This window comes from Stegostoma tigrinum, chromosome 13 (assembly GCF_030684315.1).
Source record: "Stegostoma tigrinum isolate sSteTig4 chromosome 13, sSteTig4.hap1, whole genome shotgun sequence".
Classification (NCBI taxonomy): Eukaryota; Metazoa; Chordata; class Chondrichthyes; order Orectolobiformes; family Stegostomatidae; genus Stegostoma; species Stegostoma tigrinum.
The window spans coordinates 8,678,855-8,821,354 of NC_081366.1; the positions used below are offsets into that span (position 1 = coordinate 8,678,855).

Genomic DNA, 142,500 nt, shown 5'->3' on the forward strand with positions numbered 1-142,500 from the left:
TCCTATTCATTCCTGAGGGTATTTCATGACCAAACCCACTGCTGTGATCTGGAGTCATACATAGACCAGACCAGTTTTTCTGATGAAGGGTCTAGGCCTGAAACGTCAGCTTTTGTGCTCCTGAGATGCTGCTTGGCCTGCTGTGTTCATCCAGCTCCACACTTTGTTATCTTGGATTCTCCAGCACCTGCAGTTCCCATTATCTCTGGACAGCACATTTCCCTTCCTTGAGTGATATTAGTGAAACAGGAGGGCTTTTAGATATATTTCTAATCAGCCTGTTCACGAATGTTATGTCTGAAGCAGGTGGGACTTAAACCCAGGCCTAGAAACTACCACTACGCCCCAAGAACCCTGGTCAACTGGGTTTTCAAAAGAAGGCTTCATGGTTGTTGAAACTGATTTTCAATTTGAGAGTTTTAATAATTACATTTAAATTCTACCAGCTGTCATGGGATTTGAACTCATGTCTCTCGATCATTAGCCTGCAGCATGTCACTCCCCTCCTGACTTCCCAAAGCCTGTCTGCCATCTACAAGGCACAAGTCAGGAGTGTGATGGAATACTCCCCACTTGTCAGGAAGAGTGCAGCCCCAACAACACTCAAAGTATGTCACCATCCAGGACAAAGCAGCCCCTGCTTGATTGGCCACATCCCCAGGCATCCCCTCCCTCCACCACCGACGCTCTGTAGCAGTAGTGTGTCCTATCTACAAGATGCACTGCAGAAATTCACCAAAGATCCTCCCACAGCACCTTCCAAACCCACGGCTGCTTCCAAATGGAAGGATAAGGGCAGCAGATACATGGGAAGACCACCACCTTCAAGTTCCCCTCCAAGCCACTCACCATCCTGACTTGGAAATATATCGCTGATACTTCACTGTCGCTGGATCAAAATCCTGGAATTCCCTACCTAAGGGCATTGTGGGTCAACTTACAACACACAGACTGCAGTGGTTCAGAAAGGCAGCTCACCAACACCTTCCCAAGGGACAACAGGCAATAAACACTGACCCACAGTCACAGTCTGACCAGGGTGTGTCCCATGTGGCAGAGACTAGGGGATATCCAGCCGTAAAAAATGGGGTGTCTTCCACTGAGGCTGGAGATGGGGTGATTTTCTTTTCTCTCGGGGCATTGAGAGTTTTTGGGACTTCCCCAGAGAGTGGTTGAAACAGTCTAATTAAACACTTCAAAGGAGGTAGATCAATTCCTGACTAACAAGGGAGTGAAAGGGGGTAGTGGGTAGACAGGAACGTGAAGTTAAGGCCTCAATCAAATCGATTGTGATTTTACAGAATGGCGGGGCAGCTAAATTGCCAATTTCTGCTCCTAATTTGCATGTTCGTACGTGGATGCATACACACCTGCACTCACCATCTCTCCAGTTTAAAAATGCATCGTTGCGTCTCACCAAGACACCTCGAGCAGCATCTTCCACACCTGCTGCCTCCACTAGCTCGAAGGGCAGCAGGTACATAGGAATGCCACTATTTGCTAGTTCCCCCTCCAAGCCACTCACCATCCTGACTTGGAACTACACAGCTCAGTCAAAATCCTTGAATTCCCTCGCAAATGGCATTATATCCCTAAGGCCTGCAGCAGTTCAGCAAGACAACTCACTACCACCTTCCCAGGGGCAATTAGGGATAGGCAATAAACTCAGGGCTTTGTAAACCTTCCTGGAATGAGCAAGATCCTTTCTATTGTCCACACTCAGCTCAAGGTCAATCTGCATTGGGTGGGCAGCACTGACTGACCGAGAGAGACATAAGCCTCCCCTCCCCATAGAGGAAAAACCCCCAGTTGATTTGGGGACGGCACATTTTAATTCCTTGCCTGCATTCCCCTGCCCCTCCCAAGCGTGGAATCTCTGCAGCATGTGTGCAATAGAACATTGCAAACTCCTTTGGGGGACCGTGTGGACCTGCAGTCCTTTTAAAATAGAAACGCTACAGTATCCCAGCCACAGCGCCCTTGCGCCACGTCAGGGAAGGGGAGGTCTGTTCCTGGGAGCTGGCAGGGAGAGAGACAGAGACTCAGACACGCACCAAGTGACTGTTGGTTTTAACACGACCAACCGAGGGGTAAGTATCAAACAGCGTTTAGCACGAAGTTCTCTTGCATAAACTGAGATAGAAAAGGTAGCCACAATCTTTTACATTGTATTGACGTGCTGTAAAAGAAAATATATATTTGCATCAAGTTGGTTAGAGATAAATCAGTTTCCCTTAAAAGGAGTTGGATAAATTCTATCTCCTTTTTCGTAAAAAAAGGATACATTGTGTCCAATGTACAAGATTCACCCAATGTATCAATCTGTTTTTAAAAGAATTGACATTTGAAGTATTAATGCAGAAAGGATTGCATGAAACTAACTAATGTAATTGAGGGGTAATATTAGTCAGAATGCAATGGACTGGCGACAGCTTGTTTTAATTTGCTTTGGAAATTAATTAAGAAATATGAAGCGATTAATTTTTTTTTAAAAAATCAATCATTTGTTGCTCAAATCACGAAAACATTGAACCTTGTTTCAAAAAGCAGGAGATGTTTCCAGGCATTTTGTGATATGCAGTTTATGTTTGAAATGCGGATTGTGAAAACTGTAAATCAGTCTTAAAATTAATACAGCTTGGGCCGTTTCTGGATGAGGAGACAGTCAAGTGATTTAAGTTCACCACGTCTAAGAATTTATCTTCATTCCAGTGAAAAATCTAAAACCACAAAAGCCCACTTGTTTTGGAAATGGTTTTAATCAGTTTTTGTGTGTGTGTGTATATGGTTATCTGGTTGGGATTTTTATGATGCCCAGAGACTGGGCTGGATGTGTGTGAGGATCTGGTTCTGCAGTCTTAGGGCGTGAAGACTGCAGAGGCCTCGTTGACAAGCTGCCAGATTCCGTCAATAAATCTTACAGCCTCTGGGAGTCCTGTTCCTCTAACCCATGCACAAGGAGTAAAAGGATGGAGATGCATATTATTTTTAATAATTTGCATTGCCTTACCCACCCTCTCAGAAAACACTGATAAATTGTTTCATGCTGCACGATTTGATTTAGAAATTGAAACATTGGATTGAAGAACTGCTGAACTGCCTGTACTGTACATGGATACTGTACAAGGGCTGGTTTGTGGAAAGGCAGAGGGAAACTTGGCTTCGCTCCAACATTTAATATGGTGGCGCTGGACGGAATAAAACCTGTCCTTATTTTTAAAAAGAATACATTCCTTTTACTCCTGTTCATCGGCCAAATTCACATTCCGACTATAATTCACCGCTATTATCAGGTTGCAAATGTGAATTATGCGTAATCCTAATTATGTTGTTTGGGAGAATTTCTTTCCCCCTCCATTTGTGCTGTTAGTACACTTCAGTAACTGCAGTGCAAAGCCACCGTTGATCATTCCAAATGTTGGTTGTATAGTTTAGTACTGTTTTCTTAACAATATAGATCCAAAGTATAGTTGAGAGATGAGTAGAAACTTAAAACATGAACTAAAACATTTCTTAACTTCTCTTTTACCAGTGTTCAATTTTAATTCATACGTGTTCTGCAAACTCATTTTTTAAAAATTCACTCAAGTGACATGGGCATCGTGGCTGGGGCAGCATTTATTGCCCCCTTGAGAAGGTGGTGGTGAGCTGCCTTCTTGAACTGCTGCGGTCTACCTGCTGTAATTAGACCCACAGTGCCCTCAGGGGAGGAAGTGTCGGATTGTGACCCAGTGACAGTGAGGGAACGGCAATATATTTCCGAGATCGGAATGGTGAGTGGCTCGGAGGGAACTTGCAGGGGGTGGTGTTCCCATGTAGCTGCTGCCCCTGTCCTTCAAGATGGAAGTGGTCGTGGGTTTGGAAGGTGCTGATTGAGGATCTTTGGTGAATTTCTGCAGTGCGTCTTGTCAATGTGTTTCTGTATTTCAGTTGACAATCCAAGTGAGGGGTAAACGTCTGTACCTGAGGGGAAAGCAAATGTCCTGAACATTAATGAACCACATTTAGAATGGTCAATGATAGCTTGTGGCTTTATACTCCAGATTTATTCATTGAACTTCAATTCCAGGGCTGGAATTTGAACCCACATTCCCCAGAGAATTAAATCCCCAGAGAATGATTAATCCAGCAACATACCCCAGTGTAGGCTCACTTTCTGTGTTTCTGCAGCAATTTCAGTGTTTGTTAGTCATCTAACTACAATGTGCATTGCTGCTCAGTGAGTAGCTTTTGTCACTCAGCAAAGTTGTGAGTTCACGCAGATCTGGCTGATATCCCCAGTGCAGTACTAAGTGAGTTCTGCACTACCTATTTGTTAGACCGTGTGTGCAGTTATGCTGCTGAGTTTCTTCCTCCTACACAACAGTGACTATGTCTCAAAACCAATTCATAACTGTAAAGGACTTTGGGGCATCCTAAGATTGAGAAAGATGCTACAGAGATGCAGCTATTTTCCTTTCGTTTAAACCCATGCTCTTGGTTGATGAATGTGCATCTTCCCTCATTAGAGGAAAGGCAGATGGTGGTCTGTTCACCCAGACATTCCTGGGGACCTGAGCTGATGTGGGAATCAAACCAATGCTATTGGTGACGCTGCATTGTAAAGCAGTAGACCAACCAACTGAGCTCCAGGGCTGCCTGCTCTATCTCTCCCCTTACCTAAACCACCGCCAGTTGACACTGTAACAAGAAAGCAGTTCATCAGGGACGATGCTGACTTTAGCCCATCCTACCAGGTACTGTCTGTGCTGGTTTAATGGGAGTTCTGTGCTTCTGAATTTTAATCTGGGGCAATCTGTGACTGAAACTTGTGGCTTGCAGTTACTATCACTGGCTTCAATGCACGGCCAGAACGTATTAACTGATGACAATGAGAAATTATCCTGTAATTTACCTTGGTTAGGAAGAGCTGAATGGGCGCTTGGAAATTTCCACCCAAAGTCTACAAAACAGAGCAGGCCATTTGGCCCTTCGAGTCTGCTCTACCATTCGATAGGATCATGGCTGATCAGATTTTAACCCCCATTCCTGCATAGCCCTGATAATCTTTCATCCCTTTCTCTGTCTCTCCCTTAAAAATATTTAAAGATCCTGTCCTGTACAGAGGCAATTCCAAAGACTCTTAAGCCTCTGAGAGAGAAAAGATAAATCTCCATGTCCATCTCCAGTCGGTGTCACCTTGTTTTTAAACTCCAACCCCTGGTTCTAGATTCTCCCACAAGAGGAATCGTCCTTTCCACATTCATCCAGTCAAGTCCTTGATCCTCTATATAGAGTCTAATAGCATAGAAACAGGCCCTTCAGCCCATCAGGTCTATGCCGATCAACAAACTGCACTATAATCTCTTTTATATATGCTTCAATCAAATCACCTCCGACTCTTCTAAACTCCAGAAGATGCAGGCTTAGCTCTAGCCTTACCTCAAAAGGCAATTTGCTTATTTTGGGTATTAGTCTGGTAAACCTCCTGTGATCTCCTTCTGACACATTAACATCTTTCCATAAGTACAGTGACCAGTACTGTACACAGTGCTGCGGGTGCAGTCTCGCCAGTCCCCTGTGTAACGGAAACACACCCTCCCTACCCTTGTATCCAGTTCCCTTCACAATAAAACATAAGGTTCTGTTAACTTTCCTGTAACTACAGCATAACCTTCTGTGCTTCGTGTTCTGGCCAGCCAGATCTCTCAGTATCTCAGAGCTCTACAGCCCTTCGTTCTTGAGATAATGTGTTTCCGCCCTGTTTTTCCTGACATAAAGGAGAATTTGACATCTTTCCACATTACTCTCCACTTAACCCTCTCACTTAACTAATCTAAATCTGTTTGGTGGCTTCTTATGCCAATCTCCACAACTCCCTTTCCTCCCTATCTTTGTGTCAACAGCAAAATCTAATTACTGTGCCTTTGCTCACTTTATCCAAACTGTTTCCATAAATTGTCAAGAGTTGAGGCCTCAGCACTGACCCCTGTGACACTCCACTTGTGACATCCTGCCAACCTGAAAATGGTCCATTTATTCGCACTCTGTGCTTCCTGTTAGCCTGCCAATCTCTGTCTGTGCCAGTCTGCTTCACCCACACCACAAGCTTTCATTTTCCACAGTAGCTTTGACATGGCACCTTATCTGATGCTTTCTGTGTTCACCTTGGCTCATATCTAATGAGACCAGGGCATGAGTTGAAGTGAGATGTGAGTTTAATTTCAGAAGCTCAGCCCAGTATTGTTAGGCCTCAAGCACAGTGAACTTCAGGGACATTGGTGAGACCAATTTGGAACACTGTGTACACTTCTGCTCTCTCCGCTATGGAAAAGATATATTTAAACTTGAAAAAGTTCAGAAAAGATTTACAAGGATGTGTAGAGATAATGGGAACTGTAGATGCTGGAGAATCCAAGATAACAAAGTGTGGAGCTGGATGAGCACAGCAGGCCAAGCAGCATCTCAGGAGCATGCTGTGTTCATCCAGCTTCACACTTTGTTTCTTTACAAGGATGTTGCCAGGACTGCGGGCTTTGAGCGAGAGGGAGACGTTGAATCGACTGGGGCTATTTTCTCCGGAGTGTCAGAGGCTGAGGGGTGACCTTATAGAAGTTTATAAAGTCATGAGGGACATGGATAGGGTGAACAGCCAAGGTCTCTTTCCCAGGGCAGGGGTGTCCAAAACTAGAGGGCATAGGTCTAAGGTCAGGGGGGAAAGACTTAAAAGGAACCTCAGGGGCAACTTGTTTTCATGCAGAGGGTGGTGTGTGTATGTAACGAGCTGCCACAATAGGTTGTGGAGGCCGGAACAATTACAACATTGAAAGGGTATCTGAATGGGGACATGAATAGGAAGGGTTTAGAGGGATCTGGGCCAAATGCTCGCAAATGGGACTGGATTAATTTGGAATATCTGGTTGGTGCAGATAAGTTGGACCAAACGGTCTGTTTCAATTCTGTATATCTCTATGACTCTGTGACTATAACTACATTTTTCCTACTTTACTGTGTCCGAGAGACTTGCAAGAGTAGCCCCAGAGAGAATATGAAGGAACCTACGTGCTATGGCGCACTGCACACCCTCCCAAAGAACTATACAACCAATCAGAGACAGCATGAACTGCCGATGCTGGAGTCAGAGATAACAGCTGGAGGAGCATAGCAGCAGCAGAGGAGCAGGAAAGTTGACATTTCGCGTTCGGACCCTTCCTCAGGCCCTGTTCCTCTGATGCTGCCTGGCCTGCTGTGTTCCTCCAGCTCCACACTGTGCTGTCTGTACACACCAATGAAGTACTTTTGAAGCACATCATTGTTACAATGTAGGAATGCCAGCCAGTTTTTCACAGAGCAAGTTCCTACAGTATGATGTTAATTTCATAATCTATTTTGGACTTTGGTGAATGGCAAGGTACAGTCTGCGATGTCGAGTGGCCCACATGTCCTAGTAGAGTGCCATGGGGCCTTTCCCACCCATGCAGACAGGGTCCTGGCTTAGGTCTCCTCAGAAAGATGGTACCTACAGTAAGCTGTGACCCTGCTGGAGGTTGACTCCCTGGAGTGGATGCTGAATGCTGGGCTGCCTGAGACAGAAACGGGTGCGCTCCAGACGGGGGAATCCGTGGGGAGAAAGCAGAGTTAACCCCTCGAGTCCGGTGACTATTCACCGGAACTGCTTTCTAACGCTGTCTCCCTCACACACGGATTCTGCCTGGACCCTCTCAGATACCCCAGCAACAAATCTCCAGCGCCCACATTTCTTTGGCTTATTTTAGTTATTCTCACACATTTCCTGCTTGCTACTGGTTTTATGCTGCATGAGTCATCACTCCCGAGAATGTACTTTACTACAAGAACCAGGCGCCTTCCCAATGCAGTGGTTTGAATCATAGTCTGAAATCAATAACCCGATATGACTGTAGAAACCCTCTTGCTGCCTGGATCTTGTATATTTAATTATCGTAATCACTTTAGGAAAGGTGATTAAATTAACGATTCAAATGAACAGTCACACCAGATGTTTGATGCTTCTGTTGTTTTTTCTGATCATATTTACATGAGAAATGATATACAATGCCAATTAGTGATGTGGCTCACAATAGACTGTAGAGAAACACCTATAGCCATGGATCAGCGTGAGTCTTTCGGCCTTTATCACGGCCATAAATAATTCCTTATTCTCTTTGTTGCCTCTGTAGGTTGTTTGGATTCGATATCGGATCTGGATAACAAATGATGTCTGCCAAAGGAAAGGTAACGTGGGCATCTTCAGGAATCAAAGGTTGTGGGAAGAAGGCAGGATCAGGAGCTTGAGTTGGATGATCAGCCATGATCATTTTGAACGGTGGAGCAGGCTCGAGGGGCTGAATGGCCTACTCCTGCTCCTAGTTTCCTATGTTTCTGTGTGTTTCTTGCGCTGCGCATGAGTCAACTCAATGGAGGCTGAGGGGAAAGGGAGCTCAGCCCCCCACCACCACCCCCCCGCCCCCCCTCAGCCTACCGAGCCATCATCTTTGCATAGCCCCTTTCACAACTTCAGGGCATCAGGAATCGCTCCACAGCCGATGATTTTGCAAGTGTGCTGACCGTTGTAACAGAGGAAACCGGACCCAGTTAGTGCACAGGAAGATCCCACAGACAGAAGTGACCAGATAATTGATTCCCCGCCACTCCAGCGATGTTGATCAGAGAATCAGTGGGAAGTGCTGGGGATGTTGTCTCTGGTGGGTCTGGGTAATTAGCTCAACCTCGGCCAACATCACTGAAACAGGTCTATGCGCGTCGTTCTTGCATTGCTGTTAGTGGGATCTTGCTGTGCGAAAGCTGTCAGCCAGATTCCAAAGGTACAATAGTGGCAATATCTTGAATTCTTCTGCTCAAGTACACAGCAAATATTGAACCAACTGACATCACACAATTTTGCTTATTTCACTTAACAAAAGTAACTAAATATTGAAGGTTAGAGAAAGCTGTGGGAGACACCAATGAATAGTGATTAAATCATGGGAAGAGAAATGAGGTGTATGGAGCTTGGTGGTAAATGTCAGTAATCACTGCAGAGTTAAATTGTGTTGAGGGAGCTTTCCTCTGTATCTAACCCTGTGCTGTCCTGCAACTATTTGATGGGGACAGTATAGAGAGGGAAATTGCTCTGTATTTAATCCTGTATTTATACCTGTTCTGGGAGCTTTTGATGGGGACAGTGTGGAGGGAGCTTTAATTTCAGTTGAAAAGCATAGAGGAAGCTTTACTCTGTATCTAAACACCATACTGTCCCTGACCTGGGACTGTCTGGGGACAATGTAGAGGGAGCTTTATTCTGGAACAGCATTGAGTTTGATAAGAAGTAAAGCTCCCTCTACACTGACCCTGTCAAACACTCTCAGGACTGGGGTAACATCAGGGGGTTTGGTGCCGTCCCGAGAGTGTTTGATGGAGACAGTGTAGAGGGAGCTTTACTTTGTATCGATCACACAATGACTACCCCCTGCAGCGCTGAGCTGTGGCTGTGAAAACGTGAGAAAACCTTAACTGACCCGTAATGTTCCCACCCTTTTAGCTGCTGAAGTGGCTTGGTATATGGGAATGCCAAAATTGTTGGCTGTAGGCCGTTTCTCACTGGCAATGTGACTGCTTGTCAAGGGAACACGATTGGATATTAACTTGCTGGGAGATAGTCATGAGATTGAGATCACTGTTGTGCGGTATTTGAGTAGCTGAAATGTTATCAGCCCATAGTCACCTGCCACATCTGCCCTTGTGTACAGACTGACTGCTTTAGTCTCTGACAAGCCTTGGGCTGTGCGTTAAACAATCAATTGTCATGTTTTACTGTGATTCTCTAAGTGACTTTCAGATTTGATCTCGGGAGGGACCAAAGGAGAGGCATAGGTAATAAAGTGTAGAGTCAATTTTAGCTGATAGGCCATGCATTAGCAAATTGACTGAAGAAGGGTCTAGGCCTGAAATGTCAGCCTTCCTGCTCCTCTGATGCTGCTTGGCCTGCTGTGTTCATCCAGCTCTACACCTTGTTATCTCAGATTCTCCAGCATCTGCAGTTCCTACTGTCTCTGACTGAATAACCAGTCAGCTCAGTGCCTGATAATCATCAGACAAGCTGATTTTTTGTTTGCATAGTGAGAGATGTTGAATCATTTGTGTGTTGGATTATGTTGTTCTGGTTTCAGGGGTGTCTAATGCAGGCTCGTTGTGTTGCAGTTCTCAAGCTGAGCCGTAATTAAAGAGAAGGTGCTTCTGTGCTTGCCAGGAGAGAGTGAGATACACCAGGGAGGAGCTAGCATTTAGGTTAGACTTTTTTTTTAGAAAGGTGCTCCAGAGGAAGGGATTTTCATTGCTTTAGCTTCTGACGAGGATGGGTTACGCTGTGAGTGTTGGAGAGCCCAATCACAGATGTAAGGTAACAAGGTGTAGAGCTGGATGAACACAGGAGGCCAAGCAACGTCGGAGGAACAGGAAAGCTGACGTTTCGGGCTTAGACCCTTCAGAAATGGGCTTCTCCCTGCTCCTCTGATGCTTCTTGGCCTGCTGTGTTTGTCCAGCTCCATACCTTGTTATCTCAGATTCTCCGGCGTCTGCAGTTCCTACTATCACAGATGGAAGGTGATTGGTTGGAAGGATCAGAGGGAAGGTGCGGAAAAATATTCCTACCTGGACATAGGTGGGCACCAGGAATTCGCTGCCTATTTTGGGGGTGATTTGGAATAAATCCCTGAACTCGCTGAGAAGGGACCAGGATTTGCAGCCAGGGCGCTGACATCCACAAGGTCACTGACCAGATGCTGGGTTAGAAAGGGCAGCTGGTTTATTTGCCTGGCACAAACACTGCGGACCAAACGGCCTCTTTCTGTGCTGTGGCAGTGATTAAGTGGATAGTGTGTTCAGCTGTCAACTTCTGAAACAATGTACAGGTTGCAGCTAACAGAATGATCAGACTGAGCTCATGTATTGTCAGTGGTTACATTGCTGCCTCACAGCACCAGGGACCCAGGTTCGATTCCAGCCTCCAGTGACTGTGTGGACTTTGCACATTCTCCCCGTGTCTGTGTTGTTTTTCTACTGGTGTTCTGGTTTCCTCCCACAGTCCAAAGAAATGCAAGATTGACCATGCTAAATGGCCCTGTAATGTCCAACTATGTACATTCATTAAAGTAAACTCCCTCTCCCTCTCCACCTATCCTCTCCTCTATCCATCTTCGGTCCGCCTCCCCCTCTCTCCCTATTTATTTCAGAACCCTCTCCCCATCCCCGTCTCTGATGAAGGGTCTAGGACCAAAACGTCAGCTTTTGTGCTGCTGAGATGCTGCTTGGCCTGCTGTGTTCATCCAGCTCCACACTCTGTTATCCCTCTCCCACTCCTTGGCCCATTTGATCAAGGTCCTGTTGTACTCTGAGATAAGCTGCTTCACTGCCTGCTGTACCACCTGTTTTGCTGTCATCTGCAAACTTACTAACCAAACCTCCTTTATTCACATCCACATGATTTATTTGGTGGATTAACCATGGGAAATGCAGGGTTATAGGGATGGGGTATGATGTGGGTTTGGGTGGGATGTTCTCAGGAGGGTTGGTGGACCTCGATGGCCCAAATGGCCTATTTCTGCACTATAGGGGTTCTGTGATTTGGCAAGCTAAACCAAATTTGAATAAATTAGTAAGATAAAAGAACATTGTGTGTTAAATTAGAAGAGAAAAGGTTAATTACTCAGAAGTTCAGACTGTGTCTGTGGATGGAATCAAAGTTAATGTTTTGAGTCAGGATGGCATTCTCATTAGAGCTGGTCATGTAAACACATGCATGAGTCATCCCGAATGTAAACGGGATGTATGAAGATGAAGCTCCTTATCTTGTGCTGCTCAGGACTAGAAGAAAACAAACTGAGAAAGGGAATGCCAATTTATACTGCATGAATAGTGGCTCCTGATTGGTTGGACCATGTTTAGCATAGTAGTGCAGCAGAAACTGTTCTGGCAATAGGTGCAGGAGTAGGCCATTTGGCCCTTCGAGCCAGCATCACCGTTCATTACGATCATGGCTGATCATCCACAATCAGTATCCTGTTCTTGCCTTATCCCCATAACCCTTGATTCCACTATCTTTAAGAGCTCTGTCCATCTCTTTCTTGAAAGTATCCAGAGACTTGGCCTCCACTGCCTTCTGGGGCAGAGCATTCCATATATCCACCACTCTCTGGGTGAAGACGCTTTTCCTCAATTCTGTTCTAAATGGCCTACCCCTTATTTTTAAACTATGTCCTCTGGTTCTAGACTCCCCCATCAGCGGAAACATGCTTCCTGCCTCCAGAGTATCCAATCCTTTAATTATCTTATACGTCTCAATCAGATTCCCTCTCATCCTTCTAAACTCAAGTGTATACAAGCCCAGTCGCTCCAATCTTTCAACATACGATAGTCCCATCGTTCCGGGAATTGACCTTGTGAACTTACGCTGCACTGCCTCAATAGCCAGAATGTCCTTCCTCAAATTTGGAGACTAAAACTGCACACAATACTCCAGGTACGGTCTCACCAGGACCCTGTACAGCTGCAGAAGGACCTCTTTGCTCCTATACTCAATTCCTCTTGTGATGAAGGCCAGCATGCCATTAGCTTTCTTCACTGCCTGCTGTACCTGCATGCTTGCTTTCACCGACTGATGTACAAGAACACCTAGATCTCGTTGTGCTTCCCCTTTACCTAACTTGACTCCATTTAGATAGTAATCTGCCTTCCTGTTCTTGCCACCAAAGTGGATAACCTCACATTTATCCACATTAAACTGCATCTGCCATGCATCTGTCCACTCAATTAGCCTGTCCAAGTCACCCTGTATTCTCATAACATCCTCCTCACATTTCACCCTGCCCCCAGCTTTGTGTCATCAGCCAATTTGCTAATATTACTTTTAATGCCTTCATCTCTATCATTAATGTATATTGTAAACAGCTGCGGTCCCAGCACCGAACCTTGTGGAATGCCACTGGTCACTGCCTGCCATTCTGAAACGGACCCGTTTATCATTACTCTTTGCTTCCTGTCAGCCTGCCAATTTTCAATTCAAGCCAGTATTTTGCCCCAAATACCATGTGTCCTAATTTTGCTCACCAATCTCCTATGTGGGACTAGGCTTTCTGAAAGTCCAGGTACACTACATCCACTGGTTCTCCCTTGTCCATCTTCATAGTTACATCCTCAAATAATTCCAGAAGATTAGTCAAGCACGAGTTCCCCTTCGTAAATCCACAAAACTGTTAACTGTCAATCTTAGATAACAAGGTGTGGAGCTGGAGGAACACAGCAGGCCAGGCAGCATCAGAGGAGGAGGAAAGCTGACTTTTCAGGTCTGAACCTTTTAACTGTCAATCTTAATTGCAATACTCAGACCAGGCAGGATGGCCCTGATTGTTCAGGGCATTGCTATGCAGCAGGGTTGACACATTCCAGATTCCAGTGGTCAGTGAGAAACATACAATTGATGGATTATTCCTTTTCTCTGCAAAGGATAGGGTCCTGTGTGTAAATTCATGTAGCTTCTAGTCATTGAAACTGAAAATAAAACAGTTCCTTTTAAACTGAATGTAAAGCTCCTCGACACTGTCTCTATCAAATACTCCCAGGACAGGGTTAGATACAAAATGAAGCTGTCTCTATTCTTTTAACCTGAGGACAAAAGGGCAGGACCATCATTGTGACCTCAGCCAGTGCAGGAATGGAATCGTTACAAACAGCATCCAACAAACTGAGCTAACAGCCCGTTGTTAGAGTGGAGACAGCTGATGCCAGGAAATGAGTATCTCCTTTCTGCCATATTAATCATTTGGATGTGAATATAGGAGGTGTGGTTACTAAATTTGCAGATGACACCAAAACAGATGGTGTAGTGGAGGGTGAAAAAGTTTATCTGAGTTCAACGGGATCTTGATCAGTTGGATCAATGGGCTAAGGAGTTGTAGATGGAGTTTAATTTAGGTAAGTGTGAGATGTTGCATTTTCGGTAAGGCGAGCCAGGGCAGGACTTGCACAGTTAATGGTAGGGCACTGGGGAGAGTTGTTGAACAACAGGACCTAGGGGTGCAGGTGTATAATTGCATGAAAGTGGAGTTGCATGTAGATAGGGTGGTGAGGAGGACATTTGGTATACTTACCTTCATTGGTCAGTGCATTGACTGTAGGAGATGGGAGGTCATGTTGTAGCTGTACAGGACATTGATTAGACCACTTTTGGAATACTGCATTAAGTTTTAGTCTCTTTGCTGCAGGAAGGATGCTGTGAGACTAGACAGGTGCAGAAAAGATTAACAAGGATGTTGCCCAGATTGGAGCATTTGAACTATAGGGAGAGACTGAATGGTCTATTTTCCCTGGAGCATTGAAAGCTGAGGGGTGACCTAACAGAGGTTTATAAAATCATGAGGGGTGGCCTGAATAGTGAAGGTCCTTTTTGCTAAGGCGGTAGAGTCCCAAAACTAGAGGGGCATAGGTTTAAGGTGAGTTGGGAAAGATTTAAAAGGGACCTGAGAGGCATCTTTTTCATGCAGAGTGTGAGGTGTGTATGGAATGATCTACCAGAGGGAGTGGTATAATTTTTAAATGGCATCTGGATTTAGAGGAATATGGACCAAATGCTGGCAAATGGGTAAATGAGTTTAGAATATCTGGTCGGCATGGACGAGTTGGACCAAAGGGTCTGTTTCAGTGCTGTGCAGCTCTATGACTGTATCGCCTTGTTTATTTTCACCCCTCCTATCATGTTTCAGTTGAAAGTCAGCACCTCTGATTCTGCTGCACTCCCTCCACACTGCACAGGGTCTGTTTCCCTAGGGTAGGTGCTCTGCTCTCTGGAGTGAGCCTTAAACTGACGGCAGAGGATAATGTATGTCTCAAAAGCACCCCTGAAAAGATAGATTATCCAGTCAGTTCAGCATTGTATTGCTGAGCTTGCTGTGCGCATATTGGTTGGTGTGTTTCCTACTTTGCAACAGGGGCTACGATTCAAAATATATTTCATGGGCTGCACAAAGTCTCAGAAGGCCATGATGTTGTAAAAGGCACTATAGAAATGCAAGTTCTTTCAGTTGTTGGAGTCAGTCCCTCTATGGGAATCACAGAAGCCACTTCAGAAACATATCTCAAGACCCATGGATGGGGGAGGAGAATTTGACTGAGCTTGCTAAAATACTTTGGAATTTTATGGCACCAATTTTGTATGCGTTGTAATTTCAGTGGTTACTCTGAACAAACAAAGAGCATTTATTTTAGCTGTTGACCTTAGAACATGTGATTGTGCAGTGAGCTCATTGATTCCCAACCTGTCTGTGACCTTTTGAAGCACTGTGTGTTATAACAGCAAATCTGTCAGATATAAAAACATGTTTATTCATTCAAGGAACATCGGGAATTATTGCCCGAATTACCCCTTGAGAAGGTGGTGGTGAGCTGCTTTCTTGAACTGCTGCAGTGCACATGCTGTAGGCAAACCTACGATGCCTTTTGGGAGGGAATTCCAGGACTTTGACCCAGCAACATATATATTTCCAAGTCAGGATGGTGAGTGGCTTGGGGTGGGGGGATTCTTGTAGTTGGTGGTGTTCCCATGTATATGCTGCCCTTGTATTTCTTGACAGAAATGATCATGGGTTTGGTAGGTGCTGTCTAAGGATCTTTGAATTTGTGCAGTGTGTCCTGTAGATATTAACTACCAACTAGATAGAATTCTTTGAGGAAGTGACAACGATGATAGATGGGGGAAAGGCTGTAGATGTCATATACATGGACTTCAGGTAAGGCATTTAATAAGGTTCCCCATGGTAGGCTGACGGAGAAAGTGAAGTTGCATGGGGTCCAAGGTGCACTAGCTAGATGGATAAAAAAACTGGCTAGGCAACAGGAGACAGAGTTGTAGTGGAAGGGAGTTTCTCAAATTGGAGAATTGTGACCAGTGGTGTTCCACAGGGATCCGTGTTGGGACCACTGATGTTTGTGTTATACGTAAATGATCTGGAGTCTGATTAGCAAGTTTGTAGATGACACTAAGATTGGTGGAGTAGCAGAGAGTGAAGGGGATTGTTGGAGAATGCAGCAGAATATAGATAGATTGGAGAGCTGGGCAGAGAAATGGCAGGTGGAGTTCAATCCAATCCACTTCAAGAGTGAACTATATGGTAAATGGAAAAGCCTTGGGGGAAATTGATACATAGAAAGATCTGGGTATTCAGGTCCATTGTACCCTGAAGGTGGTAATGCAGGTCGATAGAGTGGTCAAGAAGGCATATGGCATGCCTTCCTTCATTGGGCAGGGTATTGAGTACAAGAGTTGGCAGGTCATGTTGCAGTTGTATAGGGCTTTGGTTCGACCACATTTGGAGTACTGTGTACAGTTCTGGTTGCCACATTACCAAAAGGATGTGGACGCTTTGGAGAGGGTGTAGAGGAGGTCCACCAGAATGTTTCCATGTTATGGAGGGTGCTAGCTATGAAGAGAGATTGAGTAGATTAGGATTATTTACATTAGAAAGACGGAGGTTGAGGGGGAACCCGATTGAGGTCTAAAAAGTCATGAGAGGTATAGACAGGGTGGATAGCAAGAAGCATTTTCCCAGCCTGGGGGGGCTCAATTACTAGGGGTCATGATTTCACGGTGAGAAGAGGAAAGTTTAAGGGAGATATGCATGGAAAGCTCTTTACACAGATGGTGGTGGGTGCCTGGAACGCGTTGCCAGCAGATGTGGTAGAGGTGGGCATGATAGCGTCATTTAAGATGTATCTAGACAGATATGTGAATGGGCAGGGAGCAGAGGGATACAGATCCTTGGAAAATAGGTGACAAGTTTAGACAGAGGATCTGGATCGGCACATGCTTGGAGGGTTGAAGAGCGTGTCCTATGCTGTAATTTTCTTTGTTCTTTGTTCTAAACACTGCTGCTGCTGAGTGTTGATGGTGGAGGGAGTGAACGCTTGTGGATGTAGTGCCAATCAAGCAGCTGCTTTGTGCTGGATGGTGTTGAGCTTCTTGAGAGTTGTTGGGGCTGCACTCATTTAGGAAAATGGGGTGTATTCCATCCCAGTCCTGACTTGTGCCTTGTAGGTGATGGACAGGCTTTGGGGAGTCAGGAGATGAGTTCCTCACTGCAATATTCCTAGTTTCTGATCTGCTTTTGTAGTCAGTGTTTATATGATGAGTCCAACTGAGTTTCTGCACTAACCTTCGGAATGTTGATAGTGGGGAATTCAGTGATGTTAACACCATTGAATGCCAGGGGATAATGTTAGATTGTCTCTTACTAGAAGTAGTGACTGCCTGGCATGGAGTAAGTGTGTAAAAGACATTTAAGGTTCCAGAATCCTTTGGAGCATTTATGGTCTTTTTTTAAAACTAAAAGATTGTAAAATGTTCCATGTGCAGATGGTGGTTTCAGGGATGATAGGTGAATAGTTCAGGAGGTTTTCTGCCCACGGTTATGCTCCTTGGCTGTCAGCGTAGCTCCTTTACTGTGGAGGTGAGGTGAGAGGATGTGCGACTGGATTCATGGCTTGAAATTGCCCTCTGAGTAATTAATAATACATCTCTCTTTAATCGAAATGCCCCTGTCCGCTGTTTAAACAGCTAGGTGTTGACTTTAAGAAGTTTGTGGTCACCATTATCTCATATAGGCAGTTGACATGTTATTAATAAATCCCAGGGTAGGGGATTCCAAAACTACGGGGCATCTATTTAAGGTGAGAGGGGCAAGATTTAAAAGTGACCTGAGGGGCAACTTTTTCTCACAGAGGGTGGGGCGTGTATGGAATGAGCTGCCAGAGGAAGTGGTGGAAGCTGGTACAATTACAACATTTAAAAGGCATTTGGATGGGTACATGAATAGGAAGGGTTTAGAGGAATAAGGACCAAATGCTGGACTAGTTCAGTTTAGGATACTTGGCTGGCATCGACAATTTGGGCCAAAGGGCCAGTTTCCATGCTGTATGACTCTCTGGCTCTAATTGTTTGATAGTTTGAGAAACAGCAGTTTGGATACAATGCATTAGCTATGCAGACAAGGAGAGTGTACAATTTGATAACAGTTTGTGTTGGCACGGACTGGATTGGTTTCATTTTAAGACGTTGAGGTAGCTACCTGCTTTCTCTCTCTGGGCAGTTAGAGAGCTCTTCCCTGTGCCCTTCTGCTCGCTCCCATCTGAGAAAGCAGCTCTCCTCTGCTCCTGGTTGTAATTCTCAGACAGGTAGCTTGCCTCAGATCAATCATTCATCTGAACCCTTTTGGCCAACAATCATAGGAAAACGACTCCTGCCCTTGGGTGATCATGGTCTCCTTGCTCACGTCCATGTGAATGTTAGTTTTCTTGTAAGAGAAAAAAGCCTTATTTTTGAAAACCCTGCGTTCCTAACAGGATAGTGTGGTACCCAATAAATACTTTGTTTACACTGTAAGTTGCAACTTTGTCAAAGTTAAATGAGGCCTCCTACTGCACGGAGTACTGAATAGGAATTTGAATTAATTTGGGTTTTAGGGCAACCTACTCCAGTGTACGGTAACAGATAGGGAATTCCACACGCCACGTGAGTGTTGAACTGCATAAATTTATTTCAGTTTGCCTTGCTCATCTCTCAAACAACACAAATTGCCTCTCATCAGCTCAATGAGTGAGAGACAGTAGGAACTGCAGATGCTGGAGAATCTGAGATAACAAGGTGTAGAGCTGGATGAACACAGCAGGCCAAGCAGCATCAGAGGAGCAGGAAAGCTGACGTTTCAGGCCTAGACCCTTCATCTGAAATGGGGGAGAGGAAGGGGGTTCTGAAATAAATAGGGAGAGAGGGGGAGGAGGATAGAAGATGGATAGAGGAGAGATAGGTGGAGAGGAGACAGACAGGTCAAAGAGGTGGAGATAGAGCCAGTAGAGGTGAGTATAGGTGGGGAGGTAGGGAGGGGATAGGTCAGTCCGGGGAAGACGGACAGGTCAAGGGGGCAGGATGAGGCTAGTAGGTAGGAGATGGGGGTGGGACTTGAGGTGGGAGGAGGAGATAGGTGAGAGGAAGGACAGGTTAGGGAGGCGGGGACGAGCTGGGCTGGTTTTGGGATGCAGTTGGGGGAGGGGAGATTTTGAAAATTGTGAAATCCACATTGACACCATTGGGCTGCAGGGTTCCCAAGCGGAATATGAGTTGCTGTTCTTACAACCTTCGGGTGGCATCATTGTGGCACTGCAGGAGGCCCAGGATGGACATGTCTCTGAGGAATGGGAGGGGGAGTTGAAATGGTTTGCGACTGGGAGGTGCAGTTGTTTATTGCGAACCAAGTGTAGGTGTTCTGCAAAGCGGTCCCCAAGCCTCCGCTTGGTTTCCCCGATGTAGAAGAGGCCACATCAGGAACAGCGGATACAGTATGCAGATGCTTTATGTGGAATTTCTTCTTGGGGCCATGTCTCAATGAGTGACATGGTTAGGGTCAATGCAAAGTCAAGAGAGTTCATGCACTCCACTCCAGAGACCGAGCACAACCTCCAGACCGACCCTTGGAATTTGCTGAGGGAGTGCCGCACTGTCGGAGGTCTGTGCTTTCGGAGGGTCGGCGCCGGGGGAGCGCGGTGCTGTCGCAGGGTCAGCGCCGAGGGAGTGCAGTGCTGTCGCAGGGTTGGCGCCGGGGGAGCATGGCGCTGTCGCAGGGTCGGCGCAGAGGGAGCGCGGCTCTGTCGCAGGGTCGGCGCAGAGGGACCGCGGCGCCGTCGGAGGAGCTAGCTCTCAGATGAGGTATTTAAATCTGGACTGAACCCCTAAGAGAATATCCCATGGCACTATCTTGGTGAAAAGTGGGGGAGCTGCCTCCTGTCATTGGCAATATTTATCCCTCAAATTTTCCCTTTCTTTGTAACTGCTTAAATTGTCTAGAGATAGCAAGAACTGCAGATGCTGGAGTCAGAGATAACGAAGTAGAAGAAGGGTCCCGACCCAAAATATCAGCTTTCCTGCTGCTCTGATGCTGCCTGGCCTGCTGTGTTCATCCAGCTCTACACTGTGTTGAGTTTAAATTGTCTCATGTTTGTCATCATTAAATATTTCACCCATGTTGTCTCTCTCCTGAATATCTAAAGGGGTGGGGAGTAAGGGTGGCTGATGTAGTGAGCTTGAGTACATTCAGCACCGTGCATGCAGCCCCCCTCCCACCACCCTTAGACTGAGAAGCCTGATATTTCGGTTCTCCTGGCTGTAACCATATATGAGAAAGCAGTGAGGCAGTGTCAGTGAGAAACCCTGTTATTTATAACTTGGCTGGCTGTTGCCAGGAGCAGCTGTACACTAAGTGTGTGCCCAGGGGTGGCACTCTGTGGGGGAGGGGAGGTGAAACGGGATAAATGGTGGGGGTGGCGCTGGGGGGGTCCTGTCTTCTGTTGGAAATGATATTGGCAAGGATAAAGCCAGGCAGCTGCAGCACATTTAGTGGCAACAAAATGCCGTGAATTTTGGGCATTCTTCGGGATGTTGCTTAACCCAGATCTCTGCAGCAACAGGAAAACGCCTGAAATTTGGACCTGCCCTTCAGTCGAATCATGGCTGGGGCTACACTTTCAATTCTGTTTTCCTGTATCTGCTTGATTGAAGTTAACCCAACAGAAATCTCATGACGGATGTAATTGGCCCAGCCTTTGAAACCGACTGGAGAGAAGCTTCCGGATTTTCTCTCTTCTATTTTGTGTGTATGTGTGTGTGAGGTGGTTCCTGATTTCACTCCTGAACAGCCCAACTTTAATTTGAAAATCTGGCCCTCCGTTCTGGATTCTGAATGTGAACTGAGGAGATAGGAGCAGAAATGGGCCATTCAGTCCATCAATTCTGTTCCCCCTTTCAATATGATCGTCGCCGATCTTGGAACTCAACTGCACACTGCTATCCCACGATGCCCTGAGAGGCCAAAGTTCTGTCTGCTGAGTACTCACTATGTCCATCGATGGACCAATCTGCAACATTTTGGGTCAAGGTTTGCAGAGATTCACCACTCTGTGAGAAAGACATTTCTCCTCATCTCAGTCTTAAATTATTTGTCCCTGTTCCTGAGATTATACCATCCTGTTCAATCCAGACACAGAAATTGTTTCAAACACTTCACAATTTTTTTTTAATTCACTGGGTCTCGATATCAATGGCCAGCATTTAGTGCCCATCCCTAATCGCTTCAATGGCTGTTTTTCTTTAGTCTGGAGTCACACAGAGTGATAGAATCCCTACAGTGTGGAAGCAGGCCATTTGGTCCTCAAGTCCACACCAACCCTCTGAAGAGCATCCCAACCAGACCCATCTTTCCAACCCTGTATTTCCCATGGTTAGCCCACCTAACCTGCACGTCTTTGGACAGTGGGAGGAAACCGGAGCACCCAGAGGAAACCCACACAGACACGGGGAGAAAGTGCAAACTCCATGCAGACAGTCACCCGAGGGTGGAATCGAACCTGGATCCCTGGTGCTGTGAGCCATCATACTACCTATACGTACTAGGCAAAAGACATGAGTCAGCCAGGTAGGGATTTTACAACAAGCATTAGACACTTAATTCCAATTTTTTAAAAAAATTGAAATCAAAATACAAGATCTGCCATGGTGGAATTTAGACCAGGCTCCCTGAAAAATTATGTGACTCTCTGGATTAATGATCTAGTGATAGAGATCACACATTTTCCTTCTAAAATCCAGTGAATACAGGCCCAGTTTTCTCATCATCTCATTACAGAGCATGCACTCCCTCATCTCAGTCTAGTGAGCCTTCACTGTATCACCTCCAGTGTTTGTCTTTTCTTCATAAAAGCAGAGGCCATGTTTGTACAGAGACATGATGGACCAAAGGGCCTGTTCCTGTGCTGTACTGTTCTGTGTCCTCCAGATGTGCAATCATTCAGACCCTGTACAACTGCAGTAAGACCTCTATATTCCTGTACTCCAGTCCTCTTGTAATAAAGTCCTACATGCTATCACCTGTCACATGCCACATGAACCTGTGAATATCCCAACAAGGAACTACAGTAGGCCACTCGGCCCTTTGAGCCTGCTCTGTCATTCAGTAAGACCAGGGTTGATCTGATTTTAACCTCAACTGCACATTTCTGCATATTCCCGATTTATCTTTCAACCCTGCGTGCTAATGCTCTGTGTTCCTTTCTTGCTGCCTCAGGAAAACAACCAGCATATTCTAGGTCCGCTTCCAACCTGGTTAGACTCTCTTCCGCCCTCTTCCATTCGGCAGAAGATATAAAAGTTCGAAAATACATCAAAACAGATTCAAGAACAGCTTCTTTCCCGCTGTTGTCTGTTCATTAGTCTGATCTGTCCAAATTCTGCTCTCTCTCTCTCTCTCTCACCCTTTCTCTCTCTGCACCTTCTCTGTCGCTGTAACACTGTACTCTGCACTGTATCCTGCTACCCTCATGCACTTTGTATGGTACGACATGCCTGCATAGCGCACAAAACCATATTTTTCACTGTATCTCGTTACATGCGACAACAATAAACTAATCAATCAGATCAATCTGTTCCTTGAGCGAGTCACATCTGATAAGTCTCTTCAAACATTAATGTTTGTAAATTTTTCACCTTTTAAAGAATATTGTGAATTTCAGTTCTCACGAGCAAAATAAATACTCTCACTAAACGAAAACAATGAACTCGGAGTGCTGGAAATCTGAAATTACTGGAGAAACTCAGCAGGTCTGGAGAGTTGGAGAGTTCTGAAGAAGGGTCACTGACTTGAAACATGAATTCTGCTTTCTCTCTGCACCGATGCTGCCAGACCCACTGAGTTTCTGCAGCAAATTCTGTTCTTGTTCATGTTTAATAATCTTACAATTGCCCCACATTACATACCGCCTTGTTGCCCACTCTCTATGCAGTCTCCATCTCTTTGCAATCTCTCTGTATCCTCCCCACAGCTCACCTTTCCATCTCGCCTTTTTAGCATCAACAAGCTAGACCCGTTGCTGTCCATCTCCACGTCAAAGGCACAGTTTCTCTCTATCCTTCAGAATTCCTTTAACTTCTTAAACACCTAGATCAGGGAGAGAACAAAGTTAGAGCCTGGGACCTTCCAATTTAACACTTTAAGCCCAAATGGGAAGCAATCTGCACTGCACCCTCTTGAAGGGCCAAAATATCCTTCCTGCAACATGGGGATCAGAACTGAACACAGTATTCCAGAATGGAATGTGACTCTGTGCAGCAATCTCATCACTTAATTATTCCCGTTCTTATTTCATCCCTGCCTCAAAATAACATTCCATTAGCCTTTAGTTTGCATTTTTTTGGCCTTTCGATAGACTTTAAGTGATTTACCAGAGAGGATTTTTCTGACCTCTGTCTCCCAGATTGATGGTGGGCTGATAGACAGCAAATATAAATAATATTTTTCATCACTCTGGCTGCTTCATCTATGATTCTCCCCCCCCCTCCCCCCACCCCAGTTGTGGGCGGCACGGTGGCTCAGTGGTTCGCACTGCTGTCTCACAGCACCAGGGACCCAGGTTTGATTCCACCCTCGGGCACCTGTCTGTGCAGAGTTTGCACATTCTCCCTGTGTCTGCGTGGATTTCCTCTGGGTGCTCCGGTTTCCTCCCACAGTCCAAAGATGTGTAGGTTAGGGTGGATTAGCATTGGGAAGAGCGGGGTTTCAGGGATAGGGTAGGGGACTGAGTGGAACGCTCTTTGGAGAGTCAGTGTGGGCTTGATGGGCCGAGTGGCTTGCTTCCACACTGTTGGGATTCTGCATTTTGAGTGACTGTTCATTGTAGATTCCTTGTAACTATGTCATGATGGCACCTAAGTAGTAAGAGTCAGAAGTAGGTCATCTAAATTCTTGAGCCCGTTCCGACAACGTCTTTATTAATAGGGGTCTAGTACACAAGAGGGAGGAGCTGATTTTGGGCTTGTTTTGGGCATTTGTTCAACCTCAGCTGGAGTATTGTGTATAGTTGTGGTCACCACCTTACAGAAAAGACATGAACATGTTGGAGAAAGTGCAGAGATAGTAGGAACTGCTGATGCTGGAGAATCTCAGGTAACAAGGGGTAAAGCTGGATGAGCACAGAAGGCCATGCAGCATCACAGGAGCAGGAAGGCTGACATTTCGGGCCTAGACGCTTCTTCAGAAATGCGGGAGGGGAAGGGGGTTCTGAAATAAATAGGGAGAGGGGGAGGCAGGTGGAAGATGGATAGAGGAGAAGATAGGTGGAGAGGAGACAGACAGGTCAAAGAGGTGGGGATGGAGCCAGTGAAGGTGAGTGTAGGTGGGAAGGTAGGGAGGTGATAGGTCAGTCTAGGGAGGTCGGACAGGTCGAGGTGGCAGGCTGAGGTTAGTAGGTAGGAGATGGAGGTTGGACTTGAGATGGGAGGAAGGGATAGGTGGGAGGAAGGACAGGTTAGGGAAGCAGGGACGAGCTGGGCTGGTTTTGGGATGTGGTAGGGACAGGGGAGATTTTGAAGCTTGTGAAATCCACATTGATACCATTGGGCTGCAGCATTCCCAAGTGGAATATGAGTTGCTGTTCCTGCAATCTTTGGGTGGCATCGTTGTGGTCCAGGATGGACATGTTGTCTGTAGAATGGGAGGGGGAGTGGAAATGGTTTGCGACTGGGAGGTGCAGTTGTTTATTGCGAACCGAGCGGAGGTGTTCTGCAAAGCGGTCCCCAAGCCTCCGCTTGGTTTCCCCAATGTAGAGGAAGCCGTTGTGGCCTCTGTGTGATTCTGCGACACTCCCTCCCCTATTGTTTGACTCTCAGTCTGGCTGACTCTGTATGAATCTGTCATTGTTCCCTTTCTGTTTGTCTTTGTTTATCTGCCTGTTCACCATCTGTCTCATTTTCACCCCCCGGGTCTGGGCACCTGTTAGCTTTTTCTTTCCCTTCAGCTGCCTCTACCAGCTTCTCTCTTTTTCACCACATTAACTCTCACTGTCTCTTTCTGTTTTTGATCGTCCTGTCTACGTCCCTGCTCTTCTCTCTATTTCTCAGTGCGTGTCTCCCTCTCTGTCACTCTAAACCCTGTCTGTTGGGGACATCACTAACACTGACTGTTTCCGTCTCTGTAAAATTACCCGTCCTGGTCCCTGTCTCCATCGCCTGCTGAAACCCTGATCTTAGCGATCTCCCATCCCACATATTCCAGCACCTTCCCTGTCTCCCACTTTCTGCTAGCTGTAAACATGGAGTTATGCAAACCTCTACTGCCTGGGTCATCTTCTCCCCCCCCACCCAACGCAGTGAATCCCATTCTCCTCGCTCACTGATATACTGTGAGCGCTGCTCAAGCAATGTCTTAGTGTGAAAATTCTCAGCCTGTTGTCAACTCCTTCTCTGTCTCTGACCCCAGACCTTCTGCAATCTGTGCCTTCCTTTTACGCGATCTCTTCAGCATCCCCAATTTTGATCGGCCTGCTATAGGTGGACATACCTCTCGCATTCATGTGGCCATCGACTGAGAAAGTCCTTCACGAAACCTCTCAGCTTCCCTCTTTAAGATGTATCAGGAAACCTAATCCAGTAAACTTGTCTTTGTTATCTCTTCTAGTATCTCGATTGATTTGATTCCTGATGTCCCTGTTCAGAAAGTTTTACTCTGTTAAAGGTGCTAATAAAATACAACTTGTTGTTGTCTCTGTTACCTCCCTTTCCCTATCGATCAATATCCCTTTACAAACCACTCAGACTCGACCACTGTCTGCCTTTCCCACTGCACCATCTCCTGCTGCAGTGTCTAAACCTGCTATCTGGTGAATCTGTCTCTGTGCTTTGGTGCGAACCCTGAATTGCTGATGGCTTATTGCGAACAGCACAGCGTGAGTGAGATTTGTCAAACCTCAGGAGGCTAAGCATTCCTCTTCAGTGTGATTTTAAAAAAAATTTCCTCGGACAGATCAGCAATTACAGACGAGAGTTTATAACATGAAGAGAGCCATCAGTGTATAGAATCACAGCTGGGAAACAGGGGTAAGGTTGTTTAATCCCCTGAACCTGTTCTGTCATTCAGGGGTTGTTGTCTGCAGTTTATCAGCTGCGCGGTTGATGCCAAAATCCCTCCCTGTGCAGTTGTGGAGCAGTGCTGTTAAAGCCAGTGACGTGGGGAGGCCTTTCAAAGCTGGCTCATTCAATATAATCAAGGCAGAGAGACATGGATTTTTAATCAGTAATAGAGCCGAGGGTTTAAGGAAAAGGCAGGAAGGTAGAGTTGAGGATTATCATGGGATTTGGGCATCATTGAACATTCTAATATTTAATAGCGATTGCTAATTACCCAGAGGGCAGTTAGGAGGCAACCACATTGCTGAGGGTCTGGAGTCACATGGAGGCCAGACCAGGTAAGGAGGGCAGATTCTTAGGGGGATTGACAGAATAGATTCGGAAAGGTTGTTTTCCCCTTGTGGGAGAGTCCAGAACCAGAGGGCACAATCTCAGAGTAAGCAGTCACTTACTTAAGACACAGACATACAGTTTGGAAACAGACCTCTTGGCCCAACCAGACCACACCAACCATGTTCCCAAACTAAACAAATCCCACCTGCCTGCTATGAGAGATAACAAGGTGTGAGCTGGATGGACACAGCAGGCCAGGCAGCATTGGAGGAGCAGGAAGGCTGACGTCTTGGGCCTAGACCCTTCTTCAGGTTAAAAAAAAGTGCAAAGCCATTAGCTTTCCTATGGTGGAATGTGGTATGACTGCACCCCAATGCCCACTATTTGTCTACACAGCAAGACAGGAGTTGAGCCATAGAGTTGTACAGCACGGAAGCAGACCCTTCCGCCCGACTTGTCCATGCCGACCAGACATCCTAAATTAATCCAGTCCCATTTGCCAGCACTTGGCCGTTATCCCTCTGTATCTTTCCTATTCATGTACCCATCCAGATGCCTTTTAAATATTCACTTAACAGTCACGACACTGTGTTTTCTCTCAGCTGCTATACACTGTGCTGTCAAGACACACAGTCCTCTTTCAGCAAGTATTCACTTTACAAACACACCATCAAGGTCACCTCCAAGTTGAGGAGAATGTTTTTTTTCCCCAGCAGTGAGTCTGTTCTGGAATGCGCTGCGTTGGAGTACAGTGGAGGGACATTTAACATCAAAAAGCACGAGCATCATTTTGGTCAGTAAACAGTCAGGCAGATTGTTATCTGGATGGGAAAGGGGGGAGGTGCAGTGAGACCCGGGTGTCCCCATACACCCAGTTGCTGAGAGTAAGCATTGCAGCTGCAGGAGGTGGTGATGAAGGTAAATGGGATGTTGGCCTTCCCAGGGACAGAATTCGAGTGCAGGAGGAGGGACATCTTGCTGCAATCATACAGGGCCTTGGGGAGACCACACCTGGAGAATTGTGCGCAGTTTCAGTCTCTGTATCTGAGGAAGGATGTTCTGGCAACAGAGGAAGTGCGGGAAAAGTTTATCGGAATGATTCCTGGGATGGCAGGTCTGAAGAGGGACTGGATAGGTTAGGATGAGATTCAGGGGCGTTAGCAAGAATGAATGGGAGATCTCACTGTAACTGATAAAATTCTAACAAGACCAGACAGGGTACACACAGGAAGGATGTTCATGATCAGAGCCAGATGGAGAGTCCCCAAGGCATAGAGAGTGTCACACATTGGCTGTTCAAACCTGCTGTGCCATTTCATAAGATTTTTGCTAATCTGGTTTTAACCCCAACCCTGCATTCCTGTATATCCCCTTGGGAATCCAGAATCTATCCACCTCTGCCTTAAAAATAGTTAAAAATTCTGTATTGACTGCCTTTTGAGGAAGGGAATTCCAACCTTCTGAGAGAAAATCTTTTCCCTCGTCATAAACGGATAATCTGTTTTTTATTTAAAATTATCACCCTTAGTTCTGGATTCTCCTAGAAGAGAAATCATCCTTTCAACATCCCCTGCCAAGCCCCCTCTGGACCTACTAACCTCATTCCGCCTCCTTGACCTGTCCGTCTTCCCTGGACTGACCTATCCCCTCCCTACCTCCCCACCTATACTCTCTCCACCTATCTTCTTTTCTCTCCATCTTTGGTCCGCCTCCCCTTCTCTCCCTATTTATTCCAGTTCCCTCTCCCCATCCCCCTCTTTGATGAAGGGTCTAGGCCTGAAACGTCAGCTTTTGTGCTCCTGAGAGGCTGTTTGGCCTGTTGTGTTCATCCAGCTCCACACTTTGTTATCTTGGATTCTCCAGTGTCTGCAGTCCCCATTATCCCCTCTGGATCTTACCTGTTTTAATTAAGTCACCTCTGAGTCTCTGAAACTATAGCCTTGACACATGAAGCATAAGTGCATTTAACTGAAAGGGCTATGGAAGGGCTTAATCTGTACAGCAAGCTTTGTTTTAACTGGCACCTTACGAATTGGCACTCACAACAAACCAGCAAAAATTATATTCGGTATCCCAAATACTGTATTATCATAGAACATAGAACATTACAGCACAGTACAGGCCCTTCGGCCCTCGATGTTGTGCCGACCTGTCATAGCAATCTGAAGCCCATCTAACCTACACTATTCCATGTACGTCCGTATGCTTATCCAATGACGACTTAAATGTACCTAAAGTTGGCGTATCCTAAATAAAAAAGGAAAGAATTGAGGATGCTGGAAACCAGAAATCACTGGAAAAGCTCAGCAGGTCTGCCAACATCTGTGGAGAGAAATCAAAATTAACATTTTGGGTCCAGTGATCCTTCCTGCAAGGGCAAGGTTAGTTCTTATGCAGACGATAGGGTGGAAAGAATGGGTAAGGAGTAAATGATAGGTGGGGATAGAGTCCGAAGAGAGAAGAGAACATTTGGACATTCAAAGGAGTGGATAACGACCTGGCTTGGAGGTGAATAACTGTTAATGAGGACTGTTAGTGGCTAACAATAGGTAATATGTGATAGAATGTCATGTGATGCCAGGTCCTGGTGTGTGGGTGTTGCAGTAAAGACATGGGAGAAGGTGCCTCAAGCCTTAAAATTGTTCAACTCAACATTGAGCCCAGAAGGATGTAGAGTTCCCAAGCAGCAAATGCGGTCCTGAGCTTCACTAGAACGCTGCAGCAAGCCTGAGACAGAGATGTTGGCCAGGGAACAGGGTTAAAGTGACAGGTGACGGGAGCCCTAGTGTCTTTTCTGTGGGCAGAAGGTGGATGTTCTGTGAAGCAGTCACCCAGCCTACACTTCATTTCCCCAACGTAGAGAGACCACGTTGTGAGCAGCGAATGCAGTGTACTAGATTGTGGGAAGTGCAGGTGAAGTGTTGCTTCACCTGGAAGGTATGTTTGGGCCCTTGGATACCGGGGAGGGAGGAGGTAAATGGGCAGGTGTTACACCTTTGCCGGTTACAGGGGAATGTGTCATGAGGGTGGAGGGTGAGGGGGATGTTGGGACCAGGGTGTCCCAGAGGGAGGCTGACAGGGGTGGGGAGGGGAATGTGTGATGGTGGATACTGTGTTATGCTGCCCAGTTATTATAGTTTTTAATTTTTTTACCTCAGTGTAAATATACTGTTATTCAGTCGAATGGCTACATCAAATACCAACAGCTGATTCAATTTCAAGTCAATTTCTCCTCAAATACTGTGATGTCTAAGGAGTGAGTTGAGAGTGTGCGTGAGAAGGCCCTCTGCTATTAAGTTTTATTTAAGGCAAAGTTGCATAATTATTTTAAGTGATTTATGGTGTAGGTAAAGTATAACAGTGATGTGTATACCCCTTGCATTACAGTTCTATTAATTAGTGTGTGTGTGTGTGTCTGTGTGTGTGTGTGTGTGTGTGTGTGTGTGTGTGTGTGTGTGTGTGTGTCTCTGTGTGTGTGTGTGTGTGTGAGTGTGGTTTTATATTGATTATGTGGAATATTTGATCAACCAGCTACACTTCTAGTCCCATAGGTGGCTGATAATAAAAAAGTTTACTGTATTTTTTAAGTGACGTATTTTTAAATCATTCATGCTGTGTTTTAAATTGAACAGGGTGCCAGGTCTGGATATAGAGGCAGTGTGAAAGCTGCTCAGAATTTTTCTGCTAATCAAGATGCAGAACATCTGTACAACGCGATGAAAGGATTTGGTAAGGAGGCTACCTCGGTGAAGTAAACTCTTGCATAGCTTTTGCCAGCTAGTTGCAGTCATTAGCCTTAAATAAGGGTTTGATTATCCAAGTGCCAGGACTACAGTCCCTAAGCTCAAATTCCGCTGCTTCCACCACAACTCTGTTTAAAAGACAAACTCTGGAAACAAAAAGTCACTGCAAATATGTTGAAAATCCACCTGGTTCACTCATTTCCATGAAGGAAGGAAACCCACCAGACATAGAAACACTACAGTATGGCATTAGCCATTCAGCCCATCCTGACCCTCTGAAGAGCATCCCACCCAGATCAACTCCATCCCTGTATTCCAACATTTCCCATTGCTAGTCCACCTAGCCAGCACATCCTGGATTTTATGGGCAATTTAGCATGGCCAGTCCATCTGATCTTTGCATGTTTGGACTATGGGAGGAAACTGGAGCATCTGAAGGGAACCCTTGTAGACACGGGGAGAATGTGCAAACTCCACACAGACAGTCACCTGAGGCTGGAAGAGAACCCATGTCCCTGGCGCTGTGAGGCAGCAGTGCTAACCAGTGAGCCACCGTGCCATCCGTATGTAGTCAAGACTATCAGTAACTCCAGCACATACAATGCGGCTGTCTTTAACTATTCTCTGAAATGGCTGAACCTGGCTCACAGTTCCCTCAAGATAGGAAGGAGGCTGTTGTGTTAAGGGAATTGAGACTCTGCATCAACCTTGTGATGATGTCAGGGAACTACATATCACTAAATATAAATACCACAGTGTGGTGGAGTTAGAGCATATTCAAACTTTAGACTCTCTGGAAACATGTCTCAATACTCTCTGAGGAAGACATACAGAGCATTAACACCATGAAGTTAGATTAGTCCTTACCTAATGTACAATCAGAGCGTGGCTTGTCTAAGACTATCATATACAAGTATTAGTTTTAATGTACAATAAATAGTGTAACTTTGAATTTTAAACCTGAAGATAGTTTTTAACTTTGCATACTCCTCAACCAGTCTGTCTTAAATCCAACTCATGGTGTGACATCAAACTACAGAATTAAAGACAGAATCATTGCTACCTTCCCAGGACAGCTAGAGATGGACAGCAGGTGCTGGCCTGGCACCTACATCCCAGCAATAATTCTAATGGAAGGATGAGCTCTTCAATCTGTTTGGATGCTCATCTGAAACTACTGAGTGCTTAAGGAGAGATAGTAAGAACTGCCGATGCTGGAGTCAGAGATGACAGTGTGGAGCTGGAGGAACACAGCAGCCAGGCAGGAAGAAACATTGGTATTCCTGCTCCTCTGATGCTGCCGAGCCTGCTGTGTTCCTCCAGCTCCACACTGTATTATCTCTGAGTGCTGAAGGCGATGCTTTCAGTTCTCCACCTATAGGTCCTTTTTGATGGGTTACGAAGAAGCAGAAGGAATCACTTGCTGAACATTTATTGCTTGGTGGTGAGCAGCCCATGTGGTGTCAGTAGACCTACAGTGCTGTTAGGGACAGAGTTCTAACCCAGTGACAGTGAAGGAACGGCGATATATTCCCAAGTTAGGGTGTAGTGAGTGGCTGGGAGGGGAATTTGCAGGTGGTAATGCTCCCATTGTATCTGCTGCCCATGTCCTTTGAGGTGGTGTGTCTGGAAGGCAGTGTCACTGGAACTACAGTAAGTTGCTACAGTGCATCTTGCAGATGGTACATGCTGCAGCTGTTGTGCATTGGCAGTGGAGGGAGTGAATGTTGAAGAGGATGGATGGGGTGCTGGTCAAGTGAGACACTTTGTCCTGTGTGGGAAAGGCCCTCCTTAATTTTTTTCTCCTTGGTCTCCAGATCAGGTCTAAGGGTGTGTCACAGTTTGCTATGCTGCATTCGCCCAGATTTGGTGGTAGATTAATGGCTGGCAATACACTGACCAATGCAGATACCCTCTGGACTAAACATGATTTTTGAACGAGCTGTGGGCATCACTGGTAAGGGTGGCATTTGTTGCCCATTCCTAATTAACCTTGAGCCGAACAGATGGCTCAGCCATTTCAGAGTTGATGACCATGTGGCTGAGAGTCTGGAGTCACTTGTAGGCCACGCCAGGTAGGGATGGCAGACTTCCTTCCCAAAAAGACATTAGTGAACCAAGAGGGTTTTTACCACAGTTGGTGAGAGTTTCACGCTCTCAATTTCTGAAACAAGGTTTATGAAGCAGACTAGTTAAAATTCTGACTGCGATGGGATTTGAACCCATGCTTCCAAAAGCAATAGCCTGGGACTTCAGACTAGTATCCAGTGACCATACCCCCGTACTATCATCTCCCCAACATAGGTTAGAAAACTTGTTAAAGTGCAAGAACTGAACTGCTGTCCCTTTTCCCCATTTAACACAGGCAGTGATAAAGAAACCATCATTGACTTATTGACCTCTAGGTCCAATGCTCAACGCCAGCAGATCTGCACAAGCTACAAGACTCTCTATGGAAGGGTAACTTATTATTTCTGTTCTTGTCTGTGTTGAAAGATAATTTACCCTGCTTTTTATTTTCACAAATCTCGGCTCTAGAAGATGGCTGTTGAAGTTGAAAGGGAAGTGTGTACTGGTATAAGTTCCACATTCTCAGTGCCACCTCTAACCCCGTTGCCCTGCCCCCTGATAGGTTGCATGTATTTGTTTAATTCCTTTGGAAATGTGGTGGATTTTGATTCAATCATTTCTTGTTAAAGGGTATTCTGCATTCTAATTATTTCTGGACAAAAGCACAGTTCTTCACTTCATTCTCCCCACACTGACTCTGGGCATATTCTCACCAGTTAATCATTCAGCAACAAGCCCCAGGAAACATAATCCACTCACACTTATTCATAATTAGAATGCTTCTATTTGGTATCACTGCAGGGATTAACCCAGTAAATGTCTTTTGCAGTTTTCATGCAAACATCTAATTGGGAGGAGTAGGTCATTTGGCTCTCTGCCATCCTGTAAGATCATTGCTCTTCTGATCATAGAATCGCTACAGTATGGAAACAGACCCTTCGGCCCAACAAATCCACACCGACCCTCAGAGCATCCCACCCACACCATCCTCCCTGATCTACACATCCATGAACACTATGGGACAATTTAGCATGGCCGATCCACCTAGCCTGCATGTCTTTGGACTGTGGAAGTAAACCCACACAGACACAGGGAGAATGTCGCCCAAGGGTGGGATTGAACCTGGGTCCCTGGTGCTGTGAGGCTGCAGCGCTGACCATGTTCTGTTTGTTGCTCCAACTCTACTTTCCTGGTAACCCTCTCATAACTGTGACTCACCCTTCCATCAAAAATTATCAACATCAACCATCACTATGTTCCATGGGCCCATCCCCATTGCTGTCTGGGGAAGAGAATTCCAGAGATCTGCCTGAATAATAAAACAATCCCTTCACAAAGTCTGGGAGAGGTTCGGAATTCTCTTCCATGAATGGCAGTGGATTCAGTGCCAACTGTTAATTTTAAATTGAGATAGATCAATTTTTGTTAAGCAAAGCTATAAAGGGATATGGGCAGGTGCATGGAGTTAGGCCACAGGTCAACCATGATCTCACTGAGTGGTAGAACAGGCTTGAGGGGCTGAAAGTCCTGTTCCCATTTTCCAAAGACTTAGGTGAGGGACCATATTTTTTTTAACTGTGTCCCCTCGTCCTACTCTCCCTGAAAAGGGGAATCATCCACTTAGCGGCGACCCTGTTAATTCCCCTCTGGAGCTACAGCATGTCAAACAGGAATAAAGAATAATTTACTTTAAGAGATCTGGCTCAGATACAGTGGGCTGAATAGTAGAACCTCTACAGTGTGGAAGCAGGCCATTCGGCACACACCAATTTTCCAAAGATCATCCCATCCAGACTCACGCCACCTTTTTCCATGACCAAACTACCTCACCTACACATCTTCAGACTGTGGGAGGAAACTGGAGCACCCAGAGGGAGCCCACACAGACATAGGGAGAGCATAGAAACTCTATACAGACAGTCACCCCAGGGTAGAATTGAACCCACCTCCTGGGGGCTGTGAGGCAGCTGTGCTAACCACTGAGCCGCCACACTGTCCAGACTAGAGAAAGGGAATAAAAGCTAGATGGATTGCTCTCTCAGAGCAGTAGTACAGATGTGATGGGCTGAATGGTCAGAGGTTAAAAGGAATATGGCAAAATGGAGACAACACAGCATGGCCCATTTCTGAAGAAGGGTTCCAACCTGAAATGTCAGCTTTCCTGCTCCTCTGCTGCTGCCTGGCCCGCTGTGTTCCTCCAGCTCCACCCCGTGTTATCTCTGACTCCAGCATCTGCAGTTCTTACTATCTCTGACAAAATGGAGAATTGTTTTCCAAGGGAAGGCACAACATGTGATAGGGTTAAGTGGGATAATTTAAAATTAAAGTCATAACCCACCCACTACAACTTGACAAACATGTCCTGGCTTCAATCATTGGGCGTCTGAGTTGCAGTTTTCAAAAATTAAGGGTTTTGAGCCATCACAGGTGGCAAGATAGTTCACCTACAGCAGTGAACTCTCATTTTAAAAATAAACAGCTTCATCGACAGTGTCATAAGGGTGTGAACACTGCATTAGCACATATACTAAAATTAGACACAAGCAGAATTATAACCCTTCCACAACCACACTGTTGGGGCAAGTGATTTCAAACTTTGAACTGAGCAAGGACAGCGAGAGATTCTGTCTGGGAACTGTCGAATAAGTTAAAATAATGTGGTGCTGGAAATCTGAGACAAACACAGAATCCTGGAGAAATTCAGCAGGTGTGGTAATACCTGTGGATAGAGAAACAGTGTTCACGCTTTTGAGCCCAGTGTGACTGTGAGTCTGCTGGGTTTCTCTAGCAGTCTGTTTCTGTCTGTATTTGAATTTACTTGACATTATTGTGGATTGTGGAATCAAGTAATGAGGCAGAGATGACCTGGGTTAGCTCATCAGGGGTGGGAAAGGTGGAGGGAGTATTACAGTTGGTCTGGGAGTTGGCACAGGCAGAATGATCAACCAGATCACCCCTGACCCTAACCCTGAACACAACAACCTGGACTTTAAACTTAACCCTAATTCTAACCTTAACCTTAATCCTAACTCTAATCTTGACCCTAACCTTGATCCTGTTCTTAACCCAAACCTTAACTCTAACCTTAACCCCAACTTTAACCTTGTCATTAACTCGAACCCTAATGCTAAAGTGAATCCTCACCCTAATATAGGTGGTGTACACACTGGATTTGTAGAGCCTTGAAGGTGGGAGATCAACAGTTGCTTCAGGCAATTGAAGGGGCGGTTTGATTTGTCCTGGTGGAAAGAACAAAGAACGCCCAGCTTTAGAACGAGTGCTGGGTGATGCCAGGAAACTCTGTTTCCATGTAGGGGGCAGTCAAAATCTGAAATAGCACCCCACCCTCTCCTCCTAGCACCTAGCCTGAAGAGGAACCATTGTGCTGGGGGGTATATTAAAACTGATGCACTTTTCAATATGGCGCGGAGCTGGTGGAACACAGCAGGCCAGGCAGCATCAGAGAAGCGTTTCGGGTCGGGACCCTTCTTCAGGACTGTGCCCCTGATGTTGTGTGTTCCTCCCGCTCCACGCTATTAACTCTGACCCAACATCTGCAGTTCTTGCTGACTCCGTTGATACACTTCTGTTTGGTATGGGTTTCAAAATGGTTGCAGAAGCACGATGGGCAGATGGGGGGGCGGAATATAGATCAGGTTAAGTGATGCTAACACTCTAATGGCACAGTCCATGAACTTGTTTATTTTTAAAATGACACTGTTAAGTCATTACGCTGTGCTGTGAGCTACCTTGCAAGCTCAAATGCCCCAACTGATTAGAGGGGAACAGGCTTGAGATTGAAAAACAACTGTATAGCCCTTTTTAAAGAAGTTGACAATATTTCTGTGTCACAGGATCTGATTGATGACCTGAAGTATGAACTGACGGGGAAATTTGAGAAACTGATCATTGGTCTCATGAGACCTCCTGCAGTATATGACGCCATCGAGCTGAGAGATGCAATCAAGGTAAAAGTGTATTTACATGTTTCTAGATGCATGCTACCAGGGTGAGCCAGAGAAAGGCTCCTGCATGTAAAACAATACAGCGTTGTCAGGGACACAGTACTGAGGGAGTGCTGCATTGTTGGAGCTGTGACACTAAGGGAGCATTGTCAGGGGGACAATACTGAGTGCATAGGATACCAAGACCATTAGCCAATGATGATTGGGAAATGCCTTCCCAGTATTCCAGGGTCAACATTCATCCCACAACCAACATCACTGAAAGAAAAATGATTGGCCCGTTTTGTCAAATTTCCATTTGTGGGATCTTGCTGTGCTTAGGTCAACTGGACTGCAGTTTCAGCGGTGACTCGACTTTCGAAAGTGCTTCATCGGCTGCCAAGTGTCGCGGGTCATCCTGAGACTGCAAAAGGCGCTACAGAAATGCAATCCCTTTCCTTCCAAAAGGGCAATTAATTTGATGCCGTTTATAACTCCCACCTTGCTAGAATCGAGGTGCTGAGACAGCGGGGCAGTCATCTAAACGATTCGGGGCAGAGTTTTGCCGATTTCTCGCTGGCAGAGACGGAAGTGAAGGAGGCCAAGGACAAATCCCTGCTGTTGGCAGGCATCCTGACATCACTGCGTGCTGTAACCCAGTGAAAGGCAGGGCTATTGGATCACCTTCTACAGTTCCAGTTCAGGAGGCAGAAGTCAGTGTATCTGACAGCTTTGTACTGGTAGGAAGAGAATGTGTGTATTTAAAATCCAGAGATAGTAGGACCTGTAGATGCTGGAGAATCCGAGATAACAAGGTGTAGAGCTGGATGGACACAGCAGGCCGCGCAGCATCTCAGGAGCAGGAAGGCTGACGTTTCGGGCCTAGACCCTTCTTCTGAACCCTTCCTGCTGTGTTCATCCAGCTCTACACCTTGTTATCTCTATTTAAAACCCAGTTGGTTCTCTGGCTTTGTTTTAGTAACAATAGAAGGGAAGGAATTGTATTCTGAAGCTTCTTTTCACAGTCACAGCACATTCAAAACCACTTTTTTCTGTGCATCTTTCTTGAAATGTGCAGTTCACTGGGAAGACCTACCCCTGACTGGTTTAGCAAATGTGAGCTGTCGTCTTGAACTGTCACAGTCTGTCTGCTGCTGGTTGACCCCCAAGCCCCTTAAGGAGGGAATTCCAGCATTTTAAACCAACAACAGGAAGGAACGGTGGTGATATATTTCCAAGTCAGGATGGTGAGTGCCCTGAGGGGGAAACTGCAGATGGTGGCTTTCTCATGCCTCTGCTGCCTTTGTCCTTCGAGATGGGTTTTGCAAAGTGTTGTCTAAGGGGCCTTGGTGATTTGCTGCACTGCACTTTTGTCGATTGGTATTACTCCCTCCACCGCCGACACTCAGTAGCAGCAGTGTGTACCATCTACAAGATGCACTGCAGAAATTCACCAAAGATCCTCAGGCAGTGCCTTCCAAACCCACAAACACTTCCGTCCAGAAGGATAAGGGCAGCAGATACGTGGGATCCCCACCAACTACAAATTCGGCTCTGAGCTACTCGCCCTCCTGGCTTGAAAATGTATCGCCGTTCCTTCAGTGTCGCTCGGTAAAAATCCTGGAATCCCCTTCCTAAGGGCAACCCACAGCAGTTGGACTGCAGCGGTTCAAGAAGGCAGCTCGCCACCACCTTCTCAAGGGGCAACTAGGGATGGGCAAGAAATGCTGGGCCCAGCCAGAGAGACACATCCCACAAGTGAATAGAGAGAAAGAAGGACTGAGCATTGGTGATGAAGGGGCAAGTGAGTTTGGAAGATGGTGAGCGTGATTCCAGTCAAATGGTCTGCTCATTTCCTGGGTGGTATCGAGCTCTTTCTGAGTAACTCCAGATGGTCAGAGACTCGAGCACATGGCCCAGGCTGACCATCCATGTAATACAGGGGCATTGTTAGCCTGGTGGAGGGACCATCGCTTGAATGAATGGTTGAACTGAGGCCCCATCCACCATCTCTTGCGAGGGTAAAAAAAATCCCTGTGGCACTATTTACGGCAACAGTTGGTTTCAGGAATGGAATCTGGAATCCATGTGTTCTGTGAGGCTGAGCCATTGGATCGAGCTCACAACTCCCCAATTTGTTTGTGCCGTTTCCCTCGGCAGGGACTGGGAACTGATGAGAAAGCTGTGATTGAGATTCTTGCTTCCAGAAACAACAAGCAAATCCACGAGCTCACTGCAGCTTACAAAGAAGGTAAGAGTCATACTGTCTGAGGTGACCTCATGTTGCGTGTATTCCAAATTGCGCCAACATCTAACCATCCATCACCACCATGTCTTCAGAGCCACACTGACTCCCAGAGAAACTAGGCCTCAATTGTAAAATTCTCAGGTATGTTTACAGTTCCCACCTGTGCCCTTCCCTATCTCTGTAATCTCCTCCACACCTACAGCGCTCCAGAGGTATCTACACTAATCTGATTTTGGTCCGCTGTATCCCCCCAGATGACATGGGTGACCGCGCCTTCTGCAGTCTTGTCCACGAACTTGGAATTCCACCCCTGCAGCTCTCCACTTCCCGATCCGTCTCTCCTCCTCCTTACAGAGTGTTCCCAAAAATGTAGCTCTGTAGCCAGCATTTTGGCTGTCTGCCTCAATACTGTTTCATGTAGCTCTGTGTTGAATTTAGTTTGATTACACGTTTTTAATTAAGTGCCTTGATGTTTCTGTGTCAAAGGCACTATACAAATGCAGATTGTTGACGTAACCATCTCCCCACCCCAGCCTGGGGACAGCTCTGTGGATGATAGCTCCCTTAAGCCAAAACAAGGCCGCTCAGCCTGTTGGATTGTTGGCAGCTCTTGGTTGGAACAATCTATTACTCATCCCAGTGTAAAATGCTGAGTAACAGTACCTGCTATCCCTGTGCTGCAGAATAGCTAGAGTGAGATCCATTCCCACTGGCTGTGTAACCTCTCGCAAAAAGTTAAAAGCAGAGAGAGTAAACACTGTGTGATTGGGCAGAATAGAATCCCTGCAAAATTCTTCTCCAATCTCCTTGCATAATTCCCTATAACCCAGCAGCTAGATAATCCCCATTGTTCAACTGTCTCCCATAGCCCAGAACGTTTTATAGGATGTACAGGCCAACTGACCTCTGGGCTATTTAAGGACCGAAATATATACATATCAGGAAGTGTCTGGGCAAGTTGCGTATGGAAAGGATCTTGAATCTAGGATCCAGGGAGAATCTAGAACTAGGGATCATGGTTTTAAAATAAGAGATTGCCCAGAGATTAGGAGAATTTTCTTTTCTCAGAGAATTGTGACTTTCTGGGCTTTCTATTCCTCGAGCAGTGGTGGGGTCAGAGATCTTGAATATTTTGAGGCTGGGGAGAGAGAGAGAGATCCTTGATATACAAAGGGGTGAGAGGCTATCAGGAATAATTGGCCATGATCTCATTGAATAGCAGAGCAAGTTAGAGGGGCTGAGTGACCTACTCTTGCTCCTAATCTGTATCCTCAAATATTCTGTGTTACCTAGGAGCTGCTTTCTATCCACTTGCCCCTCATCAGTTTATTTAACTTCCCCTTAAATATGTCCGTGTTATTCACCACAACCCATTCCTTGTAGTACCAAGTTATACATGCTGCTAATTTTATTCCTCTTTATTATCCATTTGTGGGTTGTGGGTGTCACTGGCTGGGCCAGCATTTATTACCTGTCCTTAATTGCCCTCAAAAGTGGCAGTGAGCTGCCTTCTTGAACCGCTGCAGCCCACAACAGATTGAATCAACATGCCACCCTTTGCCTGGGCGAGATTCGAACCCACATCTCTCAGGCATTAGGTTGGTCCACTGCGTTACCATCCCAACTACATAACCACGAGACCACCGTCTCCATCTGTTAGTGGAGCAACAAATTGTTGGGTTTCTTGAGCATTGGGATGGACTATTTTTTTAAAAAGATGGTCTGTTCTGACCCATAAGCTTTCTGGTTCTTAATAATTAGAGTCAGGTATTTCTAAAGGGTTCTGAGAGAGACAGTGAATATTGTCTTTTAATGATGAGACAACATGGTGTGGAGCTGGATGAACACAGCAGGCCAAACAGCATCATAGGAGCAGGAAAGCTGTTGTTACGGGTCAAGACCCTTCTTCAGAAATGGGAGAGGGGAAGGGGGTTCCGAAATAAATAGGGAGAGAGGGGGAGGCGGATAGAAGATGGATAGAGGAGAAGATCGGTGGAGAGGAGACAGACAGGTCAAAGAGGTGGGGATGGAGCCAGTAAAGGTGAATGTAGGTGAGGAGTTAGGGAGGAGTTAGGTCAGTCCAGGGAGGACAGACAGGTCAAGGGGGTGGGATGAGGTTATTAGGTTGGAGATGGAGGTGTGGCTTGAGGTGGGAGGAGGGGATAGGTGAGAGGAAGAACAGGTTAAGGAGGCAGAGACAGCCTGGGCTGGTTTTGGGATGCAGTCGGGGGAGGGGAGATTTTGAAGCTTCAAAATCTCCGCTCCCCCGACCATTTCCCAAAACCAGCCCAGCTCGTACCCGCCTCCCTAACCTGTCCTCCCATCTATCCCCTCCTCCCACTTCAAGTCTCCCCCCCCACCACATCCTACCTACTAGCCTCATCCCACCCCCTTGACCTGTCTGTCCTCCCTGGACCAACCTATGCACTTCCTAACTCCCCACCTACTGTCACCCTTACTGGCTCCACCCCTGCCTCCTTGACTTCTTCTCCACTTACCTTCTCCTTCATCCATCTCCCCCTTTCCCAGTTATTTCAGAATCCTCTTACCTTCCCCCATTTCTGAAGAAGGATTTAGTCCCGAAACGTCAGCTTTCCTGCTCCTCTGATGCTGCTTGGCCTCCTGTGTTCATCCAGCTCTACATTTTATCAAGGTTACTTCCCAACCTGCTTTGCTCCAGTGAAAGAGTTCCAGCCTATTCAGCCTCTCCTTATAACTCAAACACTCCAGTCCCAGAAACATCCTGGTAAAACTTTTCTGAATCCTCTCCAATTTAATAATATCCTTCCTTTAACTGGATGACCAGAACTGGACATAGTACTCCAGAAGAGACCTCACAATGACATCCCAACTCCTATACTCAGAGGTCTGAGCAATGAAGGCAAGTGCGCTAAACACCTTCTTAACCACCCTGTGTACCTGTGACTCAAATTTCAAGAACTATGAACCTAAATCCCTCAACTATACCTAACATTCCTCAACGCTACCCAGGGCCCTACCATTAATTGTATAAGTCCTGCAGGTGTTTGTTTCAGCAAAATGCAATACCTCGCATTTATCCAAATTCAACCCCATCTGCTACTCCTCAGCCCCGACAGGAGGTCTATGCTTGTAAAGTACTGTCCTGTCAACGTCTGTTGAGTAGGATGGGTTCACCAAATGACTGTCTTGCTTATAATACATCTTTGTTGCTCTTGACTTTCTGAATTCCTTACTAGGTTTCTTTGTGACTATTTAATATTTCTGGCTGCTAGTTCAAAGCGGAAATATGTAGCCTGTCAAACTAATAGTGTCTTCCTTACCTCTAATGGAATTTATTGCCCCGGTGTTCCTTATAGTGTTTGAGTCCAATCTGGAAGCAGATCTTGTTGGTGACACATCGGGACATTTTAAGAAGATGTTGGTGGTGCTTCTGCAGGTAACAGCTACATCTGAGAATTCTGTGTCAGAATAAAGTTTCCAATGCACATTGTTTTGTGTAGACCTGGACACAGGAAGAAACAGTACAGCCCTTCAGTCCTATTCGGTCATTCATTGAGGTTATGGAAGATCTACAGTTAATTCTCTTCCCCCAGCCCGGGCTCCAGATCCCTTATCTGGTGAGACTTTATCAATCTTGGTACAGGTTTGGAACTCTCTTCCACAACCAGCATGCTGGATGTTTGATCAGTTGTTAATTTTAAACCTGAGATACGCATTTTTGTTAAGCAAAGCTAATATGGGCCAAAGGCTGGTATATCAGGTTAGGCCACAGATCAGCCATGATCTTATTGACTGGCAGAACAGCCTTGAGGGGCTGAATGGCTATCTCCGGTTCCTAAACTTATGCATCAAGCAACTTCTGTTTGTTTGGTGGGAACATCATCACTGAATCCCTACAGTGTGGAAACAGGCCCTTCAGCCCAACAAGTCCACACTGACCCTCACAGCATCCCACCCAGATCCAGCTCCCTAAAACCCACCTAATCTACACACCCCTGAACACTACAGACAATTTAGTATGGCCAATCCACCCTAGCCTGCACATCTTTGGACTGTGGGAGGAAACCAGAGCACCCGGAGGAAACCCTTGCAGACATGGGGAGAATGTGCCATCTCCACACAGACGGTCGCCTGAGGGTAGAATTGAACCCAGGTCCCTGGCGCTGTGAGGCTTCAGTGCTAACCACTGAGCCACTGTGTCATGATCCATACTTTTACTCTGTAAGAAACCACTCCATCAATTCCTTTCAAAAACTTGAAAATCCCAATCAAATCATCCCTCAAACTTCAATGTGTCTGGTTTTGTGAAGATCTGAGCTCACATTTTGGGAAACTCTCCAACCTGGGGAAACAGCCTCTTCACATCTAACCTCTCTTCCTCTTGAGCCTTGAGAGACATCACAGTGCGGGCCATTGCCCAGTGATGGTTCCCCAGCGTTTGATGTGTGAGGAGGGACAGTGAGTGGCAGAAGGCCATTCTACCCTGAGGGCATCGCAGTCAAAGTAAAATGCCATGGCTGCTCAAAGTATGAAATGAAAACAGTAAATGGTGGTGAAACGTGGCAGGAAAGCTGACGTTTCAGGTCGAGACCCTTCTTCATTTTTCTGAAGAAGGGTCTCGACCCGAAACGTCAGCTTTCCTGCTCCTCTGATGCTGCCCGGCCCGCTGTGCTCATCCAGCTCTACACTGTGTTATCTCTTCTCCAGTCTCCCCGACTCACTGAGTAGATCTATTTTCCTCGTAATCATACACACAGACCATTTGATCCAACCAGTCCATGCTGACCAACTAGTCCTACCTGCCTGCACTTGGCTCTTTATCCCTCCAAACATTTCTTATTCATATCCTGATCGAAATGTCTTTTAAATGTTGTAATGTACCCACATCCATCACTTCTTCTGGCTGTTCATTCCACACATAAACCACACTCCATATAAAAAAACTTGCCCTTATGTCTAGTTTAAACCTTTCTCCTCCCACCTTAGAAGTATGCCCCCTAATTTTGAAATCCCCCACCGTAGGGAAAACATACCTACCATTAACCCTGTCGAGACCCTTCATGATTTTATAAACCTCTAAGGTCGCCCATCATCACTCACATCGCCTTTGTATATTTTTCTTTGTTCATTATCCTGTCCTCAGATCATCAACCCACCCGAACCTGCAACACCAGAAACGATTTATCATTACTTAACTTTTCAAAAACTCTTAACAGCTGTAAACAGCTCAGTTAACTCTCCCTGAACTTGCTCAGTTTAAAGGAGGGTGATCCTAGAAATGTAACACACCCAGTTCCATTCCCACTAAATCTGCTTGGCCCCAGTGCATGACCTTGATTTCTTCTGAAAGTGTCCAGACGTGGAAATAATTTTCACGCCTAGCAAACCCCTCCCAGTGTGATATTCTGGGCAATGGTGTAGTAAAACTGCTCAGGCAGGTACCTCTGTCCTTCCACTATTGTCTATCTACCATTGTGATTGGTGCCTGATTGTTGGGTTTAGCGTAGAGCCGGGTAAATGGGTTGAAAATGCAGGTCTGACTGGGTGACAAGAAGGGCTGAATGGCCGCCTCCCATCCCAAACATGTAAATAAAGTTTGTCGATTTGCGTTACTGTTTTGGTTACTCGATTCCTCGTGTTTTCTAGGGGACCAGGGAAGAAGATGACGTAGTCAGTGAGGATCTAGTGGCTGAGGATGCAAAGGTACGTATGGTCCGTGAACATGGATCTCCAAACGGAATGTTAGCTCATTTCCCGAGCGCTGAGCGTGCCACGTGATGAACAAAGTCAGTTTGGGCCCAGTACAAGATCTGGCTGCGTTGTTGATGTGGGCCCAAAGCGGACTCATGAAGGTGGCAGAGTTGAGTTTTGGGCCAGTATGGAATTGGTGGCATCTGTGTTGGCATTTTTCTGTAAGGATGCATTGTGCTGAGGGCTTCGGTAGAGGCAAAATGGTGCCGAAAAGTGAGGACTATAGTTCCAGGGTGATGGCATGGCGAAGGGGTTTCATGCCTGGCTACCAGGCCCCTGGTGGGAAGTCTTAACAAGAAAGATCGTAACATTGGACACTTTCTTTATGTATTTCTTCATTTTTCTACTTTTATATTCTATGTTTTGGTTCATTTTTCTGTGGCACCAGAGAGCGATGACACTGTACACACGTTTCACAGTATTTTTGTAACAAAATGCACACAGTAATAAATAAATCAAATCAAAACAGCAGTAGCTTAAGTGATGGCATACTCAGGTTATTTCTGATCAAGTTGTTGAGGCAACTGAATCCCTACAGTGTGGAAATTGGCCAGTCAGCCCAACAAGTCCACACCAACTCTCCAAAGTGCATCCCACCAAGTCTCACCCCCCTACCCTATCCCTGTAACCTTCCATTCCCCATGGCTAATCTACCTAACCTATATATCCCTGGACACTGTGGGCAATTTAGCATGGCCAATCTACCCTAACCTGCACACCTTCGGACTGTGGGGGGAAACCAGAGCACCCAGAGGAAACCCACACAGACATGGGGAGAATGTACAAACTCCACACAGACCATTGCCCGAGGGTGGAATCGAACCCGGGTCCTTGGTGCTAAGAGACAGTAGTACTCACCACTGAGCCACCGTGCTGCCTGAGAGGGAGTCTGGGATCAAATCCCACTGTTGCAGATGGAGGAAGTTTAAGTCCAGACTTTTTAAAAGTTCTAAATCTGAGGGCAACTGTGAAGTCATTGTAAAAACCCACCTGGTTGTCTTTGTCGGAAAGAAATCTACTGTTTGCACTTGGTCTGACCTACATGTGACTCCAGACCCACTGTGATGTGGTTGACTCTTAATTGCCCTTTGAAATTGGCCTAGCAAGCCCCTCAGTAGTGGCAGACCACTAAAAAGGACAGGCCCAACAGGTATCGTTGTACACAGGAGGGAGTCGCCCTGGGAGTCCTCAACGTTAACTCTAGACCCCCTGAGGTCTCATGGCACCAACTCAAACATGGGCATGGAAATTTCCAGCACAACGTACTCCGGATATTCCGAATTCCTCCAACAGTCCAAAGATGTGCAGGTTAGGTGGATTGCGCATGGGAAATGCAGGGTTACAGGGATAGGCTAGTGTGGGCTTGATGGGCTGAATGGCTGGCTCCCATGCTGTAGGGATTCATTGGGAAAGCATTGAGGGATATGGAGGAGAAAGGAAGTGGAGCTGAAATAGAAATCTGAGCCCAAACTGATAGAATGGTGAAGCAGACCCGAGGGGCTGAATGGTCTCTTTGTAACGTTCCCCTGTTTTAATTCCACAGGAGCTGTATGAAGCCGGAGAGCTACAGTGGGGAACCGCAGAGAGTTCGTTCATTACTATCCTCGGAAACCGGAGCTTTTGTCACCTCCAGCTGGGTATGGTGACTGAATGATTGAGCGCCTGATAAATCAGTTCCTGGTCTCCCAATATCCCGGTGCGTGAAACAGAAGCACCCGATTATGCCCGAAACATGATCATATTTCTCAGGCCAATGGATGAATCAGCGCCTCTGTGTTAGGTCCCTTCTATCTTACAGCTTTCCATCGATCTAGGCCAAACCAACGTAAACAATCGAATCAGTGCCCCTGGTGGAAAAGTGGCCCCACTGATTTTCACATCATTGCCCATCTGTCTATGTGGATGCATGTGTACATGTATGTCTAAGTGGATATGTGTGTACGTGCCTGTCTGTTGTGAGAGCACATAAGCAGATGAGTGTGTGAAATTTGGTGTTTGTGGCCTGCATTGGTCTTTACAGCTGGCTTTGTGTGCGTGTGCATGTGTGCGCGTGTGTTTAGTGATGCTGCTGTGACATTTAGAAGTTATTTTGTCCGGTCTGTTGAAGAGCGTTTACAAGGCAGAGGCCCTGAGCTGCCTGGTTAAGACCACTTGAGTAAACAGCTTGGGAGGCTTTGGGTTTTTCTTAACAGCCTGAATGGGTGTGGTCAGCTCTCACAGGTCAGGATTTCAGGATTTTTAGGTTTAGCTTTATGTAGAAGCTATTGGGATCGCAACAGAGTTGGATGCTTCAGTGAGTGGCTCTTGGCTGCTGCTGTCTCTGAATTTTCTCCTTGATGTTTTTTCCTCCTGAACTGGAGAAGTGCATGTGAGAATCTGGACCTGAATTTTCCTTTTTGACAAGGGGTATGTTTATGGGATGTTACTATACTAGAACAATTAATTAGTAATAGGTACTGTATCTATCATTCTGTTAAGTTTTCCAATAGAGTCAAGATATTCTAAATTTCTCTTTCTTTGGTTGTATTTTAACTACAGTGTCCTAGTAAATTGTGTTTTGCTTAACATCAAATAGTTTGACCAGTCACATTGCATCAGGAACAGGCAATTCACATTTGCTGCTTTAAAAAAAGAAAAAGTTATGGTTTAGGCTACTTTCTTAAAATATTTTGAGGGGCTCTGGCCTGATCCATGACAGCATGAAGACTTGTACCTATAACTGTGTGTGTGTGTGTGTGTGTGTGTGTGTGTGTGTGTGTGTGTGTGTGTGTGTGTCTGTGTCTGTGTGTGTGAATTTAATCACTGTCACTAACCTCATTGCTTGCAATTTTCCTCAGTGTTCGATGAATATCAGAAGATCGCTGGGAAGGAGATTGAAGAGAGTTTGAGGGGTGAACTGTCGGGTGATTTTGAGAAGCTGATGCTTGCTGTGGGTAAGAATTAATGTGCTTCTTGAGGGTTGGAATTTAAAAATAAGTGTGACACACTGAATTGTTGAACTTAAAAGTAAATACTTAAACTGTTAAACTTTTAATAAGTGGCCTTTACAGCAAAGAGCAGGGTGAGAGCTCCTGGGGTGGTGCTGGTCTGACCATTTCCCTCTGTCCTGCTCAGTTACCTGACAACAAGCCACTTTGTCATTCATAACAACCTGGCCACTTGTCCTTAAGCCAACCTTTGGCAAGCTCCATTTGTATAAGAACCCCTCACCTCCAGATTGTCTGCAAACTAAACTTCAGTTACTGCTTGAACAAGCAGCTGAATAAACAATGCTTGCCATGATGGTCAGCTTACTTGCTTTTTAAAGCCTGCAGCAATCCTTATGAAGCACTGATTTCAAAAAAAGTTCTTCCACATTTCAGTCCACAATTTTAAAAGGCACAGAAATTAAATAAAAGGTTTCTGCTCCTTTTCATCACAAATTCCTTCTTCCTACATAAAACCGTTTCATTGGCACCGTCTGTGCCAAATAAATGGCATCGCCATGATCTTGCTAACAGTTTTGTTGGTTGCAATGAGAAGCACATCCTGAATGGAAAGACCACTATCGTCCTATCCCTCTGCCTACCCTGACCCATTCCTCCCTGTCTGGCCCCATTTGCTTCCTACTCAAGCTCATACCTGTTCTACACGCAGTGTGGACTTTTCCACATGGTGTACAGGGCCTGGATCTGCGCGCATTTCCATGTGAGATCGTATCACACGGTCGCTGCAAAGTTCTAGTGTCACCAAGTGCTACCTTTTGGCCTCATGCAGTTGGCGAGATGTAACGAATGGAGTGCCACAGGGATTAGTGCTGTGGCCACAGCTGTTTCCATATCAACGGCTTGGAGGAAGGGATCCGAACGTAGGTCGCTGAGGTTGCTAGTGATGCAAGGACAGGTGGGACAGCGAGTTGCAACACAGACAGAGAACGACCAACTTGGAAGGGCATGTAGACAGGTCACATGAAGGGGCAATAGATGGAGAAGGTGGGGCATATCCTGGCAAAACGTGAACTTGTCTACGTTGTCAGGAAGAATTCAAAATCCACGTTATTGAAAAGGATAGAGATTTCAGAAGTCTGTGGAACGTGGATTGTATAATAATCTGTGGGTACAGCAAGTGGTTCGGAAGTTAAACGGAATGTTGAGATTTATTGCACGGGGAATAGGATCTAAAGGTTTTTGCAACAGTTGAACAAGACGTTTGTGAGAGCACATTTTATTGAAATATGTGGGATCCTTATAACTAGGGTGGAGTTGCAGGTAGAGAGGATGGTAAGAAGGTTTTTCATACACTTGCCTCTATTGGTCAGTGCATTGAGTACAGGGAGTTCAGAGGGTCATGTTGCAGCTCTACAGGACATCGGTTAGGGCCACTTCAGGAATGCTGCGTGCGATTCTGGTCTCCCTGCTATAGGAAAGATGTTGTTAAACTTGACAGTGTTAAGAAAAGATTTACGAGCGTGTTGCTGGGGTTGGAGGGTTTGAGCTACAGGGAGAAGCTGAATAGGCTGGGGCTATTTTCTCCAGAATGTCGGAGGCTGAGGGTTGACCATGTAGAGGTTTATATAATCATGAGGGGCATGGGTAGGGAGAATAGTCAAGGTCATTTTGCCAGGATAGGGGAATCCAAAACTGGAGGGCATAGGTTTAAGGAGAAGGGGGCAAGATTTAAAATGGGGACCTGAGGAACATGTCTGTGCTGTGTAACTCTAATTCTATGACATGGTTTAAGTCTCCCACTTCAAAAGGAGATGACGAGAAATTTTTTTTCCCCTTTTGAAGGGTCAGTAGTCTGTGGAACTCCATTCAGTGGAGGCTGGGACATTTGAATATCTTTAAGATGGAGTTTCCATTATCATCAAGGATGTTAGGATTTCGAGAGGAATTGAATGAGGAAGCAGGATTGAGGGCTGAAAATGGCCTGCTCCTGATTCCTAATTTGTAGGTACTGAGTGCTGGGAGGTCGCTCCATTCTCAATCAGTCATTCAGTGACCCTCCAGGCAGGGGCTGTTCAAGCATAGGAGCAGCGAAGTCTTGCTGCAGTTGTACAGGGCCTTCGTGAGACCACACATGGAGTACTGCGGACAGTTTCACTCTCCATCTCTCAGGAAAGGTGGTCTGGCTATCGAGGGTGTCCAGTGAAGACTTGTTCCTGGGATGGTGGGACGGATGTATGAAGAGAGACTGGATTAGTTCGGATTGTATTCACTGGAAATGAGAAGAATGAGGGGTGATTTCACAAAAATCTATAAAGTTCGAACAGGAGTAGACGGGCTAGATGCAGGAAGGATGATCCCAATGACCAGGGAGTCCAGAACCAGAGGTAACAGTCCAAGGATATGGTGTAGGCCATTTAAGGTTGAGATGAGGAGAACTGTCTGTACCCAGACCGTGGTGAGCCTGTGGAATTCTCTGTCACAGAAAGTGATTGAGGCCAAAACATTGAATATTATCAAGAGGATTTAGGTATAGGGCCAAAGGTTCAAAGGTTATGGGGAGAAAGTGGGAACAAGGGACTGAGTCAGATGATCAGCCATGATCCTATTGAATGGTGGAGCAGTCTCAAAGGGCTGAATGGCCTACTCCTCCTAGTTTCTACCTTTCAAATTCTTAGAACAATATTTAACTTTTTTCATGAGATGGTGCCTGGGCTACAGCAGCCACATTGAGGGATCTGTTGTTTTGAAAGCACTCAGAGAAAACCAGCCCCTTACACCTGGACAGGATAGTGGCTATTTCAGCCGAGCGTTCTGCTTTAGTTGTAAAAGTGGCATTGGGGAATTGGGATTTTGCCCAATGATCCCAAATCCAGCCTTATAAAACACTTCCCAATGCGATGTCCTACCCTCCTCATTCTGTCTACATCTCACACTGTTTTGTATGAAGTTGGTCTACCCAGTTAGTCAGCTTCACCTGGAATTATTGTTATATTATTCCATCACGGCCTCCAGTTCAGACCAAATTCTGCATCAATGTGATATATTTTAACCCGCCTTCCCCATCGGGTAGTACTCTCAATTAACTTTGTTTTATTTTTAATTCTGCAGTCCGATGTGCCAGAAATACCCAGGAATATTTTGCTTCCAGACTATACAAGGCAATGAAGGTAAAGCAGCAAACGTGTGCCACGTTGGAACGTAAGCAACAGGAGCAGGAGAAGGCCATTCAGCCCCTTGAACTGTGCTGTAAAACCCTGGCTGACCTTTGATGTTAACCCCAACACTCCTCTGCATGTTCAAAGTTCCTCAGTCTGTCCAAGAGTAATCCCCTCCTTCAGAATTCACTTAGGAAGGGCAGTTCCTTTTGTTTGTTGCCAATGTTGCAACATAATGAAAGAACTCAGGAACTTATGAAATCAGCTTTGTTGCCTTTTCCAAAGTTCCTGGCCAACACTTGGCTGGGCCAGGATTTATTGTCTGTCTCAAATTACCCGGGAGCAGGAGGCGGTAGTGAGCTGCCTTGAACCCCCTCAGGCCATTTCGTTTAGGTTCATCTTTACTAATGATGTTCTTGCAGTTAAACTGAATGAACTGCTCATCTAGGCCTCCCTGGCTAAGGACAGTGACGTGGTTCCCTCAAAGGAAGCGAGTGAATCGTAAGGATTTTTAGAGCAAGCTTGTAGTTTCACAGCCACACGCTGTCCTTGTCTATTTCAGATTTATTTAATATGAACTCATGCTCCTGGAGATTAAACCCAATCCCCTCAATTTATTAATCTAGTAAATTAGTCACTAAACTGAGTGGAAGAAAAAATTCTGCTTAGACAATGTCTTGCAGGATCATAACAATTTTCAGTGCTTTGAAGCAAATACTAATGTGTAGGCATTATTACAAAGTAATCAGTTTGCAGACAGGCTCCCAAAACTGGTCCCCCTCAGCCCCGACGGTGCGGCGCTCCCTCAGCCCCGACCCCCCAACAGTGCAGTGTTCCCTCAGACCCAAGCCTCCAACAGTGCGGCACTCCCTCAGCCCCGAACCGCGCCCCCCCCCGCCAACAGTGCGGCACTCCCTCAGCCCCGACCCCCCGACAGTGCGGCGCTCCCTCAGCCCCAAGCCTCCAACAGTGTGGTGCTCCCTCAGCACTGACCCTCCGGTACCGCACTCCCTCAGCACTGACCATCCAACAGTGCGGCGCTTCATCAGCACTGACCATCCTGTGTGGTGCTCCCTCGGCACTGACCCCCCGACGGTGTGGTGCTCCCTCGGCACTGACCCCCCCAACGGTGTGGTGCTCCCTCGGCACTGACCCCCCGACGGTGTGGTGCTCCCTCGGCACTGACCCCCCCAACGGTGTGGTGCTCCCTCGGCACTGACCCCCCGACGGTGTGGTGCTCCCTCGGCACTGACCCCCCCCCCCCCGACGGTGTGGTGCTCCCTCGGCACTGACCATCCAACAGTGCGGCGCTTCATCAGCACTGACCATCCTGTGTGGTGTTCCCTCGGCACTGACCCCCCGACGGTGTGGTGCTCCCTCGGCACTGACCCCCCCGACAGTGTGGTGCTCCCTCGGCACTTACCCTCCGACGGTGTGGTGCTCCCTCGGCACTGACCCTCCGACGGTGTGGTGCTCTCTCGGCACTGACCCTCCGATGGTGTGGTGCTCCCTTGGCACTGACCCCCCGACGGTGTGTTGCTCCCTTGGCACTGGCGTTCCCTCGGCACTGACCCCCCGACGGTGCGGCGCTCCCTCGGCACTGACCCCCCGACGGTGCAGCGCTCCCTCGGCACTGACCCCCCCCCGACGGTGCGGCGCTCCCTCGGCACTGACCCCCCGACGGTGCGGCGCTCCCTCGGCACTGACCCCCCGACGGTGCGGCGCTCCCTCGGCACTGACCCCCCCGACGGTGCGGCGCTCCCTCGGCACTGCACTGGAGGTGGAATGTGTGTTATTATCTGGTCAGATCTCTGGAGAGTGGTTTAAAGCCACAAGCTTCTTACTGAGGTGGTCAAACTGAGAAATGTGAGATCGAGCAAGAACAGGAACTTAAACAAAGTTGCTGGAAAAGCTCAGCAGGCTTGGCAGCATCTGCGAAGGTGAAAACAAAGTTAATGTTACGGGTCCAGTGACCGGATTCTGAGGAAGGGTCACCGGACCCGAAACGTTAACTCTGCTTTCTCCTCTGCAGATGCTGCCAGGCCTGCTGAGCTTTTCCAGCAACTTTGTTTTTGTTCCTGATTTTCAGCATCCGCAGTTCTTTTGGTTTTTGTCAGGAATTTGATCTGCCTTGTGTCTTCTCCATCTGAGCAAGGACATGGGCTATTAAAGGTGCATGCATCAGACTTTTTGTTGAGTGAACAAAGATGGAAGTATGATTCTGTCTCTCTCCCTCTCCCCAACCCACCGCTGTCTCTGTCTCTCTCTCTCTCACTACCCCCGCCCTGGTTCCTGTCTGTACAGGGTATGGGGACGAGGGACAACACTCTGATCCGGATCATGATTTCCCGCAGTGAGATCGATATGTTGGACATCAGGGAGGAGTTCCGCATGAAATATGAGAAGTCGCTGCACAATATGATAAGGGTGAGTACCCGCTCCCAGGGCAGCTCCTGGCTGAGGTGGGCATATGGTGCCAGTCTGGCCTTGTCACTCTGTCCAAGCAGGTTCTCCCTGTAGCCCCATGCCTGGGGGCTGTGTGACAGTGGGCTACGGAGATCAGCCAGAGTAGCTGGCCCTGCTTGTGAGCTGTCTGTGTGTGTGTGTGTCAGAGTGGGTGTGTGTACGTACGTGTGCTTGTGCCTATGACTGAACATGCATTTAGCTCCATTCGTGTATGTGGGAAATGTGAGAATGCGGAGGGCGGTGTGTGTGAGTGGGTGGGTGAGGGGGGTGCATGAGTGCAGAGGGAGGTGTGTGTGAGTGGGTGGGGTGAGGGGGGTGCATGAGTGCAGAGGGAGGTGTGTGTGAGTGGGTGGGGTGAGGGGGTGCGTGAGTGCAGAGGGAGGTGTGTGTGAGTGGGTGGGGTGAGGGGGGTGCATGAGTGCAGAGGGAGGTGTGTGTGAGTGGGTGGGGTGAGGGGGGTGCATGAGTGCAGAGGGAGGTGTGTGTGAGTGGGTGAGGTGAGGGGGGTGCGTGAGTGCAGAGGGAGGTGTGTGTGAGTGGGTGGGGTGAGGGGGGTGCATGAGAGCAGAGGGAGATGTGTGTGAGTGGGTGGGGTGAGGGGGGTGCGTGAGTGCAGAGGGAGGTGTGTGTGAGTGGGTGGGTGAGGGGGGTGCATGAGTGCAGAGGGAGGTGTGTGTGAGTGGGTGGGGTGAGGGGGTGCGTGAGTGCAGAGGGAGGTGTGTGTGAGTGGGTGGGGTGAGGGGGTGCGTGAGTGCAGAGGGAGGTGTGTGTGAGTGGGTGGGGTGAGGGGGGTGCATGAGTGCAGAGGGAGGTGTGTGAGTGTGGTTGGGGTGAGAGGGGTGCATGAGTGCAGAGGGTAGTATGGGTGAGGGAGTGGGGGTGTAGTGAGTGGGGTGGTGTGTGTGAGCGGGTGGGAGTGAGGGGATGGTGTGTGGGTCGTGAGTGCGGTGGGTGGTGTGGGTGAGCGGGTGGGGGAGGCGGTAGTGAGTAGGAAGGTGTGTGAGCGGGTGGGAGTGTGGTGTGGGTCAGGGGGATTGCGGTGGGGTGGTGATGAATCGGGGGAGGTATGTGTGAAGGGGTGGTGTGGGGGAGGTGAGTGGAGAGTTTGGTGTGGGTGAGGGTATAGGGGTGGTGGGTGAGTGTGGAGGATGGTGTGTGCGAGGAGGTGGGGCTTAGGGTGTGTGTGCGGAGGGTTGTTGTGGATGAGGGGGTGGGGGTGTGGGGATAATGAGTGGGGAGGTGTGTGTGTGTGATGGGGTGGGGTTGGGGCGTGAGTGCAGAGGGTGTTGTGTGTGTGGGGGTGGGGTGAGTGCAGAGGATGCTGTGGGTGAGGGGGTGGAGGTGAGTGCGGAGGGTGGTGTGTGAGGAGGTGAGTGCCGTGGGTGGTATGTATGAGGGGTTGGGGGTGGGGGTTGGGGTGAGTGCAGAGGGTGGTGTGCAGGGGGTTGGGGGTGAGTGCCGAGGGTGGTGTGTGTGAGGGGGTGTGTGTGAGGGGTTGGGGGTGAGTGCGGAGGGGATGTGTGTGAGGGGTTGGGAGTGAGTACGGAGGGTGGTGTGTGTGAGGGGTTGGGGTGAGTGCGGACTGTGGAGTGTGAGGGGGTGTGTGTGAGGGGTTGGGAGTGAGTACGGAGGGTGGTGTGTGTGAGGGGTTGGGGTGAGTGCGGACTGTGGAGTGTGAGGGGGTGTGTGTGAGGGGTTGGGAGTGAGTACGGAGGGTGGTGTGTGTGAGGGGTTGGGGTGAGTGCGGACTGTGGACTGTGAGGGGGTGTCTGTGAGGGGTTGAAGTGGGGGTTGGGAGTCAGTGCAGAAGGGGTGTGTGTGAGGGGTTAGGGGTGAGTGTGGAGGGGATGTGTGTGAGGGGTTGGGAGTGAGTATGGAGAGTGGTGTGTGTGAGGGGTTGGGGTGAGTGCGGAGGGTGGTGTGTGTGAGGGGTTGGGGGTGAGTGCGGAGGGTGGTGTGTGTGAGGGGGTCTGTGTGAGGGGTTGAGGGTGGGGGTTGGGGGTGAGTGTGGATGGTGGAGTGTGAGGGGGTGTGTGTGAGGGGTTAGGGGTGAGTGTGGAGGGGCTGTGTTTGAGGGGTTGGGGTGAGTGCCGAGGGTGGTGTGTGTGAGGGGGTCTGTGTGAGGGGTTGGGGGTGAGGGGTTAGAGGTGAGTGCCGAGGGGCTGTGTGTGAGGGGTTAGGGGTGAGTGCCGAGGGTGGTGTGTGTGAGGGGTTGGGGGTGAGGGGTTAGGGTTGAGCGCGGGGGGGCTGTGTGTAAGGGGTTAGGGGTGAGTGCGGAGGGGGCTGTGTGAGGGGTTGGGGGTGAGTGTGGAGGGTGGTGTGTGTGAGGGGTTGGGGGTAGGGGTTGGGGTCCCTGCCACTCTCCATGCTGTGAGGTGAGGACAGGACCAGGCTCAAGCCCCAAGCCCCTGTCACTTGGGAGGTAGGGGCACATGTCCAGGTGATTCACACCCTTGGGGGTAATTGACAGCCACCGAACTGGGGCTTACCACTGAGTGAGACTGCCTCACCTCCACTGGGCAGCTCCCACGTTGGCCAAGAATTGGGGCACAGGGCAGAGGTGGCCTGGAATTGGCAGACCATTGCTAGGACAGGTGTCGCTGGCAGGTGAAGATACCACCTCATCGTGCGTGGGAGGGGGTGGATAAGTTGAGGTTGGGGGGGAGGAGGGAGAACATGGAATGCAGCAGTTACCCTCATTGCTGCGAGGAAAATGAATTGTTCGAGGCCATGGGCTATAATGGACTGTACTACATTGACATACAACCTCGGTGACTGCTGTGCTGTTCTTTTCAGAGTGACACCTCCGGAGATTACAAGCGAGCTCTGCTGCGTCTGTGTGGGGGAGACGATGAGTAAGTGTTCCTCTTCCTCCTGTGTGAGGAACAGAGGTCAGTCTCGCATCTCTGTAATACCGAGACCATTTACAATCTATTTGTGCCAGGAATATTAGGACTGGGTATGCAGTTAATCAACCCCTGGGAAATGTTAGCAATATAACAACCTCACAGAGGGGAAGAGGCAGCTCTAAGGCGTTGGTAGGTTCAGTCTGTCTCACCTATCTCCTCTGGTGCACCAGATCTAGAATGAGGTAGCAGCCCTTTAAACTTAGCTAGAGCTGGACCGTACCAGAGGTTTTTCAGACCAATGGAAAGCTGGAAGATTGACCCCAAGAAGTTGAGAGATGAGGATCAAAAGAACATTTCGACATTGAGATCAACGCATTTATGTTATTAACTGTTTCACAACCAAGATGGCTTGGATTTAAGATACAGTTGGACGATGATCTTCTTAAATGCCAGATTAGGCTAGAGGGACAGAATGGCCTTCCCCTTGTCCTACACTCCTACCTTTGCAGGAAAATAATAATCTAGAGTTTTCATCATCAGACTAAATTCTCCTCTTGGCTTTCGCCAACTCCTGCTGGATTAGTTTACATTCTGTTAGAGCTGGGTGATTACACTGAGTTGGCATTAGATTGGGGTTGGGGAGGGGTTTGGATTGGGGTTGGGGTGGGATAGTCTGATTGAAATTTCAGGTGCACTACTGGTAAGAGGTGAGGCTGCAGAAGACGAGGATGAAGGTTTGAATATCGATGATTTGCTGCATCAGGGAGTAGGTTATTGAAACCCAGGTGTGCCGTGTGTCATGGGATGAGGTTAGGGATTTGAAGTTTGGACAGTGAGAGGCTGTCCAGAAAATAGTCACTTCTAGAGTCAGCAGAGGCTGGGATTAGGGTACCAGAAGCTGGTGTGCAGTGACAGGGCAATGTTACGAAGATGGAATCCTTGGTGATGATGGAGTCATGTTGTTAGGAATTCACTTTGGGATCAATCATTACACACGCCCACTAGTGTTCCTTCAACTATCGTTTGGAGCCCTGTTCCTTACCTGGGCGTTATCACAACGTACTGTTTGCTTGATGTTGCAGTGCTGCAGGTGAATTCTTCCCCGAGGCTGCACAAGTTGCCTATCAGATTTGGGAAGTCAGTGCGACCAGACGGATCGAGGTTTGGTTTAGATAATTAGCTTCAGCCATTCCCCCATCTCTACACCTCTTCACTGCCCAGCCAAGCTTCCCTTGGCTCCACCTGCTTCCACCCCCCGCCCCCCCCCAACTCCTGCTGGTTGAAAGCTTGTGTTTGGTTTGCCTGTACGAAACACACACCTCGGATCTTAAAGAGACAGTATCCACCAGTCGAGGGCTCTGAGAGATTCTCGGGGAGCTTCAGTTTGACAGCAGTCCCAGAACTGCAGTGGTCCCAGATGCCCATCAGGCTCACTATTGGGAAGTGAGGCAAACTGAGTGGGGAAGAAAAGATCCGGCATTCCTCTAGCACCCCTGTCAGCCTGGAGATGCCTGTCAGTCAGTAAAACACTAACTCAGTTCCCTGCTGAATACTGAACACCTTTTATATTGGACTGACAGTCGTACCAGTCCAACACATTCTTGACAGATTTGAAGTTTGATTTCTTTGAGGGCAGTTGGATCTCTGCACGGGGTAGTGTAAAGATTAAATAAGGGGGATGAGATGGCATTATCGTTCGACTGTCACTACAGAGAGCCAGGTCATGTTCTGTGAGGACCTGGGTTCAAATCTCAGTCTGGCAGATGGTGAGATCTGAATTCAACAAAATCTAGAATCCAGATCTAACGATGACTGTGAAACTATTGACAATTGTTGCAGTGGGGTGCAGGAAAGACATCTGGTTCACTAATGTCCTTCAGGGAAGGAAATCTGCCATCTTCACCTGGTCTGGCCTACGTGTGACTCCAGTCCCATAGCAATGTGATTGACTCTTAACTGCAGTTGGCAGGGGGTTGGGTGGGGATGGAATTAATGATGGCCTAGCCAACAATACCCTCATCCTGTCAATAAATTTTTAAAAATAAGCCTATTATATCAGAGATCTTTCCCTTGACCCTATCTATTGAAAAAAAAACTTAAAGCAGCCTTTTCCAAAAGAATTCGAACTTAAATTCTGATTTGTGTATCCATTTGCATCATGTAATAAAGACCTGATTTGGATCTTATATCTGTGATAAAACACAGTTTAGGTTTGCCAAAAGATGGTGCAGGGAGTCAGTAGGAACTTGGATACTCACTGCAAAGGCACTCCCTACTGACCACAACCCACAACAACATGGTCAATGCCAGTTGTTCCGCATGGACTTCCCATTCAGAAGAGCTTACAAAGGCCGAAGGTTGCAGGAACAGCAACTCATATTCCGCTTGGGAACCCTGCAGCCCAATCGTATCAATGTGCATTTCACAAGCTTCAAAATCTCCCCTCCCCCCACCGCATCCCAAAACCAGCCCAGCTTGTACCCGCCTCCCTAACCTGTTCTTCCTCTCGCCTATCCCCTCCTCCCACCTCAAGCCGCACCTCCATTCCCCACCTACTAACCTCATCCCGCCTCCTTCATCTGTCCATCTTCCCTGGACTGACCTATCCCCTCCCCAGCTATACTCTCCTCTCCACCTATCTTCTTTTCTCTCCATCTTCGGTCCGCCTCCCCCTCTCTCCCTATTTATTCCAGAACCCTCACCCCATCTCCCTCTCTGATGAAGGGTCGAGGCCCGAAACGTCAGCTTTTGTGCTCCTGAGATGCTGCTTGGCCTGCTGTGTTCATCCAGCTTCACACTTTGTTATCAGAGGCTGTTTCTGTCTTGTTGTAAGTTGCTGATCAGAGGTAGTGACAACAGTGAGTGCTGCCCATGCAAAATTTTAACAAATGATTTTATGTAGATGAGGCGATAGAATCGTATTACATAGTGGGAGGCCATTCAGCCCACTATCTCAGCTCCTGAAATCTGTAAAACCCATTCAGTGGACACTGTAGTACTGTCTCTTTAAGTGAAGAAATTAAATTGCTTTTGCCTCCTGCTGCCCCACTAACGTTGCTGTGCTCTGCTGATTTTCCCCAGAAATTGAAATGTAAGTATCAATATACTGGGACTGAACTCTCCACCCAGCATCTAATGTTTTTTAACACACTCTGTCTAACCAAGGACCCCTCTGCTACTTTACCCCATCTCTGATCAAAGAATCTGCGATAACGTGCTATTTACTTCAGAATATTCCAGTCTCTCCTGTAAAGTTGAAGTCTATAGTCCCTTCCCTGTGTGTAGTAGGCACAGGGACCCAACTGTTAGTATGTGTTTCAGTATTAGTTTGGGGTTGGAACCATCTGCTGGCACCAACTGAATCTTAAGGAGAAGTTTATTCGTGGATTCCCTACAGTGTGGGAGCAGGCCATTCAGTCCATCGAGTCTGCACCAACCCGCTAAAGAGCATCCTACTCCCCTGCCCTATCCTTGCATTTTCCACAGCCAATCCACCTAATCTGGATTGTGGAAGGAAACCCGCACAGACACAAGGAAAATATGCACGCTCTGCACAGACAGTCACCTGAGGGTGGGATTGAACCCAGGGCCCTGGCACTGTGAGGCAACAGCACTGAGCCACTGTGCTACCCTATTTCACGTGAGCAATCGCAGATTGGTTACATTAATAATCTCAGGACGTTGTCAGTCAGAATATGAGGCGGCTTGGGATAAAGCTACCACTTTGTGGCGCAGTGGTAGTGACCCCACTTCTGAGCCAGGAGGCCTCGGTGCCATTCCCACCTGCTCCTGAGGAGTGCAATGACAGGCCTGAGGAGATGGGTAAGGGAAAATCGATGGGTCTCCACAGGCCACAAGCAGAGCTGAAACTCAGCTACTCTACAGAGAGAGAAAGCAAAGTTAACGTTCCGGGGCCATTGACGTTGTCCGAACTCCGGGTGATCACACTGTTCTCTCTCTCCACAGATGCTGCCAGACCTGCTGAGTTCCTCCAGCTCGCTCTCTGTTTGTTTCAGATTCCCAGCAGTATTTTGTTTTATTCTAGGATCCAAGACTGTTCTGTACTTGCACCACCCAAGTCCTGATGCGATTATCAGATTGGGTGGAGCTTACTTCAATCTCCAATGTTACTTAAGAACCATTCCCTTGTTGTTTGTTATTGGGATCTCTACAGGGTCCTACTGCCCTGTTGCATGTTATTAGGGTGTACCTACAGATACCTAATGCCCTGTTGTGTGTCACTGGGGATCTCTGCAGGGTCCTAGTGTTCTGTCGTGTTACTGGGTTCTGTACAGGGACATAGAGCCCTGTGTTTTGTTACTGGTGGGAGGTGGGGCCCATCTCTATTGGGTCCTAGTGCCCTAATGTACGTTATTGGGGTTATCTACAGGGACCTAATGCCCTGTTGTGTGTCAGTGGGGATCTCTACAGGGTCCTAGTGCCCTCATTCTATTTTACTGGGGGCCTGTACAAGGTCGTGGTGCCCTGTTGTGTGTTACTGTGTTTTCCACAGGGTCCTCATGCCCTCATTGTTGCAAGGATGCCCCGGTTTCATAACGGTTGTACTGCGTTGCTGGTATGAGTGCTTGTTTCCATGAGGAACTTCAGTTGGAGTAAGTCACCCTCCTGCTCGCTCTTCCCGCGGCCCAGCAAGCAGATGGGTTGGAGGATCTGGCAAGGTGATCTCCAGCTGTTGACCCCAATGAAATGGACTAGGAGGAGTCTGATTGTGATACCCCCTGCAGCTGAATAGCCCACTGACGTTATCGGTTTGACGCTGGACTATTTGAAGTAGCCCTGAAACAGCTTGGACCACTGAGTCCAGGGAAAAAAAGCAAATGAGGAAACAGCTTGTCAAATCTTTTAAAAGCAAAATACTGCCAATTTTTGGAAATGTCAAATGAAACGTAAATTGCTGGAAGAACTCGGCATCTGTGGAGTGAGAAGTTCTGATCTGCTGCTCCAAAGAAAAGTCCGATTGGATTGGAAATGGTAACTCTGTTTCTCTCTCTCTCTCTGCGGATGTTGCCAGACCTGCTGAGTTTTTCCAGCACTCTGTGTTTTATTCTCCCTTCGACTGGATCTGTTTTCGCTGTCCCTTCACACAGCATATTCCAAATCCCAATGTCTCTCTGTGTCAGAAAGGTAAAATCTTCTCAGGAGATCAGGTGGGCAGGTTGTCGTGAGAGTTAGGAATGGAGGGGTCGAAGATCTGTATTCCACCCTCTCCTACATGCCCTCCCCCTTGCCCCGCTTCATACCTCACGCCGCTCTCGCTCATTAACACATTCTCCCATTTCTTCCCAAACAGCTGAAGGGAACGGTGCGGCCAGCTCCCGATTTCAAACCAGAAGTGGACGCCAAGGCCCTCCGCAAAGCCATGAAAGGATTCGGTCAGTGACGATTCACAGAACGTTCCGGAACAGAATCAGGCAATTTGACCCGTCAGGGCAGAACTGGCATGAAGCCCCCCCCAGCCGGTTCTGATTTGACAAGATCATGTTGGTGGTGGACTGGGGTGGGCCAAGGTCAGGAATCACACAACACCAGGTTATAGTCCATCAGGTTTATTTGAAAACACAAGCTTTCAGAGCCCAGCTCCTCCTTTGTCAGGTGAAGTGACAAAGGAGCAGCGCTTCGAAAGCTAGTGTTTTCAAATTAACCTTTTGGAATCTAACCTGGTATCATGTGATTCCTGACCTCGTCATTTGCAGTAATACAGGGGCAAAGTTACTAGACTAACCACCCTGAGGGCACACAGTCAAATCCCACCTTTCGAATTCCGTCTGGGAATGTATCTGGAAATTTGAAACCAGAATCAAAGAATTGTTACGGTGTAGAAGGTGCCATTTGGCCCATCATGCTTGTGCCAGTTCCATTCCCCAGTTCCTATCTCTTACCTCCTTCCCCATATCCCTGCATGCCTTTTCTATCCAAATAACCATCCAGTGTCCCTCTCAAATGCCTCAATTCAGCCGGCCTCTCCCACATTTCCAGGCAATGTATTCCGCATCCTGATTACTTGCTGAGTGGTCAAGGTCTTTCGTTTGTCATCCCACCGATCCTTTATTTGCACATCTGTTTAGAAGTAGCCATAAAAGTACAGCGTTAGGTTGCTTTAAGAAAGACACTGATTGGTTCAGCCGTGCCCGTTTTGGAGATGAAACCAGCCCGTTTTGTCAGGAGATTGGATAAGGAAGGTTTGATCCCATTGAAACGGGCAAAGCCTTACAGATTTGATGATGAGAAGCTGGTTTCTCCTGGCCAAAGGCATCCAATTTACCTTGGAAAGATCTAGAGGCAGGGACATGCGACCAGGATAAGGGGGTCAGCCATTTTGGGACTGAGATGAAAAGAAAGGTCCCCACTCAGGGGACTTGTTTCTGATTTCCCAACCCCTGTGTATGCTCAGTAGTTGAGTACAACAATGCAGAGGTCAGTAGCGATTGTAGGGATTTAGGATAGGGTGGGAAAGTGGACTTACAATAGGAGATAGCACTGGTTTTGTTGAATGTTGGGATAGTTTCAGAGGGCCAAATGGCCACATTCTGCTCCTATATCCCACCTGACCTAGTCTGGCTGATATGTTACTCCAGCCCACATTGAGACAGTTGTCTACTGCTCGCTCTGGTGGCCCAGTGAGTCGTTTCATTTACATCTAAACACGAAGCAGGGCTGATAAATATTAGTAACGGCCACATAAATCAGTGAATTTAAAATCCCTTGTGATCCTGCTACACACTGTTGAATGTTCCTTTGCCAGCCTGAAGTTGATCCCTTCCTAAAGGAATGAACAGACAGTAGCCCTGGGACATGGTCATCCCAGAGGTTGGGAGAGAGATCTTGCCAATGATACCCCTGTCCCATGAACAGACAATGAAGATGAACTGGCAGGAAGCCTGTTTCTTCAACCCCATTCTCTCCTTGTCCCCAAAATAGTTCCCTAAACTCTGCAGTGACCTTTACCTGAGTCCATGGACCTTAGCTGGGGTCTGTGTGGATGACAACATTAGCCTGTCAAAGCCCAGTTACAGACAGTGAGAAATCAGACATTTGAAACCCGGTCCAGTTACTTTGTCGATCTAAATGTTACTTCGGGGCTAAATTGACCTGGAAACCATAGCTAGAGGGCGTTTATTTATCTAGCACCCGGTCACATCCTTGTAAAGAGTGGGCTGCTGAAAGCCTACCCTGCCATTCGACAAGATCATGGTTGATCTCCCACTCCCCCATGCCCCAACTTTCTCACCCGGTCCCCACAATCTCAGAGATACCCAAATTCCTGCCGTGAGCCGAGTCAAACAGAGAAAGTCTGCTTCAGTGATGCTGATTGTGGGATAAATATTGGCTACGGGGGATCTCCCCTTCATCGAAACAGAGACCATCAGAGCTCCTTGATCCAGCTGAGAGGGCACTTGGGGTCTTAATTCAATGTCTCACCAGAGAAACAGACAATGTGCTGCACCCCTTCAGTAGTGTTATGGCTGTTGTTCATCCCTACACAGACTTAGAATCAGGGAGACCGTGGATTTGAGGCGAGAGCTATTGAAATGTCGTGGCAGCATGTTGCAAGGGTCCAAGTTCCCGAGGCAATCTGAACTTTGTATACATGGGTATCATAGCCAAAGGCTATTAATGGCGATGGTCAAAGCTTCAATTTCATTCCATCATGTGACTGACCGGGAGTCTTCCCTATCCCTACCACGTACCTATGGAAGGATTTGATATTTAACCTGTTTGGCGGACACAACTTCCTGGAAGGTTAAGCCCTGAGGTGGGATTGGAACCCAGAACTTCGGGCTCAGAGACGGGGACACTACCCACAGCACGTTGAAACCTCCTTCGTCAGACTGTTGTTGACCATAAACAGTGTTGGTTTGAGCCACAGCTGAGACGATTAATTGAAGAGATTTAGCAGCGGGGTCACAGTGTAATTTAACTGTCTGTCCAGATCCTGTGTTTGGGGCAAACAATGGTGTATTAATGGATCTGTTGGCTGGGATTGTGGAAAGATGTCTAAATGTGTTCCGTCTGGTTTTTCGCTTCAGGCACTGATGAAGAAACAATCATCAATATACTTACTCAGAGAAGCAATGCACAGAGGCAGCAGCTGAGACAGCAGTTCAAATCCCAGCTGGGCAGAGTAAGTTACCTTCCCTACACTGGGGATTGCCCTCCTCACTGAATCGTACAATACACAAGGAGGCCATTCAGCTGGTACTGCCCAGACTGACCCTTAGCTGGAACTATCCAGTTAATCCCATTCTCCTGTCTTCTCCTTGAAGCCCTGTCAGTATTTCCTCCCTCCCCCCCCCCACCCCCCCCCACCCACAACCTTTCTGTTGTTCATCCCCGCCTCCCTAACCTGTACTCCCACCGACCCCCTCCTCTCACCTCAAGCCCCACCTCCATCTCGTCCCTACTAGCCTCATCCCCCCTCCTTGACCTGGCTGTCCTCCCTGGACTGACCTATCCCCTCCCTACCTCCCCACCTACACTCACCTTTACTGACTCCACCCCCACCTCTTTGACCTGTCTGTTTCCCCTCCACCTATCTCCTCCTTTATCCATCTTCTATCCGCCTCCCCCCCTCCCTATTTATCCTGTCCAACCCCCCCGCCCCCTTTTCTGATGAAGGGTCTAGGCCCGAAACGTCAGCCTTCCTGCTCCTGTGATGCTGCTTGGCCTGCTGTGTTCATCCAGCTCCACACCGTGTTATCCCTGTTGTTCATCCAATTCTGTTTTGGAATCTACCACTGAATCTGCATATTCTACCCCGTCAGACTGTACTTTCCAAATCCCAACCACATGTTCTGTCAAACAAAAAAAAAGCTTCTCACATTTGTCATGGTTCAGTTGTTCTGTGTTTGATTGTGTGTGACTGGTCTATGCTAATTGTGTTTGATTGGTTCAGCCTGGATGTTGATTTAGAGCAAAGTAAACAAAGCTGAGCCTGGAAGACAAATGTAGCAGTGATAGTGTGTGTGTGAGAGAGAGAGTGAGTTGCGGCACTTCCAGAAACCGGTGTCACCCTGGGTAAAGGTGGCAGTTTTCCTTCTCCTAGGATGGTGATGGCGAGCACGAGGGGGCATAGCTTTAAATTGAGGGGTGAGAGATATAGAACAGATGTCAGAGGTAGTTTCTTTACTCAGAGAGTAGTAAGGGAATGGAACGCTTTGCCTGCAACGGTAGTAGTTTCGCCAACTTTAGGTACATTTAAGTCGTCATTGGACAAGCATATGGATGTACATGGAATAGTGTATGTTAGATGGGCTTGAGATCAGTATGACAGGTGGGCACAACATCGAGGGGCGAAGGGTCTGTACTGTGCTGTAATGTACTATGTTCTCCAAGGGGCCTCAGTGAACCAGGTGGGGTTTTTAACAGCAATTCTATGACAGTCACGATGTCCCAGTCCTGGAATTCCCTCCCTGTGGACACTCACCCTCATCTTCTCCAGGGGCAGCTCGTCTTTGCTCAATAAAGCTGTCCCGAACCGCAACACCCACTTCCCATCAATAAGTTAGCTATTTACTAAAATTGCAAGTCTTTAACTGAAGCTTGGGGGCAGTGAGGTTGGTTAGCTCAGTTGGCTGGATGGCTGATTTATGATGCATAGTGATGTTAACAGCATGGGTTCAGTTCCTGCTCTAGCTGAGATTAACGTGAATGATTCCCCTAAGGGTTCTATGTCTTAGGTAAGCCACCAGCTGAAGACATGCCATTTTAGTAAATAGCTAACTTATTGGCAAACACTTAGGCACAGTGATTTTTTTCTTGCTGTCATTCATTGACGGGAAGTGGGTGTTGCTGTTCGGGACAGCTTTATTGAGCAAAGATGAGCTGCCCCGGAGAAGATGGTGGTGAGCTGCCGCCTTGAAATGCTGCAGTCCTTGCGATGTTAGTGCTGTTTAAAGGCCTGGGGTTGGGATTTGAATCTAAGAGGCTCTACCGCAGTAACATTATCAGCACTCCCTTATCTCTGCAGGATTTGTAGCATTATACTCCTGTCATGCTCATGACAACTTCCCTTAGTCCATTATCATTCAGCACCTGGTCTGTTTTACAGCAATTTGCTAGATCCTACAAGACCCCACTCACTATGAGACAAGAACTGGAATTTTTTAAACAGAATTACTAAATAATATCGGATAATTAAAGCAAATCTTGTCCGCCATGCCTTTGAAAGAGTTGTCCAATTAGCCCCACTCAACAACAGCAAAATGCATTTGTCTAGCACCTCCTGCAGGCGTGAACTGCACCAAAGCAGTCTCCAAGAGTGTAATCAGGGAGAATCTCAGCCAGAATTACTATTATAACAGCTGAGTGGAACCCTCTTGCCCCACCAACTCTTTTTCCCACTAGCCCACCCCCACACAAAAATGAATGATGTAATTGAATCTGCTTCCACACATACTTTCAGGCAGCACATTAATCAGAATTTGTAGGGACCTGCAGTACTTCCAAGAACCTTCAGGAGGCGGTGTGAGATCATGTCATCTACAGTCTCGCTGTGGCACTGAAGCCTCTGAATCGATTCTTTGGAGGAAGTTCCGAAATAAAAATCATCGAAAAGTTACAGCACGAAGATGTAATTGCACTGAAACTGCTAGTTATTGTCTAACCTGTGCATTCTCCCTGGCGACAGAGCCAGAGACCACTTGCCAGCGATCACACTTTCCAGATAACAGTATGAAATGTTGCTCTCCTTTACATTGGTATTTGTTGGAATTGTTCTGATGAGCGTTAAGAGAAAAACATTGACAAAATGTCTGCTTTCAACAATACCCAAGCTCTATACCATCCAGCAACAAATTTATAGACATTATTAGTGTGGAAAACCCATCGTCTATAGAAAGACCCAGAGTAATACTGTTAGAGTTAACCTGAGATTATCAGTGCTGTAAAAAAATAGTCATTGAAGCAGTCATGCTTTTGAGAGGGATTTAGAGATACTTACAGAGAGCACAGTGAATGGTTTGGAGTTGGGCAGGTGAGGGGCACGGGGCGGAAGGTGGGGGTGAGGGACACGGGGCAGAAGGTGGGGGTGAGGGGCAAGGGGCGGAAGGTGGGGAAGAGGGATATGCAGAATCAGTGGATTCAAACTAATCTAAAGGTCTGGATTTTAGGAATAAAAATGTCCTTAAGAATTACCATGTTAAAGACTCAGTAAGTGATGTGTGTGTGTGCGTGTTGTGAGAGAGATGCAGGTGTGGTGGGAAGTGTGATGAGCACATTGGTTTTCATTCACTTTAGATTACACTGACTGGGTACGGCAGTGAGTGAGGGTGTTGGATTACACTGGGTGGGTATAAAAGGCAATGGGGAATGAAGACGGAATGGGATTAATTTGTTAGGTTTACTAAAGGTGATGGTGCGTGATGGGGGGAGTGGGATGGCACTGGGTGGGGTGTTAGAGGTGATGGAGAGTGGAGGATGGGTAAGATTATATTGGGAGGGACATGAAAGATGATGGAGCGTGGGATAAACAGAAGTTGCTTGAAATACTTGGTGGGATCTAGGGAGAGAGAAACAGAGTTAAGATCTCAGATCAACGAGGCTGGTTCGAAACTGGACCATTGCGAGGATAGCTGGTCTGATCCAGTGAAACAACTCCCTGTCCGTGTGCTGTGACCAAAGCTGTTGATGTGTGTTTTCTTCCCCTCCCCCAGGACCTGATGGCAGATGTGAAATCGGAGGTAGGTGGTCCACTGGAGAAGATTCTGCTTGGCTTGTTGATGACTCCCGCTCAGTTCGATGCGAAGCAGCTGCAGAAAGCCATCAAGGTGAGGAGTGTGCTGTGCCACATTGTGTCCCCACGCCTTCCTCTGGGCCTGCCTAGGGGCTACAGCACCACCACCATGAACACAGCAAGCCCTTCACTGTCCTGATCAATCACAGCAAGACCCCGCGAGCACCAGGTTATTGGGATCTGTCGTAGCCCATGTCCCAGGTCCCGAATGTAACGCAACAACTAACATCTAAATCCCAAAACCCACGATGCGATGATATTAAACAAAAAAAACTAAAGAAATGTGGATGCTGGAAATCAGAAACAAAAACAGAAATTGCTGGAAAAGCTTGGCAGAGCTGGCTGCATCTGTGGAGAGAAAGCAGAGTTAACCTTCCGTATCCAGTGACCCTTCAGAGCGCAGGGTCAATAGCACTGTTCTCTCTCCACAGACGCTGCCAGATCTGAGTTTTTCCAGCTCTCTCTGTGCTCGTACCCAAGTTAGAAGTTAGGGGTTTAGAAGAATTAGAAAGGACTTGACAGGATAGATGGGGAAAGGCTGATTCCCTTTCTGGGAGAGTCTAGGATCAGAGGGCATCATCTTGCAATAGGAGGTTACACATTTAAGGCAGAGATGAGAAGGAAGCTCTTTTCTGAGGACAGTGAATTTGTGGAACTCTTTCCAACAAAGGGCTGTCGAGGCTGGGACATTGAAAATATTCAGCACTGAGGTAGACAGATGTTTAATCAGTAAGGGGGAATCAAGTGTTCTGAGGAAGAGACAGGAAAGTGGAGCTGAGGATGATCAGATCAGCTGTGATCCCACTGAACGGTGGAGCAGAATGGCCTAATTCTGCACTAGGGACCACCTTTCAGGCAAGGAGCTCCAGACTCTAGCTCTCTCTGGGTAAAACAGATGTTTCCCCATCTCCCCTCTTGTCCTCCTCCTGATCACGTTAGATCTATGAACCCTGCTCCTCCTTCCAGTCACTGATCCTTGTGCTAAATAGATGTCCAGCTGGTTACTGACCCCCACAGTCAGTCGGAACTGTCCCCCCTCGTTTAACCTATCAGCGGCCCTCAGTGTTTGACACAGCCCTGTGAAAACCCCTGAACCTTGGCTGATTTGAGGAGGCCTTTCTGTCAGGAGCCTTTGGTTCCTCTCGTGGCCAGAGAAATCATTAGTGCTCTCACTCTACTTCGAAACAAACCCCTAACCCCTTCACAAAGGTTGTGTTTCCTGGATTTTTTTTGGAATTCTGTCTTGGGGAGATATAAGCACACAGCGAGTAGCTGCAAGGTCTGAGCTGACAGTCACTTGACCAAAGATCCATCAGTGAAGGTTCAAAAGGGGGGCCTTGTGGAGTATTTCTGCTGCTCAGTCTTCCGTTCTTTCCAATTTGCAGGGTGCGGGCACAGATGAGAGGGCCCTGATTGAAATCCTGACCACCAGAACTAACCAGGAGATACGAGCGATCAATGAAGCTTACAAGGAAGGTGAGGGAAAACACACAGATGGAAACGGATTTCAGTCCTCGTGATGGCGGGGGGAGCATTGAGGAGTTTTTTTTGTGTGGAAAAGTGGGAGCTGAGCTATTGGGCGTCACTGGCTGGGCAGCATTTGTTGCTAACTATCCATGAATTAAATAGCACACTAGGGCCATTTCAGGGCCACATTATTGTTGGTCTGGACAGCAGATTCCCTTCCTTTCAAGGAAATTCGTGACCCAGGTGGCATTTTTCAACAGTAGATAGTTTGCGTGTTCCCCAGTATGCTTTTAATTGTGGATTTTAATTGAATTACAATTTGACCATCTGCCATGTGGGATATGTACCCCCAGAGCATTCGTCTGAGGTTCTGGATTGTCCATCTCGGACCAGCTGTCGATACTACCACCCTTTCGTTCTGTGACCTGTTCTAGGAAAAAAGAGACACGTTCCTTCAATAAGCACAGGACTTGTCCGACTTGCACCTCTTCCAAAGTGGGCCTGGGCCTAAGCTGGTCATTGAGGGCGTGATGATGGGCAGAGGAAGGAGGAGGGTGTGACTTGGTTTCTGTCATTCCTGCTGAGAAGACACACGGTGGTTTCAGTCACCTCCCCAGCATCCCCACCCCCCTCCAATCCTGCTCCTCAACTTTGGACCAAAGAAAAGCCATCAAACTGTCACATAGGATGCAAGGCCCCAACTCATCTTGTGTAATTCAAAATGGAGGACCAGTACGACCCAGTATATTCCTTTCTAAATATGAATGACTGTTTTTTTTTTACTGCTTCTTTCCCTCTGGCTATTGAATATTTTGCAACTACCCTGACGTGCGGGCTTGTTTCAGCATTTCCTTCAGCACTTAGGCCCCTCCAACTATGCAGCATTCCCTCGGACTGCACAGAATGGGTTTTTGGCCTGGCTTATCTCCTTGTCTCATGGGAAGGGGTATCTCAAACCTGTTGCCTTTTAACCTCGAGCTGATACTGCAACGGCGATCACATAACATCCTGCTGTCATGGTAACCTCATCTGCCTTTTCTCCACAGCCTACCACAAGAGTTTAGAGGATGACATAAGCTCGGATACGTCTGGTCACTTTAAGAGACTCTTGATCTCGCTGATTCAGGTACAAACTCCTCGCTAATCTCTTTACCCCTTTGAGACCGGAATTACATTAGAGTCATTAGGAGTAGACAGTAGAAAAAGGCCATTTGGCCCATCGAGTCTGCGTCTAACTATTCTAATCCTATTTTCCAACATTTGGCCAATAGCCTTGTCTGTCTCCTCATTGCAAGTGACCATCTAAATCCTACTTCAACGTGATGAGGGTTTCTGCTTTTCCCACCCTTGCAGGCAGTGAGTTCCGATTCCCATCACCCCCTCGTTCCCTCTAAACCTCCTGCCCTGACCTTAAGTCTGTGCCCTCTGACCCCTGTGCATAGGTCACTGATCCGTCCATCAGGGAGAGGCATTTCTTTCTGTTCTTCCTGCCTGTGTCCCTCATAATTTTACACGTCACCTCTGCTCGAAGGAAAACAAACTCAATCTGTCCGATCTGTCTCTCTCTTCATAGCTCTCCAGCCTACTCAACATCCCGGTAAATCTCCTCGGCACCCTCTGCAGTACAATCATATCTCTCCTGTCATGTGAATTCCAGAACTGCACACCATACTCTAGCTTGGCCTAACCAGCATTTTATACAGTTTCACCACGACGCCTCTGTTTTTAAATTCTATGCCTTTGCCAATAAACTTAATTATTCCACATGCCTTCTTAACACTATAGCCACTTGTCCTACTGCCTTAAAGGTGGGCTGCTCTTCAGAGGGTCAGTGTAGGCTGGATGGGCCGATTGGCCTGCTTCCACATTATACGGAGCCTGTGATTTCCAGAGCCGTAGGTACGTGTCTAAGACCAGAGGGCATAAGTTTAAAGTGAGGAGCAAATGGTTGAGAGGAGATCTGAGAAAGTGGTAATGAAGGAGGCGTTTAGTATGTTTGCCTTTGTTGGTCAGTGCATTGAGCATAGGAGTTGGGAGGTCATGATAATAAAATGTGAGGCTGGATGAACACAGCAGGCCAAGCAGCATCTCAGGAGCACTAAAGCTGACGTTTCAGGTCTAGACCCTTCATCAGAGAGAGTTGGGAGGTCATGTTGTGTTTGTATAGGACAGTGGTTAGGTTACCTTCGGAATTCTGTGTTCAGCTCTATGCTATGGAAAATATGTTGTTAAAGTGGAAAGGATTCAGAATAGATTTACAAAGATGTTGCCAGGGTTGGAGGATTTGAGCCACGGGGGGACACTGAATAGGCTGGGGCCATGTTCCCTGGAGCATCAGAGGCTGAGGGGTGACCTTATAGAGGTTTATAAAATCATGAGGGGCCTGGATAGGATCAAGGTCTTTTTCTTCCCAGGGTAGGGAAGTCCAAAATTAGAGGGCATAGGGTTAAGGTTATGGGGTAAGAATTAAAAGGGCCCTAAGGGGCAATTTTTTCATGCCGAGGGTGTTATGTGTATGAAATGAGCTGCTAAAGGAAGTGGGTGGGGGCTGGTACAATGACAACATTTAAAAGGCATCTGGATGGAGACAGGAATAGGAAGGGTACAGAGGGATATGGGCCAAATGCTGGCAAATGGGACTGGATTAATTTAGGATGTCTGGTCAGCGTTGGTGAGTTGGACCGAAGGGTCTGTTTCTGTGCTGTACATCTATACGACTCTATGACTCTAACTTATACAAATATCTTTTAAATGCTGTAACAGTACCTGCATTCACCACTTCCTCTGGAAGTTCATTCCACACATGAACCACTCTCCTGTGTAAAAAGAAACAAAATTGTCCTTCATGTCTTTTTCAAATCATTCACCTCTCACCTTAAAAATATATCCGCTAGTCTTGAAATTCTCCAGCCTTGGGAAGATACACTTACCATTTTTTCTATTCCTACCTCTCATGATTTTATTAACCTCTGTAAGGTCACCCCACAACTTCCTACCCTCAGTCAAAACAGTCCCACCCTATCCAGCCTCTCCTTATAACTCAAACCCTCCATTCCTAGCAACATCCCAGTACATCTTTGCTGAACCCTCTCTATCTTCATAATATCCTTCAACTTCCTGACTGTAAATTCTGTGAAGTGCCATCCCAGGATTACAGCCACTGGATGGCGCTGGTATTCTGTCTAAAACCTCCCCGTCGATTGGTTCATTGCCAATGGGAGCCTCGATGGTAGGGAGTTACCAACTCTCGAGGATTGCCCTGGAGTAAAGGAAATAGAATTTGGTATATTTCAGACACTGCTGGAACTGAACCTTTGGGGGAAACCTTTGGGTCATTTCAAACAAAAGGCATATGTTTATTTTTCTGAAATGTGCTTTATCTCTGGAATAATTTTGTGGTTGCACATACAGTGGAGAATGAAATAGAACATAGAACAGCACAGACCCTTCGGCCCACGATGTTGTGCCGACCTATTATCCTGCTAAGATCAATCTAAACCTGCATACCCTACATTTTACTGTCCTTCATGTGCCTGTCCAAGACTTGCTTAAAAGCCTCTAAGTATCTTACTACCACTGCCAGCAGCACATTCCACACACCCACCACTCTCTGTGTGGAGAACCTACCTTTGACATCTCCCTGATACCTTCCTCCGGTCGCCTTAAAATTATGCCCCCTCATAATAGCCATTTCCGCCCTGGGAAAAAATCTCTGATTATCCAGTCTATCTGTGCCTCTCATCATCTTGTACACCTCTATCAAGTCACCTCACATGCTTCGCTCAATGAAAAAAACCCAAGCTCCCTCAACCTTTCCTCTCACGACCTGCCCTCCAGTCCAGGCAGCATCCTGGTCAATCTCCTCTGCACCCTCTCTAAAGCTTCCACATTTTTCCTGTAATGAGGTGACCAGAACTGAACCCAATATTCCAAGTGTGGTCTAACCAGAGTTTAAAGAGCTGCAGCATGGCCTCATGGCTCTTAAACTCAATTCCCCTGCCAATGAAAGCCAACAGACCATATGCCTTCTTTACAACCCGATCAACTTGGATCGTAACTTTGAGGGATCAATGGATGTGGACCCCAAGATCCCTCTATTCCATCACACTGCCGAGAATCCTGCCATTAACCCTGTATTCTGCATTCAAATTCGACGTTCCAAAATGAATCACTTCACGCTTTTCTGTGTTGAATTCCATCTGCCACTTCTTTGCCCAGCTCTGCATCCTGTCAATGTCCCACTGTAACCTACAGCAGCCCACAAAATCCACAAAATCGGCTGCAAAAGTTAATGTGCTGAAGCCATGTAAGGCCTTGTATCACACAACATTGTTTTTGAACCACAGATGCTGGACTAGGGGAGCTCTGGGCATCGTCATGGAGACTTACAGCACAGAAACAGACCCTTTAGTCCAACTTGTCCATGCCGACCAGATATCATGAATATTTGCCAGCATTTAGCCCATATCCTGCTATACCCTTCCTATTCATGTACCCATCTGGGTACTTTTAAATGTTGTCATTGTACCACCCTCCACCACTCGTTCCATACACGCACCACCCTCTGTGTGAAAAAGTTTCCCCGTAGCTCCCTTTTAAATCATTCCCCTCTCACCATAAAACTATACCCTCGAGTTTTGGACTCCCCTAAGCTGGGAAAAAGGCCTTGGCTATTCATCCTACACATGCCCCTTTTTGACTTGATAAACCTCTATATTCTCAACCCTCCACCTCCAATGCTGCAGGGAAAATAAAATGAATAAAGGCCTCCTTTATTCATTTTTGGGATGAGGATGTTGCTGGCTCAGGCAGCGTTTGTTGCCCATCACAAATTACCCAGTTGGCAGTTCAGAGTCAACCACATTGCTATGGGTCTGGAGTCACATGAAGGCCAGACGGGGTAAGGATGGCAGTTTCCTTCCCTAAAGGCCATTAGTGAACCAGATGGGTTCCCCCTCAAACTGACAATCGGCAACAGATTCACAATCACTGTTAGATTCTTAATCCCAGATATTTATTTTACTGAATTTAACGTCCACTATCTGCAATGGCTGGATTTGAACCCAGGTCCCCAGGATGTTATCCGTGACTCTGGATTAGCAGTCCAGCGATAATACCACTGGATGTTGCCTCCCTACTTAGCTTCTCCCTGTAACTCAAACCCTCCAATCCCAACAACATCCTCCTGGATCTTTTCTGAGTCCTTTCTAGTTTCACAAAGTGACCCTTTGAGTTGTAAATGGGACTGAATGATGCACAGCTCAGTTGCATTCAATTATATTAAACCAGGCACACACAGACCAGCTAAGACGGGAACTAAGGGGTTCTCAGTTCTCCCAAGCTTTTCTTGCTAAAGGTGGCTCTGAATCTGTTCCCCTCCTCTCGTCACAGGAGCTAATTCATAAGAAAGAACCAGTGACAGGAGGGGGCAATTTGGCCCATCAAGCTAGTTGTACTGTTCGATTAGATCATAAACTAAACCCAGTTTACCTGTCCTTGTTCCTTAATATTTACATCAATATAAACATGGATCAAGCTTTGATTTGGATTTTTCATTTGATTGTTGATGGTGTTTGGTGAGGCAGAGGGGTGAGGTTGGTGTGAAAAATCATTTCCTGACATCCCCCCTCGCGAACCTGGTTTTAATTGGACAACCTGTTGCCTTGGATGGGCTCCCTCAAACAGATGAAACAATTTCTGTTAAAGTACTGGCACCTTCACAATCGCCTTGGATCAGCTGTGGTTCAGAAACCAGCCAGAGAACCACACGATCCTGGGATCAAGTCCCACTGCAGTGCTGAGGAAGCGCCGCACTGTCAGAGGGTCAGTCCTGAGGAAGCGCCGCACTGTCAGAGGGTCAGTCCTGAGGAAGCGCCGCACTGTCAGAGGGTCAGTAATGAGGAAGCGCCGCACTGTCAGAGGGTCAGTCCTGAGGAAGCGCCGCACTGTCAGAGGGTCAGTCCTGAGGGAGTGCTGCACTGCCAGAGGGTCAGTAATGAGGAAGCGCCGCACTGTCAGAGGGTCAGTACTGAGGGAGCGTCGCACTGTCAGAGGGTCAGTCCTGAGGAAGTGCCGCACTGTCGGAGGGTCGGTACTGAGGGTGTGCCGCACTGTCAGAGGGTCAGTGCTGAGGGAGTGCCGCACTGTCAGAGGGTCAGTACTGAGGGAGTGCCGCACTGTCAGAGGGTCAGTACTGAGGGAGCGCTGCACTGTCAGAGGGTCAGTGCTGAGGGAGTGCCACACTGTCAGAGGGTCAGTGCTGAGGGAGTGCTGCACTGTCAGAGGGTCAGTACTGAGGGAGTGCTGCACTGTCAGAGGGTCAGTGCTGAGGGAGTGCCGCACTGTCGGAGGGTCAGTACTGAGGGAGTGCCGCACTGTCAGAGGGTCAGTACTGAGGGAGTGCCGCACTGTCAGAGGGTCAGTACTGAGGGAGTGCCGCACTGTCAGAGGGTCAGTACTGAGGGAGTGCTGCACTGTCAGAGGGTCAGTCCTGAGGGAGTGCCACACTGTCAGAGGGTCAGTACTGAGGGAGTGCCGCACTGTCAGAGGGTCAGTACTGAGGGAGTGCCGCACTGTCGGAGGGTCAGTACTGAGGGAGTGCCGCACTGTCAGAGGGTCAGTACTGAGGGAGTGCTGCACTGTCAGACGGTCAGTACTGAGGGAGTGCCGCACTGTCAGAGGGCCAGTACTGAGGGAGTGCCGCACTGTCGGAGGGTCAGTACTGAGGGAGTGCCGTACTGTCGGAGGGTCAGTACTGAGGGAGTGCCGTACTGTCAGAGGGTCAGTACTGAGGGAGTGCCGCACTGTCGGAGGGTCAGTACTGAGGGAGCGCCGCACTGTCAGAGGGTCAGTACTGAGGGAGCGCCGCACTGTCAGAGGGTCAGTACTGAGGAAGCGCCGCACTGTCAGAGGGTCAGTACTGAGGGAGCGCCGCACTGTCAGAGGGTCAGTGGTGAGGGAGTGCCGCACTGTCAGAGGGTCAGTACAGAGGGAGTGTCGCACTGTCAGAGGGTCAGTACTGAGGGAGCGCCGCACTGTCAGAGGGTCAGTGGTGAGGGAGTGCCGCACTGTCAGAGGGTCAGTACTGAGGGAGTGCTGCACTGTCAGAGGGTCAGTACTGAGGGAGTGCTGCACTGTCAGAGGGTCAGTACTGAGGAAGCGCCGCACTGTCAGAGGGTCAGTACTGAGGAAGCGCCGCACTGTCAGAGGGTCAGTACTGAGGGAGCGCCGCACTGTCAGAGGGTCAGTGGTGAGGGAGTGCCGCACTGTCAGAGGGTCAGTACTGAGGGAGCGCCGCACTGTCAGAGGGTCAGTACTGAGGGAGTGCTGCACTGTCAGAGGGTCAGTACTGAGGGAGTGCTGCACTGTCAGAGGGTCAGTCCTGAGGGAGTGCTGCACTGTCAGAGGGTCAGTACTGAGGGAGTGCCGCACTGTCAGAGGGTCAGTACTGAGGGAGTGCTGCACTGTCAGAGGGTCAGTGCTGAGGGAGTGCCGCACTGTCAGAGGGTCAGTACTGAGGGAGTGCCACACTGTCAGAGGGTCAGTACTGAGGGAGTGCTGCACTGTCAGAGGGTCAGTGCTGAGGGAGTGCCGCACTGTCGGAGGGTCAGTACTGAGGGAGTGCCACACTGTCAGAGGGTCAGTACTGAGGGAGTGCTGCACTGTCAGAGGGTCAGTGCTGAGGGAGTGCCGCACTGTCAGAGGGTCAGTACTGAGGGAGTGCCGCACTGTCAGAGGGTCAGTACTGAGGGAGTGCTGCACTGTCAGAGGGTCAGTACTGAGGGAGCACCGCACTGTCAGAGGGTCAATACTGAGGAAGCGCCGCACTGTCAGAGGGTCAGTGCTGAGGGAGTGCCGCACTGTCGGAGGGTCAGTACTGAGGGAGTGCCGCACTGTCAGAGGGTCAGTACTGAGGGAGTGCCGCACTGTCAGAGGGTCAGTACTGAGGGAGTGCTGCACTGTCAGAGGGTCAGTACTGAGGGAGCACCGCACTGTCAGAGGGTCAATACTGAGGAAGCGCCGCACTGTCAGAGGGTCAGTGCTGAGGGAGTGCCGCACTGTCAGAGGGTCAGTACTGAGGGAGTGCCGCACTGTCAGAGGGTCAGTGCTGAGGGAGTGCTGCACTGTCAGAGGGTCAGTACTGAGGGAGTGCTGCACTGTCAGAGGGAAGGTACTGAGGGAGTGCTGCACTGTCAGAGGGTCAGTACTGAGGGAGTGCTGCACTGTCAGAGGGTCAGTACTGAGGGAGTGCTGCACTGTCAGAGGGTCAGTACTGAGGGAGTGCCGCACTGTCAGAGGGTCAGTACTGAGGGAGTGCCGCACTGTCAGAGGGTCAGTACTGAGGGAGTGCCGCACTGTCAGAGGGTCAGTACTGAGGGAGTGCTGCACTGTCAGAGGGTCAGTACTGAGGGAGTGCCGCACTGTCAGAGGGTCAGTACTGAGGGAGTGCCGCACTGTCGGAGGGTCAGTGCTGAGGGAGTGCTGCACTGTCAGAGGGTCAGTACTGAGGGAGTGCCGCACTGTCAGAGGGTCAGTACTGAGGGAGTGCCGCACTGTCAGAGGGTCAGTACTGAGGGAGTGCTGCACTGTCAGAGGGTCAGTGCTGAGGGAGTGCCGCACTGTCAGAGGGTCAGTACTGAGGGAGTGCTGCACTGTCAGAGGGTCAGTACTGAGGGAGCGCCGCACTGTCAGAGGGTCAGTACTGAGGGAGTGCTGCACTGTCAGAGGGTCAGTCCTGAGGGAGTGCCGCACTGTCAGAGGGTCAGTGCTGAGGGAGTGCTGCACTGTCAGAGGGTCAGTACTGAGGGAGTGCCGCACTGTCAGAGGGTCAGTACTGAGGGAGTGCTGCACTGTCAGAGGGTCAGTACTGAGGGAGCACCACACTGTCAGAGGGTCAGTACTGAGGGAGTGCCACACTGTCAGAGGGTCAGTACTGAGGGAGTGCCGCACTGTCAGAGGGTCAGTGCTGAGGGAGTGCAGCACTGTCAGAGGGTCAGTACTGAGGGAGTGCCGCACTGTCAGAGGGTCAGTACTGAGGGAGTGCCGCACTGTCAAAGGGTCAGTACTGAGGGAGTGCCGCACTGTCAGAGGGTCAGTACTGAGGAAGCACCGCACTGTCAGAGGGTCAGTACTGAGGGAGTGCCACACTGTCAGAGGGTCAGTACTGAGGAAGCGCCGCACTGTCAGAGGGTCAGTACTTAGGGAGTGCCGCACTGTCAGAGGGTCAGTGCTGAGGGAGTGCTGCACTGTCAGAGGGTCAGTACTGAGAGAGTGCCGCACTGTCAGAGAGTCAGTACTGAGGGAGTGCCGCACTGTCAGAGGGTCAGTACTGAGGGAGTGCCGCACTGTCAGAGGGTCAGTACTGAGGGAGTGCTGCACTGTCAGAGGGTCAGTGCTGAGGAAGCGCCGCACTGTCAGAGAGTCAGTACTGAGGGAGTGCTGCACTGTCAGAGGGTCAGTACTGAGGGAGTGCCGCACTGTCAGAGGGTCAGTACTGAGGGAGTGCTGCACTGTCAGAGGGTCAGTACTGAGGGAGTGCTGCACTGTCAGAGGGTCAGTGCTGAGGGAGTGCCGCCCTGTCAGAGAGTCAGTACTGAGGGAGTGCCGCATTGTCAGAGGGTCAGTACTGAGGGAGTGCTGCACTGTCAGAGGGTCAGTACTGGGGGAGTGCCACACTGTCAGAGGGTCAGTACTGAGGGAGTGTTGCACTGTCAGAGGGTCAGTACTGAGGGAGTGCTGCACTGTCAGAGGGTCAGTACTGAGGGAGTGCCGCACTGTCAGAGGGTCAGTACTGAGGAAGCGCCGCACTGTCAGAGGGTCAGTACTGAGGGAGTGCTGCACTGTCAGAGGGTCAGTACTGAGGGAGTGCCGCACTGTCAGAGGGTCAGTACTGAGGAAGCGCCGCACTGTCAGAGTGTCAGTGCTGTGGGAGTGCCTCACTGTCAGAGGGTCAGTACTGAGGGAGTGCTGCACTGTCAGAGGGTCAGTACTGAGGGAGTGCCGCACTGTCAGAGGGTCAGTACTGAGGAAGCGCCGCACTGTCAGAGGGTCAGTACTGAGGGAGTGCCTCACTGTCAGAGGGTCAGTACTGAGGGAGTGCTGCACTGTCAGAGGGTCAGTACTGAGGGAGTGCCGCACTGTCAGAGGGTCAGTACTGAGGGAGTGCTGCACTGTCAGAGGGTCAGTACTGAGGGAGTGCCGCACTGTCAGAGGGTCAGTACTGAGGGAGCGCCGCACTGTCAGAGGGTCAGTGCTGAGGGAGTGCTGCACTGTCGGAGGGTCAGTACTGAGGGAGCGCCGCACTGTCAGAGGGTCAGTGCTGAGGAAGTGCCGCACTGTCAGAGGGTCAGTACTGAGGAAGCGCCGCACTGTCAGAGGGTCAGTACTGAGGGAGTGCCGCACTGTCAGAGGGTCAGTACTGAGGGAGTGCCGCACTGTCAGAGGGTCAGTACTGAGGGAGTGCTGCACTGTCAGAGGGTCAGTACTGAGGGAGTGCCGCACTGTCAGAGGGTCAGTGCTGAGGGAGTGCTGCACTGTCAGAGGGTCAGTACTGAGGGAGTGCTGCACTGTCAGAGGGTCAGTACTGAGGGAGTGCCGCACTGTCAGAGGGTCAGTACTGAGGGAGTGCTGCACTGTCAGAGGGTCAGTACTGAGGGAGTGCCGCACTGTCAGAGGGTCAGTACTGAGGGAGTGCTGCACTGTCAGAGGGTCAGTACTGAGGGAGTGCCGCACTGTCAGAGAGTCAGTGCTGAGGGAGTGCTGCACTGTCAGAGGGTCAGTACTGAGGGAGTGCTGCACTGTCAGAGGGTCAGTACTGAGGGAGTGCTGCACTGTCAGAGGGTCAGTACTGAGGGAGTGCTGCACTGTCAGAGGGTCAGTACTGAGGGAGTGCTACACTGTCAGAGGGTCAGTGCTGAGGAAGCGCCGCACTGTCAGAGGGTCAGTACTGAGGGAGTGCCGCACTGTCAGAGGGTCAGTACCGAGGGAGTGCCGCACTGTCAGAGGGTCAGTACTGAGGGAGTGCTGCACTGTCAGAGGGTCAGTACTGAGGGAGTGCTGCACTGTCAGAGGGTCAGTACTGAGGGAGTGCCGCACTGTCAGAGGGTCAGTACTGAGGGAGTGCCGCATTGTCAGAGGGTCAGTACTGAGGGAGTGCTGCACTGTCAGAGGGTCAGTACTGAGGGAGTGCTACACTGTCAGAGGGTCAGTGCTGAGGAAGCGCCGCACTGTCAGAGGGTCAGTACTGAGGGAGTGCTACACTGTCAGAGGGTCAGTGCTGAGGAAGCGCCGCACTGTCAGAGGGTCAGTACTGAGGGAGTGCTGCACTGTCGGAGGGTCAGTACTGAGGGAGTGCTGCACTGTCAGAGGGTCAGTACTGAGGGAGTGCCGCACTGTCAGAGGGTCAGTACTGAGGGAGTGCTGCACTGTCAGAGGGTCAGTGCTGAGGGAGTGCCGCCCTGTCAGAGAGTCAGTACTGAGGGAGTGCTGCACTGTCAAAGGGTCAGTACTGAGGGAGTGCCGCACTGTCAGAGGGTCAGTACTGAGGAAGTGCCGCACTGTCAGAGGGTCAGTACTGAGGGAGTGTCGCACTGTCAGAGAGTCAGTGCTGAGGGAGCGCCGCACTGTCGGAGGGTCGGCGCCGAGGGAGTGCCGCACTGTCAGAGGGTCAGTACTGAGGAAGCGCTGCACTGTCAGAGAGTCAGTGCTGAGGGAGCGCCGCACTGTCGGAGGGTCGGCGCCGAGGGAGCGCCGCACTGTCGGAGGGTCGGCGCCGAGGGAGCGCCGCACTGTTGGAGGGTGAGTTACATACAGAAGGTGTTTGGGAGGGGCTGTCTTTCCAACGAGATCCTAAACCCAAGCTCTGCCTCCTCAGGCTCCTGTGGTGTTTTTTTTGAAGAGCAGTGGGGAAGTCTGCCTGGTGTCCCGGATAACATCTGCCCCTCAATCAAGGTCAAAGCCATGATAACCTGCTTCTTAACACATTACTGACCGCGTTAGTGAATTACAAACTGAACTCTTGGCAGAATACTGTCTGTGAATCTTGTGTGGCTGAGGAGGAAGGTGTGCCTTGGTTAGACCATCACTTAATCATTTAAAATGAGGGCAAATAGGCCAGTCCTATGAAACCTGTTTGTATTGGGCCGCTATGTTGCACCAGCATCATTCGGAGGCATCTGACCTTTACGCCTTCCAACACCACTTACCCTTTGTGAGGCCTGGATTAAGTTCTGGAGGGATCTCAACATCTGGAATATAATTTCTTCGCCATCACATGGCATCATTAGTGGAGATGATGGCACACAGAAGAGGTATTAGAAATCCTTCAGAAGATGAAGATAGATAAGTCCCCTGGGCCGGATGGGATTTATCCTCGGATCCTCTGGGAAGCCAGGGAGGAGATTGCCGAGCCTTTGGCATTGATCTTTAACTCATCATTGTCTACAGGAATAGTGCCAGGCGACTGGAGGATAGCAAATGTGGTTCCCCTGTTCAAGAACGGGAGTAGAGACAACCCTGGGAATTATAGACCAGTGCGCCTTACCTCAGTTGTTGGTAAAGTGTTGGAAAAGGTTATAAGGAATAGGATTTATAATCATCTAGAAAAGAATAAATTGATTAGGGATAGTCAGCACAGTTTTGTGAAGGGTAGGTCGTGCCTCACAAACCTTACTGAGTTCTTTGAGAAGGTGACCAAACAGGTAGATGAGGGTAAACCGGTTGATGTGGTGTATATAGATTTCAGCAAGGCGTTCGATAAGGTTCCCCACAATAGGCTATTGTACAAAATGCAGAGGAATGGAATTGTGGGAGATATAGCAGTTTGGATCGGAAATTGGCTTGCTGAAAGAAGACAGAGGGTGGTGGTTGATGGGAAATGTTCATCCTGGAGTCCAGTTACTAGTGGTGTACCGCAAGGGTCGGTGTTGGGTCCACTGTTGTTTGTCATTTTTATAAATGACTTGGATGAGGGTGTAGAAGGATGGGTTAGTAAATTTGCAGATGACACTAAGATCAGTGGACTTGTGGATAGTGACGAAGGATGCTGTAGGTTGCAGAGAGACATAGATAAGCTGCAGAGCTGGGCTGAGAGGTGGCAAATGGAGTTTAATGCAGACAAGTGTGAGGTGATGCCCTTTGGTAGGAGTAACCAGAAGGCAAAGTACTGGGCTAATGGTAAGATTCTTGGTAGTGTAGATGAGCAGAGAGATCTCAGTGTACATGTGCACAGATCCTTGAAAGTTGCCACCCAGGTTGACAGGGCTGTTAAGAAGGCATACAGTGTTTTAGCTTTTATTAATAGAGGGATCGAGTTCCGGAACCAAGAGGATATGGTGAAGCTGTACAAAACTCTGGTGCGGCCGCACTTGGAGTATTGTGTACAGTTCTGGTCACCGCATTATAAGAAGGATGTGGAAGCTTTGGAAAGGGTGCAGAGGAGATTTACTAGGATGTTGCCTGGTATGGAGGGAAGGTCTTACGAGGAAAGGCTCAGGGACTTGAGGCTGTTTTCATTAGAGAGAAGAAGGTTGAGAGGTGACTTAATAGAAACATATAAAATAATTTGAGGGTTAGATAGGGTGGATAGGGAGAGCCTTTTTCCTAGGATGGTGACGGCGAGCATGAGGGGGCATAACTTTAAATCAAGAGGTGAAAGATATAGGACAGATGTCAGAGGTGGTTTCTTTACTCAGAGAGTAGTAAGGGAATGGAACGCTTTGCCTGCAACGGTAGTAGATTCGTCAACTTTAAGTACATTTAAGTCGTCATTGGATAAGCATATGGACGTACATGGAATAGTGTAGGTTAGATGGGCTTGAGATCGGTATGACAGGTCGGCACAACATCGAGGGCCGAAGGGCCTGTACTGTGCTGTAATGTTCTATGTTCTCTGTTCTAACCTGTGGGATTACCATGTGCTTGGGTTCTGTTCAAGGGGCATTGGCCACTCTCTGAACCTGCGCTTAAATAGCACCCGCCCCATCCCTCCCACGTCAGGCCTGGTGCCCAGCAGCAAATTGTCTGCCTGGAGCTATTCTACCCTGTAAGTTGGCATCATTTTGCAGTACTCTGCATCCAGCAGGGTCCTGGAGGGAGAGAGAGGAGCTGCCTTCATCAATCCATCAGTGTGTTTTTAATCAAACTGTGACAGTCAGGGACAGGCCACTTCTCACACTGACCGATGTCAGTTTGAAAATGAACACCTGACCCCAGCATCAGTTACCAGCTGTGAAAAAGTTTCTCAAACTTCCACCCAGTTTTATGCTTCGAGGGTTCTCCTGAAGGATGTTCCCAATGCCCAGGGAGTCCAGAACTTGGGGGGCGGTCACAGTCTAAGAATACAGGGTAGGCCATTTAGGACAGAATGAGGAGAAATGCCTTCACCTGGACAGTCTCTGGATGTCTCTGTCACAGAAAGCGTTGAAGCCCAAACATTGACTTCTCCTTGAAAACATTCAGATACTGTCCTTAGGGCTAGAGGGATCAAAGGGTGGGGCAGAAGCGGGAACAGGGAACCCTGAGTTGAATGATCGGCCATGATGGAGCAGGCTTGCGGGGCTGAAAAGCATGCTCCTCCTCTTTTCTCTGTCTCTCCCTTCACCCTTGAAAGGTCTGGCTCTAGGTTTTAGGTTATGATCCCTCACTCTTTACTCTGCAAATAGTTGCAATTGTTTCACTCTTTCTGTGCATTCCTGTTCATGCTGTCACCGTTCCCAGGACTATTTCCACTTCATCCATCTCTCACCATATCTCGGTTCAACTGCTGAAGCCCTCATTCACGTCTTTATCATGTCCAGACAGAAGGACCCCTGTGCTCTCTGGTCGACCTTGCATCTTCCACCATCTAGATCTGCTGTGCCAAGCCTTAGGCACAGTTTGCTAATTTATACCCTGTGCACACAGACTCCCAGTCTGACACTACCTCATGTCCCTTTGCAATCCCAATCATATCGTGTTGCCTTTGTGCTCAGCAGAGCAGACCAATTTTCTCCTCTTTCACACCTAATGTTTGCACCTACCTTGCATCTCTATCACTCCTTCACCACTCCCTTTTGTTTTTTGATCTGGCCATCCTCACCATCAGCCCGACATTGCCCTAAGCTCTGGAATCCTCTTGCTGAAAATCCCAGTCTCTTTCCTTTTCTTGAGCCACTCTCTAAAACCTGTTTCTTGGACCAATCTTTGCCATTCCCTCCCCTGCTGTATCTTCCCAAGCAAGGCTCAGTGTCTATTCCTTTAGTCAGGCTATTGTGAGTCATCTTAACGTGGAGATGCTGGTGTTGAGCTGGGCTTGGGGGGTCGGGGGGGAACAAAGTCATAGGTCATAGGAACACCAGGTTATAGTCCAATGGGGTTATTTGAAAACACAAGCCAAGCCCAGCTGCTTCCTCAGGTGAAGTGAGAAAGGAGCAGTGCTCAAAAAGCTTGAGATTTCAAGTACCCCTGTTGGAACTGTAACCTGGTGCCACGTGATTTCTGATATTAATCATCTTTGCCCATCTTGTCAGGCTAAAGCCGTGTGATTGTCGTTGAGATTGTCTGGAAGTCTCCTTGCACTCACCGTTCTGTTTTGGTTCTTGTCTAAAAGGGGAACCGAGAGGAAGGTGAAGCAGATCTAGCCCGTGCCATGGAGGATGCGAAGGTAACGAATCCATTGGGTCAAACATTATGTGCCTGAAGACAAAGGGGTGGGTGGGAGATGAAACCCACGCTTGGATTTAACAAGCAGCAGTTATCACCCATTCCCTCCACAGCCTGGTGCACTGGGCAACATCGCCTTACCCGTGACTGCCCCAAACATCTTGGGAATGTGCCAGCCTCTTGGAGGTGCCATTAGCGCACAAAGCAAGTGGCTAGGGGCCTCTGAGACTGTCCTAGGGCCTACAGAAAATAAACATTCATCTCTCAATGCAGGTATTCTCAAAATCACAGAAGGGTTTTAATAAAAATGGTGAGTGCTTCTGGAATTAATTTTGCCTTGAATGCATTTGTTTGTTAATTGCAAAAGTATTGGACGAAGGAATATATATTTCATTGATTGTGAAGTTGTGGGTCGGGGGCAGAGTTGGGGGAGACATCCTGAGGGTGTGAAAGGCACCACATAAATGCCGGCCTTTCTTTCAAGGATTTAGTGTGATTTTCAACTTGTCCTTTCCTGTGTCCCGATGGACTACATCGTGATGCGGAAAAGCCCGAACGACGCAGGCCAGAATGATTAATATAACAACCTGGCTCACTGCACTCAGAAGGCTGTTGGTTCAGGTTCAAGTCCCGCTCCTGCTTAAGCAGCAAATGAAGGTTAACACTCCCAGTGTGTGGAACTGTGGGAATGCTGCACAGTCCGAGGTGTCACCTTTCAGCTGAGAGATTACACCAGGCCTTCCCTGCTCCCTCCGCTGAATGTAAAGATCTCCCGGTTCTGGCAGAGTCATAGAGCTGTACAGCATGGAAACAGACCCTTCGGTCTAACCTGTCCACGCCGACCAGATATTTTAAATTAATCTAATCCCATTTGGCCCATATCCCTCTAAACCCTTCCTATTCATGTACCCATCCAGATGCTTTTTAAATGTTGCAATTGTACGAAGAGGTTGCCCCTTAGACCCCTTTTAAATCTTTTGCCCCTCTCACCTTAAACCTCGATGTTGGTGGGATGTACAAATTGTTATGTTACACATAAAGCAGCTGTTCGTTGATTGGCTGAGTATCTCGTTTCGAGGTTGTATTTTTAAGTACAACACTTTTTTTAACGTGCAACGTAGAACATGAGCCTGGAGAACTTTAGGATTTGGCCAGCTGCATCTGCAGTTGATGGAATGCATTGAGCTGTTCTGTCTTCTCTCTATAGCCATCCTGTATAGTGGACGCTGTGATCTCCCAGCACTCTCAGATGCATGAATGGGTCCCAGATGAGAGAGAACTTGCCATCACAGTCCCGCCCTGCCCTTGTCCTGCCATTGAAACTGTTCAGTTTCAGGAGGTGCCTGGTCTCAGTTAACAATTTCATTTGAACAATCAGAATGAAATAGCACAGAAGAAGGCCATTTGGCCCATTGTGTTTGTGCCAGCTCTTTGGAAGAGCTATCCCAGACCACTTTGCACTCTCCCCACATTGGCCTACAAATGCTTTCTTTCCAACTGCTTATCTAATTCGCCTTTTGAAATATATTCATGATTCTGCTGTTACCACCCTCTCAGTTGGACCCTTCTAGATAACTACTTGGTGCTGTTTTATATAAAAAATAACTCCTCATCTGGTCCTGTCTGGTTCTTTTGCTTGTTACTTTCAATGGGTGTCTCCTGGTTTTCACCAATCGGTATCATTTCTATATATTTAACTCTCTCAAAGTGGGAGCAGCTAGCTAGGAAACAGAGTCCCACTATAGGTGACAGCTTTTGGAGAGGGACAACACAGTGTGGAGCTGGGTGAACACAGCAGGCCAGGCAGCATCAGAGGAGCAGGAAAGCTGACGTTTTGGGTCGGGAACAAACACAAAGTTGCTGGAAAAGCTCAGCAGGTCTGGCAGCTTCTGTGAAGGAAAAAACTGAGTTAACATTTCGAGTCGGGTGACCCTTCCTCAGAACAGTTTCTAAGGAAGGGTCACTGGACCCGAAATGTTAACTCTGATTTTTTCCTTCACAGAAGCTGCCAGACCGGCTGAGCTTTTCCAGCAACTTTGTTTTTGTTCCTGCTTTTTTTCCCTCAGCTCTTTCGGTTTTTATTTTGGGCCGGGACCCTTCTTCAGGGGGTCCCGACCCAAAATGTCAACTTTCCTGCCCCTCTGATGCTGCCTGGCCTGCTGTGTTCCTCCAGCTCCACACTGTGTTATCTCTGACTCCACCACCTGCAGTTCTTGCTATATCTGAACTGTCAGGCAATTCTGTGCTGTTTGGGTGTCCAATCTCTCTTATGTTCTTATTGACAAGCCAATGCTAATGTGACAGAGGAACAAAAACTCTCTTTTCTTTCTCTTACTATGCAAACCATGTCAGCTTATATCAGATTACCTGGTAAGTCTCTGTAAAGCATCCCTGCTGTGTTACTGCTGACAGCCTTCCTTCGTGGTCAGCAGGCTGTCAGTGTTTAAATAAAGGACGCTTCTTGACTTGTTTCTCAATGTAGATGTTGTGTTTTTAATTCAGTCTCGTCTACTCCCTGCACAAAACTTCCCGGAAGCAATAAGATTCATGAATTGCTCTCTGTCAGAAAATTCAAGTGGTTTGACCTGACTGTTGATTTTTGACGTTAGTAATTCCCATTTGTGTTGGTGTCTGGCACAGCCTTAAGTTACAGTGATAACAAAGTGTGGAGCTGGATGAACACAGCAGGCCAAGCAGCATCTCAGAAGCACAAAAGCTGACGTTTCGGGCCTAGACCCTTCATCAGAGAGGGGGATGGGGAGAGGGTTCTGAAATAAATAGGGAGAGAGGGGGAGGCGGAGCGAAGAAGGATAGAGGAGGAAATAGGTGGAGAGGAGGGTATGGGTGAGGAGGTAGGGAGGGGATAGGTCAGTCCAGGGAGGACGGACGTGTCAAGGCGGGATGAGGTTAGTAGGTAGGAAATGGAGGTGCAGCTGAGGTGGGAGGAAGGGATAGGTGAGAGGAAGAACAGGTTAGAAAGGCGGGGATGAGCTGGGCTGGTTTTGGGATGCATTGGGGGGAGGGGACAAGCTGGGCTGGTTTTGGGATGTGGTGGGGGGAGGGGACGAGCTGGGCTTGTTTTGGGATGCAGTGGGGGGAGGGGAGATTTTGAAGCTGGTGAAATCCACCTTGATACCATTGGGCTGCAGGGTTCCCAAGCGGAATATGAGTTGCTGTTCCTGCAACCTTCGGGTGGCATCATTGTGGCACTGCAGGAGGCCCATGATGGACATGTCATCTAAAGAATGGGAGGGGGAGTGGAAATGGTTTGCGACTGGGAGGTGCAGTTGTTTATTGCGAACCGAGCGGAGGTGTTCTGCAAAGCGGTCCCCAAGCCTCCGCTTGGTTTCCCCAATGTAGAGGAAGCCACACCGTGTACAGCGGATGCAGTATACCACATTGGCAGATGTGCAGGTGAACATCTACTTGATGTGGAAAGTCATCTTGGGGCCTGGGATGGGGGTGAGGGAGGAGGTGTGGGGGCAAGTGTAGCACTTCCTGCAGTTGCAGGGGAAAGTGCCGGGTGTGGTGGGGTTGGAGGGGAGTGTAGAGCGGACAAGGGAGTCACGGAGAGAGTGGTCTCTCCGGAAAGCAGACAGGGGTGGGGATGGAAAAATGTCTTTAGTGGTGGGGTCAGATTGTAGATGGCAGACGTGTTGGAGGATGATGCGTTGTGTCCGGAGGTTGGTAGGGTGGTGTGTGAGAACGAGGGGGATCCTCTTGGGGCGGTTGTGGCGGGGGCGGGGTGTGAGGGATGAGGTGCGGGAAATGCGGGAGACTCGGTCGAGGGTATTCTCGACCACTGCGGGGGGGAAGTTGCAGTCCTTGAAGAACAAGGACATCTGGGATGTACGGGAGTGGAATGACACATCCTGGGAACAGATGAAGCAGAGGCGAAGGAATTGGGAACAGGGGATGGAATTTTTGCAGGAAGGTGGGTGGGAGGAGGTGTATTTCAGGTAGCTGTGGGAGTCGGTGAGCGTGAAATGGACATTGGTTTCCAGGTGGTTGCCTGAGATGGAGACTGAGAGGTCTAGGAAGGTGAGGGATGTGCTGGAGATGGCCCAGGTGAACTGAAGGTTGGGGTGGAAGGTGTTAGTGAAGTGGATGAACTGTTCGAGCTCCTCTTGGGAGCACGAGGCGGCGCCAATATGTTAGAGTGGGGCTGGACCAAGGTCTCGATTTGATAACAAGTGATGTGGATCAGGGGGAATGGTGATGATATCAGTCTGGGCTCCCATCTCCCGAGTCCATGGATTGTGGACTCAAATCCCAATCCAATGCAAAATCCAGGCTAATCCTGATGGTCTGACCAAGAGGCACAGAATAGCAAAATTCGATATACAGCAAACATTAACTCCTCCATTAACAGCTGTAACTATACATCAGAAAGTGTAGCAGCAGACAGCTCTGGGACAATGTAAAGTCACGACAGATTTCTTTCTCTAGAGTGCTGTTGGAGGATATAATATAGGACGCAGTATTTAAAGAGTTGGAGAAGTTGACACAGCCCTGGTCATGGGGTGGCTCGGTGGCTCAGCGGTTCGCCATGCTGCCCCGTGGCACCGGGGAACTGCGCCACATTCCTCGGCCAACTGTCTGTGTGGAGTTTGCACATTCTCCCTGTGTCTATGTGGGTTTCCTCCCACAGTCCAAAGATGTGCGGGATAGCTGGATTGGCCGTGGGGAATGGGTTGGTGGTGGGTGGGATGCTCTTTGGAGGGTTGGTGCGAACCCGATGGACTGAGTGGCGTGTTTCCACACTGTAGGGATTCTGTGAAGCTGCTGTGTGAGCGACCACCCCCAACCTTCCTGCGTTGCTCCGAAATGAGACCTGTCCTGGGTGCAATGCTGAAAGAGAAAAATCTGACCTGGCATTGAATTTTAATTTCTGTTGCACTTCTGAAGGTGACCGTGTGACACACAAGGGGTGAAAGACTAGAGGGTGGATTGTGTGAGTGAACTGATAGAGAGGAGCCCAGCAGAAAGGACCGAATGGTCTGCCGCTGTGCAGTAAATGTTTTCTAACTCAGTTCCCTTGCTGTGTGATCGTTAGGAACTGTGCGGCTCAACCGACGAGGACTCGGGCTCCATGGAATCAAAGTTCATCAGCATCCTGTGCATGAGGAGCTACCCCCATCTCAGGAGAGGTGAGTGTCCCCCCTCAAACTGCTGCTATGCTTGATAGTATTTTTGTCTCTAATCAGCTTCTGCTCAGCTAGACCTCTCTCTGCCTCTGAGTGAGAGAGCCATGTGCTCAAGCCTTGAGATTGCTCAGGCTGATGCTTCCCAATCTAGGGCTGTTGGAGGTACCTCCTTTCAGATCACATCGAAGATTGAGCCACTTCTTGCTGTCTCGGGTGGATATTAAAGAATTCAAGGCCACACATTAATGAGGAACTAAGGCATTCTCTCAATATACTGACCACTGCTCGTCATTTTCCCCTTCATTCCCCCTGTTTGGCTACTCCTCAGCTACAGCACCCAATCTCTTATCCCATCCCTGATTCTCACCTTCCATGGTCTTCCCACTCATTACCCCACCAAAAACTCTCTGTAAATTCCTCACAGCCTTCGAGCCAGCATGGTGGCTCAGTGGTTAGCACTGCTGCCTCACCGCGCCAGGGTCACAGGTTCGATTCCAGCCTCGGGCGTCTGTGCAAACTCCACACAGACATTCTCCCCGTGTCTGCGTGGATTTCCTCCGGGTTCCTCCCACAGTCCAACGATGTGCAGGCTGGGTGGGTTGGCTGTGCTAAATTGCCCGTAGTGTTCGGGGATTTGCAGGTTAGTTGGATTTGCCATGGCAAATGTGGGGTTACAGGAAGGGCATCTGGGTGGGATGCCCTTCAGAGGGTTGGTGCAAACTTGATGGGCTGACTGGTCTCTTTCCATAGTTGGGATTCTGTGCTCCTCTTGTGCAGCCCCAGTTTTCATCACTATGCCTTTATCTGCCAGCTCCCCATCACTCAAACTCCTTGCCTAAACCTCTCCTCCTCTCTTCAGAGATTTTCCTTAAAACCTCCCCAACTTGTCTTCCAACCTCCTGAAACGGTCTCACTTTGTGTGATTTATCCTCCTTTGAATCTTGTTGCGATGTTTTGTCATGTTACAGACAGTCATGACTCGAACTTTATTTTGAGTTTGGCTGGTAGCTGTTGAGCTCTGATTGGCTACACTGTGTTTTCCTGCAGTTTTCCAAGATTACATCAAACTCACCAACAGAGATATTGAGCAGACCATCAAGAATGATATTTCTGGAGACCTGAGGAATGCACTGATTGCTATCGGTGAGTCTGTACAGCTCATTCGAAACAAAAGAAACAGTGCTCATCTGCATGTAGGTACACACGCGTACCCTCAAACATGTCCACACTCAAATACATAGCATGCATGTGTACACACATACATGTACCTACATGTTTATACACACGTGTGCACATACAAATACACACATGCACATACAGATGCACTTCTTGATCTGTATGTCCTTGTTTATTATGATCTGCCTGTACTGCACACAAAACAAACCTTTTCACTGCGCTTAGGTACATGTGACAACAACAAATCAAATCAAATCAGATGCACATGTTTGCATATGAACATACAGACACACACATGCATATACAAAAACACACATGTATACATGCAGAACCCCCTCTAACTCTGAGCCTGAATCCTGTTTTATCCCATCTGTCCCTACCAGACCCCCCCCCCATGCACAATGTCAACTCTTGAAGCCCCTCCCTGACCAACCGCTGGTGATTTTGCTTACAAAGGCACTGACAAACATCCAAACCCTCACTCCTTCCCCCACTGGTCACAGACTCGTACAGCTTACCCAAATGACCATGAGCTGTGTGAGACCAGGGCTCCCCAACTCCATATTCCTGCTTTTCTCCCTGCCACTGTTTCTCTCTCTCTCCCACATTCCCAAGCTTGTATTACTTCGTCAGAAATTTCTACTGATTCTCCTTCAGTTCGTGCAAACTGCAGATCTTCAGTAACGACTTGTGATGAGGCATTCCATGTCCCATGAACTCTTTAAACTTCGAGTCTTCCTCCCACTCTGCTTTCTCACATTCAGTTCCTGTCTGGTGTCTCACTGTGTGTTTTTGTTCCCTCTTTAACCCTGTCGTCTCATTAAGGCTGTTATTTATTACTCTATGACTAAAATCCTCTGTGAAAATGACTGGTGTGAATGGGAATTAGGTTCTTAAATTATCCGGGGTAATTCCAGAATTATTTCTACAAGTTCCCTTGTAAAGAGTGAGTCAGCAATGCCGTCAGGAAGTAAACAGACCGTGGACACCATCTCTCTCTCTCTCTCTTTCTTTCTCTCTCTCTGTCACCCGCACACCGTCTGTCTCTCTCTTTCTTTCTCCATCACACACTCTTTCTCTTTCCCTATCTCTTTCTTTCCTTATCTCTCGCACACTCCTTTCTATCTCCTTTTTTCTTTCTTTCTTGCGCACTTTCTCTCGTTGTTACTCTCTCATTCTCTCTCTCTCTCTTTTTGTCACACATTCTATCTCTTTCTTTCTTCCTCTCTATCTCTCTCTTTCTCTCTGTCTCTCTTTTTCTTTCTCTCTCTGATGCACACTTTCTCTCTCTTCTTTCTCTATCTGTTTCTTTCTCTCTGTATTTCTTTTTTTCTTTGCCACTCACACACACTTTCTTTTTCTCCTCTATCTCCTTTCTTTCTCTCTCTTCCTCTCTTTCTCTGTCTCTCTCTCTCTCTTTCTCTCTCCCTCTCTCTTTCTCGCCTTTTTCTTCTCTCTCTCCCTTTTTTCTCTCTCTCTCTCCTTCTCCCACTTTTCTCTCCCTTTTTCTCTCTCTCTCCTCTCACTTTTTTCTCTCTCTCCTTCTTCTACTTTTCTCTCTCTCTCTTTCTCTCCCTCCCTTTTTCTCTCTCTCCCTCTCTCTCTTTCTGTCTCTCTGTCTTTCTCTCTCTCTCTCTTTCTCTCTCTTTTTTCTCTCTGCCTCTCTATTCTGCCTGCCCCTCCTATTGATGATTTTTGCCCTTTTGTCTCTGTTAGTGTGCCTGTGCCTGTACTATTTTCCTTGGACTCTAACTGCTCCCGTTGTCACTTCCTAGTATCTCCTCTCTGTGTGTTTACATGCGAGTGTGCACATCCTTCCTGAATCCAGCATACTTCCATGAAATGTTGCAACCAAACATCAAAACATGGATTGGTGATAATGGGAACTGCAGATGCTGGAGAATCCAAGATAATAAAATGTGAGACTGGATGAACACAGCAGGCCCAGCAGCATCTCAGGAGCACAAAAGCTGACGTTTCGGGCCTAGACCCTTCATCAGAGGAAAGGTCTAGGCCCGAAACGTCAGCTTTTGTGCTCCTGAGATGCTGCTTGGCCTGCTGTGTTCATCCAGCCTCACAAAACATGGATTGATTTAGTTTTGAACTTGCCCTGCCATTCTAAGCTCATGGCTATTCTATCCCAGGCTTTAACTCCTCTTTCAGGCCAGTGCCTTTCAAAGTCGCAAACCCCTCACATTGCAAACATCTGTCTACATCCTCTTTAAATATTTTCGGACATCTTCACGACAATCTGGGCTGGAGAATTCTAGACAGTCACTACTTTCTGGGAGAAGAAATTCCTTCAGCTCTCAGTTGTGAGTGTCCTGTTATTCTGTATCTATGCCCCCACCCCCGTTTGAGATTCCTCCATTAGTGGAAGTACCTTCTCAATGTCAAGCCCCTTCAAAATCTTGTGTATTTCAATAAGCTCACCCCTCCTTTTACTAAACTCCAAGGCATAAGCCGAGAAATACAGAGAATGGGAGCAGGAGTAGGCCATTCAGCCCCTTAAGCCTGTTCTGCCATTTGTTGTGATCATAGCTGATCACCCATCTCAGGACCGTGTTTCTCCCGTACCCTTTGGCCCTTAAAAAATATATATTTATGTCCTCCTCCCTGAAAAAAGTCAATATTTTGACCGCTAAGTGGATCCAATGTCCAGTACTCACTTCTATGCTTCGCCATTTAGTGCTGGATCTGTAACAGATTTGAGGTGCTGATGGGTTATAATAAAGAGTGTGTTCGGTTCTACCATTGGCAGCTGTGCCTTCAGTGGCATTGGTGCTAAAGTCCAGAACGCCGTCAATGACTCTCCGCCTCGCTTTCTCTTAAACTGCTCCAGTTGATCAAGCTTTGGGGTCATGTGTCCTTCCTTGATTTTGTAGCACTAAAAGCTCTATACAGCCATAGCATCATATCATAATGAAGCTAGAACAAGGCTATGTTGCCTGTTGTGTAATGTCCTGTTTCTGAAGGGGTTAATGTTGATGTCCTGTATTTTGATTCACCCCTGCCCTCTCCAATGCTTGGTCTTGTTTGCAAAGCTGGCATATTTTCCACTGTTCACACCTACCATTAACACCTATGCTTTATCACTATCACTCCTCTACTCCCATTAGCACACCCTTTGGCTGATGGTGTCCTCACCATTTGTTCTAATTGCCCATTCTTCTTTGTCAATATCATAAAAATCATCATTTTACGCTTCCCTTCAGTCCCGAGGAAGGGTCACTGAAGCTCAAAGGTTGACTGTTTTTCTCTCCACAGATGCTGCCTGACTTGCTGAGATTTTGCAACAATTTCTGATTTTGCTTCTCCTCCTCCATTGACCAACAATTGTTTTTCTTAAATTATTTGTTCGTGTCCTGTTTGAAAGCAGCTGTTAAATCTGCTTTCACTGCTCAATCAAAATTCACACTTAATAACCTCAGCTCATATGTTTTCTGATTAAATTTTTGTTGCGTTAAAACGCGGGAAGTGTCCGAGGCAACACAGACTGGATCAAGCCAGATTCAAGTTGTTGTTGTACAAACACTTCTCTGTCTCCTTTTATTCCTAGTTCGCAATGTCAAGAACAAGCCAGCGTTCTTTGCTGAGCGCCTCTACAAATCGATGAAGGTAAATTATCCTTCTTTTGTTAGCCTCGTCTGGGAGAAAAATAGTCTCATCCATTCACCCCACAGCTGTATATGAGTCTTGAGTTGCAGGATTGTGACCCAGTGCCAGTGAAGGAACGGTGATGTATTTCTGAGCCCCGCTGGGGAGTGGCCTGGAGGGGACCTTGCGGGGGTGGTGTCCCCATGGATCTGCTGCCCTTGTCCTTCTTGAGGTGGAAGTGGTTGTTGGCTTGGAAGGAGCCCTGGTGAATTACTGCCATAATTATAGTTATAGTTTGTACAAGCTGTAGCAGGAGAGAAGGAATAGAGAGCTGAAGGGGGGAGAGATCAGGGACAGATCGAGCTGTTTCACTCTGGCTGGTGTTGAGCTTATTGAGGATCTCTGTGATGAAACAAGAAGTGGAATTTGGAGATGGACCAGTGCAAGGGGAGAGCTGTCGCGGAATGGGGGATAGGCCGGTTCAGGGGGTCAGCTGTCGCGGAGCAGGGAATGGGCCAGTGCAGGGGGAGAGCTGTCGAGGGGTGGGGTTGGGCCAGAGCAGGGGGGAGCTCTGTCGCAGGGCAGGGGATGCACTGGTGCGGGAGGAGCCCAGTTGCGAGGTGGGGGGTCGGGCCGGTGCAGGGGAAGTGCTTTTGCGGAGCAGGTATGGGGCCGGTGCAGGGGGAGTGGTGCTGCAGGGCGGGGGGTGGGGCTGGTGCGGGGGGAGCCCCGTCATGGGGCAGGGGTTGGGGCCAGTGCGGGGGGAGCCCTGTCGTGGGGCGGGGGGTGGGTCAGAGCCGTGGATGGGCCAGTGCACGGGGAGCGACGTCAGTTTGTGGGGGAACCGGTGCAGGGGGAGCGACGTCGGGGGGTGGGGGAACCGGTGCAGGGGGAGCGATGTTGAAAGATGAGTGGCTTATGCTAACGAAGAGAGATTGAGCAGTAACCATAAAATACAGCATGGAACCAAATCTTTTCAGCTCAACTCTTCCATGCTGACCAGATTTGCAACAGAGTAGACCAATTGGTCTCGTCCCATTTGGCCCAGATCCCGCTAAACCTTTGCCGTTCCTTTTATTGTCCAAACTTCTCCTGAATGTTATAACTGTACCTACATCTACCACCTTCCTCCTGCCATTCATTCTTCTGTGTGAAAAGGTCCCTTTTTGTATCTTTCTCACCTTAAAATATAGTTTAGGCCTTCACGTCTGGAGTTTGGAAGGTGCCAGGAAATCTAATTGAGGTGCATAAGATGCTAAAAGAGAAATTAGATGTAGAGAGGATGTTTCCTCATGTGGGGCAATCTAGAACGAGAGGCCATGGTTTTAGGATAATAGCTGGCAGAGTTAAAACTGGGATGAGGAGAAATTAGGCAGCCAAACAGGAGGTTGGAAGAATACAGCCAGCCATGCAGCATCTGGAGGAGAGGAGCCGTCATTGTTTCAGGTATTACTGTACCGAAATGTTGACTGCTGCTTTCCTCCAGATAATGCCTGGCCTGCTGTGCTCTTCCCGTCTCCTTTATTTACCTTGGATTCCAGCATCTGTAGTTCTTTTGCCTCTGAGGCGAAGTTACTTCTATCAAAGCGTGAAGAATATGCAGAAATCACTATCCCGAGTGCGGAGGATGCCAAGACGATGGCAAGATGAGGAGAAAATCACATTTTAATTAGTAGTCGGCTGAAGGGTTTTTGGAGAGTAGGCAGAGAAGTGGAGTTGAGGCCGAGATGAGATTAGCCACGATTGTACTGACTGATGGAACAGGCTCGAGAGGCTGAATGGCCTACTGCTGCTCCTGGCTGTTCTGTTCTTGTGTATCGGGAGTGAATCCATGGTGGCAACATGCTGCATCCATCTCTTACCATCTCGCCAGCTGAGCCCCAGCGGAGCACCTGGTCCTGTCTAAATAGCTCTGAGCAGCTGCTGTCTGTCTTTGGTGTTGACTTCAGATTGATGTTACTTTTTAGGGTGCAGGAACAGATGACAAGACCCTGATCAGGATTATGGTGTCTCGGAGTGAAATCGACCTGATGAACATCCGATACGAGTTCAAAGAGATGTATGATGCATCGCTGTACTCCTTCATAGAGGTAAGTGCCCGAGGGGAGCCATCAAACATGAACTCTGTCTCGGCAGAATACGAGGTTGGGAGATCTGGGTGCAGTTCCTCAAAATGATCATACGTTCAGTGAAGAGCTGAGTCTTTGCTGTCAGGGTGTGGCTGGGTTTTCCCTGGCCTGTACCCGCTGACCTGCATTGGTGCCCGTTCCCACTCATGCTTTGATCTTCAAGTTCCCAAACCAGGTCATTTTCCTGGGAGTGAAGACTGAGCGGGGAGGAAGGTAAGTTTCAGATGCCTAGCACAGACACAATGGAGTGGCACGGTGGCTCAGTGGTTAGCACTGCTGCCTCCACAGCGCCAGGAACTCAGGGTTCGAATCCACCCTCAGGTGACTGTCTGTGGGGAGTTTGCACATTCTCCCCGTGTCTGCGTGGGTTTCCTCCGGGTGCTCCGGTTTCCTCCCACAGTCCAAAGATGTGCAGGTTCGGTGGATTGGCCATGCTAAATTGCCCACAGTGTTCAGGGATGTGCAGACTAGGTGGGTCGGTCATGAGTTTTACAGGGATCGAGTAGTGTGGTAGGTCTGGTTGGGATGCTTTTCGGAGGGTTGGTGTAGGGTTGCTGGGCTGAGTGGCCTGCTCCCCATGCTGTAGGGATTCAATAAATGAGCCAAACATCTGAGCTGTAACCATTCAATGTGGTCAGATTCCATATTGTCTAAATTTGTCACCAAGCCATGGGGCATGATCTGTTGGGTCCTATGACCTCAAAGCAAGGCCAAGAGGCAATTTGTCTGGTTCTTAAAGGTGTAGAGAGAGAGAGAGTTTTTGTGAGGGCATTCCAGAGGTTAGGTTCTATACTCGTAGTGTGAAGTAACTGGGGGAACACTGAAAAAACCAGAGTTGGAAAAGCAGAGGTTCTGGCAGGTTAGTGAGAACATTGCGGAGATGTTGGTGGATGGGGTGGTCGTAGGTTTTGGAGGGGCTTTTGTTATTGAGGTTAAGGATTTCAAATCTGAAGTGATAGCCTGGGAATTACAACGATGGGGACAAAAACCGAGGCAGTAAAAGAGCTCTGCAGATATTTGCAATGCGGTCCGTAAACAAATTTGAAGAGTAGGCCAAGCCAAGTGGTTGTGACATTAGTCATTGACCCATTGACAGGTGTCACACCGACAAAGTCATCCCAGGAGCAGCACCACCCCCAGATATTCCTGAGATTGACAGCTTTGAGATTGCATTTGGGACTGGCTGACGATATTTGGCCAAAGTGAAGAAAAAGGGAGTTTGACTGAAGGTTTTCAAAAACCCTTCAGTTACTGCAGAATGCAGCCAGAAACTAAATGGCAACAGAAGCAGAAGCTGGTTGAGGAGGTGAGGTTTATCCAGGGGGCCGTTGTCCGAAATACCAGTGGGAGCAGATTCAATTGGAATAGTTGAATAGATTTGGATAATACTGGGAAAAACAGATGTTTAGAGGCTGATGGGGAAAGAATGAGAGGGAGTGGAACTAATTAGTTAGCTCTTCCCAGAGACACAATGGGTTGAATGGCCCTGCTGCGCAATAAAAGTAAAATTCAATCATCTATCATTACTGGACTGTAGGAATGCTCTCCAATTAGAGAGAGATTCCTGGTGGAAGTTTAACCTGAGGGGACAGGTTTAGAAGTAAGGTGCTTCTTGACAACTTCAGCTGGTGCAGGAATTGAACCTGTGCATTGGCATCTTGTGGCATTGAAAACCAGCTGCCCAGCCAACTGAGCTAACTTACCCCATGCCACCACCATATATTATCCCATCTGTGTCCATGCAGACTTCCATCCAGGAGGCAGGAATCTCTGCAATGGACAATGGGGGCAAGAGATGGTGCGGGCAGGATGGGCCGAATGGAGTTCTTCCCCACCACAATAATTCTGTGAAGAGCGTTCATTTTCCATTTGTTTCCAGGGTGATACATCAGGGGACTACAGCAAGGTTCTGCTGGCGCTGTGCGGTGGTGAAGACTAGGAGACGTCATCCCATTGGACCATGTCGATGCTGTCCTTGACCTTCGGAGAAATAGAGGGCAGAAACCACCGGTATCCACCGCCGAAACGAGGCCGTGATGGGACATTGACGTGTGGAGAGAGTCACCAATCATCCAACATCCCCAGGCAACACCATGTTTGTATCCATCAAAATGCTGAACCATGAGCTGAGGTTGGCAGTCCCAACCCCCTCTTCATCATGAGCAGTCATCCCAGTGAATACATCTTCCATCAGCTCACAATCCAGCCTCTAGGTGTCTGTGTTAAGTGTTGGTCATTACTGAGTCCTGCAGTATAATATGTTCATGTTTCTTTGTGTAGCTCCATGGTTGTCCCTCAGCCCTGGTACTGGAAGGTCTCCCTACCCTCCACCCGTCCACCCCTCCATCCCTCCACCCCTCAAAACCAGTCGCCTCAATGTGGTGGGCACGCTGCCCTGGTACCTCAAAGTTGCCCTGCCCTCAGTGCCGTTTTCACTCTCTCCAAACTCCACGGGATCCCATAGGATCACTGTCAGAATCCTTATTCCTCACTTTCAGAATGTTGCCATGTCACCTTCGACCTCCTCCGGGCAACAATCCCATCTGCCCCGGCTCCTGGTGCTTCAACCTCAGTCTCCCCGCTCCCCTCTCGATCACTCTCACTCCCTGTCTCTGACAATCTCTCACTCTGCTGCCTGAACTCCAACTTTCATGAATATTTCAACCATATTTCAAGCTATTATTTTCAGCCTAGAGCTCTCATTATCAAAAATGGTGTTTGAAGATTTTGAAGATGTATCTTCTGTGCTACGGGGCCGCATTTTCAATTAGACTCGTTTCCACCTTCGCTGCACACCTTCAGGCCCCATTGTTCATTCCCTCCTCCTCCCTCACCCTCTCCATTCCCCACCCCCACTTTCTCCACCTCCCCACTGCCCCCTTCCACCACTCTCTCACTGATTCTCCCACCCTCAGTAAACCAAACCCCATTTGGCCCATTTAATTCACTGTGCTATTCAGTGAAACCCTGCTTGATCCACCAATCCTCAACTGTACTTTCCTGCCTATTTTCCCATAACCTGTGATGGCCTGACTGATTTCCCCCTCGAAACCAAAACCCAGGGATGTACCCAGAGGTATTTAGTTCCAGGTTTAAGCTCAAACAATGGTCATCCCTGGCCCTTGTGATGAATTCCACCCCCTCCCTCCCTCCCAAAGGAGAGATACTAACTCTCTAGACTGCTCTGGGTTGTTAAAAACACAGCTGTGAGGAAAATCATCTGGATGTTGAAAAAGTTAGGACTTTTAGAACAACAAAAAAACAGAAGAGAAGTACAGCACAGGAACAGGCCCTTCAGCCCTCCCCTATTTCCATCTGTAAGTGATAAAGTTAACGGAGGTGAGTGAGGAAAAGGTTTTTGGTGGGTCAAGGAATAGATGGTACCTATGCCCTCCCCCAACACCATTCATCTGAGGGTCAGAATGGAGCACCCTGCCCTGACTCTTGGCATTGAGAAGCACATGGCAGGGGCACAGTATGTCCCCAGCGGGCCAACATTTGCCCATCTCAGCCCCCATTCTCTGTCTTCAGTGCATTCTAATGATTCTTCTCAAGCCCTTCCCTGTGCTACAAACAAGCTTGCGTTATTTTCTTAAAAAAAATTCAATAAAATTGTGAAGGTCCAGAATTTGTCATTCTGTCCTTTTATGAAGTCGATGAGTATAATTTAAGTCCTCAGACGTTTTCCTCCCATTCTCTGGTGGTTGCTCAGGATGAAGGATAACTTGTTCCCGGTCCAGTTGATTGAGCTCTGAGTTGGCTGATGAGTCTAATCTAATGGCAGGCTGTGCCATTCTGGGGCGATGCAGGATTGGGCATGGGATATTGGGTGGATGAGTTGCTTGGAGGCTCCCTCCAACGCCTCTCCCACCCCTGCCCCTTCCCAACAAAAAAGGTGACAGGGAGATGATAGTAGTGGTGGTGGTATTGCTGCCAGACTCTTAATCCGGAGACCCAGGTAATAGGTTCGAATCCTGCCATGGCAGCTGGTGGGGATATAGATATCTCTGGCTGGGCCAGCATTTATTGCCTATTCCTAATTACCCAGAGGGCTTCGTCGTGAATCTAAATAAATAAATAAATCAGGAGTCTAATGGTGTCCATTGTCTATTGTACCATCTGGTTCCTTAGTGTCCTTTCAGGAAGGAAATCTTAGCCAGCTTGGCCTACGTGTGACTTCAGACCCTCAGCAATGTGGTTGACACTTAAATAGCCTCTGGGTAATTAGGGATGGGTAGTAAGTACTGGTCTGGCCAGTGATGGCCACATGCTGTAAATGAATAAAAGTCTTTCCAATTGTTTACTGTCTGCTGAAATGTGCCTTCCCTGTTTTTGTTAAATTGTGGCACTCACTTCGTCAACTGGAGCTAACAAAGATTCTAAGTGGAGAAGAGCAAGTATTTTGCCCTCAAACTTTCTCACTCATAGAAACGTGGATGAGAAAGGTCCTTTGGCCTATCTTGTCTAAGTGAGTCATGAAGCACCCATCTGTTCTAGTCCCATCTTCTAGCACTTGGCCTATAGCCTGGATGATTCAGCGAAGAGTGTTACCCACTGAGTCAAACCTGGTCATATCGATTTGTTTTCTGTGCTGTGAAATACACAGGGAAGGTGATGGCCCAGTGCTCTTAACTGCTAGACTTTACTTGGCTCTGTGGATTAATAATGTTCTGCTGACCTGGGTTCAAATCCTATAATGACAGATGATGATGTTTGGATCCTATGAATATCTGGAATGAAGAGTTGAATGATTCCAATGAAACCATTGTTGATTGTCAGGAAAAACCCATGGGATTCATAAATGCCCTTTAGGAAGGAAATACCTGAGCTACATGTGCCCCAGACCCACAGCAATGTAGGTGACTCCTTACTGCCCTCTGGGTCTGGATGTGAGTTTGCTCGCTGAGCTGGAAGGTTAGTTTTCAGACGTTTCATCACCATTCTAGGTAACATCATCAGTGAGCCTCCGACGAAGCCCTCTGGGTAATTAGGAATAGGCAATAAATGCTGGCCCAGCCAGAGATATCTATATCCCAGGAATCTGGATTAAGGAGATGTTCTTCCTTATTCCCAATGTTCCATCCCGTGAACAAGGCAAAATTCCTGAAGATTGAGCATCTAGCTGTGCTGTAAGTGTTACATGTAAAATATAATAGCATAATACAGCAAAATAAATTCTTAATATAACAGTTACAGGTAATGAGCACCTGCTTTCCAATGGGGAAGTGATTTTTATTTAGCATGTTGTTTCTTGGAGTCACGTTCAGATTATTAATGAGGCATAGCTCTGATTGACTGACTGTTGGGTTACTCTTGGCATCATGGTGTTCTCCTTTCCTGGGATAGGGCTGTCTGTGGCAAGGCCAACATTTTGTTAGGCCAGGCAGCATCAGAGGAGCAGGAAGGCTGACGTTTCAGGTTGGGACCCTTCCTGCTCCTCTGATGTTGCCTGGCCTGCTGTGTTCCTCCAGCTCCACACGGTGTTTTCTCAGACTCCAGGATCGGCAGTTCTTACTATCCCCAACATTTTGTTACCCTTAAACTGCTCAGCCTTGGCAGTGGGCAGCTGAGAGCCAAGCACATTGTTGTGGTTCTAGAGGCCCGTGTGGTTCAGACCTGGGTAAGGACATGCCCTTCTGGTGTTATGAACCACATGGGTATTGAATGATTGTGTCATGGTCACCAGACACCAATCAGGAACGTTCAACCAGTCTCCCAAAACAATGACCAAATCATTCATAGAGCAGCAAGTCTCTGGTGGTGAACCCACCCCACGGCCACGGAGCAAACAGCTGAAAGGCAGTTTCGGTGACACAATGAAAGCCTGAAGCAGGAGGGATAAGGAAGTGAGATATCTCCAAAGCAAGCTGGTCTCAGTTTCTGACCAGCAATTGGAGTTCTTTCCACTCACTTCAGCCTTTCTTATTGCTACTCCCGTGACTGTCAATACCTCCGTTTTACATGGATAACAGCCCAGGTGGGTTCAAAGCTAAATGGCAGAGTTGCCTGTTCCAGTTTGGCCTATTCTTCATGGTGTTATCGTGTAATCTCCCATTGTTCCAATCCCTGCCCCCGCAACATGTCCATTATCACAAGGTTCCTGCCTCCCAGCCAGAGACCCCTGTCACCCTCTACAACATCAGTCAGTGCTCCCACAACACAGTCTTTAGTCAATGAGATGTCGTGTAAATGAAGGAAGGACTGAACATTGTGTGTGTTTTTTCTTGTTTATTAATGGGATGTGCCCATTCCTGACTGCCCAGGTGGCAATATGTTTCTCAACCCCATTCTCCTGCTTCTGCCCATACCCTTTAACCCCCTTGCTAATCACAAATCTATCTCCCTCCATCTAAACTGCCTTCAGCAACTTACCCTCCACAACCTCTCACACCAATGGCATTTCCTTCCCTTGAGGACATTAGTGAACCAGATTGACATAGCAACTTCAACATTCTCCCCACACCTCAAAGTTCTTCAGAACTGGCAGTGTGAACACAGCAAGATCCCACAAAGCAATTTTCCCCCCCCCTTCAAAAGATCATCGGATACAGTTTTCTATGGCGAGTGCAGTAGCCTTCCCTTGAATTTTCTTACCAGTTGCATAGGCCTCTGAGTCCATTGTACAGCAAGAACTTATGGGAAGGCAACGGCCCAGGGGTATTATCACCGGACTGTTAATTCAGAGACCCAGATAATGTTTTGGGGACCCAGGTTCAAAACCTGCTATGGCAGATGGTGGAATTTGAATTCAATAAAAATATCTGGAGTTAAGATTCTAATGATGTCCGTGAATCAATTGTCAGGAAAAAACCATCAGGTTTGCGAATTCCCTTTTGGGGAGGAAACTGCTGTGGGTCTGGAGTCACATGTAGACCAGACCAGGTAAGGATGGCCAAGTGCATTAGAGATAATGGGAACTGCAGATGCTGGAGATTCCGAGATAACAAGGTGTGGAGCTGGATGAACACAGCAGGCCAAGCAGCATCTTAGGAGCACAAAAGCTATGTTTAAGGCCCAGACCCTTCATCAGAAAAGCTTTACAGGCCTTTTCAACGCCCGAAACATCAGCTTTCCTGCTCCTAAGATGCTGCTTGGCCTGCTGTATTCATCCAGCTCCACACTTTGTTATCAAGGATGGCAAAGTGGTTGACTCTTGACTGCCCTCTGGGCAGTTAGGGATGGGCAATAAATGCTGCCTGGCCAGTGAGACCCTTATCCCATGAATGAATAAACAGAAAGCTCAATGCCTTCAGCAGTTTGCTAATGCCAATTACCATAAATGGAACATCAAAATGGCTGTGCCCCTCACAGTTTAAAGCCCTTTATAAAGCAATTAATGGCAATAAGCCCCATCACTATCTCCCTAAAAGATTTACTAGACTGCTATCCAAAAGTCACGACTGTTTGTAATCAGCAGGTAGCTTCAGCACACATTAAGTTGCTAACCCCAATTTTTTATAAATAAGAAACATATGAGTTCTCTCCTCCCTTGGTAAAAAAAATCGCTGTCTCATCCAGAAAGTGTCCAAAATGTTCAATAACTTCCAGTTTTTGACAATGTCCGTGAGTATAGATATGTAGCGACATTGCCCAGAATACTTCCATTCAGAATCAGTAATGTTATTCCATCGATGAATTAAACGGCAACATCGGCCATGAAGCTGTCATGTTAACAAGGTCTCCACAGCTTCCTGGGGGATACGGGGCAGGGATAGAAGATCTACTGCATGCAATGTGGTGCAATATTGTTTACCAGGAAGTACAAATGGTTACAGAGATTTTCACTTCCCCAACATCCTCCTGCTCCACCAGCCCCTGCTGTTACCAACGCAGATACTATTTTTGTTTGATGACAAAAAGTAAGTGGGAATTTGATGACTTGCACAAACCGTCAGAACGCTGGGGAATTGAGGATGATTAGTTACTTTATAATCTCGTCCTCAGAGTTTTTAGTCAGGTCACAGGATGATCTGCTTTCAGTGACTTGGTTGAAAGTTACAAATTATTCGGGGCTTGGGGGAAACAAAATACCTGCTTCACATTGACATTTAGGAATCACTTTTACAGAAAGATGGAAAAGACAGGAATGCAGTGCTCCCTCAGCACCGACCCTCTGACAGTGTGGCGCTCCCTCAGTACTGACCCTCTGACAGTGTGGCGCTCCCTCAGCACTGACCCTCTGACAGTGCAGCACTCCCTCAGTACTGACCCTCTGACAGTGCTGCCCTCCCTCAGTACTGACCCTCTGACAGTGCTGCCCTCCCTCAGTACCGACCCTCTGACAGTGTGGTGCTCCCTCAGTACTGACCCTCTGACAGTGCGGCACTCCCTCAGCACTGACCCTCTGACAGTGCGGCACTCCCTCAGTACTGACCCTCTGACAGTGCGGCACTCCCTCAGTACTGACCCTCTGACAGTACGGCACTCCCTCAGTACTGACCCTCTGACAGTGTGGTGCTCCCTCAGTACTGACCCTCTGACAGTGCGGCACTCCCTCAGCACTGACCCTCTGACAGTGCGGCACTCCCTCAGTACTGACCCTCTGACAGTGCGGCGCTCCCTCAGTACTGACCCTCTGACAGTGCAGCGCTCCCTCAGTACTGACCCTCTGACAGTGCAGCACTCCCTCAGTACTGACCCTCTGACAGTGCGACACTCCCTCAGTGCTGACCCTCTGACGGTGCTGTACTCCCTCATGTATTGTATCACCAAGGTCCCTGAGTGCTGCATCGTTAAAAATGCAAATTGCTTCAGTACTGCATACCCAACAATGCAGATGTCTTTCAGAATCACATCACGAATAATGCAGGGCTCCCTCAGCACTGCATCACCAACAATGCAGACCTCCCTCAGCTCTGCATCACCAACATTGTAGACCTCCCTCAACACTGGAACGCCAACAATGCAGATCTCCCTCAGCACTGCATCACCAAAAATGCAGACCTCCCTCAGCTCTGCATCACCAACAGTGCAGATCTCCCTCAGCACTGCATCACCAACAATACAGATCTGCCTGACCAGTGCATCACCAACAATGCAGATCTGCCACAGCACTGCATCACCTACGATGCAGATCTCCCTCACCACTGCATCACCAAAAATGCAGATCCCCCTCAGCACTGCATCACCTACAATGCAGATTCCCCTCAGCACTGCATCATCTACAATGCAGATCTCCCTCAGCACTGCATCACCAAAAATGCAGATCCCCCTCAGCACTGCATCACCTACAATGCAGATTCCCCTCAGCACTGCATCATCTACAATGCAGATCCCCCTCAGCACTGCATCGCCAACAATGCAGATTCCCCTCAGCACTGCATCGCCTACAATGCAGATTCCCCTCAGCACTGCATCATCTACAATGCAGATCCCCCTCAGCACTGCATCGCCAACAATGCAGATTCCCCTCAGCACTGCATCGCCTACAATGCAGATTGCCCTCAGCACTGCATCACCTACGATGCAGATCTGCCTCAGCACTGCACCACCAACAATGCAGATCTCCCTCAGCACTGCATCGCCTACAATGCAGATTGCCCTCAGCACTACGTCACTAACAATGCAGATCCCCCTCAGCACTGCATCACCAACAATGCAGATCCCCCTCAGCACTGCATCACCTACAATGCAGATCTCCCGCAGCACTCTATCACCTAAAATGCAGATCACCCTCACCACTGCATCACCTACAATGCAGACCTCCCTCAGCACTCCCTCAGATCTGCATTGATGATGCAGTGCTGAGCGAGGTCTGCATTGTTGGTGATGCATTGCTGAGGGGGATCTGCATTGTTGGTGATGCTGTGCTGAGGGAGATCTGCATTGTAGGTGATGCAGTGCTGAGGGGGATCTGCATTGTAGGTGATGCTGTGCTGAGGCAGATCTGCATTGTAGGTGATGCAGTGCTGAGGGGGATCTGCATTGTTGGTGATGCTGTGCTGAGGGAGATCTGCATTGTAGGTGATGCAGTGCTGAGGGAGATCTGCATTGTAGGTGATGCTGTGCTGAGGCAGATCTGCATTGTAGGTGATGCAGTGCTGAGGCAGATCTGCATTGTAGGTGATGCAGTGCTGAGGGGGATCTGCATTGTAGGTGATGCTGTGCTGAGGCAGATCTGCATTGTAGGTGATGCTGTGCTGAGGGAGATCTGCATTGTCAGTGATGCAGTGCTGAGGCAGATCTGCATTGTAGGTGATGCTGTGCTGAGGCAGATCTGCATTGTAGGTGATGCTGTGCTGAGGCAGATCTGCATTGTAGGTGATGCAGTGCTGAGGGGGATCTGCATTGTTGGTGATGCAGTGCTGAGGGAGATCTGCATTGTAGGTGATGCTGTGCTGAGGCAGATCTGCATTGTAGGTGATGCAGTGCTGAGGGAGATCTGCATTGTTGGTGATGCAGTGCTGAGGGAGGTCTGCATTGTCAGTGATGCAGTGCTGAGGGGGATCTGCATTGTAGGTGATGCAGTGCTGAGGGGGATCTGCATTGTTGGTGATGCAGTGCTGAGGGTGATCTGCATTGTAGGTGATGCAGTGCTGAGGGGGATCTGCATTGTAGGTGATGCAGTGCTGAGGGTGATCTGCATTGTTGGTGATGCAGTGCTGCTGGAGATCTGCATTGTCAGTGATGCAGTGCTGAGGGGGATCTGCATTGTTGGTGATGCAGTGCTGCTGGAGATCTGCATTGTCAGTGATGCAGTGCTGAGGGGGATCTGCATTGTTGGTGATGCAGTGCTGCTGGAGATCTGCATTGTCAGTGATGCAGTGCTGAGGGGGATCTGCATTGTTGGTGATGCAGTGCTGAGGGGGATCTGCATTGTAGGTGATGCAGTGCTGAGGCAGATCTGCATTGTAGGTGATGCAGTGCTGAGGGGGATCTGCATTGTCAGTGATGCAGTGCTGAGGCAGATCTGCTCGGTAATCTAATCACCTACAATACAATACAATACAATACATTTTTAACAATGCTGAGCTCCCTCATTACCGGCAGTGGGAAAGTTAGTCGTGATTTTATGATTAGTTGCTTGGAGCAATGTTAATCTGGAACTGCCTCCAGGTGTCCTTTGTGGTTATTTACACTGTCCATATGCATTGCTCTTCCCTAGTAACTTTGTCAAAAACTTTAAAACCCTTTGGTTTGGAAATTCTAATCTGACCACATCTTCCCTAATCCAGCTTTCAATTTCCTCATTTTTCAGAAAGGAGTCAACACAATTTGGCCAGTGGTCACAGCGGCCACAACCAGCAGCATAATTTTAGCCACGTTTTTCACTTCATAATCCTGAGCACCTCAGTTTAGTCAATAACAAACAATTGCATTTGTGTAACACCTTCAACCAAGCATCCTGAGATGGGATTCGGCGATACTGGCACTGGACATATTCATTTGGGATTTGTGCTCAAATTCCAGGAGCATTGTTTCTTGTTTTATTCTTTGATGGGATGTGGGTGTAGCCGATCCCAAATTGTCCTTGAACTGAGTGGAATTACTCGGGCCGTTGTAGTTCAGAGTCAATCACATCGCTGCGGGCCTGGACCAAACCAAAGAAGAATGGCGAGTCACTAAAGGGCAAGGATGTGCGTGCGCAGTAGATGATATTTGCCAAGATCACCATGGTAGAGATCATTTTAATTCCAGAAGAACTTGAATTTTGAATTTGTTCCTCCAGCTGTGGTGGGATTTGAACCCAATTTTTATTACCCAATTGCGGAATGTGAGTGTTGCTGTCTGGGCCAGCACTTATTGCCCATCTCTAGTTGCCCTTGAGAAGACGGCAGTGCTTGAACTGCACAGTCCATGTACTGTAGGTAGACCGCAATGCCATTAGGGAGGGAATTCCAGGATTTCAAGTGACCCCGGACCATTAGCACTTGGGCTCCCTGGGTTATGAGCCTGGTGACATTGCCACCATACAATACCAACAAAACCTCATTCCCATTTCCCATTGGAACCATCGACTCTGTTCACAGGGTGTTCATTTCAGCATTATCGCGCAGAATCGGACACTGCAGCACACAGAGAGGTATGAAGGCAGATGGCAAAAGTCTTGCACAAGCAGGTAGGGCCCAAGGGGTGTCTTCAATGAAGATAGAGCAGCAGGGAGGTTTGGGAAGAGGTTTCAAATCTTCATGCCTTGAAGTACAAAGGCCTAGCTGTCGATTCTGGAACTTGAAGGAGATGGGTGGGAGAGGAACAAAAGGGCCAGGATCAAAGGAGCGCAGAGCTTGATGATGGTTGTGGTGCTGGGGGCCTGTTGGACAGTCAGGGAGGTGCAAAGCTGTAGAATAGTTGGAGCGCATGGATGAGACTTTTGAAACCAAGGTGCTGCTGGCTTGGGAGCTCATGAGAGCTACTGGATGTTGACTCTTTTCAAGAGAAAGCAACCACAAACTTCCTTTAGCCTGCTTCATAACACTCGCCCCGACACCCTCAAAAACCCCACTGTGCAGTAAGAGGGTGGCAGGGTTGTGGGGGGCGGTGGAAGTGAAGGGTTCGCACAGTCAAACCAGGCTGCTCGATGCATTTTGCTTTAAAAAAGGTGTGAATTTCTGGTTCCTTCCTCCGATTAAAAAATAATAAACCCTCTCAAAGAGATGAGAAGTGCCTGATACGAGATGCAGAGAAATCAACTTTTATGTGCGGAGTTGGTGTGATCTGGAACGTGTTGATGGGAAGGCTGGTGGAAACAGAAGCAATTAGGACTTTCGAAAGGGAACCAAATAAACACAAGAAGGGAAGTGCTGGTGGGAGGGATCCGGACTAATTGGACTGCTCATTTGAAGAGCTAGCGTAAACATCATGGGCTGAATGGTCCACATTTGTGCGATACCTCTCTATAAATCCACGGAATGGACTTTTGCACAGGGAACAATTAGGGTCCACTGCAATAAAGTTCTGATTTATACTGCTAACCAAGTTCTCTTGTCACCAGGATGTTCCCGGGCCTGGAGGGTTTGACTTATGAGGAGAGGCTGGGTAGCCTGGGTCCTTTTTCACTGGAGTGTAAGAAGTTTGACCTTAAAGAGGTATATAAAACCATGAGGGGCATAGATATTGTGCATAGCTAAGGTCTTTACCTTAATGTGAGAGGAGAAAGATACAAAAGGGACCTGAGGGGCAATTTTTTTGACACAGAGCGTGGTTTGTGCGTGGAATGAGCTGCCAGAGGAAGTGGTGGATACAGGCACAGCTACAATGTTTAAAAAAAGGCTTAGGCAGGTACATGAATAGACAAGGTTTTGAGGGATCTGAGCCAAATGGGACTCGTTTTGTTTTGGGAAACTAGGTTGGCATGGAGGAGTTGGACTGGAGGGTCTGTTTCTGTGCTGTAAGACTCTAAACCTTTGTGTGTTAAGAGCAAAAAGAAGAGAAAATGATTGAAAGGGTAAAATATTTCTTACTTGCTTTTGTTGGCAGGAAGTCACTCTTTTTTTTGAAATCAGATCGCTTCTGCAATCGCTGAACGTTAACTGCTTCATGCTTAACCAAATTTCAAGAACTGGAAATCCCCATGAATGCTGACCTGCTGCATCATTCTGTTCCCTTTTATGGTTGCAATGATTAATGTTTTGACAGGGAACTGTGTATTGTTCATTGAAAGTTGCGTTCCAGGCCTGATGAATGTTTGTTTTCTACTGGGGGGGGTAGGGGTTCTGGTGGGAGAGGTTCAGGGTTTTGCTCCAAAAGGGAAACGTGCCTCTTTGACCCCTGAATTACGACTGAGGGAAATTACACTGCTAATCGTTCATCTCCACACTCAATCAATACAACGAACCAGCATCTAAGCAGCAGGAGGCCATTCAGCCCTTTCAGCCTGCTCCATCTCCAATAAGATCTTGGCTGCACTCATTGTAGAGAATTACTGATCACCTTGTTATGACACACCCCCAGAACAGCTGGTACTTGAACCTGACCTCCTGGCTCAGAGGTAGGGATTTACCACTGCACCACAAGATGAGCTGACTGTATGGAATCATAGAATCTCTGCAGTGTGGAAGCAGGCCATTTGGCCCATCATGTCTACATTGAACCTCTAAGGTGCATCCCACCCAGACCTGCCCCCTCTACCCTAACACTTCCTATGGCCAATCCACCTAAGCTGCACATCTTTGGACTGATGGGAGGAAACCCACGCAGACACGGGGAAAATGTGAAAATTCCACAAGACAGTCGCCCGAGGCTGGAATCGAACCCGGGTCCCTGGTGCTGTGAGGCAGCAGTGCTAACCCGTGAGCCACCCTAAACTGCACCCTTACTTCTGCACTCCCACCAACTCCTGCTAGCCTTTAACCCCCTTGTTTACGGAGAATCTAACCCCCTCTGCCATAAAAACATTCAAGGACTGTGGTTGAACCACTTTTTCAGGAAGACAGTTTCAAAGGCTCACAACAATCTGAAGAAATAAAATGGCCTCATCTCTGTAGCAACCCATGATTTATAAACTGACGTCAGAATTCTAGATTCACCCAGAAGAGGAAACATTGTCTCCGCCTCTATTTTGCAAAGACCCCTTTTAATCTTATGCTAATCTTCTAAACTCCAGTGGATACTAGCCTAACCCGTTTATCCTATTGAACACACCCATTCCAGGTATTAATTGGGTAACACTCTCTCTGGTGCTTTAAAGCATTTACATCCTTCTTTATATAAAGGTGACCAATACTGTGCACAACACTCCAGGTGTAGTCTTACCTAGGCCCTGCATCATTGAAGCGTAAAGTTCTTCCTTTTACGTTCAATTCACCTTGCAATGAACAATAACAGTCTAGTAACTTTCTTCATTGCTTGTTGTACCTGCATAGTAGTCTTTTATAATTGATGCACATTGCACAATGACAGCACCTTGCATTCGTATAGTGCCTTTAATGGAGTGAACATGAGACCAAGGTGTTCCAGAAGAGCATATCCAGAGGAACATAACTGACATTCAGCTGAAAAAGTGAGCATTGGCTATGGGGGACCATACTTGAAGTTTTGAGGTGATATATTCAAACGCTTAAGATCCTGGAGGATCCTGGATAGGGTGGATACCAGGAGGATATGGGTCTGGAAGTGTTTAATTATTTAACAGGTCAGTTTGTTTTTGAACTATGATTTTAAGTCAGTATGTGTCACAGAGCAGATAGCACACAGCCTCCTGGAGCATTAATTGAAGTTTGTTTATATTGTAGGGTTTTACAACAACACAAAGATAAAAATGCTATTTGAGTAGTAGAAGCTAGGAAGATTAAATTTTAAAGATTGGTTAAGAGATTCTGATTTCAGTTCAAAAGAGACTTGACAGAAGTTAGATGCAAGAATGTATTGCCCTAAAAATAAATAATTTCAGAGCTATTCAGAGCAGTTAAGGCAATAACGTACCTCAATGTACAGGTTTCAATTTGTGAAAATTTCCAGACCAGAAGTGTTTAGTTACAGATCTGCATTGGCTATTCAAAGTTGAGAAAGTCTAAGATCTCAGTCATGCAAGTCAAAATAAAAGGCTTTACAGCTCACAGGATTGGACCAGAAGAGAAGCAGTCAAGTCAAACCTACAGATTTGATAGGGAAGGAAAATGAATCTGGGTTTTGTTTAACTGCTAATTGAAGGTGTTGAGGTGTAGTTGGGGAATAGATGTTGTTTTACTCTGTGTTTGTAATTTTTTAAACTGCTTTTTCCATTTGTGGGATGTAGATGTCATTGACTGGGCCAGCATTTATTGCCTGTCCCTAGTTGCCCTTGAGAAGGGGGTGGTGAGCTGCCTTCTTGAACCGCTGCACTCTACTTGCTGTGGGTTGACCCACAAAGCTGTATTTTGTATAAAAACAAAGTTGCTGGAAAAGCTCGGCAGGTCTGGCAGCATCTGTGGAGGAGAAAACAGAGTTAACATTTCCGGTTCAGTGACCCTTCTGCAGAACTGATGGTGGCTGGGAAAACATCAGTTTATATGCAGAAAATAGGGAGGTGGGTGGGGTAGGGAATAAATGATAGGATAGAGCCCAAAGAGAGAGAAAGACAGTTGGACAGACAATGGAGTTGCTAACGGTCAGGCTGGGAGGGTGAATAGTTGCTAATGGGGACTGTAGGTGACTAACAACAGGGGGTGTGTAGTGGCACGCTATGTGGTAACAAGGCCTGGTGTGTGGGGTGGGGGGCTGGAACGCGGCGGAGTTTAGGCCCTAAAATTATGCCTCAATATTGTGTCCGGAGAGCTGTAGGGTCCCCAAGCGGAAAATAAGGTGTTGTTCCTCCAGCTTGCGCTGGGCTTCACTGGAACACTGCAGCAAGCCAGAGACAGGGATGTTGGCCAGGGAACAGGGTGGTACATTGAAGTGGCAGGCAACAGGTAGTTCAGGGTCTTTTTTGCGAGCAGAACGTAGATGTTCTGCAAAGTGGTCACCAAATCTACACTTCATTTCCCCAATGTAGAGGAGACCACATTGTGAGCAGCGAATGCAGTAGACTAGATTCTGGGAAGTGCAGGAGAAGTGTTGCTTCACCTGGAAGGTATGTTTGGGCCCTTGGATACCGGGAAGGGAGGAGGTAAATGGGCAGGTGTTACACCTTCACCAGTTACAGGGGAAGGTGCCGCAGGGCTGTGGGGAGGTGTTGGGGCTGAAGGTAGTATGGGCCAGCGTGTCCCGGAGGGAACAGTTCCTATGGAAGGCAGACAAGGGAGGGGAGGGGAATGTGTATCCGGTGGTGGCATCTCGCTGGAGGTGGCGGAAATGGCATCTGATGATCTTTTGGATGTGGATGCTGGTGGGATGGTGGGTGAGGATAAGGGAAACCCTATCGCCGTCACGGGAGGAACGGGAAGGGGTGAGGGCAAAAGTGCGGAAGATGGGTCGGACCCAATTGAGGGCCCTGTCGACAACGGAGCTGGGGAATCCTTGGTTGAGGAAGAATGTGGACATTTCGGAGGTTCCCTTGTCGAAGTTGGCCTCATCTGAATATATGAGACAGAAACGGAGGAACTGAGAGAATGGGATGGAGTCTTTACAGGAAGCGAGGTGTGAGGATGTATCATCCAGGTAGCTGTGGGAGTCAGTGGGTTTGTAAAGGAATTTGTATTTTGTATATATATATCACGCAAACACACATACACATATACACACACACACACACACACACACACACTTGCGCATACACACACACAAGCACACATACACACACACGCACACATTCACACGCATACACACACACACGCACGTATACGCATACACATGCATATGCATACACACACACACACACACACACACACACACACATACACACGTACGTATTATAAATAGAGGTCTTTCCCTCTGAGATGGAAGGGTTTGAAGAGAGGAATTTTTTTTTGAAAAGTTTATTGCTAGAGCTTCATGGCTGGTGGGTATTGCTAGCTCTCAGAAAAGGTGCCCAGAAGCCACCTTACAGAAGAACAGTCTGCCCCACAGCTGCAGGTGGCATTGATAAGTTGAACTTCCACTTCCTGAGAGGAAGTCCCACTTTTTAAAGCTGTTGGTCATTCTAATTGGCTGATAGATGGCATTGTCTCAGCAGCGCCAGTGCCATGTGGTGGGCAGTGACAGAATTGCAAGCAGGGCTGTCAGAAAAGCCCCAGAGATCCAGAGTTAAGGTGGTCAGTGGTGAGTACAGGCGGGGGGGTGTGGTTGGAAATCTTGGGATGAGTGGGGGTTGTAAGTTGATGAGGTGGTGGCCTTTGAAGTACAGGTGGGGAAGGAAAGGGTGGATTCTTTGGGGGAGGGGGAGCTCTTTTATATTGTACATCACGTTCCCTTCCCACTCTTTCAAAATATCTCCCTTCAGCCTGCATATTCCAGCTATAATAATGCCCGAGCCAGGTAATGTTGGGGGCTTTGTACAATCTGATTTCAGCCCCAATCCCCATCTTCCTCATATGTTGAGGATTTGTCTGGGAGGTGGGGGAGCAGGTAGGTAGGGGTCAGGAAGCCGGTGGGCTGGACACCCACATTGTTTTCCATACCCACTTCACAAAAAGTGGGAAATGTGGAATTGAGCCCAAAGTGTGGCTGGACTGGAAACTGACGTAAGTCATTGAGAACAGACTCTGAAAGGGAGATGGGGATATGGCCATTCAGAAGAGTTTGCAGTTGATACTGAAACCTTGCTCATGTATTGGTTGTTCATTGAACCTCCTGTCTGACTCTGCTAGAGAGTGGGATGGGGAATGGGAGCCATGAGGCAGGAATGAGGGAGTTTCCCCTCAGACAAGAACCCCAAGGACATTGTGAGTCCCAATTACACGGGGTCCCCTGATGACTGAAATTATGATAGAAGATTGGCTGAAGATCTTGGCCAGGCTTCCAGACCTAGTCTGTGCCCATCATGGCTTAACCAATGTCAAGTCATGTCCAGGAATGTTTAAGCTATCTGTTTAGCCATGGGAAATGAGCCATTATGGAAGTAGGGTGAGATGCCCTTTGGAGGGGTGGTGCAGACTTGATGGGCTAAATGGCCTCTATCTGCACTGGAGGGATTCTGTGTTTCTAAGATGGAAGAGGAGAAGTCAGGGAATTGCATCTTTCTCAACTAAATCCCTTACAGTCCAGGAAAGCCATTTGAGAATGTAATATCTGCTATAATGCGCGACCAATTTGCTCTCAGCAAGCTCGCACAAAACACAAGGGGGTCATGATCCAGATCGACCTGCTTTCTGTCATGTTTGGCTGAGGGGAATTGACACCAGGGAGCACTCAGTGTGTGACAGCGCTAAAGGAGGCCATTTGGCCCACCAGGACTACACTCTCTGAGCAGAGTTTCTGCATTCTTTCACATCCACCGGAGGCACCCTGAGGGAGGGCCTTATTCACAAAGACGGCCAACCTGTGACTCCAGAACACTCTGTCAGCATGGCACCACCATGTCAGACTCAACCTCTGCAGGTTTGAATACAAAACCTCTGACTCAGAGACACGAGAGAGAATGAGAGTCACTGGGCCACAGCTAACACTGTATAAAACTTCCCGAAAATCTTCGGGGTTGAGCTACTGTCAGGCGTGAGAAGTAAAACCCATGGACAGGATTTATGTTACTGTGGGAACAAAAACTCGAAAACCCAATTCTGATGTCATCAGACCAAAGCATTCTTGTTTACTTTTGAGAAATTAACCGAGAACTGAGAATGTCACTCATCCCTCGTTGCCCTGGAGACAGTCCTGGGGTGTGCTGCCTTGTTGAGCTGTTGAAGTCTGTGTGGCGTGGGGACAGCCACAATACTGTTAGAAAGGGGGCATGTGAGTCCAGGATTTTGATCCAGCTACGATGGTCCTACAAACCGCAGTGAAGCAGAAAGAGCAGGAGTATGTAATTACTTTAAACTTCCTTTAATTTGATCAGCTTGAACTGCCTCAGTTAATAGAAATGTCTCCATTTCACCTTCAGTTCATATTGTACAAGGTAATAGAACATAGAACAGTACAGCACAGTACAGGCCCTTCAGCCCACGATGTTGTGCCGAACTTCTATCCAAAACCTAAGGTCTATCTTCACCAGTGTGAAGCTGGATGAACACAGCAGGCCAAGCAGCATCTCAGGAGCAGGAAAGCTCGATGTTTTGCGTTGGGACCCTTCTTCAGAAATGGGGGATGGGAAGGGGGTTCTGAAATAAGTAGGGAGTCAGGGGGAGGCGGATAGAAAATGGATGAAGGAGAAGATAGGGTAAGAGGAGACAGACAGATCAAAGAGGTGGGGTTAGAGCCAATGAAGGTGAGTGTAGGTGGGGAGTTGGGGGGGATAGGTCACCTTCACTGCTACCTTATATTGTCATCCATTTGCCTAACTAACAGCCACTTAAATGCCCCTAATGAGGCCGACTCCACTACCCTCTCCGGCAATGCATTTCACGCCCCGACCACTCTCTGAGCTAAGAACCTACCTCTGACATCTCCCCTATATCTACCTCCACTCATTTTAAAACTAAGTCCCCTTGTAGTAATGGTTTTGAAGGGGATAAGGTTAGAGACTGCAATAAGCTTCCTTAGAGCAGAGGAGATGAGAGGTCACAAGATTGAGACGTATAAAATTATGAGGGACGTAGATGGAGTAGACAGGAAGAAACCTCTGCTCTTTGGTGAAGGGCTCAACGAGCTGGGGCATTGATTTCAGGTCAGGGGGCAACAGGTTTAGCAGGGTTGTGAGGAAAATCATTTTCACCCTGAGGGTGGTGGGAATCTGGAGCTCACTGCCTGTGATGGTGGGAGGCACACAAGGATATGGGCCGAGTGCCAGAAGGTGGGATTAGAATAATTTTCCAGTTGTTTTTGATTAGCATGGACCCATTGAGAATGTTCAAAATAGACATTAACCAATGTCGAAGTAACACCGACATAAAAGGATATGGGGATACTGTGGGAAAATAAAACAGTGAAGTGAACAGCCAGCACTGATTGCTTTGAATGGTGAAGTAAGTTTGAAGGTTGAATGGCCGACATTGCTTTCATCACCTACATACCTTTGTATCACCTACACACTCGATCCCAGGACTAAGGAAAATGGTCTGGGTTCCAGATTGTGGTTTTGAATGGTTTCAGTTTGTATAACCTTTGGACTTAGACACCAGCAAAATAAAGAACTAAAATCTGCAACAATACAAGAACTGTGCGCACGCCTGCATCTCCACCCCCGACCCCCACCACCACCTCCCAAACCACCAGCCTCAGTGGTTATTTGAGTTATTTGCTGCATCAGCTGCTGGATGAAGAATTAAATCCATTCCTATTTTAAGAAGTGAACAAAAACATAAACATTGAAGAGCAAAAACTTACCAAACTTTGTGAAAGCATTTCCGAATTTGATTTGCTCTCAAGTTAGAAATATTGATTTGAGCGAATTTGAACTGACATGAGTGTATAAATCATCTCCATAAACTTAAGGTCATCCAAACCTCTGTTGTCGCTATCCTACTCACTCTAAAATCCTTTCAATTTTTGCCCCATGTGGAAGATTCTCATCAATATTTTCAAATGCTTCCATGTTCCCCAGCCCCTCTTCCCCCAACCCTGTAATCTCCTTGCCACACACAAATCCCCCTGGAGCTCGGTGTTCTTCCAGCTCTGGACTCCTCCATGACTTGAATTTTATTGGTTTGATCATTGTTTGTCAAACCTTCCATGTTCTAGCCCCAAATTCAGCAATTCTTTCTCAGGCTTCTCTGCTTTTCTACCTGACTGTCTTCCTTGAAGGTAGTCCGTTAAACTTCTTGAAATGCTCTAATATCTCTTCCTGGGACCAATTTCCTGTTGATACTGATCTCCTCTGGGGCTGACCCCCAATTGGGAATGGGATTAATTTGGATTTGACTGGGACTAATCTCTCGTTGGGGCTAATTTCTCATTGTAACTGTTCTTTTGATGTTTCTCCAGATGATTGCTATTGATACCGCCTGTGTTTTACTAACTCTACCAGCATGTTGTAGCGGGTAAGGGTTATTTGAGTTTGTATGCTACCCCAGATCCTGCTCTGTTGTTGCTTTCCTTGGGCACTGTTCTTAGACAATGAGGATAACGTTAAGTACAACTACACTTGGGCAGATATAATTACTAGGACCTCAGGGAGTGATCCAAGTATATATCTGCTCCCTCCAAAAGCTAGAGTAGAGCTCCCTATCTCTATCTGAAAGCAAAAAATGCTGGCGCTAACAGCAGGTCAGGCAGCATCCATGGAGAGAGAGATCAAGCTAACATTTCCAGTGGAACCAGCCCAGTTCTTCCCCTCCCCCCACTGCATCCCAAAACCAGCCCAGCCTGTCTCTGCCTCCCTAACCTGTTCTTCCTCTCACCCATCACTTCCACCCACCTCAAGCCGCACCTCCATTTCCTACCTACCACCTCATCCTGCCTCCTCGACCTGTCCATCTTCCCTGGACTGACCTATTCCCTCCCTACCTCCCCACCTATACTCTCCTCTCCACCTATCTTCTTTTCTCTCCATCTTCGGTCCGCCTCCCCCTCTCTCCCTATTTATTCCAGTTCCCTCTCCCCATTCCCCTCTCTGATGAAGGGTCTAGGCCCGAAACGTCAGCTTTTGTGCTCCTGAGATGCTGCTTGGCCTGCTGTGTTCATCCAGCTTCACACTTTGTTATCTGGGATTCTCCAGCACTGCAGTTCCCATTATCACTGATTCAACATTTCCAGTGGAGTTGACTCTTCATCAGCTCTGAAGAAGGGACATCCAGACTGAAAACATTAGCTTGCTGTCTCTCTCCACGGATGCTGCCTGGCCCGCTGTTGTCGCTAGCATTTTTTGTTTACAGATCAGATTCTAGCATCTGCAATAATTTTTGCTCCTCCCTAACTCTATTAGTACATTGTGTGTGTGACATCAATAGAATGGATGATGCTGGGGTAATATCAACATTAACCCTTTCACAATTATGATCTAACTTAATTTTTTATTCGGATTTAACTCCTGTTAGGACTGATCTCCTGTCAACTCTGACTCCTCTCTATTTATACATATCATTAGCTCTGCTTCAAGGGTGGAACAGAGGTGTAAAATAGCCCCAAAGCATGGCAGAAGAAAGCAAATATAACTCAAAGCAGAACCAGTGCTCACTTTCTTCACTCGCTTCAACAAACTTTGTCATCAGCTGACCACCAATTCCTGAGAGACCTCACCATCACTCTCAAGAGGCAATGTGACTGAAAACCCAAGCAGGTCATTTGACCTGATGTGGGAACGAACAGAAAGCAAGATGTAATCAGTGGTGTGTCACATCAGCAACTTTTTACAGTCTCTATGAATGACTGGATTGAAAGGTAACTGAATTTACTGATGGGACCAGCATAGATAGGAAAGTGAGCTGTTTAGAGGGCCTAAGAAGGTCACAGAGGGATAAGGAGAGGTTAAGTGCGTGTGCAAGAATCTGGTAATCAGAATATAATGTAGGAAATGGGAAATTGTCCATTTTGGCAGGAAAGAAGCATGGTGAGAGATTGCAGAATTCTGAGATGACTATGGAGAACATCATCTCCATGAGGCATTTTTCCACCGAGAGAGGAATTTACCCAAATTTCAAGTCAGTGAGCCTGTCCTTCATTTTGCTTCATTGTCTGTGCCTCTTCAAGAGGTCATGGGATCAAACACAGAAACTACCCAATCGAGTGGAAAAATCTACAAATACAATGAGACAAAACAATGGAATGTTGACTGCATCTGATGGGAAAAGGAAAACACAAGGTTGAGAGCTATGTAAAAGCGCTATAAAGCTCAGGTATGATTACATTAGGTCATAAGACATAGAAGCAGAAATAGGCCATTCAACCCATCAAGTCTGCTGCACCATTCACTGAGATCATGGCTGAACTGATAGTCCACACAGCGGAGGTGATGGCCCAGTGATATTATCATTGGCCTGTTAGTCCAGAGATCCAGATAATGTTCTGGGGACCTGGATTCCAGTCCCATCTCAGCAGATGGTGAAATTTGAATTCAAAAATGCCTGGAATTAAGAATTTAATAATGATGTGATTCCATTGTCAATTGTCAGGAAAAACCTAATTGGTTCACTAATGTCCTTTGGGGAGGGAAAGTGCTATCCTTTTCTAGCTTGGCCTACAGGTGACTCCAGACCCACAGCAATGTGGTTGACTCTGAACTGTCCCTGGGCAATCAGGGATGGGCAATAAATGCTGGCCTAGTCAGCGACACCCTTATCCTGTCAATGAATAAAGAAACCCACAACTCCACTTTCCTGCTTTTTCCCATAATCCTTGATTCCCTTATCGATTAAAAATCTGTCTATCTCAGCTTGAATATACTTAATGACCCAGCCTCGACAGCCCACTGTGGTAAAGGATTCCATTAATTCACTACCCTCTGAGAATACAAATTCCTCCTCATCTCTGTCTTAAATTTGCAACCCTTTTTCTGAGAATATACTCACTGGTCCTAGACTGTTACACATGAGGAAGCAACCTATCTGCATCTTTCCTGTCAAGAATCCTAAGAAACATGCAAGTTTCAGTCAGGTTGCCTCTCATTGTTCTATATTCCAAGGAGCACACAAGCCCCAACTAGTTAATCTCTCCTCATAAATCAGTCCCTCCATATCTGGCATCAGCCTAGTGAACCTTCCCTGGATTACCTCAATGCCAATATAACCTTCCATCGATAAGGAGCCCAAAATTGCCCACAGTATTCCAGCTGTGGTCTGACTGGTGCCTTGTACAGCTTTAGCAAAACCTCCCCAGTTTTATATTCCATTCCCTTTGAAATAAAGGCCAACATTCCATTTGCATTCTGTTATCCCTGAACTTGGATGCTTCTGCTGTGTAGGTTTCTGTTGTCTTTTCTCATTTAAATAATATCCAGCTCCTCTGTTCTTCCTGCCAAAGAGCGTAGCCTCATGTCTCACGTTATAATCCATCAACCCACTGTTTACCTACTTGTTTAACCTGTCTGCAGCCTCTTTGTGTCATCCTCACTGCTTGGCTTCCCTTTATTTTTTGTGTCATCTGCAAACTTGGTCACTTTCTTCATCCAAGCCACGACCATATGTTGTGGATGATTGGGGTTCAGCACTGATCCCTGTGGAACACCATTAGTTACAGGTTGCCAACCTGAAAATAACCCCTTATCCCAACTTTCTGTCTTCGATTAGTTCATCAATCCTCTGTGAAAACAAATAGAATATATGCAACACCACTCCTCTTATCTTATTAACTTGTCTCATGTGTGGTACTTCATCAAACGCCTTTTGAAAATTCAGTATATTATCCACTGCTTTCCCTCCATCTCTCCTGCTTGTTACCTCCTAAAAGAATTCAAATAGATTTGTCAGATATAATTTCCCCTTCATGAAGCCATGCTGGCACTGCTTGATCACATCATGTCTTTCTAAATGCTTTGTGATTCATCTTGGCCATAGACGCTACCATTTTCCTAATAACACAATAAACTAATTGGCTCAGAGTTATCTGTTTGCTGTCTCCTCCCCTCTCTCAATAAAGCATTATATTGGCAATTTTCCAATCCTCTAGGACTTTTCCGTCTCTTAAGGATTCTTGGAAGATTGCACGTCTATTTCCACTGCTACTTCCTTTAATATCCGAGGATGAGTCCCATCAGGTGCAGGGACTGTGGTATCTGTGATGTGTTGGACTGGGGTGGGAAAAGTCAGAAGTTACACGACACCAGGATATAGGATAAATTGGAGAAACCAAGCGGAGGCTTGGGGACCGCTTTGCAGAACACCTCCGCTCAGTTCGCAATAAACAACTGCACCTCCCAGTCGCGAACCATTTTAACTCCCCCTCCCATTCCTTAGATGACATGTCCATCCTGGGCCACCTGCCATGCCACAATGATGCCACCCGAATGTTCAAGAACAGCAACTCATATTCCGCTTGGGAACCCTGCAGCCCAATGGTATCAATGTGGGCTTCACAAGCTTCAAAAATCTCCCCTCCCCCCACTGCATCCCAAAACCAGCCCAGCCTGTCTCCGCCTCCCTAACCTGTTCTTCCTCTCACCCGTCCCTTCCCCCCACCTCAAGCCGCACCTCCATTTCCTACCTAGTAACCTCATTCCGCCTCCTTGACCTGTCCGTCTTCCCTGGGCTGAACTATCCCCTCCCTACCTCCCCACCTATACTCTCCTCTCCACCTATCTTCTCCTCTATCCATCTTCGGTCCGCCTCCCCCTCTCTCCCTATTTATTCCAGAACCCTCTCCCCATCCCCCTCTCTGATGAAGGGTCTAGGCCCGAAACGTCAGCTTTTGTGCTCCTGAGATGCTGCTTGGCCTGCTGTGTTCAACCAGCTCCACACTTTGTTAGCCAGGACATAGTCCAACAAGTTTGTTTGAAATCACAAGCAAAAGGTGACGAAGGAGCGAGGCTTCGAAAGCTTGTGATTTCAGATAAATCAGTTGGACTATAACCTGGTGTCATGTGACTTTTAACCTTGTGCAGGGTCTGATCTGCCTTTAGCCCCATTAGTTTCCTGAGCAATTTTTCTCTCACAATAGTTATTGTGTTTATTTCCTCTCCTCCTTATGCCAGTTGACTATTTAATCTTTTTGGAATGGTTTCAGATTATGAGGACTGATGGAAGGTATTTGTTTAACACCTACTTTATTTTCCACTTCCCACTATTTTCTCATCAGCCCCATTTAGTTTAGCTTTTGCCTTTCTTCCCTGTGTTTAAAAAAGCTATTGCTGTCAGTCTTGACATTGCACATAAGTTTCCCTCAAAGTTTGTCTTCTTCGCCTTTGTGTGTATTTTTGGTTGTTGGTGTTCTTTGTTTGATTCTGTCTTGTTGGAGGTGGCTTAGTGGTTACCACAGCTGCCTCACAGCGCCAGGGACCCAGGTTCAACTCCAGCCTCGGGCAACTGTCTGTGCAGGATTTGCATCGTGTCTGCATGGGTTTCCTCCCACAGTCCAAATGTGTGCAGGCTGGGTGGATCAGTGATCGGAAATGCAGGGTTACAGGAATACGGTGGTGGAGGAGGCTGTGGGTCTGGGTGGGCTGAAAGGCCTGCTTCCACACTGCAGGGATCCCACGATTCTCTGGGCCAGGAGCAGGCAGGGTGGGACTAGTTTAGTTTGGGATTGTGTTCAGCATGGACTTGGTTCGACCGAAGGGTCAGTTTCCGTGTTGGTCATTGGCTGGCATGTGTGTGGCTCAAACTATTGTTCTCTCAAAGCTGGGTGGTTGCTCAGTGCTCTAAAGGCTGTGTGCAGCCTATTAACAACACCAACTGCTGGCTTCTTACTTATTGAATCATTCATTGTTTGTAAGGAATAATGAGGGCCGTGATGCAGTACTATTAATGTAACCAGAAAGTCATTTGTCATCCTCTTCCCAAAATCCTATCTTGTTGCAGCATTTTTGCATGGGAATTTCCACAGAGAATGATTAGCCAATACCGCTGGCTAAAAATCTAACCCTGTGCTGCATCAGAAACGGGACAGAGTGTACCATTTCTGATGTCAGTTATGGTTCCTGTCTCTGACTCAGAAGGTCATAAGTTCAATACTGGGGCCCGAGCATGTAAGCTAGGCTCACATTCCCAGCGTGAGTACTCGGCTGGAAAGTTGGTTTTCAGAGCACCCCAGCAGAACAGCGTGGGATCAAGTCCTACATTGACTCGAAGATACCATGAGGATCCTCTTTCTTCCTTCACCTGACCCTGTAAAAAGCAGGAAGGTCCTCCCCAGCATCTGGGTCAACCAACAATGATCTGGTTATTGTAACATTGCTGCTCAGGTGCTCCTGTGTGTATCTTGGTCATTTAGTTTCCTCCAGTATAACAGCAACATTTCCACAGTTGTTAAAATTCCTTTGGGTCCTTCTGCAGTGTTGAGACATGCTATAAATTAATCAATGTCTTTCTTACAAAATCATGGGTCTTGTAGACCGAGAAATGGAGTGATGCTGGAGTCAAGGCATTTGTTGGAATTATGATATAAATTTTCCCCAGTTAGAGACATTGAACTAACTGGCTCGCAGTTACCTGTTTGTTGTTCTCCTTGAACAAAATGAGGAACAGGCATGAGGGGCCGAATGGGCTACTGCGGTTCCTTTGTCCCTTATTTTTCCTGTTTTAGTAATTTTTCTGCTATTTATGTTATTTTGGAGGATTTAGTTAGCTCAATTCTCCAGACAGCTAGAACGTAGATCAGAAAAATGATCACAACATGTGGCCTGAATGCTGTTCCAGCTGCAGATACATTTGGAGCCAACCCCATCCACAGTAAAAAGAAATTACTGTGCTTCGTGATGGTTTGGTGAATAATAGCCAAGGGCCCTTTTGATTCTTACATGGGCCATAGGCAGCTTTGGCAAGACCAGCATTTGTTGCCCTTCCCTCATTGCCCTTGAATGGGTTGGCTCTGAAGATCATTTCCAGGGCAGCTAAGAGACAACCTCATTGCTGTGGGTCTGGAGGCACATGTTGGCTAAACCAGGTAAGGATGGCAGATTTCCTTCATGAGTGAACCAGATGGGATTTCACAGCAATAGTTCCACAGTCACCATGAGGACAGGTTTTAACTCCAGCATTCAGACTATCTGGTGTGGTGATATTCAAACACACATCCCCAGAATGTGGCCCTAGGGATCTGGAACACTACCACAGTGACACTACCACAGCATTACCAGGTCTCCTCCAACCACAGCACTGAAGAAAATAAGTTATTGTGTGTGCCTGGGGGTATTGGCAGTAGAATGGATAACACACAGGCCCCTGCACATCTGGGAACTACTTCTAAATCCAGTCCAGTTCAATTTTTAAGCTGTTTCAGAGATAGTAGGAACTGCAGATGCTGGAGAATCTGAGATAACAAGGTGCAGAGCTGGATGAACACAGCAGGCCAAGCAGCATCAAAGGAGCCAGAGGACTGATGTTTCAGAGTTTCTGATGAAGGGTCTAGGCCCAAAACATAGGCTTTCCTGCTCCTCTGATGCTGCTTGGCCTGCTGTGTTCATCCAGCTCCACACCATGTTATCTCAGTTTTTAAGCGGGTCACGATTCATGCAGCTGGGTTAAATAATGAAAGAGTTATAAAAGGAATGAATCAAGGAATGAAACGTAGAATCTCTGTCTTAATGTGGTTTACAAATGGATAATATATGCGGATGCAAAATTGGCTGAGAGATAGGAAACATTGAGTAGTGGTCAATGGATATTTTTCAGGCTGTCGGAAGGATTGTACTGGGAATCTTGCTTTAAACAGAAATGACAGTACTCACCATAACAGACTGGACAGTATAAATTCCAAATGGAATGGAACAACATCGTTTCATCGGAGGCCCCGCTGATGACGTTACCTGGCACGGTGACGAAGCGTCTGAACGAAAGCAAAGCAGCTCGGTGAGCAGCCTTTCCTGATGGAAAATAATGACCTGCGCCTTGGTGTGGAGGGGGCTATTTCAAAGTTTGCAGAGGTCACAAAACGTGGGAGAATTATAAACTGTGAGGAGAATGTAGGACCTTAAAAAGATGATAGTAAGTTGCTGCAATGGGTGGGAGATGGGTATGCTGTATTGTGCACAGTTTTGGGCTCCACATTATAGGAAAAGAGTGCACACATTGCAGAAAATGTAGACGTTGCTTAGAAGAATGGTTCCAGGGATAAGGAATGTCAGTGAAGAGGACGGATTGAAGAAGTTAGGACTGATCCCTCCAGAGAGAGGAATGTTGAGAAGAGATCTGAGAGAGCGGTTGGAAATCATGTGAGGGCTGGGTGCAGTAGATAGGGAGAATCTGTTCCAGTTCATAAAAGGAACAAGAATAAGAGGAGGTAAAGTGATCTACAAAAGAAGCAAATGTGAGGCGAGAATAACCATTTTCACCTGGAAATCTGTTGGAGGCAAGTTTAACTAAGGCAGGCAAAAGGGCCAAGGGATGGTATTTAAGTGGAAACAATTTACAAGGTTTTAGGGAAAAGGCAGGAAATTAGCATGAGATAATTATGTACGTTTGAAAAGCTGGTGCACACATGAAAGGCTGAATGGCCTCCTGCTACACTGTAACAATCCTGTGATTCTTTGATGTCTTTTTGACAGGTGAGATTATAACATTGATTCGTGAAAATAAATCTCAACTTCTCCAGGCAGAATAAACAAAATCACAGAGAATGAAAGGCATGTTCAGAAAAGGGGAATCCAAGGGAAGATATGGTTCTTAGGGCCAAAGGGACCAAAAAGTCTGGGAGAAGCGGGATCAAGGGGCTGAGTGGATGATCAGCCCCAAATATATTGAATATTGGAGCAGGCTTGAGGGGCTGAATGGCCTACTCTTGCTCCTATTTTCTGTGTTTCTGAACAGAACAGAAGAACAGGTACTTGGTCTTATAATGGTGACTACATTTTATGTCCAAAGGAGCTGCCTACCAACTTACTTTATTTTATTCTATCTGCATATCCTTTTATTTCTTTCTCCCTGCTGCGTCTATAGGAGCTTCCCCCTAAATGTATTAATACTATCCATCTTAGTTAGCAGGTTCCACATTCTCACCATTCTCTGGGTAAGGAATTTTCTTCCAAACTCACAGTCAAATGTATAAGTGACTATCTTATGCTCAAATAAAAAGCAAAGTAATATGGATACTGGAAGTCTGAAATGGAAAAAGAAGGAGCTGAAGAAATTCAACAGGTCTTACAAGAAGGGTGGAGACAGAGTTGGTGTTTCCAGTCTAGATATTGTTCTGGCAATATTAACTCTGTTTTCTTCCTCCACAGCTACTGCCAGACCAGCTGAGTTTCTCCAGCATTCTCTGGGTTTGTTGTGTAACTTCACCAACAGTATGCAGATGCCTTTTAGATATGTTTGTAAGGGCACCAGGAAAAGCATTCTACCTGGATCCATCACTGCTTGGTATAGCAACTGTTCCGCCCAGGACCGTAGAAACTACAGAGATCTACACTTCTCGCTGCCTCAGAAAGGCATCAAAGACCCATCCCGCACCAGTTATAATTCATTCTATCCATCTCTGTCAGGCAGAAGATACAAAAGTTTAAAGACACCAACCAACAGATTGAAGACCAGCTTTTTCCCCACTGTTATTAGATTTCTGAATGGGCCTCTCAACTCTTAAATTTAATGTCAACCTCGATCTTTGTGCACCTTCTCTGCAGCTGCAACATTGTATTCCTTGTTCTGGTCTATTACCCTAAGGCACTTTGTATGTCTGATCTGCCCATGCTGCACGCAGAATAAAACTTTTCACTGTACTGAGGTAGATGTGACAATTATGAATCAAATCAAGTCAAATATCTGTGGCTGTGATAACACATCTAATGATTCATTTTCACCGTGTCTGATTGAGGTGACAGCTGTTCAACACAAGTCCCAAGTTGACACTGGATTAACTTTTGTTGAGTGCGTTGAATGTTTATATTGTGATTAGTTCTCTAATATTTAGCTCTGCTAGTTTTATGAAAGTCTTGGCAGTTTTATGAAAGTGAAATCTGTTTTTCTTTCATTTCACCTTGATCTTACAAGTTTGCTCTTCGCCAGGTTTATTGCCAGGGCTGCCTCCTGAAGTTGATCTAACAAATTCCGACAGATGCTCCAAAAGTTCCTTCCATGTGTGACTAAAAATCACCAGATCGTCTCTGCACACCACACAACTAGATAATCCAGAAATGACTTTATTGATTAGTCTCTGAAGTGTGACTGTATTGTTGGTACCGAACGGCATGGTTTGAAACTGGTGGAGTCGATTCAGTGACATGAAAGGCAAAATTTCCCTTTCTCTTTCAGATAAAGGTACCTGCCAGTATGCTCTGAGTAAATGGGGACTCAAAGGTTAGAGGGACTGATAGAAGGTTTGCCAGGAATGAAAGAGACTCACGATTGGTGTGTTGCCTCCCAAGTGCCAGGGTCCGTGATGTCTCGGATCGTGTCTTTGGGGTCCTGAGGGGAGAGGGTGACCAGCCCCAAGTCGTGGTCCACTTAGGCACCAATGACATAGGTAGAAAGTGGGATGGGGATGTCAGGCAGGAGTTCAGGGAGCTAGGGTGGAAGCTGAGAGCTAGAACAAACAGAGTGGTCATCTCTGGTTTGTCACCCGTACCACGTGATAGCGAGGCAAAGAACAGGGAGAGATTTCAGCTGAACACGTGGCTGCAGGGATGGTGCAGGAGGGAGGGCTTCAGGTACATGGACATTTGGGGCTCATTCTGGGGAAGGTGGGACCTCTACAAACAGGATGGTCTCCACTTGAACCAGAGGGGCACTAATATCCTGGGTGGGAAATTTGCTAGTGCTATTCGGGTGGATTTAAACTAGCTCAGAAGGGGGATGGGAAACTGAGGTGTAGTCCTAGTACACAGGAGGATGAGTGTAGGGAGGACATGGTCAGGAGCTCACTGTCACAGGAGTGTGCTGGCAGACAGCAAGCTGGATTGAAGTGTGTCTACTTTAACGCCAGGAGTATCCGGATAAGGTAGGAGAGCTTGCAGCTTGGATAGGTACCTGGGATTTCGATGTTGTGGCCATTTCGGAGACATGGATAGAGCAGGGTCAGGAATGGATGTTGCAGGTTCCAGCGTTTAGATCTTTCATTAAGGTCAGGGAAGGTGGTAAAAGAGGGGGAGGTGTGGCTTTGTTGATCAAGGACAGTATAACGGCGGCTGAAAGAACCTTTGATGAGGACTCGTCTACTGAGGTGGTATGGGCTGAGGTTGCCGAGGAAGGTTTGTCGACTGAGTCAGTGTGGGTGGAAGTTAGGAACAGCAAGGCAGCAGTCACCTCACTGGGGGTTTTCTACAGACCCCCAAATAGCAGTAGGGAGATCGAAGGACTCATTGGCCGGCAGATTGTTGAAAAGTGCAAACGTATCAGAGTTGTTGTTATGGGTGACTTCAACTTTCCCAACATAGATTGGAACCTCCTGAGTGCAGATGGTTTGGATGGAGCCGTTTTTGTCAGGTGTGTTTAGGAGGGTTTCCTGACTCAGTATGTGGACAGGCCCTTGAGGGCTGAGGCCATTTTGGATTTGGTGCTCGGCAATGAGCCAGGACAGGTGTCAGATCTTGTGTCGGGAGAACACTTTGGCGACAGTGACCACAACAGCCTCACATTTACCATAGCAATGGAAAGGGAAAGGAGCAGTTACCAGGGGAAGATATTTAACTGGGGTCAAGGAAACTATGATGCTATCAGACAGGAGTTGAGAAGTACAGATGGGGAGCAATTGTTCCACAGAAAGGGCACAGCAGACTTGTGGAGGCTGTTTAAGGAGCAGTTGTTGCGAGTGATGTATAAATTTGTTCCTCTGAGACAGGTAAGAAGGGGTAAGATTAAGGAGCCTTGGATGACGGGGACAGAGGTGCTTCTTGTCAAAAAGAAAAAGGCAGCTTACGTAAGGTGGAGGAAGCAAGGGGCTAGCACAGCTTTAGAGGATTACAGGCATGCTCGGAAGGAGCTCAAAAGTGGACTGAGGAGGGCCAGGAGGGAGCACGAAAAAGGCTTGGCAGGAAGGATTAGGGAGAACCCGAAGACATTTTACTCATACGTGAGGAATAAGAGAATGATCAGGGAGAAGGTAGGGCCGATCAGGGATAGCATAGGGAACTTGTGCGTGGAGTCTGAGCAGATAGGGGAAGCCCTAAATGAGTTTTTTGCTTCGGTTTTCACTCAGGAAAGGGACCTTGTTGTGAATGAGAACTTTGAGGAGCAGGAAAACAGGCTTGAACAGATCAAAATGGAGGAAGTTGATGTGCTGGAAATTTTGGCAAACATTAAGATTGATAAGTCCCCAGGGCCAGACCAGATTTATCCTAGGTTGCTCCGGGAAGCGAGAAAGGAGGTTGCTAAGCCGCTGGCGAAGATCTTTGCTTCCTCACTCTCCACAGGAGTCGTTCCGGAAGATTGGAGGGAGGCAAATGTTGTTCCTCTTTTCAAGAAATGGAATAGGGAAATCCCTGGAAATTACAGACCAGTCAGTCTAACGTCTGTGGTCAGCAAGGTTTTGGAAAGAATTCTGAGGGATAGGATTTATGACTATTTGGAAAAGCATAGTGTGATTAAAGGGAGTCAGCATGGCTTTATGAGGGGAAGGTCATGCCTTACAAATCTTATTGAGTTATTTGAGGAAGTCACGAGACAGATTGATTGAGAGTCGAGCAGTGGATGTGGTGTACATGGACTTCAGCAAGGCATTTGATAAGGTTCCCCACAGCAGGCTCATTCATAAAGTCAGGAGGTATGGGATACAGGGTGATTTGGCTGTCTGGATTCAGAATTGGTTGGCTGACAGGAGGCAGAGAGTGGTTGTAGATGGTAAGTATTCTGCCTGGAGGTCAGTGCTGAGTGGTGTCCCGCAGGGCTCTGTTCTTGGGCCTCTGCTCTTTGTAGTTTTCATAAATGACTTGGATGAGGAGGTTGAGGGGTGGGTTAGTATGTTTGCTGATGACACAAAGGTTGGAGGTGCCATTGATAGTATCGAGGGCTATTGCAGGCTTCAGGGAGACATTGACAGAATGCAGAGCTGGGCTGAGAAGTGGCAGGTGGAGTTCAACCTGGATAAATGTGAAGTGATGCATTTTGGAAGGTCAAACTTAAATGCTGAATATAGGATTAAAGGCAGGATTCTCGGCAGTGTGGAGGAACAGCGGGATCTTGGTGTTCAAGTGCATCGCTCCCTCAAAGTTGCCACCCAGGTGGATAAGGTTGTTAAGAAAGCATATGGTGTTTTGGCTTTCATTAACAGAGGGATCGAGTTTAAGAGCCGCGAGGTTATGCTGCAGCTCTACAAAACCCTGGTGAGACCACACTTGGAATATTGTGTCCAGTTCTGGTCGCCCTATTATAGGAAAGATGTGGAGGCTTTGGACAGGGTGCAAAGGAGGTTTACCAGGATGCTGCCTGGATTGGAGGACTTGTCTTACGCGGAGAGGTTGACTGAGCTCGGACTTTTCTCTCTGGAGAGAAGGAGGAAGAGAGGTGTACAAGGTAATGAGAGGCATGGATAGAGTCAATAGCCAGAGACTTTTCCCCAGGGCAGGATTGACTGCCACGAGGGGTCATAGTTTTAAGGTGTTAGGAGGAAGGTATAGAGGAGACGTCAGAGGGAGGTTCTTCACCCAGAGAGTTGTGAGCGCATGGAATAGTTTAGCAGTGGTAGTCGTGGAAGCGGAGTCATTAGTGACATTTAAGCGACTGCTGGACATGCACATGGACAGCAGTGAATTGAGGGGAATGTAGGTTAGGTTATTTTATTTTTGGATTAGGATTATTCCACGGCACAACATCGTGGGCCGAAGGGCCTGTACTGTGCTGTACTTTTCTATGTTCTATGTTCTATGTTCTAAATCTATTTGGAAATACAAGTTGATTCTCCCACCTTCTCAATACAGTCTTCCAAATGTGAAACAGGATAGGAGTCAGACTTTGTAGCTGCATTGACTTTGTGATAGTCCACACTTCGTCGTTCTATACCATCTGATTTTGACACCATTATTACGGGTGAGCTCTATTTGCTGTAACTCACTTCGCTTTCATCATCTCTGAGCATACGTTCAATCTTTTTTGAACCTTTGCCAATTTTAGACGGTAACGTCTATAAGAGTGTGGCTTAATTGAAACAGCATTTTCTATGTCTCCATCATGCAATGCATGTATTTCCCACATATCTCCCCAAGTGATTGCAATAGCTCTTTCGGGTCATTTCAATATTCCTCTGGGAGGTCACTCAATAACTTATCCCAATACTTGAGAAATTCCTCTTTGTGCAATTTAATTTGAGGACTATCCAATTCAGAATCCTCTGAATGTGGTTCTTCACTCTGTGTTGTAGCCAGTAACACATTCTACTTTAGCTTTCCTTCCCTATCAAAATGCCTCTTGAACATAATCAAATGACACACTCTGTGAGGTTTCTTTCCATCTGGTGTTCTTATTAGGTAATTCATCTTCCTCAATTTCCTTTCAATTTGATAAGGTCCACTAAACCTTGCCTTTAAAGATTCACCAGCCGCTGGGAGTGTTCTCCATTAGCAAAATTGTGAAATTTTGATTTCTTCTCTGCTTCCTTCATCTGCTGTGCTACTTCAAATGCTGTCTGCCAATTCACCCACTCTATTTAATCTTTCCTTAAAATTTGACACATTGTCCAAATAAGTGGTCTCTGAAGTCTGATTTACCAATTTCTCCTTAATTAATTTCAGTGGTCCTCTCACCTCATGCCCAAATATTAATTCAATTGGACTGGATTCGGTAGACTCATTTGGTGCATCCCTAATAGCAAAATGTATAAATGGAATTCCTTTATCTCAATCCTCTAGCCTTGACTATAAGCCCTCAACATGATCTTTAAAGTTTGATGCTACCATTCTCATGCTCCCCGTGATTCTGGATGGTGTACAGTGAATTTGAATTGCTTTATTCCGAAGCTACTCATGACTTCCTTGAATAACTTTGATGTAAAATTTGATCCTTGATCTGATTGCATTTCTGTGGGTAGTTCATATCTCATAAAAACTTTGAATAACTCTTTTACAATTCTTTCAGCCGTGATACTGCATAATGGGATAGCCTCAGGAAATCTTGTAGACACCTCCATTATGGTCAACAAATACTAGTTCTCACTTTTTATTTTAGATAGGGGTCCTATGCAATCAATTCAGACCCTTGTAAAAGGTTTTTTTAACTGCACAAATAGATATTAAACGTCCTGGTTTTATTACTGCCTGAGGTTTTCCAATTACCTGATATGCATGACATGTCTGATGATGTTCAACCACATTTTTATGCCGTCTAGGCCAATAAAAATGACTTTGTATTTTGGCTTGAGCTTTCCTTACTCTTAAATGACCTCTTACTGGTAATTCATGCACTAATTCACCTCTTCTCTATAATCCACTGGTAATACAACTCGACGAACTTCTGTCCATTTTTCATCCACCTGAATGTGTGATGGTCTCCATTTTCTCATCAAGATGTCATTTTCATATTTAGTAACAATCTGTGATATACCCAGTTCTTCTGTTTATTCTTTTGGATAAAATTGCTTTGGTGTTTGATCTTCCTGTTGTTATTCAGTTAGTTTCGCTGAAGTAAAAATATCCACTTTGTTCTCCACCTGATCTTGTTTTTTCCCAACCATCTGATATAGTTTCCAACAACTGAACTTCAACTTCCATATCTGTGTTCCTTGATTCCTCCTCCTGTTTCAACTTGTGACTTTGTGACCATGTTACCACACACTGAGGAGATATCCCAGGATACACTTCCTGCGTAGTGTTCTGGTCACCACATTACCAAAAGGATGTGGACGCTTTGGAGAGGGCGCAGAGGAGGTTCATCAGGATGTTGCCTGGTATGGAGGGTGCTAGCTATGAAGAGAGGTTGAGTAGATTAGGATTATTTTCATTAGAAAGACGGAGATTGAGAGGGGACCTGATTGAGGTCTACAAAATCATGAGGGGTATAGACAGGGTGGGTAGCAAGAAGCTTTTTCCCAGAGTGGGGGACTCAATTACTAGGGGTCATGAGTTCAAAGTGAGAGGAGGAAAGTTTATGGGAGATATGCGTGGAAAGTTCTTTACACAGAGGGTGGTGGGTACCTGGAACGTGTTGCCAGCGGAGGTGGTAGAGGCAGACACATTAGCGTCTTTTAAGATATATCTGGACAGGTACATGGATGGGCGGGGAGCAAAGGGATACAGACCATTAGAAAATAGATGACGGGTTAGACAGAGGATCTCAATTGGCGCAGGCTTGGAGGGCGGAAGGGCCTGTCCCTGTGCTGTAATTTTCTTTGATTTTTGTTTTGTTCTCCGTAACAGCTCAGCTGTCTGATTTTCTACTGGCTTTTCAACCACCATAGGCATCACTCCCACCTGTGACCCAGCGATTTCATTCTCAAGGATAAACTGTATTTCTGGAACAGAGAATTTCTCTCTTACTCCTACCATCACTTCACCACTTTCCATCAGACTCTCCAATGCCATGTTATATAATGGACCACCACTCTGTTCATCATGAATTCTACATATTAACACCTTTTCTGGCAATACCTCCTCTGAATTACATATCTCCTCATCTCTCACCTTCAAAGATTGACTTGCTCCCATATCTCTAAGAACCTTAATTCTTTTATGTGCTCTTCCTGGCATACATGAGTATGCCTTACCCTCGTCAGTAAATTAGAACATAGAACAGTGCAGCACAGTGCAGGCCCTTTGGCCTACGATGTTGTGCCAACCTATTATCCTACTCTAAGATCAAACTACTCTGCATACCCAACATTTCACTATCATCCATGTGCCTGCCCAAGAGCCACTTAAATGTCCCTAATGTATCTGACTCCACTACCACTGCCAGAAGTGTATTCCACACGCCCACCACTCTCTGTGTGAAGAACCTACCTCTGACATCTCCCCCATACCTTCCTCCTATCACCTTCAAATTTTGCCCCTTTGTAATTGTTATTTCCACCCTGGAAAAAAGCCTCCAGTTATCCACTCTGTCTATGCCTCTCATCATTTTTTAAAGAAATCTAGTGCTTTCTTTCACAAACAACCCCTGACCGGTTTGTCCGTTCTTTTGCAGCTTTTTAGCTTCCATTGTGCTTTCCTTTACCACTTTCACACAATTGGCTAGTTTATCCTGTTTTCCCAAATCTGTCTTCAAACTGCTTTCTCTCAACCACCAACACTGTGACTTCACGTGGTCTATTCAATTACAGCGAGAACACCTGAGTTTTTTTTACTTCTCTTTCCCCCTCATGGGTTTCCTTTTAATCCTGTGATCAATTACCTTGCAGTTTTAACTTTCTGCTTTTCCATGAGTTCTCACTACTTCGGGAAGCGAATTTTTGAACTCCTCCAAAATAACCCTCTCTCTAAGAGCTTCGTGTGTTTGATCTAATTTCAATGCCCACATCCACCTATCAAAATTCCTCTGTTTGATCCTTTCAAATTCGATGTATGTTTGACAAGGCTCCCTCCTTAGATTCCTAGATCATTGCCTGTAGGCTTCTGGCACCAGCTCATATACACCTAAGATGTCCTTCTTCACGTCCCTTTACTCCCCAGGTACCTCTTCTAATCATGATGTCAACATCTCACTAGCGGATACAACGCATCATCGTTTGATACTTCCGCCATCTGCAATCCGACCTCACCACCCAAAACATTTTCCCATCCCACTCTTGCCTGCCTTCCGGAAAGACCACTCTCTCCAGGACTCCCTTCTCTGCTCCACACTCCCCTCCAACCCCACCACACCCGGCACATTCCCCTGCAGCTGCAGGAAGTGCTACACTTGCCCCCACACCTCCTCCCTCACCCCCATCCCAGGCCCCAAGATGACTTTCCACATCAAGCACATGTTCACCTGCACATCTGCCAATGTGGTATATTGCATTCCTCTACATTGGGGAAACCAAGCGGAGACTTGGGGACCGCTTTGCAGAACACCTACACTCGGTTCGCAACAAACAACTGCACCTCCCAGTCACAAACCATTTCATTTCCCCCTCCCATTCTTTAGATGACATGTCCATCATGGGCCTCCTGCAGTGCCACAATGATGCCACCCGAAGGTTGCAGGAACAGCAACTCATATTCCACTCGGGAACTCTGCAGCCCAATGGTATCAAAGTGGATTTCACAAGCTTCAAAATCTCCCCTCCCCCCACTGCATCCCAAAACAAGCCCAGCTCCTCCCTGCCTCCCTAACCTGTTCTTCCTCTTACCTATATCCTCCTCCCACCTCACATTGCACCTCCATTCCCTACGTCCTAACCTCATCCCATCCCCTTGACCTGTCTGTCCTCCCCAGACTGACCTATCCCCTCCCTACCTCCCCGCCTGTACTCACCTCTACAGGCTCCATCCCTGCCCCTTTAACTTATCTGTATCCTCCCCACCTATCTTCTCCTCTACCCACCTTCGATCCGCATCCCCCTCTCTCCCTATTAATTCCAGAACTCTCTCCCCATCCCCCTTTTCTGATGAAGGGTCTAGGCCCTTTCAGCTTTTGTGCTCCTGAGATGCTGCTTGACCTGCTGTGTTCATCCAGCTTCACACTTTGTTATCTCTACCTCCAGCTTTGTTTGGATCACATGGTCACTGATCCTTCGTTTAATAAGCCACCTTCCCAAAAGGAAATGAAAAAGGCTTCAATGTTCTTCTCATTGAACTCAGTCAACATTTGGACATATTTAAAGAGATCCCCACCTGTCCTTTGGCCACAATGGGATTGCTCTCAATCACTATCCTCATCATTACTCCAACATTTCACTTTTACCTCTGGCATTTTAAGTTGACTTTGAATTTTCAGTTCCAATCTCCAAAATTCAAAAAAATCTTTCTTCCTTTCTTCTGCTCGTGCCTTCCTTTCTGTTTCTTTTTCCTCTGCTCGAGCTATTCTCTCGTCTTCTTCTTCTTCTGCCTTTCTTTTTCCCTTCCTATTACCTTTAATTCAAGCAGCTTCATTTGCAATTGGATCTTAGCCATTTCCAATGATATGTCTGACAATTGTAAATTATGAACTATTGCTGCAATTAGATTCCCTTTTTTTGCACAGACAAAAGTAACCTCAGCTCCAGCTTGCCTGTCAATTCCAAAAGCTTTGTCCTGCTCGCTTTCTGTAAAACTCCCAAAATGACTTCTTCTAACCCCCAGAAACTCCTTGTGACTGAAAGAGCCATTACTACATAAGGAACCAGGTCAGAAATCACACGACACCAGGAGATGAAGGGTGTAGGCCCAAAACATCAGCTTTTGTGCTCCTAAGATGCTGCTTGGCCTGCTGTGTTCATCCAGCTCCACACCTTGTTATCTCGGATTCTCCAGCATCTGCAGTTCCCATTATCTCTGACCAGGTTATAGACCGACAGGTTTATTTGAAAACACTAGCTTTCAGAGCCCAGCTCCTCCTTCAAGTGTTAGTGACTGCCACCTCTTTCACTGGCACCTGAAGGAGGAGTGAGTTTCCGAGGGTCTAGGCCCGAAATGTCAAGTTTTCCTGCTCCTCTGATGCTGCTTGACCTGCTGTGTTCATCCAGCTCTACACCTTGTCATCTCAGGCTCTGAAAGCTTGTGCTTTCAGTTAAATCTGTTGGACTGTAACCTGGTGTTGTGTGATTTCTGATCTTGTCCACCCCAGTCCAACACCGGCACCTCCACATTGTATACACTCTATTTAAACCAACTGAATACACCACCTGAAAAGAGAACACCAACACTCACCACTCGCTGTCTTTGTGTCTAATAATCCTCAACCCAACTGAAATTTGAGATTTTGATCCCAACTAGAGCCCCAATTTGTAATGGACCTGACCGAATCCCCTCAAAATATATTAAGAGGATAGCCCAGACCCCAACATTTTCTTATTTTCAAAGGCAAATGTGAGGCATTGTGATCCAAATGCGATTGGCTTGGTCACACCACCAGACTTGTGGAGTCATACAGCGCAAAAACAGATGCTTCGGTCTAACTTGTTCATGCCGAACACAATTCCAAACTAAACTAGTCCCACCTGCCTACTCCTGGCCCATATCCTTCCAATCCTTATCTAAGTATCTTTTAAATGTTGTAATTGTGCCCACATCCACCACTCCCCCAGGAAGTTCATTCCACACACAGGCAACCATCAACAAGAATTTGTGCCTCAAACCTTTTTTTAAATCTCTCTCCTCTCACATTAAAAATATGTCTTTAGTGTCGAAACCCTCCCCCAGTCCCATGGAAAAGACACCTACCGTTACTCTTATCCAAACCCCTCATGATTTTATTTGATTTTGTAAGGTCACCTCACAACACCCTCTGCTCCAGTGAAAATCATCCCAGCCTATCCAGTCATTCTTTATAACTGAACCTACTTTATTGTTATGCTATAGTAAAAATACAAACAAGAGGAAGAGGAATTAGAATAACTTAACTCTATTGCAAAACTTAACAGAATAACTGATGATTTAACTACTAAACAGAAACTGTTCCAATATAGTAATGTGCCAAATTCCTCCAGCTTTTCGCAGTCTTTCTCCATTTAAATAATGTTTAGCTCCTCTGCCACCTCACATTTCCCATTTTATATTCCATCTGCCAAGTTTTGGCCCATTCAGTTAACCTGTCTATATCTTTTTCTGCCAATGTACATAACCTCAAACTTCCCCTCACTGTATCTTAAACCTGGACACTTTCAGACTCTGTCTTAGCACTCTCAATTTTCTTCATAGGGGATTATGCTGGTTTTAACTGCATCTCAGCATTGTACATGTATTTCTCCAGCCTGCATGTCATGTCTAGATGATTTATCTTTCATTGAAGTCTCATTTTTTTGCAGCATCTTTGGGGCTAATGGAAATGGTTTGAGGAAGATGCTTTGAAATGGCCAGACAGAATTTAACTGTCACTTTGTCTCTCCCAAACAAGTCTTGATTAAAATGTTCACAATCAATAAAAAAGTCAGGAACTGCTTCTCCACCTGAGTGTAATGCACCTCGGTTTGTGCTCATGTCAATGTAATTGGTCATTCTTATTGCCCCAAGTCATGTCTTACTGGCATCACACTGCAAGGTGTCTTCAATACTGACATTGATCTAATTCTGCACTGATGCTGAATTCCCAGTTGTTTGATTTTAGTGAAATTTTCTTGATCTGTGCCCCAATAGTGCAAATAGGTTCACATTTTGATAACTTAGGCAAAAAAGTTTGCTAAATAGTTTGCAAATTCAACAAATTATTGTATTGCTGCATCTCTGTTACAGCCTCACTTTGCCAGTGTCTGTCATTCCCTGGTCTTTTTCTATAATCAATGCTTCAAGCATCCTCAATTGGATCTTCTACTTGTTCAGCTTCAGGTTCATCTGGACAGCTCCTCGCTCACAGTTACATTATATTCTGGTCATGGGCTGTGTTGGGATTTCCACTGAATCTCCAAATCCACAGACCCAATAAATTTACTCCTGGAAGATCACTGACTGTCTCATTTTGTCTGTGCTGATACTCTCCCGGGGCAATGGAAATGACCACTTTATGTACGTTAACCAGAAATATATTCGGGAAAATTCTGCTTTCGTCTGTCTTCACTTGCCACTGACCATGTTTACATCGGGGGGGGGGTGAAGACATTTCTTCAAGGTGCACATCTTCGCTTTATTCCCCAGGCGATGGCCCACGAGCATTATCACTGCAAATGTTGCTATAGTGACTCACATAGTGTTCTGGGACACGAGGTTAAATCCCACCATGGCAGATGGTGGAATTTGAATCTGACAGAAGTCTAGAACTTAAGAGTATCATGATGTTTGTGAATCCTCTTTGAATTACTGGGAAAAACCCATCTGGTTCACTAATGCCGTTTAGGGAAAGAAACCGCCATCCTTACCTGGTCTGGCCTATATGTGACTCCAGACCCACAGCAATGTGGTTGCCACACTGGGGCAATAAGGGAAGTCCTCTGGGTTACCGGGGTAGATACTAAATGCTGCTGGATGACATTTACATTTCACGAATGAATGAGAAAGGCCATGAAATGCTGGGATTCTGATTTCCACGTGGAAAAAGCCATGTTTTTTCTCCCTGTGCTGCTGAAGGGCCCTTTGTCATTCTCAAGTTTCAAAAGTTTAAAAGACTGTTCTTTCATCAGAAGTGGACATCCCTGGCAAGGCCTGCAGTTGTTATTCAGTGGCTTGGTCTACTTTAATGGAGGTGCAGATTCAATGGGCTGAATGGCCCACCTCCATTCACTACATCTTGTGGCTTGCTTGGACCACTCAGTGGGTAGTTAAGGACAGCAGGTTTCTTATAATGCTCCAGAAAAGTTGGGCTCCACCCAATTTGATGATGCCATGGGTGGGGAAATCAGGAAAATAACTCTGGATCTTGAATGGGATAAATCTCTCATCTGTGTTTGCCAATTGTCTTAGTAAAAATGTCACCTCATCAAATGTGGCGTCTACTTAATTTCAATCATGCAATAAATTCCATCTTGTTCAGACAAAAGCCTCTTCTTGTTAAGGCTCACTAATGTTCAATCCTTTACTGCTGTAAACGAAATTGGCGCTTAGACCCAGGCAAGAAAATAGTACTTGTGACAACATCCTCCTACTCTCAAAAACTGGATTCGTGAACCTGGTGGGTTTTTACTGCAATTGATGATAGTTGTATCGATTACCATTACTGAATTGAGCTTTCAATTTCCAGTTTTATCAATTGAATTTAAATTCTAATAGCTGCCATGATGAGGTTAGAGCCTGTGTTTCCAGAGCATTAGCTCAGTCTGTCTGTATTCCAGCCCAGTGACATTACCACCACAGCATGATCTCCCCACATCCCGATAAATCCTCTTCTCATGACATTGAGGGTTCCAGCTCCCAAACCCATAGGTACCTGAAAACACCACAAATGGATTTTCTGTTAACTCAGAAATGTGCAATACTCTTCAGTATATTCCCTACATTCCTAACTGAGGAGACTTCACCAAGAAAACTGAAGATTCTGTTCAGGAAAATTGAGGTGAGCTGTCACTTTGTGGGTGGTATTCCTTTCTCTGAATGTAGAGGTTTGCAGGTTCACGTCCCACTGTGGAGGTATCAGTTTATAATCCAGACCGTTACTCCACTGGGGAACGGAGAGACAGTGTGAGGAAGGGTCACCAGACCTGAAACATTAACTCTGTTTTCTTCTTCACAGATGCTGCCAGACCTGCTGAGCTTTTCCAACGACTTCTGTTTTTGTTCCTGGTTTATAGCATCCGCAGTCCTTTCAGTTTTTATTTGCTACATTCTAATGTCCAGGTTTCTGCCCCTGCCAAATTCCTGAATTAGCTTTAATTAAAGTAACAAGTTACACCCTACCTCTGCATAACATAGACACTATTCAAACTAGAGCAAACATCTGAGATAACAAGGTGTAGAGCTGCATGAACACAGCAGGCCAAGCAGCATAGGAAGGCTGGCGTTTCAGCCCTAGACCCTTTTCTGAAGCAGGGTCTAGGCCTGAAACGTCAGCTTTCCTGCTCCTCTGATGCAGCTTGGCCTGTTGTGTTCGTCCAGCTCTACACCTTGTTATCTCAGATGATCTCCAGCATCTGCAGTTCCTACTATCTCTAGAATAAACATTAGCCAGGTTCATGAAAGGCATCATGATGCTGCTTGGCCTGCTGTGTTCATCCATCCCCACACTTTGTTATCATGGATATAGAGTCATTCGGAGATGTTTATACATGCATCACACAAGAGCTGCACATGTGTAATGGCCTTTGAGAAGGTAATGGTGAGCAGCCTTTTATGGGGACTAGTTTCTGTTTACCACTAGTGAGCCTTGTTTATGTGTGTGTGTGTGTGAGACAATAGACAATAGGTGCTGGAGTAGGCCGTTCGGCCCTTCGAGCCAGCACCACCATTCATTATGATCTTGGCTGATCATCCACAATCAGTATCCTGTTCCTGCCTTATCCCCATAACCCTTGATTCCACTATCTTTAAGAGCTCTGTCCATCTCTTTCTTGAAAGTATCCAGAGACTTGGCCTCCAGTGCCTTCTGGGGCAGAGCATTCCATATATCCACCACTCTCTGGGTGAAGATGTTTTTCCTCAACTCTGTTCTAAATGGCCTACTCCTTATTTTTAAACTCTGCAGCTGTGTGTGCATGTGTGTGTGTGTGTAAGTGTGTGTGTGTGTGTGTGTGTGTTCATGTTCATGTTTATGACATAAGACCATAAGACATAGGAGTGGAAGTAAGGCCATTTGGCCCATCAAGTCCACTCCACCATTTAAATCGTGGCTGATGGGCATTTCAACTCCACTTCCCTGCACTCTCCCCGTAGCCCTTGATTCCTTTTGAGATCAAGAATTTGTCGATCTCTGCCTTGAAGGCCTCCAACGTCCCGGCCTCCACTGCACTCCGTGGCAATGAATTCCACAAGCCCACCACTCTCTGGCTGAAGAAATGTCGTCTCATTTCAGTTTTAAATTTACCCCCTCTAATTTTAAGGCTGTGCCCACGGGTCCTAGTCTCCCTGCCAAACGGAAACAACTTCCTAGCGTCCACCCCTTCTAAACCATACATTATCTTTTAAGTTTCTATTAGATCTCCCCTCAACCTTCTGAACTCTAATGAGTACAATCCCAGGATCTTGTTTGTGTTTTTCACAGACTTGTGTTGTTCTTTATTGGACACAGGGCTGTGTTTGTTTCTAAGGGACTGTTTTATGTTTATCATTTTCAGGCCTGTTTTGTCTTTATGACAATAAAGACAGTTTATGAGTATGAGGCCTGGTTTGCGTTTATCACAGTGGGGCCTGGTTTGCATTTATCACAGTGGGGCCTGGTTTGCATTTATCACAGTGGGGCCTGGTTTGCGTTTATCACAGTGGGGCCTGGTTTGTGTTTATCACAGTGGGGCCTGGTTTGCGTTTATCACAGTGGGGCCTGGTTTGCGTTTATCACAGTGAGGCCTGGTTTGCGTTTATCACAGTGGGGCCTGGTTTGCGTTTATCACAGTGAGGCCTGGTTTGTGTTTATCACAGTGGGGCCTGGTTTGCGTTTATCACAGTGGGGCCTGTTTTGCGTTTATCACAGTGGGGCCTGGTTTGCGTTTATCACAGTGAGGCCTGGTTTGTGTTTATCACAATGAGGCCTGGTTTGCGTTTATCACAGTGGGGCCTGGTTTGTGTTTATCACAGTGGGGCCTGGTTTGTGTTTATCACAGTGAGGCCTGGTTT

General features: G+C 47.3%; 1 protein-coding gene across 2 annotated transcripts; it reads left to right on the forward strand.

The window, feature by feature from the left end:
• The first annotated feature begins 1,968 nt into the window (after positions 1-1,968).
• On the forward strand, positions 1,969-100,663 carry anxa6 (annexin A6). 2 transcript variants are annotated; one of them, XM_059650551.1, is made up of 26 exons: positions 1,969-2,090; positions 8,178-8,232; positions 29,953-30,049; positions 32,429-32,523; positions 35,988-36,101; positions 38,238-38,328; positions 41,664-41,743; positions 43,954-44,010; positions 45,602-45,695; positions 46,896-46,991; positions 50,094-50,152; positions 52,445-52,567; positions 55,403-55,461; positions 56,538-56,616; positions 60,767-60,848; positions 63,504-63,598; positions 67,128-67,241; positions 68,593-68,683; positions 69,721-69,800; positions 84,261-84,314; positions 86,666-86,683; positions 89,370-89,463; positions 90,508-90,603; positions 94,196-94,254; positions 96,201-96,323; positions 98,242-100,663. In XM_059650551.1, exons 2-26 carry the CDS (start codon positions 8,212-8,214, stop codon positions 98,299-98,301), a joined length of 2,031 nt encoding a protein of 676 aa, XP_059506534.1. In that variant the 5' UTR covers positions 1,969-2,090; positions 8,178-8,211; the 3' UTR covers positions 98,302-100,663. The 2 variants fall into 2 exon arrangements, with proteins under 2 accessions (XP_059506534.1, XP_059506535.1); XM_059650552.1 differs by lacking the exon at positions 86,666-86,683.
• Positions 100,664-142,500: the final 41,837 nt, after the last annotated feature.

What these genes read in the sequence shown, in the direction of transcription:
- anxa6 (XM_059650551.1), top strand. Translation starts at nt 8,212, where the DNA reads ATGATGTCTGCCAAAGGAAAG. An exon ending in AGCTGCAGAAAGCCATCAAG is followed by an intron (nt 67,242 to 68,592) that starts GTGAGGAGTGTG and finishes TCCAATTTGCAG; the next exon opens with GGTGCGGGCACAGATGAGAG. An exon ending in CTACCCCCATCTCAGGAGAG is followed by an intron (nt 89,464 to 90,507) that starts GTGAGTGTCCCC and finishes GTTTTCCTGCAG; the next exon opens with TTTTCCAAGATTACATCAAA.